Here is a 128,424-nt window from a genome sequence, read left to right on the forward strand (position 1 = left end):
GACAAAATAAAAGGATACCCTAATGGCCTTGCAGCATCATTGTAGTGTTTAGCTTGCACTTATTGCCTAAATCAACATTCTTATTAGAGAAGTATGGGAACTTCCATTCCTGGCATCCCAAAGAAAATGTTGGTTGCCTTGTTGTGCCTTGTTGTGCTATACAAGTTACTCACTCACTCACTCAGTAAAGTACTGTTGAGTCATCTAACCACAACAAACCTATGAGTGTAAGCATTCTTTATCATTATACTTGTCCCAAGGAAACTAGTATTTGCAAAAGAAAATTTTAGCAATGGCAGCCTCCATGATTGTAACATGACAGGGTCCACGTAATCGTTCTGTTTTTGTCTCAGTTGGACAGGTGGAATGACAAGAGGGGATGTGTCTCTGTCTTTAGGCATGCCAACAGATGATGGTTCAGGGGACTCCACAGCGGGAGCATGGACCTAAACTGAGTGACCGCTGGGTGGTGTAATATTGTCAGATTCCATCATTCCTCCTGGGGGAAGTTGGAGATAATGGTGGAAGAACAGAAGGCAATTACCATTGAATGTTTGGTGGCAGAGGCGTTTGTGGCTCACAAACTTCTACAGGATCTTTATAAACCCCCTTATAAGCCTCTCTGTGGGTCTCAATAGTTTTATAGTGTTTATGGTGTGGGCGTCTTGGTTTTTCTTTTGGAGTTCTTTTTTGTGGATGTCAGAGACTGTCAAATCTCGAATATGCTGTTGTTTGACAACTCCAGGGACTTCGTCCCATGGTGTTTGAAATTTTCTATGCTGGTGGGCACCTTTTGTTAGACTTGTGCCCTGTCCCCTGTTTGAAGGTCAAAGTTTGACACTTCCAATTCTCCTTGCTCCACCCATGACCAGTCTTTAATGAACTGCTGGACTTCAGACAGGCATTGTTTCCACTGCAGAATCCAGGGAGTAAGAGTGTTTTTATGTTCTTCTGTAAGCAGCCAGGCCCATGGGTCTATGGGCTCATTGAGTGTGTGGTAAAAAAAAAAACATGGTACCTTTCAAAGAATGTATTGCATGGTTGTATTTCCAGGCCACTTAGGCTAAGTAATGGGGCAATTGTCTTTGTTTGTCATGAGCTAGATCTCTCAGCAGTTGTATAAAGGTGCGATTGAACCTCTAACATGCCCTATTGCCCTGTGGGTCGTATGGGATAGTGTACAGCTTCTTATTGATTAGTGAAGGGTACCATTCTTTGTCCCTGGCCTGAATGTATCTACTGCAGACAGCCATAAGAATGGTAAAAGTTCTTCCACTTCATATGGGCGATGGTCCAATCTTGGGTCGGTATTGGAACAATATACTGTAAGTATGCATATTTTTTTTACCTGATGGGCCGCTGGGAAAACTGACAATTATGGTTGCCACCTCATCCCTTTGAAACCGAACACATATTATTTACACAGGTTCTGGGGCTAATTTAATGCAGATAAGGCACTAAGTGAGTTTAATTACCACCTTAATCAGTCACTGAACCTGTGTAATTATTCTGTGTTCGGTTTTAAAGGGATGAGGTGGCAACACTACTGACAATCACTGTAGTAGTCGGTTGTACCATAGTAATAACCATGATCTTTGGTATCCTGTGCCCAGCGAGTTCCCGTCTTGTATGGTCCAGCTTGGCACAATGTAATTATGCATATCTCATACCTGAGGGGCTGTTGGGAAAGCTTATAGTTACTGGTCAGCTCCTGGCTACTACCGTGAGTGCTATGTCTTCGGGGACCAGTGTTGAGGAGCTTCCTTTCTGCACACTGTAGTAGTGCTGACCAGTGACTGTAAGCTTCCCCTGCAGGCCCTCAGGTATAAGATTTGCATAATTACATTGTGCCAAGCTGGAACTTTGTAAGTATTCAATACAGATTGTACCTGGAGTCCAGCTTTAATAACTAAAACTGCTGAAAGACAGATATGTTATGCAATAGTCATTTGAGGTCATGAAAGGCAGGGACATACCAATTTGATTTTATCAAACAAGAACTAAGTCAGCCACAGTGCCTGTTTTTCTGCTTTATTACAGGTAACGTCATCATCACTTAGCTAATAGTACTTTCCCAGTGTAGCAGCTGCATTTTATGAAAAATATTACTATGCAATGCATTGTGATACAGCCACTCTGCAACTGTTTGCTTGCTCAAATGATGTATGGAACATTGGCACTTGCTCACCTTTAGCAATTTTTTGGCCTTTTCACACCACTGTGTTAAATTAGGTGTGTTGGTGTCATTCATTGGGAAAAGCACCCCAACGCACCTTCCAAATGCACTTACATTGCAGGACACTGCATTGCACTACCCTGCATTGTGGTATGTGACAAACTTAAAGGACATGTATGGGCTTTTAAAAAGCACACATACTGTATATACTTGCCTCCTTGCTGTACATTTTGTGTGATGCTTCAGCTGTCCCACGTTGGCTCTAAGATCGAGAACTGACCGCTGATCACTCACCGTCATTGTCAATCACCGCTCTCTGCTCTGCTATTCCAACATTTACTGGAATGACAGGCTTGAGAGGGGAAAGGTGCAGCTGGCTCTCAGCAGCACACTGAAAGATTGAGCCAGCTGTCAATCAGGCAGCAAGGTTGATCCAGACAATATTGTCCAGATCTTGCCCTAGAATAGCACTGCTCTGTCCTATCATTTGCCGCTGAGTTACAGGAGAACAAAAGTAAACTCACTCCTGTGACCTCCCAGCCAAAAAGTTTTGGTTATGCTTCTCCTTTAAAGCAGGAGCAATATTTGGTCTCTTGGGATGAGTTGGCAGCCTATTCAAATGAATGGGCTGCCGTAATGCAACCTGTCATAACCTGGGAAAATGTGCATTGGTCACACCTCAGCAGATTGCACTAATGTGAACATTGCCCTTATCTTATACTCTAAATTTTCTTTAGATTTGATCTCTTTGTTTGATTTTTTCTGTTTATGTGGTGGCCTGAAGGCTGTAGACTGTTTTTTTTTTTTTTTTTTTTGTATAATCAGTATTTATTGAAGGAATAAAAGGAACAGAAAATAAAGAGGGGGGGGGGGAAGGGAGGTATATAAGGTATAGGACAGGCACGTCCAACGGGGTTGTTACATATCACAATCCGGCCTCGCAGGACCGTCAAACAGCCAAGGTTTACCTCGGACAAATTATAACTTATATGCATCTATCATCATCTTTATTAAACGCAATTGTAAGCCCGGGGACCACCACGGCGGCCGCCACCCAAGAGGGCGCCGGCAGCCGCGTCAGCCCCAGGGCGGCAAGGTAGCCAGGTGGGCGGCCTTCTAAGAGGGCACGGAGGCAAACAACAACAGAACGGAGCCTCAGAGGAAAAAAGCTAAGGTATCCGCCGAACCCCCCGAACCCGGGGATGAGCCAGGCAGGGAGTTCAAATATGTGCCATTGCAAGAAGCTAGAAACAATAGGGGGACTAAGAGGCCGCAAGGCCCGGACCCGGATCCGTGCCCACACCTAGGGCGGAGGGGGGGGGCACTGAGGCCTCCAACTACCACCCACCGCCCCCGGGTGAGCCAGAGGGCCAGGGCCATGGGGCCAGCCAAGGCACTTAGGCGGGGCCGTGATATCAGTCACGGTCCAGTAGCGGTTTACGGTTAACCTCTCAGCGTGTCTAACATACACAGGCATAAAAGTCCCACTGGCAAATATCACAGAAATTAAGAAAAGAGATAAAACTGAAGAGTAAGAGAGAGGGAAAGAGGGAGAAGCCCCAGAAACTGAGTAGTAAATGAGAGGCGTAGAGAGAGCGAAGAGGGGGAGAGGATGAGAGGGGGTAGGGAAAAGAAGGAAAGAAGGAAAAAAGAAAAAAGGAAGGAAAAAAAAAAAAAAAAAAAAAAAAGAAAGGGGAAGGGGGGGATAAGAAAGGGGGGAAAGAGGAGCAGTGCGTACCTCAAAAGCTGGCGAAGGGCACATCCACTTCCACACCGGGCGCATCACTCCAGGCCAAAGTTCATCATCGACCGGCCACGTCCTTATCTAACTAGCAAGGGGCTCATCCTCTCCACCAGCGAGAGCCTGCAGCCTGCGGGTCTTAAGGGAGGGCTCCGCAAGTTCCAGCAGGGCGACATCTAGGCTACTGGGAACTAAGTTAGGGTCCGAGACGTAATCCGTCCACGGCGCCCAAATGGCCGTATGCTGTTCGCTACGGTCGCGGCAGGTCGCCACCCACCTCTCAGCCTCTCCGATGGCACTCACCACCCGCGTCCAGTCCTCACGACCAGGGACTTTGGACTGCTTCCAGTAAATTGGAAGCAGCCGCCTGGCTGCGTTAAGTAGATGTGGTATAACACTTTTCTTATACTGACTTAGAGGGACTGTCGGGACATGGAGAAGGAAGTGCACCGGAGAGAGGGGGATATCAATTCCCGTGATTATCAGTATCTGATCTTTAACGTCTGCCCAGAAGGGTACAATCAAGGGGCAGTCCCACCAAACATGGAAGAGCGTGCCCCTGTGCCCACACCCGCGCCAGCACAACCCGGATTCAGTAGGGTAAATGCATGCCATGTCTGCCGGCACCCGATACCAGCGAGACAAAATTTTAAAATTTGTCTCTTGGGTTTTAGAGTCTACAGAGGAGGTATGAGTGAGGCGGTAGAGATGGGTCAATTGTGTTTCCGTCAGGACCTGATCCAGATCCCTCTCCCATCTCCGTATATAAGCAGGTGTAGGCAGAGGGGCAGCAGACCCCAGCAGGCGGTACAGCTCCGATACCAAGTGGGGGGTAGGATCCTCACTAGCAAAAAGACTCTCAAACGGGGTAAGAGAGGAGGGGTCCCTGATCCTATGGCCCTGTTTCCCAAAAAAGTGGTGCAGCTGCCTATAGCGCCAAAAGTTCATCCGTGGGCCGTGTCGTCCCGTAGGGAGGGCCTCATAAGCTAGGAGTTTACCATCTTTTATAAGTTTCCCGCAACTGGCGTTTCCATCATCCAACCATGGTTCAAAAAAGGCTATTTGTTCTCCCGGAGGGAACCAAAGAAAGCCACCCAATGGGGCCAGCGGCGACACAGGGGGAGACAATTGAAGCGCAACATTCATTCTGTCCCAGACTGCAAGTACATGTTTCGTCAATGGGGAAGTCGTCTCTGAAAGTCCCCTGTGTTCCCGCTGTAACCATGGTGCGTATGATAGGTTCCGTCCCGCAAGACATTTCTCCAGTGACACCCAGAGTTTCGAGTGAGTATGGAAACGCCAATTGAGTATCCTCTGAAGAGCCACCGCTCTGTAATATCGCCTAACGTCAGGGAATCCCAATCCCCCCTCTGCCTTAGAGCGTTTCAGCATCTTAAGAGCTATTCGGGGCTTACGTGCATTCCAAACGAACTCAGTTAGCATGCTAGAGAGGCGGTCGAAGAACGGCCTGGGCAATCGAATCGGAAGCATCTGAAAATAAAAAAGGATGCGGGGCAAAACGTTCATTTTCACCACGTTCACCCGGCCCAGCCAGGTGAAGGCAGTGCGAGTCCACTGGGAAAGGTCCGCCTTAATTGCGGCTAGCAGGGGGGGGAAGTTGGCATTGTATAGGGCGTCATATCTATCTGTGAGCTGTACACCTAGGTAGCGCAGAGATGTCTTGGCCCATGAAAATGGGAAGGCGTCCTTAAGTCTCTTCGCTAGATCCGGTGACAAGTTAACGGGGAGGATCTCAGATTTCCCATAATTTATTTTAAAGTTGGATAGGGTTCCGAAGTGTTTAAGTTCCTTCAACAGATTCGGCAACGAGATCAGGGGGTTCTCTAGGTGGAAAAGGACATCATCAGCATAAGCCGAAAGCTTATGCTCCACATTCCCGACCTGCAAACCCTTAATATCACCGTTTGCTCTAACAGTGCGGAGCAAAGGCTCTAGCACCAGAGCAAAAAGGAGGGGTGAGAGAGGACAGCCCTGCCTCGTGCCGTTCCTGATGGGGAAGCGGGAAGAAAGGGTACCGTTCACCTTCACTTGTGCACATGGATCAGAGTAAAGAGCTAAGACAGAAGCATACATGCGGGGTCCCAGGCCTAAATGGCTAAGCACCTCCTGCATGTATGACCAATCAACCCGGTCAAATGCCTTTTCGGCATCGGTTGATAAGATAAGGTAGGGCTGGGGGTCTGTGCGGGAGCGGGCCCAGTGAATAAGCTGAATCGCTCTCAGGGAGTTGTCTCTGGCTTCCCTGCCTGGAATAAAGCCCGTCTGATCAAGGTGCACAAGTCCGGGCAACAGATGTTTGAGCCTATTAGCCAAAATTTTTGCTAGCATCTTCACGTCCAGGTTGAGGAGCGAAATAGGGCGGTAACTCTGTGGAGCGGCTGGGTCCTTGCCCTCTTTCGGAATTACCGTGATGTGAGCTAATAAAGCTTCCGGGGGAATTGTTTTGCCCTCTGCTATAGAGTTGAAGTAACTCAACAAGGGTGCCTCTAAATGGGAGAGAAATGTCGCATAGTAGGCCTTAGTGAACCCATCCGGGCCCGGGCTCTTCCCATTGGGTAGAGACTTAACTGTCAGTCTGAGCTCAGACAGGGTAATTGGTTGTTCTAAGATTGAAGACTGATCGTCCGTGAGTGAAGGGAGACCCGACGAGGTCAAGTAGTCTCGAATCGCCTGACGCTTGGTGTCCCACGCCGAGGGGGGGAGTCCAGAGTTCAAGTTGTATAAAGTGGCGTAGTAGTCCCGAAAGCCCGCGGCAATTTTAGAGGACAGCACCGTCGGCTCCCCCGAAGGGGAATACAGCTTGTGGACATGCATCTGCGCAGTCCGAGCTCGCAGCGCTCGCGCTAGCATGCGCCCGCATTTATTCCCATGTTCATAGAACTTATGGGACATGTAGCGGAATCGTTTGTGCGTCTGTCTGTCCAAAAGGCGCAGGAGCAATTCCCGCAGCTCAGTCAAGTTACTCAGTGCCTCTGGTCCCCCCGTCGCCTTATGGTGGAGTTCAGCCTTCTGGAGGGCGGTGTACCCCCTGTGAAAGTCCGCCATGCGTTCCCGCTTCAACCGGGACCCCTGAGAGATCAATGCCCCTCTAACCACGGCCTTATGGGCCTCCCACAACGTGCCCTCACTCACATCTCCTGTAGAGTTTTCAGAGAAGTAATGGGACAAGGTACCCGAGACTTCGCCCACCACCCCCGTATCGTCTAATAAGTTATCATTGAGCCGCCATGTCCAGGAGCGTCGCGATCCCGAGGGAAGAGCAAGGACGACAGAAATCGGCGCGTGATCTGAGATGGTGATCGAGCCTATAGAGGCAGATTGCAGGAGTTCCAGTGTGTTCCGGTCCACATATAAGTGGTCTATGCGGGTATAAACGTCGTGTACCTTGGAATAGTAGCTAAAGTCACGGTCAGTGGGGTGTAGCAAGCGCCAACTGTCTGTCAGCAGGAGGGACTGAAGGGATTTGCGAAAATGCTTAAGGAACGCATGAGAATGCGTTGGTCTAGCGTGGGATGTGTCCAGCAAGGGGTCAGGGCTGACATTGAAGTCTCCCCCCAAGATCAGGAAGCCCTCTCTAAATTCCCCCAATCGTTCCAATGTAGAATCGAGGAAACCCAACTGATTTGTGTTAGGGGCGTAGATGGACGCTAACGTGTATATATGTCCCGCTAGGGAGCCCTTTAAGAACACATAGCGACCTAAAGGGTCAATCAGGGTATCAGTGGGTTGAAAAGGGCACGACCGGTGTATGGCAATAGCCGTACCCCTGGACTTAGGGGTCGGAGACGTGCTAAGAAACCACTGGCTAAAAAGATGTTTAGGGAGCTTGGGTAGCGACCGTGGCGTGAAGTGGGTCTCCTGTAGGAACACCACCTATGCCTTCAGCCGCTTCAACTCCCCCCAAAGCTTGCTACGTTTGTGAGGAGAGCACAAGCCTCGAACATTATAGGAGCTTACCTGCAGGGTGGCCATAGGTAGAGTCGGAGAGAATGGAGTTGCTGATCATTGCGAGGCGCCCGGTGTGGACGGCAGAGCAGTAAGACGCACCTAGGAAGAGGAGAGAGGGGGGCAAGACGAGAGAAGGGGGAGGGAGAAGAGGAAAAAAGGGGGGCATAGAAAAGAGATAGGAGGGAGATAAAAAAACAAGCATCAAAAAAACGTAAAGACATAGGAAACATGACAAGATGGCCTAGGCCAAACAGTCTAACGGAATCACTATGGACCCTGTCCGGGACCCCAGTCCTTACGGAGGGGGGGCTCGGACCCCAGTCCAAGATCCCAATGGGGATCAGTACCCAAAATGAGAGGGTGGCCTACTGGGGGAACGTGGCCAACATGGAAAGAGGGAGAGGGGGGGCATCCGCCATCGTCCACCGCGTCAGACTTGGGGTGGTGAGGGTGAGAGGGGCAGGGAGCCGTAAAATCACTAGTGAAGCAGGTACAAAGGGCACAAGCACCGCCAGGCCTGTGGTAGGCGGGCGTCAGCGTGCCAATGTGAGGATTCTTCCAGCATCTCCAGCCGGAGATGTAAAAATAAAAAAGAGAAGGGGAGGAAGAAGCTGCATAGTGAGCCTATGTCCAAAAGTTCTTCAGTCTCCGACCGGATCAGGGCCCTGTGAGGATTCAGAGATGCGCTGACCACGTCCTCTTCTGCGGTTCCTGCGCTTGGCTGTCTGCCAAGGACCTGAGGGTGGAAGGGAGATAGTGGGGAGAGCCGAAGAGGTCCTCCAGTCTGGGAAGTCCACCGGGTCCAGGTCGAGGGAAGATAAGAAGTGCGGTAGGTCATCTTTCGTGCGAAGGGTCACAGTTCTGCCTTCTTTAGTGGCCTGCAGATAAAAGGGGAAACCCCATCGGTATGACAGGCCTGCTTCTTGTAGGGCTACCAGGAGAGGCCGCAGCAACCGTCGCTGCATGAGAGTGCGTCTGGAAATGTCTTGGTAAAAGGACAAGTGCGCACCGTCAAAATCATAGTGGGATTTACCCCGCATTTTTTGCATGATACGGTCCTTAAGCGTATATTTATGGAGTTTGCATATGACATCGCGCGGGTTATTCACATCTTGGGACGGGGGCTTGAGAGCTCTGTGCGCGCGGTCAATTTCCACCACAGCAGTGGCAGGCAGGCCCAAGATATCCTTAAATATGTCCTCCAGGGTAGGAACAATGTCTCTGGCGCTTGTCGCTTCAGGCAGGCCCCGTATCCGGATATTCGCCCTGCGACTGCGATTCTCCATGTCATCTAAATGGCACAACAGGGCCTCTATCTGGTGACTTTGAGCGGAGCATGTTTCTTGTAGTTGGGAGATGACTGGGAGCACATCCTCCAGCTTTTGTTCCAGGGTTTCCACCCTGTTACCTAGGTGGGTAGTGTCAGCCTTGAGCTGGGCCACGTCTTCCTTCAGGGCCCTCTCAACCCGATCCGCAAAGCGCTCCAAATCTGCTTTGGTAGGGAGGGCCCAAATATGGCGTCTGATGTCCGCGTCTTCCAGAGGGTCAGGCCCCTCTGACAGGCCCAGTAGTGAGGAGGGCGAGCTCGGGGAAATCGGGGCCGTCGGGTCACTCACCAGCGACGGGGAAGGCACAGGTGAGCATGTCTGTAGCTGGGATCGAGACGTGGCAGCCTGTGAAGCCTGCGCTGCGTGCTGTGATTTCCCGGCCGGCGCCATCTTGGAGGTCTCGCGGCCGCTCCTATTTGGCTCCGTGAGGAAGGAATCCAGCTGTCCCTGCTTTGTGCGGTCTGCCCGGGGGGGCTGCGAGGATGCCCGGTTCTTGTGTGACATCCTAGGAGGTGTTCGGCGGAGATTTCACTCTCTTAGCTGTGATATTGTGCGGCGGTGGAACGGAGCAGCAGACACACACGTCCTCACTCCTCCATAGCCAGGACACGCCCCCCGAACGTTTTTTTTTTAATCTGCAGCAGTACTTGCAACACTGACCTGTCTACTAATTTTCTTATTGGAGATTTCAGAATATGCAAAGTTTAATTTGTAATTAACTTTGATAACGGTGGTTATTCCTAATAGTGTTATAATTATGCCCCTATGTACAAAGAAACCAATTACTGCTTAAAGAGCTGCTTGAATGTGCCTGAAGCCTCCATTTCAGCCATCCTAAGGTGATATGAGGTAAAACAATTTAATAGGCATCTTTCGGATAATCATATGTAAAAGCTTTTAATTAGTATATACATTTGGTACCCATTTGTAGATAGTAAAGGTGACTTTGAGTTTTCTTCACTTAAGATTTACCGTTGAGAAAATAAAAACCCTGTGTAGCTTTTGGGTCATATATCATTTCAGCGTTATCTTGGCATTCTAACTAAATTATGCCTGGAGCTCATGACAAAGTCTACGCATTATCTCCTTAGAAAATATCACGTTCCACAGCCTATTACTGTCTATCATAGCATGACTTCTTTACAATACACAATCTTCTTAATATTTTTTTGTGACGGTCTACTATAAGAACACTTTATGGGCCAAGAGATTGCCTCAGGGCAAGGTAACGGAAAAGGACATTTTGAATCATTCTATGCCAAAGTGAACTTTTTATGTTTTGGAAAGAGCAGCCTTTCTCAACCAGAGTTCTGTAGAACTATTCGGTTCCTCCATTATATTTCTGTGTTTGACAAAATTGTAATATATTGCAGTGAATTACTATCTGCCTGTTGCCTATTCTTCCTTTTTCAGGATTTCTTTGCCCAATAAACCATTGTAAACTCTAGGTGTGATGGCTAGTTCCGGTACTACCTCTGGAAGCAAAAAGACCCAACCATCCAGCAGCGGCTCCTCCCGGGGTAGCACTACAGATTATTTGGTTCTCAAAGAAAGTAATCACATAAATTGTGCCATTCATTTTAATACATGGAAGTGAGGAATGCACATTGTGTGCCCTGGGTGTGCAAGGCCTTAAAGCCCAACTATGGGCATGGGCCCATCTCCAGGATAAGGTCCTGATGTCCTGAACTCACAAAAAGTGGAATGATGCTAGACATTTAATATGGAAGAGGAGTGGCACTGCATTGCTGATTTGGTGAGTCTGTAAGGGACATTAGCAGAGATTCAATCAATATAGCCAGGGCGGCTTTTTAAAATTTTTACCCTCTGCCAAACCAGCTTGATGGGGTTTAAGTCAGGAGACTGTTCTGGCCATTCCATGATTTAAAGCCTACCATCTTGTTCTTTTCTTCTAATGTAGTTCTGACACAGTGCAAAGGTATGTTTGGGTCATTATCTTGTTGTAGGATGATGCAAAATGCTTTGGTTGTAGTTTTGGTTCAGGGTGTCTCTCACTCTGTGAAATTCTGCGACTCTGGATGCAGCAAAAGAGCCCCAGTGATACACCATCACACACTGTGGAACCATTCTTTCACCTACACGACAGTATACAAAAATCCTGTGTGATGAACCAAAGATCTCAAATTTTGATTTATCGGTCCATAAGACCTTCTTCCAGTTTTCAGTAGGTCACTGGTGGTGGTTCATGGCCCAGGCAAGCTTCTTTTTTTTCTTTTAACAACAATGGATTTCTTACAGCCATTGATCTGTCAAAACTGCAGCTCAAAGTCTTCTCTTTACAGTTGGAACTTGCTTACTTAGATCAGTGTTAAGCTGTGCTTAAAGCCATTGTCCCGTGAGTCACCTGTCAGGCCTCGTATACACGACCGAGTTTCTCGGCAAAAACCAGCAAGAAACTTGCTGGGAGATATTTTTTTTGCCGAGGAAACCGGTCGTGTGTACATTTTCATCGAGGAAACTGTCGAGAAACTCGACGAGCCAAAAAGATCTCTATTTCCTTGACGAGAGTCTCAAATTGGCTCGTCAAGTTCCTCGACGGGCTGGTTTTCGACGAGAAACTCGAGCGTGTGTATGCTAAGAAACCCGCGCTTGCTCAGAATAAAGTATGAGATGGGAGTAAAAGTAGCATTTGTAATGGAGATAACACATTTTTCAAGCTGTAACAGACTGAAAAGTGCAAATCGTCTCTTAACAAACTTTTACTTAACACGCAAACACATGAGATTAGCAAAACCAGCCCCAAGAGTTTAGCCAGTGGAATCGAACTTCCTCTGCCGTTGTATGTGTTGTATGTCACTGCGTTTGAGAACGAGGAGATTTTGTCTTGACAGTGTGTACGTAAAGCAAGCTTGTCGAGTTCCTCGACAAGCCTAACAAGGAACTCGACGAGGAAAACGATGTGTTTTGCCCGACGAGTAACTCGGTCATGTGTACGAGGCCTTACCCAAGCTGTTGATACTCAGAAAACTGTCTTCTGATTCTGTTGTGCCTTTGGGTCTGCCAAACTTCCTCCAGTTTCCAAGCGCCATTTCATCGTGTAGGAAACTGTACTTACTGACTGACACCTTTGCTTTCTTTTCAATTTCTCTATAGGAAAGACCTACATTTTTTTTAGCTTACTATACTACATCTTGCAATACAATACTGTCTAAATATTGCTTAAGAGGGTGTAGTAGCACAGTCTGTTTCGACACTGCATTAATACAATGTGAAAACAGAAGTGCAGCACCTAAGTGGTCAAGAATGAATATATCAATCCTATAATCAAAAACAAAAGTGTAAATAATACACTTATGACAAAAACAACCAACAAAAATGTGACTTTGAAAAGTGCATAAAAAGTCTCACAAACGTGATTCTTCTTGATAAGGAGGAACGCTCAGCACACTAAAAGTGGAGGCGACTGTGTGACATCAGCATGTAGCTCCTTCCAAACATGTTTTGTTTGCATGCTAGTGGCCATCTTAATTTCATATGCTTACATTACTTGCTAGCTGCCTAAGTATTGCACAGCAAGAGATGAGTGATGATGTTGGTCTACACATGGCTATCACAGTCTGTGGTTACAACCCATCTCCTGCTGTGAACTGCAGAAGAAAAGTATCTTGCATTGGGAGACCCTGATACGTTACCAACACCCCTGGTTTAACTAGGAAAGAGGAGAGGTTCCCCCAGGGTGGGGCTTTAACGGTAACAATGAGTAGAGAAAGTATAGGGTACAATAAAATGTATTATGAAAAAATACAAAGCAAAAAAAAATGATAAGCAACACAATTGTTTAAAAACAGGGTACGTCATTGAGTGGTGTGTATGTCCGCAGGGATGAGTTCAGGCCCTACGCGTTTCAGGAGATCCGTCCCTTCTTCAGGGGCCAGAGTCCATGCGACAATTATACTGTATGCAGTAAAGAATTATAATACAACAAATTAACATGTATTCATAAATCAGAAAGAAAAGCAAAAATCTAAAATCTACACATTACATTAGACACATACCCATCACCACGTATGTAGACCAAAAGGACCGAAGAGCACCACAGTACCAATTCCCTAAGGTGGATAGGGAGCCAACCGAGAGGACACGGAGACGTGTCCCAGAACTCCTGACGGCAGACCCTAGGCGGGCAGAAGGAAGTGTGGAAAAAAGACCACACAGCTCCTAAAAAGTAGAGAAAATGATTGCAGTATGGCAAAAAAATGACATAGCTAATGTCAATGTACATCAATATCATTTATATAAGTGCACCAGAATAGGGGGAGTATATACCTGTGATGGAACTTAGATTGCTTGAAGTAATACACGGAAGCAGTCAAAGGGTCCCATGGATGTGGTCCCAAATATTTAAGGAATAGTCGGGCACCCAGGGGAGGAGAGAACCAAACTAAGGTCTATTTGAATATCGAGCTCCTAGAAAGCATCAAACAGGGGAGGGAAGGAAGAAATGAAAGAATAGAAGTAAAGGGTTAAGGACGGTGCATACAGAGTTGATGCTGAATAAGAAATGGATAGACAGCCCGTAGTAATTGCATACCTGCAAGACAGCAGAGGGTAAGACCCAAATAGAATTAATTATGTGGGTAGGACTCCTAAAAAATGGAAAAAAGGGTTTGGTATGAATGAGGTAATGAAGGGTTAACATTGATACTGAACGTAAAATAGACTGGAAGACCATAAGTGGCCACATACCTGCAAATAAGCAGGGAGTGAGCCAGGGACCGTCCCAGAGGTTCAGATAGACAGCAGTGTAATCACACAAATTGTCCAACTATGTAGGAAACATAAAAGTATTCGAGTCATTAGGGGGAGAGCTTAAAAGATAAAGCCCAGCAAGTCTCCATAGTGAAAAGCATAAAGCAGGCTTACCATACAGGAGGGATGTTGGTAGGTGACAGCAGACAGCCGGCGCTTGTGCTAGTGCGGCCGCAGAGGGAAATAAATAGCTGCCTAATGATAAGGGGAGGGACAGGGGAAACAACTCCCCCTTAATTAGATTGGCGCTGAGTGACAGGTGAAACAACGCCCCCTTGATTCGATTGGCGCTGAGTAACATGTAGCGCCGTATGGATTCGATTGGCGCTGAGTATGCCCCCTCGTACGTCCCCTTGATTCAATTGGCGCTGAGTGAACATGTAGCGCCGTATAGACTGGCGATTGTATGTGGGGAATAGTGGGCGGGCTTGTGGGCGGCGAGTCCCGGCGTGTGACGTCACCACGCCCCTCCGAGCAGCAGACCGCCCAATAAAGGCGGAACGCTAACACGGAGGCAGGGGGGAGTGCCTATAATCGTAGGGGAACGCCCAGCACGTACATAACGTGAAGGAGTGCACGCCTTGTGGAAAAAATACACACAGGGGTGGCGTTTACTGACGGAGAGCATTGTCATAGCAACTGAGCAGGGTACAAACGTGGGGCTGTTAGAAAGGCAGGCAAAGGCATGTTAGATAAAGGGTAATAGAGGCTGGATGATGGCTAGTAAGGAGGGGTAAGGAGATTATTATCATATAAAAGGTGGCTGATTAGATTACAGCATTGGCCAGGTAATGTAGTAAATAAAAATAAAAACACTAATAATAGAAAGCCCAGAAAGAGGGTCCAGGGAGGACGGGTGAAGATGGCGATTGTCCCATCTAGGGGGAAAAAACACGTTTCTCCCAACAGATGGGGAAGAAAATCACCACGCTAGATCCGATTCCCTGCTGGCGCTGAAGAGGACCCGAAAGGTCGCAGACCACAAGTGGTATGGACCCAGGTCTCACGTATGCCAACCCCCAGGGGACTCCTGGAGGCAGGCATACGTGCGCCAGGCCTAAGGAGAACAAAAACACCCTGTCCCCCACGAGAAATAAGGGTGGAGAGAACAGGGGGGGTGGCGTTGGCACCCGTGGTGCAGCTAAGGTCCGAGTGGCCCACAACAAAGGGAGGGGGGGGGGAAAGGAGAGACAAAACATACAAGAATGGTCCAAATTGGAAATTGATGTACAGGAAACATTTCACATAAAATGAACCGCGACATATGAGGGCGACACTATTCGTAAAATGTAAGGGCAGCGACATGGTCGCAATTGTGGTAATACATGAACAGTGAATAACAGTGAGCGCCCCTAAGCATGATTGGGGAAGACCTGTAGAAAAACACAACCTCTAAGAAAGGCCCGAGCCCACGGTATGGACAAAACCAAACCAAAGAATACCTCAATGATGTCGAGGATCGTGGCAATGAATCTTAATCTTTCTCACAGCCACCGGATGCAAAACCCTCCAGGAAAGGTCTGAAACTAATCAGGTCATTGAGACCTGGGGGGATATTTGCATCAAGGTTGGCGATCCAGCGAGTTTCATGTTGAAGGAGTATTTTGTTCCAGTCACCACCCCTAGTGTTTGGATGGATTCTGTCCAAAATCAGAAAATTGGCTCCCAAAAACTTGCCTCCGTGGTGCAGCAAAATGTGCCTACCTAGTGGCAAATTTGGGTTAGCTGTTTTCATTGAGTGAAGGTGTCTTTGGGCACGTATGTGAAATGATAATTTGGTTTTGCCGATGTAAAACCTGTCACAGCTGCAGGTAAGTAAATATACCACCCCTGCAGTTTTGCAATTAGCAAAATGTCGAGGCCGGTATGGTCGACCATTGGGTAGAGCGACATTGGCTTTGGTGTTCATGTATCGACAAATAGAGCACCCCCCACAGGTGAAGGTCCCACAGCGTCTACAGGGGTCCTTCCTGAAGGTGCCCCTGAATTCGCTGGAGACCAGTTGGTCCCTGAGGGAGGATGCCCGCCGATACGTGATTGCAGGTTCTGTTGGTACAAAGGGGCTCAGGTTCGGGTCAACAGATAAGAGATGCCAAAAATTTTTTATGATTGACCTGACTTGTTGATGCTGGCCATGGTATTTGGTGATAATCCTGAGGGTATCGCTCGTGGTCTTTTTTTGTTGGTTAGGCTTAAATAACAGGTTAGTTCTGGTCTGTCCGTCTGCGCATTTAAAAGATTTTTTTAGAGATTTCTTGGAGTATCCTCTTGAAAGGAGTCTATCTCTCAATGCAGCGGCTTCGGATAGGAAGACCTCCTGATTTGAGCAATTGCGCTTGAGGCGCAAGTATTGGCTGTAAGGGATTGATTTTATGAGTGCTGCCGGATGGGCACTAGTAGCGTGCAACACTGTGTTGCCCGCTGTGGGTTTTCTGTATAAACCAGTGGAGAGGCCACCCTCAGGGTTTTTTGTTAGGAGCACGTCCAAAAATGCAATTTCGGAATTGCTGCTGGATACCGTGAACTTCAAGTTGAAGTCATTAGAGTTCATGGTAGACATGAACAGTTCCAGCTCGGTAACGGACCCCTCCCACAGCATGAGGATATCATCAATGTATCAAAACCACGCCGATACATGATGAATCCACGGCTTGGCACCCCTGCTGTGCGGCCATGCCTGTGTGTCCTCTCCCGGCTCCTCCATCCACCCAGCCGACAATTCATCAGCAGGACAGGGGGCAGGATGATCTGCAGATTGGAATGGAGGGCTCCTCCCACCCCCTGCCCTGCAGATAGGATGACATCGTCTGCCAGGCTGGTGGGCGGAGGAGCAGGGAGAGGCCACACGGACTGTTAACAGTCTCTACCCCGCAGGTAGGAGTCCTGAGTAGGGGAGACAAAGATTAATGTTAGAGAGGAAAGGAGGGGAGGTAGCAGACTGCAGGGGCACTGTAATCTTAAGGGGGGCTGTGATGTAAAGGGGGCACTGTAATATAAAGGGCACTGCACTGTAAAGGGGAAATGTTACTGTACAGCACTCTTTACATGAAAGTGCCTCCTTTACAGTGAAGTCCCCTTGGGGAAATTTACAGTGCTGTCCATAGGAAAATTGCCTGTCATGAAACTGGTGCCTGGAGCCAAAAAGGTTGGGGACTGCTGACCTCTTTAATTTTGGGAGCTAAGCTGGGTTGGGCCTGGTCAATACTTGGATGGGAGCCTGCCTTACCTTACTTGCTAGCTGCATAAATATTCTCCTTAGCACTGACTATTCCTTTTGAGTTTACTGCATTTATACAGAAAGAGAGCTTGTAAGTAATCAACAAAAGTTGTGACATCGGCAGGAATTGTGAGCATACATTTTCAAGGCTTAATGCAGAACAACTGAGTTGCTATATCTTCCCTGAAAATAGCCCTTTTTTGTATAACTCTGAAATGTACATTATTTTTCATTTTTTTTTAACCTAAACTTTTTTCCACCGCAGTTTACTACTCACCTTTGTACCATTTCAGGCTTTTACTGGACTTGAACTGGAAAAACGGGGGTGTTCTAAATCTTGTGACCGGTAGTGTATGTGCCAGTTTTTGTCAATTTAAACCACAGAGAATGCATATATTAATCAGAAGGTCAATATACAATGTGAATACATCTCTAACAATTGCAGCTGGAATGCATAAACTTTTAACATTTACATTGTTGCCAGACAATAGTCATTGATTAGTAAAATGAAAAAAGGATGAATTCAGCAATACATTCATTTTTATAAATGCCTTGAGAAGAAGTGCGGATTCATCAATTTAGTTATGAAATTTCAGATCAAGCATGTAAAAATTACAAGGTTAATTTAAAATGTTCTTGATATTAATTTAAAATGTAATCCAGTACAGATGAAACGATTACTGCAGTCCTACGCTTCAAGAAGCAGTGAGATATCAAGTCTTTGTAGCAATTATGAAAGTTTTTACCAATGCAAATGGATGTTTCTGAGATTTCTGATAAGCCACTGTGGTCTATGGAACTCGCGGAAGAGGTCATAGAAAATGACTGCAAATTAAAGTCAATGCTGGAGTAAACGTTTGCCTGTTCTAATGCATAACTTATCACCAGCCCCTCCTTTTACATCTGTTTATCTGACTGCCATATATAAGTGACAAGCCATATTCCTCTTCCTCCTTTCAATAAAGACCACAAACCTACTCTTCCCGGTTCCCTAACATGATCAAGCTATGGGAACTGCGTTCTGTAGCATTTGCAAGGGCGGTTTTTGCAGAATTTTTTGCTACTCTTTTATTTGTTTTATTTGGTTTAGGGTCAGCCTTAAACTGGCCAGGAACAAGTCCAAATGTCCTTCAGATTTCCTTGGCCTTTGGTCTTGGCATAGGCACCTTGATTCAGGCTTTTGGCCATGTAAGTGGTGCCCACATAAACCCAGCTGTAACCCTGGCCTTTATGGTGGGTTCTCAGATGTCCTTCTTGCGGGCCGTGTTTTATGTCGGAGCTCAGCTGCTGGGAGCTGTTTCTGGAGCAGCCATACTTCAAGACCTTACTCCTTTGGAAGCTAGAGGAAACTTATCAATAAATGGGGTGAGTTAATTAAATTGATCCTTATTTACATCGTTTTATGTAAGGGGCTTATTATCAGAGTTGGGATCCAGAGTAGCAGAAAATGCAGCCAATCTAGTACAACCAAATGTTGTGGTTCTGGTCAGCGCTCATACATTAATGAGCTGCTCCTCGACCATAGAAGTAGTTCACAAGAAGTCTTTTTAAATAGTTTTATTGTATTATTAATATTATACAGGATATATATATAGCGCCAGCAGTTTGTGCATTGCTTTTCATTATAAAGGGAGAAAGTCCAGTTGTAATACAATTCAATACAAGAGGGTTAGAAGGACGCTGCTCCTGAGAGCTTACACTCTAATAGCTAGATTCATGTAGGGGCGCACATCTTTAAGGCGGCGTAGCGTACCGTATTTACGCTACGCCGCCTTAAGTCAGAGAGGCAAGTACTGTATTCACAAACTACTTGCCTCCTAACTTACGGCGGCGTAGCGTAAATGTGGCCGTCGTAAGCGCGCCTAATTCAAATGAGGATGAGGGGGCGTGTTTTATGTTAATGGAGGGTGACCCGACGTGATTGACATTTTTTACGAATGGCGCATGCGCCGTCCGTGTACATATCCCAGTGTGTATACAGGAAAATACTGCGCAGGTCCAAAGAAACGTGAATAGTGATGAGACTATAATAATGTTAAATGAGAAATAAAGAATAAAGAAATAATAAAAATAATAAAAACACTGCTGCAGCTCATATGTCAGATAAACATAAATTGTAAATAAAAAAGGTAAAGCTGCGCTGTAAAAATGAATCAACATAAATATCAATTATGCTGTATGTGATGCACACAAACACCAGTGCAATCTAAAAAAGCAAGTGAAAAAATATGTGCAAAAGTCCATAAGAAGGATGTATCGCAGAAAATTCACAAACGTGACAGAAAGTTCTCCGAATGGGTGAAATTAGATATCCAGATGATTTTGTGAATCTGTATAGCAGATGACAGAATCCACCACCACTTATGTTCTAACTGCTTACCAAAGCAAGAAATTAGTCAGGCATATAAACACATAAGCCACTTTAAGGGATCCGGGATATGCTGTCACTCTCTCTCCAATTTCACCAGTCTTCTACATCAGACTCATCTCTCTCCATAAATATGACCCAGAGGAGAAAAACACTCCTCCCTTCCTCTGGCCAGCCGACAGGAACTACAGTAAGCTCCGCCTCCCAGGTCTCACAGCACACCGCACTGCTGTGAGACCTTTTTTAGATTGCACTGGTGTTTGTGTGCATCACATACAGCATAATTGATATTTATGTTGATTCATTTTTACAGCGCAGCTTTACCTTTTTTACATATCCCAGTGTGCATTGCTCCAAAGTACGCCGCAAGGACGTATTGGTTTCGACGTGAACGTAAATTACGTCCAGCCCTATTCACGGACGACTTACGCAAACAACGTAAAATTTTCAAATTTCGACGTGGGAACGACGGCCATACTTAACATTGACTAGGCCAGCTATTTGATGGAATAACTTTACACTGGAAAATGCCTTACGTAAATGGCGTATCTTTACTGCGACGGGCGCGCGTATGTTCGTGAATCGGCGTATCTAGGCATTTACATATTCTATGCCGAACTCAGGGGAAGCGCCACCTAGCGGCCAAAGGAAAAATTGCACCCTAAGATACGACGGCGCGTATCTTAGCTAGGTTTAAGTGTATCTCAGTTTGAGCATACACTTAAACTTAGGACGGCGCAAATTCCGAGTTAAGTTCCACGTATCTACTGATACGCCACCTAACTCTCTCTGAATCTGGCTATAATAGATTGTAATCCTAGGTCTAAAGCCACGCACACACGATCAGTCCTTCCGATGAGAACGGTCTGATGGACCGTTTTCATCGGTTAACCGATGAAGCTGACTGATGGTCCGTCGCGCCTACACACCATTGGTTAAAAAAATGATCGTGTCAGAACGCGGTGACGTAAAACACAACGACGTGCTGAAAAAACGAAGTTCAATGCTTCCAAGCATGCGTCGACTTGATTCTGAGCATGCGTAGATTTTTAATCTAAATTTAAAGCAAGTTGGCTTTTTTTAACCGATGGTTAAACAACCTATGGGGCCCACACACGATCGGTTTTGACCGATGAAAACGGTCCTCCAGACCGTTGTCCTCTGTTTAACCTATCGTGTGTACGAGGCCTTAAAACAGACCTAGCTTTAGATATTTTTTCATGACCCTTCAGGTCTGGTGTGGATTTTGGGGGGGGACCTCACACCAAAAATTAAAAGAATAAAATGGCATGAGGTCCTTCCCAAAATCCACACTAGACCCTTATCAGATCTTGCAACCCGGCAGGCCAGAAAAAAGGGTGGGGTAAACGAGTGTGTTTTGTTTAACCTCTTGACCTATGGAAAATTTTACCCCCCCCCTCATGACCAGGCCATTTTTCGCTATTTAGCACTGCGTTACTTTAAAGCCTCGTACACACGATAGGTTAACCAGAGGACAGCGGTCTGAAGGACGGTTGTCATCGGTTAACCGATGAAGCTGACTGATGGTCCGCCACGCCTACACACCATAGGTTAAATAACCGATCGTGTCAGAACGCGGTGACGTAAAACACAACGACGTGCTGAAAAAAACGAAGTTTAATGCTTCCAAGCATGCGTCGACTTGATTCTGAGCATGCGTGGATTTTTAACCGATGGTTGTACCTACTAACGATCGGTTTTGACCTATCGGTTACCAATTCATAGGTTAATTTTAAAGCAAGTTAAGGCTTTTTTTAAACCTTTGGTTAAATAACCTATGGGGCCCACACACAATCGGTTTTGACTGATGAAAACGGTCCTTCAAACCGTTGTCCTCTGGTTAACCTATCATGTGTACGAGGCCTAACTGGCAATTGCATGGTTGTGCAACACTGTACCCAAACAACATGTATATAATTTTTTGGTATTTGATCACTGCTGTGTTTTTTTTTTTTTTTTTGTAATATAAACGAAAAAAGACCGAAAATTTTGAAAATAAACAATATTTTTTACTTTCTGCTACAAAACATATCCAATAAATATATTAAAAAAAAATCGAATTTCTTCATAAATTTTGCCCAAAATATATTCTGACATGTCTTTGGTTGAAAATAAATAAATAAATCCCAATAAGTGTATATTTATTGGATTGTGGGAAAGTTATAGCTCCTACAAACTATGGTATATACAGTGTCTCAAAAAAGTGAGATATTTTTGTAAATATTGTATTATATCTTTTTATGTGACAACACTGAAGAAATTACACTTTGCTACAATGTAATGTAGTGAGTGTACAGCTCTATAACAGTGTACATTTGCTGTCCCCCCAAAATAACTCGACACACAGCCATTAATGTCTAAACCGCTGGCAACAAAAGTGAGTAAGTTCCTACTATATAGAAAAGTTAGATTTGGGCAAGGCAAATTGCCTGTCATGGTGCCACGTTTGGTGCCATATTTTATGGTTTAGAATTTGGGTGAGCCAAGATGGTTTTCATATAGGAATAGCTTGGCTCCTTATTCAAATTTTCCATTGAAATGCATGGCTGTCATGGTGCCAAGTTTGGTGCCATATTTTATAATTTATATCACTTGGCTCAGACCAAATTGAACGTTAACTATTAGAAGGATGCCCAATGAATATAAAACAAGTGGAATTTGGGTGAGCCAAGATAGTTTTCATATAGGAATAGCTCAGCTTCTTATTTGGAATTTCCCATTGAAATGCTGTCAGGGTGCCATATTTTATGATTTATATCACTTGGCACTTGGCGAAGGATGCCAAATTATATAAAACAAGTCACATCTGGGTGAGCCAAGATGGTTCTCATATAGAAAAAGTTATTTATTCAGAATAACCCCTTTAAATACATGGCAGTTAGGGAGACAGAATTGTTGTTAAAGTTCACAATTTTATTACAGACTTTGCAGATGATTGCTTAATAAATAATCACTTTTGTGAATAAAGATCCATTCTGGATAAGAAGCTGGCCGAATAAGGAGACAACTTCAGCATCACAATAAAACAAAAACAACTAATGAACTGGTTACTAACTTACTGACTTTTGATGCAAATTGGAAAATGTGTGTTGCCTGGCTGTGCAGACTACAGGGGGACACAAAAATCTAAGCAGCTCCTTAGGTGGTAGCGCTACATGGAGAACCAATGTAGCTCCTCTCTAACAGGAAGTCGGGAACAGCAGCCAAAAAAAAGAAATTTGAAGATCTTGAGGAGGCTGAGAGCAAAAGAAGGGACTTTTTGAATTAAGAGTAAATGCGTAGGTAGAACCGTTTTTTTTTTTTTTTTTTTTGGAGTTTAGCATCACTTTAACTTTTCCTCTGCTGAGCACTCCCAGAGTCAAAGTTACAAAGCCAAAGCAATTTACACACTATATTGTCAAAAGTGTTGGGACATGTGCCTTTACACACACATGAACTTTAATGGCATCCCAGTCTTAGTCTGTAGGGTTCAATATTGCGTTGCCCCCCCCCCCTTTACAGCTATAACACCTTCAACTCTTCTGGAAAGGCTGTCCACAAGATTTAGGAGTGTGTCTATGGTAATGTTTGACCATTCTTCCAGAAGCGTATTTGTGAGGTCGCTCATCCATGTCTTTATGGACCTTGCTTTGTGCACTGGTGCGCAGTTATGTTGGAAATGACCAACCCCAAACTATTCCCACAAAGTTGGGAACATGAAATTGTCCAAAAGGTCTTGGTATGCTGCCACCTTATAAGTTTCCCTCACTGGAACTAAGAGACCAAGCCCAACCCCTGAAAAACAACCCCACACCATAATCCTCCCTCCACCAAATGATTTGGACCAGTGCACAATGCAAGGTCCATAAAGACATGGATGAGCAATTTTGGGGTGGAGGATCTTGACTGGTCTATACAGAGTCCCGACCTCAACCTGATAGAACACCTTTGGGATGAATTATACCAAAGACTGTGAGCCAGGCCTTCAAGCCACCATCCAGTTCTTTTTTTTTTTTTTTTTTCCCCGTTTTCAAAGCAGTTTATTGAAAGGCAGTACAGTACATAGCATGAGCCTCCAGCACAACCTGGGGCTAAAAGGTGTACATACAGTTCAGAGACTAAAGTAACAAAATTGTCAAAAGCAGTTTAGAGCAAGAACATCACTATACATGTAATAGGATATTTTCCCCACTTTGAGACTAAAGTCTTCAAAGGGGAGAAAACGAGAATAAGAATGCGAACAAAAAGAAATAAAATAGCACCTGGTACTGACTGCATTCCCGGCACCCCCAATGGGTTCATACTGTGCCTAAGAACCAGTGAATACGTTCAGCTCGCAAGGTGTGCCTAAAGAGAATGAGAGTGAACCCCCTGTCCCGGAATAACTGATATTTCCGAGGTCATGGGCCCATCCCAACGTAGGGATTAACCTAGCCTATTTCCATATTTTAGTGAAAGCTTGAGAATCCTGAAGAGAACCTATTTAACAAGCAGTAATCTCCAGTGTTCACTATAACATAAAAACTTAAAAAAAAAGAAACAAAGAAAAGAGAAGATAAAGTTCTCTACTGTAATCTTTTCAAGATGAAACTGCCTATCATACCTTAATATATTTATGGAGATATGTCAAGGAAAAGGAAGAGAAAAAAGGAAAGAAAGGAAACAGAGGGACAGAGGAAGACAAGATAGAAAGAGAACATAGATTAGTGTCGCCAGCTACGGACTATATGATTCGATCCATACGTCCCAATATCAAACATAGCAGCAATCCAAAAAGGATGGAGATCCCCCACCCTCCCTTATCCTTATATCATAGAGATGCCTATATATCTAGCCCAGGGTTCCCATACAGCCTCAAAAGATTTGGAAGAATTGAGTATTGTACTGACCATTTTCTCCTGGTGCATGATCCAAGAGATTTTCCTTTTGGTCTTCAGGAAAGATACAGAAGGTTGTTTCCAAGCCCCAGCCAGTGTGATCTTAGCACCAGTGAGCATGAAAGCTATCAATTTTTGAGTATATTTGGTGGCCTGGGGGACATCAACCCCCCAATAACGCTATTTGTGGAGATTTTCCCCCCGGTAACCCGGTCACCTTCCTAATGAGAGAGAACACTTTGTTCCAAAATCCCCTGATTTTAGGGCATTCCCACCAGGTGTGCAACATGGAACCCTGGGCTAGACAATTTCGGAAGCACAATGGAGATGTGGTTGGAAACATTGCAGCTAGCTTGCAGGGAACCAGATACCACCGCATTAATACTTTAAGGTTAGCTTCTATTAGAGAGATGTTGATGAGGCCCCTAGAAGCCCTTGACCCTACCTCATGCCACTTCTCCATGGTCCATGACATCTGTAGATCCCTCTCCCACGCCTCCATGTAGGAAGATTTGGATGTAGGTTCTGATAATGAATTGTAGACAATGGAAATGCCACCTCTTTGTTCTGTAAAACTGATGCACCATTTCTCATAAGGGGTAAAGTCAGGGGGATTTAGCTTATTTTTCCAGATTGAGTTAATAAATTGGGATATTCGGGAGTATCTATCTTTTTCTGTATCCGGCATTCCTAAGGTCCCCACACAATGTGCTAATGAGATCAGTCCCGATGGGGAAAGAAAGTGTCCAATCCTATAAAGTCCCTTGTCCAACCACCAGCGAAAAATTGTAGAGTCCGTATTCGGATTAAAATAGGGATTTTGAAATAGATTAGCCAAAGGTTGTATAGCAGAGGTTATGGCTGGAGACTTCCGCAAGTCATCCCAAAGCCTGAAGGCTTGAGAGAGTGTAGGGGCCATAATAGCCGGTCTCAGTTTTTGGGGACACCAAAGCAGGTCATCCAAAGAATTGTGAGGAACTGCCTGTCCCTCCATCTCCATCCAATCCGGTTTCTCTCGACCGGAATAGATAGAAGACAATTGGGCCAGCCGAGCTGCTTGATAGTAGCGAAAGAGATGTGGTAGTCCTAGACCCCCTTTAGTTATGGGCCCATATAAAACATTTTGGGGCAACCTGTATCCTCTACCACCCCAAACAAACTTTAGCACTTTTCCCTGGAATTTTTTAAGTTGCACTTTCTTTATTGCAATGGGGAGAGATCTGAATAAATATAGCAGTCTAGGTAGGAGCGTCATTTTAACTGAATTAATTCTCCCTAGCCAAGATATTTTGTGAGTGGCCCATGTTTTTAGGTCCATTTCGAGTTTGCGGTACATAGGAGGAAAGTTAGCCTGATAAAGATTTTCAAATCTATTAGTTAGATTTATCCCAAGGTAGCGAATAGAAGAAACAGCCCACTGGAATTTGAACGAGGCCTTCAGATTCTCTACCACTGTGGATTGCAAATTTATGTTTAAAGCATGTGATTTGTTCATATTCACTCGCAATCCCGAGACATGTCCGAAAGATTCAAGTACTTTGCAAATGGCCGTCAAGGAGGTATTTGGGGAGGTAACAAAAAGGAGACAATCGTCAGCAAACAATGCACACTTGTGAGTGTGCTGTCCGCAACAAACCCCAGTAATATCTTGATTGGATCTAATGGCAATGGCCAAGGTTTCTATTGCCAATGCAAAAATCACCGGTGACAGGGGGCAACCCTGTCTGGTCCCTCTTCTAATCTGTATCGGATCTGAGAAGTATCCCTGTAGTTTGACCTTCGCCTGTGGTCCTGAATATAAGGAACGCAGTATACCCAGAAAACTCTCTCCAAACCCCCACCTCCTTAAAACCTCAAATAAGTATGGCCACGATATGGAGTCGAAGGCCTTCTGAAGGTCCAGTGAAAGGAGCATACCCTCCTGGGGATGACCTCCATCCCACCCCGACTGCAATAGTGAAACCACATCAATCGCCCGCCTGATCTGGTCTGGGCCCTGTCTCCCCGGTATGAAACCTACTTGATCTCTATGTATATAATGGGAGATGAACGAATTTATTCTGTTAGCCAAAATTTTTGTAAGAATTTTCATGTCGTTATTGATCAACGAGATGGGTCTATAATTTTCAACTAATTCCGGGTCCTTATCAGGCTTGGGGATAACAGATATGAACGCCTCGTTCAAATGAGGGTGCAGGTCCTCCCCCGTTCTTTTGGAGTTGAAAAACCTTGTAAGGTAAGGGGCAAGGGTATCGGCAAAGTTTTTATAATAAGGGTTTGAAAAGCCATCCGGCCCTGGGGCCGAACCGCCCTTCAAGTTCTTGATCACCTCCAATGTTTCCCTCACGGAGATAGGAGCCTCCATGAGTTCCACATGCTCCCTGTGAAGGCTAGGAATAGGTAGCTTGGCAATATATGTCTGAATCTCAGGAATCCCAGCTGAGTCACCGGACTGGTAAAGTGTAGAGTAGAAACCTTGGAAGGTTTTAAGTATGCTTTCAGGGTTGAGGGTTGTAGTCCCCTCCCGAGTTTTAAGAATGTGCGATAAGTCGGTGATAGTTTGGTGGCCAGCATAGTGCCCATTCGATCCTTATGTTGGTAAAATTTTGCTCCGCTCCAACCCAGGGACCCTTCAGCCCTTACGGTAAGCGCTAGATTAAGAGCAAGTCTAGCGGCTTCCAACTGGGAAGTCGTAATTGTTGTTTGTTTTTTTTTGTGCTTTTTGCATAGTTCTGAAAATTCCTTGTCTAATTTTTAAATTTCCAAAGCTTTGGCCTTTTTCAGTTTAGCAGCAATTTGTATCAGCTTACCTCGGATCGAGGCTTTATGCGCGGCCCACAAAGTCTCAGCTGAGATCCCTTCTACATCATTTAAGCTAAAGTATTCCAGTAATGCTTTCTCAATGTCCATGATAACATTTGGGTTTTTAAGGAGGGTTTCGTTAAGGCGCCAATGAAATTGACGATAGTCGCTTGTCCGACCTCGCAGGGAACAGATCACCATTGAGTGGTCGGAGAGAGACGTATCCTTTATAAGTGCTTTAGTGACCAGAGGGACATGCCTCGAGGTAACAAGGATGTGGTCTATCCTTGAGTAGGAGCGATGAGGGTTGGAGAAATGAGTATAATCCCTTTTAGAGGGATTAAATTCCCTCCAGACATCCACAAGACCTCGTTGGAAAACCAGCTTTGCTAAGTGTGAACTAATCCTAGTAGGGCGGGTTAATTGTGATGATAAAGGTCTGGACTTATCAAGACTTTGATCGAAAGCCACATTGGAGTCTCCCCCAAATATGACTATCCCCTCCAGTAGCGAATCTAAAGTGTTAAACATAGCTTGAAAAAATTTAAGTTGGCCTCTATTAGGAGTAAAATAATAGTACTACAGCGCTAATTAAATAACAAAAATATAGAGCATTAAAAAAAATTAAAAAAATTACCAAATAATAAACGCAGCAAAAAGTGTGATGTAGGTCAAACAAAAATAGTGCAATGTATATATATAATATTTTGCGCTGAATATTAACTTAGATAATATAATATATTTTATCTTTTATACATATTCCTCTCTTTATCTTATATTTTAAATTTTAAATTTTAATTCCAAATGGTATGTTGTTACTCTCAATTGTAATTTTATATAAATGTATTTTATATATATTTTTATATTTTAACTATATTTTCTTATTGTTTAATGTAGTGCAGCATTTGCTGGAGTTTTTTAAAAAGTGCTGTATTTACTGTGGCCACTAGAGGCTGCTATGCATATAAGCATATCCTCAGTTTAATAATGCCACCGGATGTTCTTGGATGTCAAATTTCTAAATGATGTTTTTAAGTATTATTCTTTGTATTAAATTGCTTACATGCACTATGTTTATGAACAGTGTATGATCCATCCTTTTGTGCCTGCAATGATGTGAGATGTCAAATACTCCCTCACTACCAATCCCGTCTCTGCCTGATTCCCACGCTGACTATAAATAACATCAGCTGAGAGCGGACAGGCAGTGACCCATGACTAAGTCAAGTGACCATTGACGTAACGCGTGGGGGAGGAGTTACGAGCGGGACGGATCTAGGATTCGAATGAGGAGAGGAAAGATCATATAAGCTGAGCGGCTTAATGAAGGATCGGTGCATTGTTGCTATATGCGGTTTTTAATCGGTGGATTCGTGAGTGTGTCATTGCTAGAGACCATCTATCTTGTATTGTGTTTAATACTCAGCTGCGCTATGAGAGTTTCTCTCTTTTGTTTTCCATGAGCTGTGGTTAATGTGGAAGAGGCGTTCTACTTGTGAAGCAGGAGCACGTTGTTTGTGATCACATTACACCTTCCTTAATCATCACACTGATCTGGGTGTTGTTCCTAGGAGAACCACTGGTGCATATCTATGCAATTGGACTTTATTTGTATCTATTTGCCTATCAATTGATATTTGATAGTTTCTCAATCACTTATAAGCACCTCTATTAGGAGTGTAGTAAGATACAAAAGAAAAGAGTTGTTCATCTAACCACCCCTTCACTAGAATAAATCTGCCGTCTGGGTCCCTGTGTACCAACTGCGATTTAAATTTGCAAGATTTAGCGAAAAGAACTGCGACCCCTCTAGTCTTATCCTCAGCATTTGCCAGGAAGAATTGTGGGTAATGAGTGTGGATGAACGAGGGGGAGTAACTTGCAGGAAAATGGGTTTCTTGTAGAAGAAGTACTCCCAATTTTTGTGAACGATAGGATTGGAACACTTTCTTGCGTTTGACCGGGGAATTCAGGCCCTGGACGTTGTGGGACACCACTCTAAGGAGTGGAGACGGAATGGTATTACGTGGCATAACCATTGGAATACAAAATCATATCGAAGCTGTGAGAACTTACCCCGGACGGTAGGAGGCGTGGGATCCGAGAGCAGACGGTACCAGTGGGACCATACCCCAGAGGAGGGCATGGAAGGTGCTGTGTCCGTAGACTGGCGACAATAGAAGACAGACTAGAAGAACAGGAAAGACGAAGAAAAATGCATATAATAAAGCATATTAAATGATACCGGCGAGAGTGGTGGGGGAAAATCCCCAACCCCCTCCCGCCAAACAAAACATTCACATAGCCCAAGTTAAGGGCTACCAGTCCAACTCCCGACTGCGAAGTATCCACAGTCGAAGGTCGGACGTGGGCACAAGGCATCTGCCCCGGCCATAGCCATCCCTGAGAGGAATAAGGCTCATAAAATTATCGTAGTTATGTAAATCCAGAAAAACTGTAACATTGTAGAACTTGTAGAACGAGGGCAGCCGGAGCCCTTGGATCAGGAATAGATCTAAATCAAACACGGCAACATGTAATTCTAGAAAACTAGCATATTGCTAATTTTGCATCTATGTTCAATGACCATGAGTCAATGATAACTAAACTAGGGGTCTGAGAGGGCCAAAAATAAGTGTAGATGTTATCAAAAAATACCAAAGGAGTATTTATCTCAGACTTTCTCACCATACTGGAACAATCATGAACTTATATAAGTAGCATAGTAGCACTGAAATGTCAAAAAAAGAAAAACAGATAATGATAAGACTTGCAAAAATCGATCCTGAGGAGGAGCAAAAGTAAACGGAATTGGTTGAACATGTTTAGGACCAAGTAGTCCAGAGTTTCCCCAATGATGTTGGGAACTCCCGGCAGAGGAGCCCCCATAAGGGGCATCTCAGGTAACCTTAGAAGGAAAGCAGGTGTGTTGACATGAAAAAGTCAAGTCACGGCTGATTCTTTTATGCGTCTGCTTTTGTTAGATTTCCATGGCGGAGAAATAGGGCTAGTGGGAGTAGGCCGTTTAGACGATCCTGTCTGTGGGATGGAAGTGTCCATTGCTGGATCCAACGAAATGAGCTTCAGGGACAATAGGATCTTTTCCCCCTCAGCTAGGGATGTGAAGCAATAATTTTTTCCATTAAGTGAAAATTTCAGGGCAAATGGAAAGGCCCACCAGTACCGAATTTCCTTTTGTGACAGAACAGATAGCAGGGGCTTCAGGGTCCTGCGCCTTTGGATGGTTAGAGGGGATATGTCTGCGAAAATTTGAATGTTGAATCCTTGAAACAAAATGGAAGGATGTTGACGTGAGGCTTTCATTACTTCCTCTTTTACTGAGTAGTAATGTGGTTTCACTACAATGTCTCTGGGTGAGCCGTCCTTCCTGAGAGGGCCTAAGGACCTGTGTGCCCTGTCCAATTCTAATTTATGACCATTAATTGACGGCAAAAGGTGCTTTAAGAGGTCCTGAACTGCTGTGGGAACATCCAAAATGGATTCAGGGAGCCCCCTGACCCTAAAATTCTCTCTCCTCGAACGATTTTCGAGGTCGTCGATTCTGTTCAAAGCAGTGTCAAGTTGTTCTTGTAAAGATTGTATGTGGTCAGTGTTCTGGTTAGCCCTGGAGACAGTGATATCCAACTTTTGCTCTATCACCTCCATTCTGGAACCAAGGTTTTGAAAATCGGATCTAATATCATTAGTTATCTTATTAGCAGTAGTGGCTAGGCCCCTTTCCAGCAATTCAGATAGTTTTAAGAAAAGTTCCCCTGCGTTTTGAGGCATAATGGGTTCCTGGCTGCCTGAGGAGAAAATGGCACCTGAGGGGGACAGAGCGGCTCCCATATGGGTATTATGAGGGACAGAGTGCTGCTGTAATGGGTTCCCTTTATGAGGCTCTGAGGCAGCAGGTGAGAGGGACAAGAGGAGAGGAGCTCCATGTGCAGCCATTTCAGCATAGGAGACCGGGTTCTGGGATGCAGCCTGTCTGCCTTCCTGCTTTCCCCCAGCGTTAGCATCTGTTACCTGAGGTGCGGTCGCCATTTTGGATTCAACCGAGACCTCCGTCGGCGTGTAACTTGTCCTCCGGTCCCGCCGGACAGAGCTGCTGTGCATGGGCTAATAGCCCTGAGGTTCCCCGAGGTGTACAACCAAAGATTCGGCTGCCGGCTTCACTCGTCCGAGGCTAGGGCGGCGGAATGGCCGAGGCAGTGCGGAGCTCCGAGCTTAAGCCGCCATCACGGGAGCCTCCGCCCAACATCCAGTTCTTGACTTCACTCATGCTGGTGGGTACCAGCTCCTTAACAAGCAGCAGACATCTCATACATTTCTTAAATCTTGCATTCCCGGATCAGTGAATTGACTTTAATGCTGTTTTATGTGGCTTTTACCAAACAGGCTTTGCTTTTTGAGGTAAATACTACGAAAGGTATAGTGACTTTACTTTTTCTGTATCGCATGTGATATTTGGGGAAAATATGTGTCACATGACCCAAATCCCTCATGCAATATGCTTTAGTGAATTGAACCCAAGAGAACACCTTTGGGATGAATTAAAGCTGAGACATGCCTTCTCGTCCAACATCAGTGCTTGACCTCACAAATGCGCTCCTGGACACACTTCTAAACCTTGTGGACAGCCTTCCCAGAAGAGTTGAAGCTGTTATAGCTGCAAAGGGTGGGCCAACTCAATATTGAACCCTACGGACTAAGACTGGGATGCCATTAAAGTTCATGTGCGTGTAAAGGCAGGCGTCCCAATACTTTTGGTAATATAGTGTGTGTGTGTATATATATATATATATATATATATATATATATATATATATACAATTTTTTATTTTTTTTTAAATCGTAAAGAGGTTTATACTTACCTGCCATGTGAAAAATTGCACAGAGCTGCCCTGATCCTTCTTTTCTGGAGTTCCCTGCCAGTGCCCCTGGTTCCTCCTTTACTTGGTGCCTCATCATAGGAAGCTACTTCATATTGTGGCACACCTGCAGGCTCGATCCCAAGCTGCGCTGTCAACATCCATTGACTCAGATAATGCAGCTTGGCCCCACCCCCCACTCCCTCCTCACAGAATGTGATTGACAGCAACAGGAGCCAATGGCTGGTGTTTCTCTCAGCAGAGCCTGTGAGTGCAGGAAGAGCCTCTGAGGCCTCGTACACACGGCCGAGGAACTCGACGTGCCAAACACGTCGAGTTCCTCGGCGAGTTCAGCCCTGAAGCCGCCGAGGAGCTCGGTGGGCCGAGTTCTCCCATAGAACAACGAGAAAATAGAGAACATGTTCTCTATTTTCTCGACGAGTTCCTCGGCGGCTCCATCGGGCTGAAAGTGTACACACGACAGAGTTTCTCGGCAGAATCCGGCTCTGACCGAGTTTCTCGCTGAATTCTGCCGAGAAACTCTGTCGTGTGTACGAGGCCTGACAGATAGGCACAGTGCTGGATCCAGTGGGGACTCGGGTAAGTATAAAGGGGGAAGAGGGGGTGAGGGGGCAATATTAATACTGGAACTTTCTTTACCTTAAGGAATGCATTAAGGTAAACAAATGTTTAGACTTTATAATCACTTTAGGAAACTTTTAGAGAATTAGCTCAGCTCACTCCTGAATTCTTTATATACACAAATAAAACAGGCTGATAGCCATGGGGAACGATCTGTAATGTAGAAGGCAGAACAAAACACGAAACAACCAATTTCTATAACATGAACTAACCTTCTAGACATTGATTTCAATTTTAGAAACGCTGCTTATGTGTTTGCCATGAGCGGGCGCTCTGCTCTTAGCGTCTTGTCAAGTTCGTAGGGGAGTGCTAGCTAAACTACATTTTATTAAAACAAAAAAAGATACATTCATCTTCATTTTGTACTGAGAGTTTTCTCAGAAGGGTAACAACCGAAATCTTATAAAAACAGGCTAAAAGGAAAGTTATTCCACTTTCACCTTCTACTTTATTAAAGTGGTACTAACCCCACAACCAAACAATTCAAAAAATGCAGCTTATCAGATCTTAGGTGTGGTGGCTGCATTATGCCTTGTACACACAATCGGAATTAGTTTTTCCATCGGAAATTCCGACAGACATGTTCTCTTTTTTTTTACGATGAAAAATTAAGTTCAGTGTTTCCGAGCATGCGTCTACTTGATTCTGAGCATGCATGTTTTTTTTCTCCATCGGAGTTCCATAGAGACGAACGGAATTTCCGATAGATATTTTCTTAATTGTAAAAAAAAGAGAACATGTCCGTCGGAATTTCTGATGGAAAAACTCAGATGGGGCACACACACGGTCGGAATATCCGATGAGAAAATATATCTATCGGAAATTACGTTCGTCTGTATGGAACTCCGACGGAGAAAAAAAACACGCATGCTCAGAATCAGTAGTGCTCGAAAGCACTGTACTTAATTTTTCTCGGCTCGTCGTAGTGTTGTATGTCTCCGTGTTTTGTTACAGTCAGAATTTGGTGTGACAGTGTGTATGCAAGACAGCTTGAACGGAATTCTGTCAGAAATTCCGATCGTGTGTACCGGGCATTAGTGTTCTTTTTTAAGGCTAATTCACACCACATGCATCAAAAACACATGGAAAGTAGGTTATATGGCTTCCAATGGAATGAAAAATCAAATCATCACAGAGTGGGGCTGTGGATCTGAGATATACAAATGCCACGTCGCGATAAGATTGTATGAAAAAATGGATATACACATATGTATAGAGAAAAATACACGTGTGCATAGGATGGATAATGGACTTTACAGGCGTAATAGAATTAAAAATTTATATTTATTATATAGATAAAATACAAAATTGATAAAAAACAAGTTGAATAACAAAATGCCACAATTATGGCCAGAAAATACAAACACATTGATGTGACAAACCACCTATAATTTGAAAATATGATTGTGTAAACATCGACAAAAAAGTGGGAGATTCACAACCACTCAATAGAAGATTTGAAGACCAGTAGGATTCTCAAAAAGGTGGGATGTTAACGGTGTTTAGCCCAACATGTTTCACGTTGTATGGACGCTTCTTCGGGAGCTTAACAGTAGCTTCTACAGGATGATATAATAATGACAGCAAAAATAACAATATAGGACCAGAGAGGACCTCTCTAGGTCCTCTCTGGTCCTATTTTTGGCAACTATGTGGGCACATGCGAGAGCTTCATAAATAACATATTTATAACGTGGCTATTTATTGTTTATTCTAATTGTTATTTTTGCTGTCATTATTATATCATCCTGTAGAAGCTACTGTAAAGCTCCCGAAGAAGCGTCCATACAACACGAAACATGTTGGGCTAAACACTGTTAACATCCCACCTTTTTGAGAATCCTACTGGTCTTCAAATCTTCTATTGAGTGGTTGTGAATCTCCTACTTTTTTGTCGATCTTTACACAATTATATTTTCAAATTATAGGTGGTTTGTCACATCAATGTGTTTGTATTTTCTGGCCATAATTGTGGCATTTTGTTATTCAACTTGTTTTTTATCAATTTTGTATTTTATCTATATAATAAATCTCCATTTTTAATTCTATTACGCCTGTAAAGTCCATTCTCCATCCTATGCACACGTGTATTTTTTTCTATACATATGTGTATATACATTTTTTCATACAATATGGCTTCCAATGGCATAGTTCACACCAGTGCTTACGGTTCCAGTGCGTTCCAGTTTTAGAAAAAAAAGTAGAACATGCTGCATTTTTCCTGCACTGAATGGTACTGGAACACTGTAAAACGCATCAAAAACGCACTGAAGCATGTGCAGGGCTGTGGTGTAGTTTTGAAAAGCATCATGTGCATTTTTGGGTCCAGTTCAGGTGCAAATTTAGGTTAAAATTCGCACCTGAATCGCACACTAACTGGCGAACAGAAATGCACGGCACTCCGGACTGTAAACCGCAGCCGCATATATATAAACCCAGCCTCAGGGTGGCTCCACTTTGGAGATGAAAGAGCAAAAGAGACGCCTTTGGACAGCAGCATTGTCAGTCTAGGGAGAGGAGAGTGTTAAGCCTCAAATCAAAAACCAGACGCTCGGTTGGCCAACAATCATACCGTGTTTACGAGGCTTAAGATACACTAGCAGATTTAGATAGACTTGACTAACAAACTAAAGCCACAAAGCTCTAAAAGCTTTTTACCTGCTTCCCTCCCTTCCCCCCACGTACATTTATTTCGGGAGGGCGGTCCGGGTGGGCAAAATCACAAATCTGTATGTGATTTCGTGCATGCGTTTTAGGGGGCGTGCCACTCCTGCTGTTATTGGACACAGCAAGAGCCAATAAGTGGGTCCAGTGGCTGCGATGGCCACTGCGACCCACCGATCGTTCTGTGGAGAGACGGATCAGTGGTGTGCCGATGTACACAAAGCACAAAGCTGATCTGTCAGGAAGGAAAAATGAGAGATCGTGTTTCAGCTAAGCTGAATCACAAGCTCTCATTTCCTCCAGTGTAACACTCCCCCCTACTGTTAGAAACACCTCCCAGGGAACACATTTAACCCCTTGATCGCCCCATAGTGTTAACCCCTTCTCTGCCTGGACCATTATACAGTAATCATTTCATTTTTATAGCACTGATCACTGTATTGGTGTCACTAGTCACCAAAAAGTATCACTAATGCCGCTTACACACGATTTGACATTCCGACAACAAAACCGTGAATTTTTTTTCCGACGGAATGTTGGCTCAAACTTGTCTTGCATATACACAAATGTTGTCGGAAATTCCAATCGCCAAGAACGCGGTCACGTACAACACTATGACAAGCTGAGAAAAATGAAGTTCAATGATTCAGAGGATGCGTCGAATTGATTCTGAGCATGCGTAGGATTTTTGTGCGTCGGAATTGCATACAGACGATCGGAATTTCCGACAAGAACTTTTGTTGTCGGAAAAATTGAGAACCAGCTCTCAAAAATATGTTGTTGGAAATTCCGACATCAAATGTCCGATGGAGCCTACACACCTTCTGAATATCCAAGCAAAAGCTCACCACGAACATTTGTTGTCGGAAATTCCGATCGTGTGTACGCGGCATTAGGATCAGATTTGTCCGCTAAAAATCTCAGATTGCCGCCATTACCAGTACATTTTTTTAAATAAAATAAATGTCCCTAAATCTATCCCATAGTTTGTAGATGCTATAACTTTTGCGCAATACCAATAAGCAGGGGTGGACTGACTATTCGGGCACTGCCCAAGGGCCCCATGCCACTAGGGGGCCCCATCAGGGTTGCCAGCCTCAGTAAAACCAGGGACAGTATGTAAAAATCTGTGTTTTTTTTTAAATCTCAAGATTATAGCTGCCCCGCCTCTCCAGTACCTTTTCAGTGTGTGTATGTGTATTCTGTGTGTATGTATACTGTGTGTGTATACTGTGTGTGTATATTGTGTGTGTATACTGTGTATGTAAACTGTATGTGTATATTGTGTGTATACTGTGTGGCCCCATAATCTATTGCCTGGGCGCCCCATAATCCCCTATTGCCCATGGGACCCATGAGGTGTCAGTCCGCCCCTGCCAATAAATATACGCTTATTGGGATTTTATTTACCAAAAATATGTAGCAGAATACATATTTGCCTAAACTGATGAAGAATTTTTTTTATGGATATGTTTTATAGCAGAAACTAAAAAATATATATTTTTTTTCAAAATTGTCGCTCTATTTTTGTTCATAGTGCAAAAAATGAAAACCGCAGAGGTGATCAAATACCATCAAATGAAAAGAAAGCTCTATTTGTTGGGGAAAAAATACATACATTTTATTTGGGTACAGCGTCGCACGACTGCACTATTGTCAGTTAAAGCGACGCAGTGCCGTATCTCAAAAAATTACCTGGTCAGGAAGTGGGAAAAACTTTCCGGGGCTGAAGTGGTTAGGCAGTTACACAAGGAATGAAGGTTTGACATAAATGGATAAAAGCTGATCACCCCCGTCAGTGGTAAATAGTTTGTCTTAACCCTCCAACTGGCACTTTTCCTGGACAGCATGGTCCAGGAAAATTGGTAAGCTGCATTAAAAAAAATAACAAAAATAATTGGATTTTTGTATTTTACACCGCTTTAATGATGAATTCTGTTCCTAGCACAATGTTTATAAGTGTTTTCATTAAGGGTTAGTTGACAGTACAAAAAAGCACCCCAGATCCGTTTTGCGTGCGTTTCTCCATGTGCCTTTTTAACGTGTTTTTGGCATGGTCCTTTTGCGTTTTTAATGCGTTTCTAAATGTGTTCCAGTGCTTTTTTTCTTTCTTTTTTTTTCTGTACTGTGGTCCAGTGCATTTTTGATGGGTTTCAGTGCATTTTGGTGCGTTCTTGATGCATTTTACAGCAATCCAGTACAGTCCAGCTAAAATGCAGCATGTTCTACTTTTTTTCTGGAACTGGAACACCCTGGAACTGACTGCACTGGTGTGAACTATGCCATTGGAAACCATATAATGTACTTTCCATTAAAACACACACTGGACTGCATGTGGTGTAAACTGGCCCTTAACTGCGGATTGTTTGTATTGTGTTATTTTACTCAGTTAAATAAAATATGCATACAAATGGTGTGTTTTTTTTCTTCTTTTTTAGTTATTTAATAACACGGATGCTGGAAAGGCTTTTACTATTGAGCTTTTGCTAACTCTTCAGCTGGTTCTATGTATATTTGCCTCCACTGATGATCGAAGGACCGATAATATGGGATCTCCAGCTCTGTCTATTGGTTTTTCTGTGACTTTTGGACACCTACTTGGAGTAAGAATTAAATATGTTCTTTACTAATTGTGAAAGCAATGGAATTATATGTATTTCTTTTATTTTTATTCTACTTTTAAGCATATCTAAAACCAAAAGAAAATAATATATTGCAGCTTATCAGTTCTTAGAAGTAGCGGCTGCTTTAGTTCTCTTTTTTCCCCCAGCTGTTTTCTATTTATTTTTAACTTTTTATCAAGTGAATAACAAACACAGGGCCAGATTCACAGAGCATATACGACGGCGTTTCTCCTGATACGCCGTCGTATCTGTTGTTCTATCTATGCGACTGATTCATAAAATCAGTTACGCATAGATAGCCATAAGATCCGACAGGTGTAATTGTTTTACACTGTCGGATCTTAAGATGCAATACCGCGGCCGCAGCTGGGGGGAGTTCGCATTGTAAACCAGCGTCGGGTATGCAAATTAGGAGTTACGGCGATTCCCGACGGTTTTTCGCGTTCGCTACGTGGCCGCTAGTCTATTTTACCGTCGCAAAGTTAGTCGTTTTTTTTGGTGCCTTTACTTTACACAGCAATCGTATTGCTGTATAAAGTATGGCCGTCGTTCCCGCGTCGAAATTTTTAAAATAACGTCGTTTGCGTAAGCCGTCCGGGAATACGGAATTACGCTACACACGTCGCCGTTCGAAAAAATTACGTCACTTCGCGCAAAGCACGGCGGGAGTTCGGAAACGGAGCATGCGTGGTAGGTCCGGCGCGGGAGCGCGCCTAATTTAAATGGCACACGCCCATTTGGAGGCCGCCGGCGTAGGTTTTCATCTCAAGTGCTTGGTAACTACGATACGTTACGCTGCCGCTCATCTACGTGAATCTGGCCCACACTTTCTGTCCTAGGGAGGTAATGCTCACTCACTGCACTGTATCTATGTAGGGAGCAGTGTTATTACTCAAGGCTGCTCTCTTGAGGCTACAAACATAAGGAGGAGGGGTTAGTAGTTCACAGAAGATAGCTGCATATCTCCCAAAAGGCCCCAATTTGCCGGGACTGTCCCAGATTGAGCACATCCCTCAACCCTGCACTCAGTGCGTATCGCACCCTTCAACCGTGCACTCAGTACATAGTGCACCCCTTAACCCTGCACTCAGTACATAGCACACCTCTTAACCCTGCACCCAGTACATAGCGCACACCTCAACCCTGCACCCAGTACATAGCGCACCCCTCAACCCTGCACTCGGTACGTAGTGCATCCCACAATGCTGCACTCAGTATGTAGCGCACCTCTCAACCTGCACTCAGTACGTAATGCACCCCTCAACCCTGCACTATCTAAGTAGCATACCCCTCAACACTACACTTGGTACACAGTGTACCCCTCAACCCTGCACTCTGTTCATAGCACACTCCTCAACACTGCAGTTTGTACACAGCACACCTCCCACCCTTAAGCTCCTACCAATGCTAAGAGTTTGGCCACAACGTGCCACAGATTACTTCCTCCTTCAAGTGTTCCTCATTCTAAAGTTCATAAGTTGGGAGGTATGTAGCTGGAAAAGCTGATAACACTTTTTATTTATATACCAGTTTAATACACAAGAAGTGACAAGGACACTGGAGTTTTGGAAAGATCTACAGGTATTTTCAGTACTTGCAGAAAATGTATTTAGTCTGGAAAAAAGACCCCCTAGGTGTTTGTAGTCCAAATCAATGCAACAGTCTAGCTGGTTCTCCTTAGATACAGTACAGTGTGGGAATTGTCATCCTAGGACTGAAAGTGTGCTACCGGCAGGATCACCGTGTGGAACTAAAGGAATGAAAGTCTGAAAAACAAATCTAATGCAGCCACCACAGCTAAAGATTGGTAAACTACCATACATTGAATTATTTGTTTGGGTTTAAATCTCCTATAAAGGGGATTTCTAAATTCTATCAAACATTTTTCAAGGACACTTATGCAGGCACTAGACCGATGGACTGTTTTCATCGGACAAACCGATTGTGTGTGGGCCCCATCGGTCTTTTTTCCATTGGTGTAAAAAAATAGAACATGTTTTAAATTTTTCCTATGGATAAAAAACCGATAGGAAATTCGGATCGTCTGTGTGGAACTCCATCGGAGAAAAATCAATGCATCCGCAGAATCAAGTTGACGCATGCTCGGAAGCATTGAACTTAATTTTTTTCCGCTCGTCGTAGTCTTTTACGTCACCGCGTTTTGGCGGAATTTAGTCTGATAGTGTGTATGCAAGACTGATGAAAATCAGCATTATTGGATATCCAACGAAAAAATCCATCGGATTTGAGTCCATCAGAAATCCGATTGTGTGTACACGGCTTTAGAGGCGATCTGGAGCAGCCTTGAAATGATGAACAGCAGGAGAGAGTAAACATATGTATTGATATTCGGTCCAAATAAAAGATTCCCAGTATATTGCAGGGAGATAGGGGAAAATGAGAACCCATTTAAGTAAGCCTGTGAAATTCAGGGGTGATTCCAGCATAGGATGAACAAAACAATCATGGGTTACTGTCAATGAAAACTGCACAGAAAATGATCAGCAGATCCAGAGATATTAGAGTTATTTTTTTTAAAAGCAAATAGACTGTTCACTCTGCAATGGAATTTCCCCTTAAAGTGGATGTAAACCCACTCTCATCCTTTCTAAACTACGGCCATAGTGCTGATCTATAAGGATATAGATGCCTCCTGCATGTATCCGTATCTGTCAAATGTCTCCCCTCTGTCTGGTATAAGAACTGAAAAACTGCAGATTCTGTGGGTGGAGCTGTTGTCTGGAGCTCGGTGGGTGGAGTCATGATGTCAGTAGACTCCCCGCCCTCCTCTACACTCCCCTTGTCAACATGCATTTTTTCCTATGTATTCCTTACACTAAATTCTGCTATGAGCACTAATATCCAGTCAAAATCCAGAAAAGTAACCACATGACTTCAGCAAAGGAGTGGGGGTGGGATTAAAAAATAATGTCTGTCTCCAGGCTAGTGCATGAGATATGTAAATAACCTGTCACTCACAGCAAGGGGGAGGAAGGGACTAAGGTTTTTCTCTGTAAGTGTGTTTTTTTTCACTGAACAATAAAAGAGGATTGCTCAGAGCTGGATTAACTCTGTGTGGCAAGACTGGGCACAGATGATAGGAAATCTTATACTCTACATTGTGACATAAAAAAAATAAAAAAAATTGGGTTTACATCCACTTTAAAGCAGAACTAACGTTCTGCTGTAACAAATAGCGAGAAGTTACGTTTTTATTGCAGAAGAAACCTGCACTCTCCCATCTGAAATCAAATGCCCCTACCTGCCTGCTCTCTGTCTTCAGTAAATTGAGCTGTGCACGCGCAGTCCAGTTTACAGCACCAGGCTGGTCTTTATTTTCCAGAATGACGCCCCCTGCGCATGCAGAAGAATGACATCATTGCATGCCAGCAAATTAAGTGGGCAAAAGACAGGCACACAGGAGAAGGTCCTGACGCCCACAAGGGACCGTTGGAAAAGTAAATACTAACCTCTTTAGTTCTACATTAATATGAGGTGAAGGCAAGCCCTGCTGACTACCATCATTCCATCATGTAGAAGCAAAAAAATACAGTTTTACATGTGATTGGGTATTCTTTGCGAAGTGAAATTTTATCACATTCACTAAACTAAGGGAAAATTATTTTGCTAATCTAAATTTTTGAAAGTATAACTTGGCCCTACTCCTTCCTATATTTTCATATGTATCCTTCCTATCTCCACAGTTTCCTAGTGAAGGCACTGTAACAGGATGGCCCGTGACACCCATAGACTTTGTGAGGATGGGGGATACTCCTGTGTCAGCGTCACTGATAACTCTTGGGTCTGAGTCCACCCTGTGCCCTTTGGGCATAGGGTGGCTAATCATAATTCATGTATTACATGAGATGGGATATTAATAATAGCCCATATTGCAGGATCTTGAGAGATTGCAAGTTGTTGGTTAATTATGACCCCAACCAGTCAATAGTGACTCATCTCTCTGTGAAGACTGTTAATATGTTAAATAAGGCTGGCTTTTGAAAGGCCCTTAATTGTGTGATAACACTGTCTAAAATCTATTGATGCTCAGAGGTGTGAATAGGTGTCAAGCTGTATGCGGAGACGGAGCGTCTGCCTAGGGAACTCAGTGTGTGATGTTTTTTTTTGTTATGCTGTTAATGAAGGAATGTGCAGTAATTAGACATGATAATTATAGGCCGGCGTCGACCTGTCTAGAATGGTTAGTAATTAGCCTTAGTGTGTGGGTAGGGAGTTGATTGTTCCTTTAATGCCCTGTACTGTATATAAGACTGAGAAGAAACCGTTAAAGCTGTGTGTCTCGTGTCTGGGGGGAATTCTTATGGATCGGGTCCTGTTGGTTGGAGTGTCGATAAGCTGTCTTGGATGTGATGGAAGGTCGTAAACGGTGGTGACCGTTACAGGCACAAATTGTATTAAAGGACCAAGGGCAGAGGCTCAGTTGGGGGTTGTCGTTTAGCTTTTAACAACTGTCCTTAATTTCCTATTTACCTGCTATAAACATGTTAAGTGGTTGTAAACCTCTGAAATGATAATTTAACAAAGCATATCATTCTATAATGTGCACTTGTTTCAATCCAAAGCACCTAGTGTGATTTGTATCTGCTCTCTCTTTCCTCTGCTATCTGCATGTGTCGCTTCTGACTCATGCAGATAGCTCTTTATTATCATTCTGCCATTGCAGGTACAGTATATGATGCCCATTGGTAGACGCAAGAATCCTAACTTCTTCTTCTGTAAGAAATCTTCCAACAATATAAATAATTACCAGCTTACTTTTACTCAGCTGCCGGGCTGCTTTGATATCATACAACCATGAAATGCGTCTCCCAATAATGGTGAAAAAAGGCCATTCAGTTTATGGCAGTGGGTACATTATTGCTTATAAATGAACAATACACAGAGATAAACACACACTTCAGTGTATTGTATATTCATAAAACATTATTTATAGCTACACCAACAATAACTATCACACTAAGCAATAACCTTAGAAAAAAACATTATGTTACATTTAAAGTCAAGGAGAATCTCTTGCTAGAAAGACAGGAGTACTGGGAAAATAAAGCATATACAGTTGTATTCAAAATTATTCAACCCCCACTGAAATTGATTGTTTTGCCCAGTTTGACATTGATTTTGATCATTCAGTCATCCTGCTTACAATTAAATCAAAGAGGCACGTGTAGGTCAGACAAATATAACATAACATTTATAATGAAATAACCACAAATGTCTTTTCTGTGCTCACATCATTATCAGTTTTATTCAACCCCCAGTTGACATTCAATCTTAGTACTTAGTACAACATCCTTTTACAGTTAGAACAGCTTTTAAACTTGAAGCATAGCTTGACACAAGTGTCTTGCAGCGATCTACAGGTATCTTCGCCCATTCGTCATGGGCAAAAGCCTCCAGTTCAGTCACATTCTTAGGCTTGCGCACTGCAACTGCTTTCTTTAAGTCCCACCAGAGGTTCTTAATCGGATTTAAGTCTGGTGACTGCGATGGCCACTCCAAAATGTTCCAGCCTTTAATTTGCAACCATGCTCTAGTGGACTTGGAGGTATGCTTCGGATCATTGTCCTTTTGAAAGGTCCAACGTCTCCCAAGCCTCAGGTTTGTGACGGACTGCATCACATTGACATCCAATATCTCCTGGTACTGAAGAGAATTCATGGTACTTTGCACACGCTGAAGCTTCCCTGTACCTGCAGAAGCAAAACAGCCCCAAAGCATGATTGACCCCCCGCCATGCTTCACAGTAGGCAAGGTGTTCTTTTCATCATAGGCCTTGCTCTTCCTCCTCCAAACATAGCGTTGATCCATGGGCCCAAACAGTTCTAATTTTGTTTCATCAGTCCACAGAACACAATCCCAAAACTTCTGTGGTTTGTCCACATGATTTTTGCATACTGCAGTCGAATCTTCTTATTCTTTGGAGACAGCAAGGGGGTGCGCCTGGGAGTTCTGGCATGGAGGCCTTTATTACGCAGTGTGCGCCGTATTGTCTGAGTAGAAACTTCAGTACCCACATCTGACAAATCTTTTCTCAGTTCCTCAGCAGTCACACGGGGACTTTTCTCCACTCTACGCTTCAGGTAGCGCACAGCAGTCGAAGTCAGCATCTTCTTTCTGCCACGACCAGGTAGCGTTTCAACAGTGCCCTTTGCCTTGAATTTGCGAATGATGCTTCCTATGGTGTCTCTTGGTATGTTTAACATCTTTGCAATCTTCTTATAGCCATTGCCCTTCCTGTGAAGAGTAATCAGTTCTTCTCTTGTCTTCCTGGACCATTCTCTTGACTTCACCATGTTTATAACCACACCAGTAAATGTCTAGAAGGAGCTGAGTATCACAGTCATTTTAAAGCTGCCTAATTGGTGCTTATTAGGCTTTATTGCTGCTCCCTGACATCCACAGGTGTTTTCAATACCTGATTGAAAACACTTCAATGAACCTCTGTTCTTCAGAGTGGTAGTCTTTAAGGGGTTGAATAATTGTGTAAATAAAGAATTCACAAAATAAACATTTACTAATGTCTTACAAAACCAAATGATGTCATTTTAGTTGCATATGGTTCTTTAAGAAAAGAGAAAATTACCCCTAGGGGCTTTGTGCTGCAGCAAGGAATAGAAACGTACCAAAAAATATATAAAAGTATAAATTTATTTAAATATGTTGTACGGAAAAAGCCCCAAACAGTAGGGACTCAAGATATGAGCTTGGTAAAAAACATAAGTCATACATGGCAAATAAAAACACAAGGTAGAACAAGTACAGACATAGCATAACAGTACTGTAAGTATACAAATACTATGGGCGAAAAACACCCCTACGCGTTTCGACCTTTTATAAGTAGCGGTCTTCTTCAGGGAGTATTAGTTAGACGCTGCCATAGGTTCTGTAAGAAAGAAAATACATACAAAGAGAGATACATATAGATAAGTGGGACATAATAAACAGAAAAACACAAAGAGGGCCCGCCACCCACAGCCATATAGGTAGATGGCAGGATGCGGGTAAACCTCCTACAAAAGTGGACTAGTGTAAAAAATCCCACTGCCACTCACCCAAGACGTCCAATGGAAGGCGTAGACCCGGACCAGATGAACCACTGCCGCACCATCAAACTCCCCCGGGGGGTACCAGAGGGGTGGAAAAAGGGGAGAGGAGCTCCCCTGGGTCAGTGTAGAAAAGGACTCCGAATTCAGGTGCACCACCAAGAGAGGTACCGCCCGGGCCTACGAGAGGTCACCAGATAGCGCGCCAGGGCCGCGCCCCGAGGCGGCCGGAGGGGGGGGGGGGCGGCAGGCAAAAAGGGGGGGGAAGGAGGGCAAACCGAGGCGGGGAAGGAGCACAGGGAGGGGGGGGCGCAACGGGGCCGGGGATGGCGGATCAAGGCCAAGCAGGTGGGGACGAGCACACGCGCCTGGCTGAGTCACAGGGGGGCCCGACACCACCGTGTACACCGGGATGGGTAAGTTGGGGTGCGGGGGAGCGCTCCCCTCCTAAGGTTGCGGTGAAGACCCTGTAATGTAAATACACGTATATGTATAAGACTGGGAAGCATGTCTAGAAAATAAAAATGGTAAATATATGAGTACACGCCAGGCTGAACAAGAAGCCTGATGTGTAGGCATGAAAATTGCGTGAGGGAGATGCACAGGGGAAAAAAAGAGATGTGGGAATGAGGGGAAACAACAGAACAACAATAGGACACAGAGTGAAAACAGACCAAAAATAATGAGCCTGGTAAAAGTACATAAAACAAAGCAAAGAAGGTGTGTAAGTGACTGAATGAATAACAATGAAGAATGCAATGTGTGGTCTAGTGAAAAATGTGGAAGTGTATGTGAAAGGGATGTGGTAGAGCAGCAGTGTGAGGTGGGAAAGCAAAAGAAAAATGGAAAACAACAAGGGGAGAAAAGAAAAGGGATAAAAGGGGAACAGGAAATATGGGGAATGTTACAGTGAAAAAGAGAAGAAAGAGGAATACAAATGAAAATAAAAATAATAAAAAAATGCTGATAATAGTCCTGTGACTATAAGTGTATGAGTGATCTAAGGGTGTGTGTGCATGTGAATGAAATCATGAAAACAGGTGAATGAAGAGGAAGGTGGAAAAAGAAACTGCAAGGGAAAGGGGCTAGTATGGAAACAAATGAAAAGGTGAAAAAATACATGTGCTATCTGTAAAGCTCACAGAGGTAAGATGGTCAGATGGTAAAATGGTTGAAGCTGTAGCCTTCCTGTTAGGGAGGGATGTTGAGACACCTATTGAAGGAGGTGCTGACGTCTGTTGAAAAGTAAACGAAGTAGAAGAGTAAGATAATAATGGGGATACAGGGGTGGATGGCAGGTTTGCAGGAAATGGAAAAGAGAGCCAAGGCTCCCACTTACCTTCCTGCAGCCAAAATCTGTCATAACCACCAAATACAGTCGCCGTGGGATCTGGATTTGTCCCAATGAGGCTGGCTGCTTATATAAGGTATATCTTGAACAGGTGAGGGAGTGCACTCCCTCTACACCTGTAGCAACCCCACCCTATGATGCAGTAGGGGGCGGGCCCGGATGGACCCAACCCTGCCCGGGAACCACACCCACCGCTGGGGCAGGTGTAAACATCACCGAAGATCCCCCCCACCACACACACCCCCCCCCACAGGGAACCCCCCCATCCACGGGAACGCCGCACCCACCCCCCCCACACGGCCAAACCCCCGCCCCCCCACCCACCCACCGCGCACGCAGCAATACAGCGCGCCCAGGCCGCCATGAGGCGGCAAGTGGTGGCCTCCCCGGCGTTCCAGAAGGGACTGCTAGGTCCCCGGTGTACCAACTCCATCCTCCTCGTCCATGGACGGCAATGCGCAGGCACGCAGGTGGTGTGAGCCGCGCGCGGTCACGTGAGGCGTCGGCGCCATGACGCCATCGCGACCCCGCGCGCTCGGCAAGGGCGCGTGCTGGCCGCTAGGGACCTGGGATGCCGCCGGCAGGCGCAGAAACTCCCCCCAGTGGCCAGCGGGAAGAAGGCCACCAGAGAAAAAGCACAAGAACCGGGGCCAGCCCGGATATGTGCAGAGTCCCCGCCTGCCGTGAGGCCCAGGGAAGGAAAAATCTCCTGCTGGCTACCGAACCATATGCACCCATGGAGCCCCCAGGGGAAAGATGATGATGGAGGGATGCGGATGTGGTGACGGTCCAGGCCCGGAATCCAAAAAATGGACGTCCATGGGGGGTGGTAAAAATCTGAAAAATATTATTAAAGTATATGTTAAATGCAGATTGCTGTGCGATCATATTTGGGTAAATGCTCCGCATCAGAAACAGATGCAAAGTACATTTGTATCGTGTGAGAAATTAATATACCAAATGGACATATTAGTCTGAAACAAACAAAATAATGTATATAAGAACAGAACAAAGAAATGATGATAAAATCATAACTAAATTGGAGAGCTGAGCATATTGTAAATAAACATACACACTTGGAAAGGGGATCCAAAGGGGGAAAAAACCAACCAAATACTGATGGAAACAAAAAACCTTCAAAGAACAAACCGGGGAGGACACAGGACGCAAACATGTAGGCTGAGAGGTAGGTCGCCATACAAGGCGGCCATAAATCTCCTGCGTCCTAGATAAAGTCGGTTTTCCCGGATGTAAACCCCTTTCGGGGAGGGAGCAAAGGAGATGGATTAGTTCAGGCCTGGGTACACCATGGCATGGAGTATGAAAATCCACCTTAGCTCACACTGGGGGAGGGCTTTGTTCCAATCGCCGCCCCTGATCGGTATATGAACTCGATCAATGACGGCGAAGGTGGTTTTAGGCATTTTGTAATTGTGTTTAAAAACCACATGCCTGCCAAGGGGCAGGTATCGGTTTCCAGTTTGCATGTTAAATTCGTGCCTGGCTGCACGACGTCAAAATTCTTGTTTAGTCTTGCCAACGTAGAGTGCGTTGCATTCACATGACATTAGGTAGACAACTCCGTGGGTCTGGCAGTTAGCGAAAAGGTGTGGAAAAAACATCACACCGTTGGGTAATGGGAAGGATTTCTCCTTACGCATAAGGGGACAATGCGAGTACTGGCCGCATGGAGAGGTTCCAAATGCGGGACAGTGTTTCTTTGTGGTGGCCCCTTTAAATTCGCTCTGCACTGGCTTGTCTTTTAAGGACATGGCCCTTTTAAAAGTAATGGAAGGAGAACCAGTAACAAGTTTGTTGGTCTTTGGATACTCATGTTGAACAGATTATCAATGGTGTGTCAAAAAACAATTGAATCAAAAAACCAAATGCATAAATAGATACAACAGACCTAAAGCTCATGTCCTGAGTCCATGGGTGTGAACCCTGGGGAACGGGTGTTTAGCCACCCAAAAATTTTTTAGCGAGGAAAGGGTATTGGAACCCATGGATAGAAAGTGCTGCACACCCCTGATATGTCTTGAGAAAAGAGAAAATTACCCCTAGGGGCTTTGTGCTGCAGCAAGGAATAGAAACGTACCAAAAAATATATAAAAGTATAAATTTATTTAAATATGTTGTACGGAAAAAGCCCCAAACAGTAGGGACTCAAGATATGAGCTTGGTAAAAAACATAAGTCATACATGGCAAATAAAAACACAAGGTAGAACAAGTACAGACATAGCATAACAGTACTGTAAGTATACAAATACTATGGGCGAAAAACACCCCTACGCGTTTCGACCTTTTATAAGTAGCGGTCTTCTTCAGGGAGTATTAGTTAGACGCTGTCATAGGTTCTGTAAGAAAGAAAATACATACAAAGAGAGATACATATAGATAAGTGGGACATAATAAACAGAAGAACACAAAGAGGGCCCGCCACCCACAGCCATATAGGTAGATGGCAGGATGCGGGTAAACCTCCTACAAAAGTGGACTAGTGTAAAAAATCCCACTGCCACTCACCCAAGACGTCCAATGGAAGGCGTAGACCCGGACCAGATGAACCACTGCCGCACCATCAAACTCCCCCGGGGGGTACCAGAGGGGTGGAAAAAGGGGAGAGGAGCTCCCCTGGGTCAGTGTAGAAAAGGACTCCGAATTCAGGTGCACCACCAAGAGAGGTACCGCCCGGGCCTACGAGAGGTCACCAGATAGCGCGCCAGGGCCGCGCCCCGAGGCGGCCGGAGGGGGGGGGGGGGCGGCAGGCAAAAAGGGGGGGGAAGGAGGGCAAACCGAGGCGGGGAAGGAGCACAGGGAGGGGGGGGGCGCAACGGGGCCGGGGATGGCGGATCAAGGCCAAGCAGGTGGGGACGAGCACACGCGCCTGGCTGAGTCACAGGGGGGCCCGACACCACCGTGTACACCGGGATGGGTAAGTTGGGGTGCGGGGGAGCGCTCCCCTCCTAAGGTTGCGGTGAAGACCCTGTAATGTAAATACACGTATATGTATAAGACTGGGAAGCATGTCTAGAAAATAAAAATGGTAAATATATGAGTACACGCCAGGCTGAACAAGAAGCCTGATGTGTAGGCATGAAAATTGCGTGAGGGAGATGCACAGGGGAAAAAAAGAGATGTGGGAATGAGGGGAAACAACAGAACAACAATAGGACACAGAGTGAAAACAGACCAAAAATAATGAGCCTGGTAAAAGTACATAAAACAAAGCAAAGAAGGTGTGTAAGTGACTGAATGAATAACAATGAAGAATGCAATGTGTGGTCTAGTGAAAAATGTGGAAGTGTATGTGAAAGGGATGTGGTAGAGCAGCAGTGTGAGGTGGGAAAGCAAAAGAAAAATGGAAAACAACAAGGGGAGAAAAGAAAAGGGATAAAAGGGGAACAGGAAATATGGGGAATGTTACAGTGAAAAAGAGAAGAAAGAGGAATACAAATGAAAATAAAAATAATAAAAAAATGCTGATAATAGTCCTGTGACTATAAGTGTATGAGTGATCTAAGGGTGTGTGTGCATGTGAATGAAATCATGAAAACAGGTGAATGAAGAGGAAGGTGGAAAAAGAAACTGCAAGGGAAAGGGGCTAGTATGGAAACAAATGAAAAGGTGAAAAAATACATGTGCTATCTGTAAAGCTCACAGAGGTAAGATGGTCAGATGGTAAAATGGTTGAAGCTGTAGCCTTCCTGTTAGGGAGGGATGTTGAGACACCTATTGAAGGAGGTGCTGACGTCTGTTGAAAAGTAAACGAAGTAGAAGAGTAAGATAATAATGGGGATACAGGGGTGGATGGCAGGTTTGCAGGAAATGGAAAAGAGAGCCAAGGCTCCCACTTACCTTCCTGCAGCCAAAATCTGTCATAACCACCAAATACAGTCGCCGTGGGATCTGGATTTGTCCCAATGAGGCTGGCTGCTTATATAAGGTATATCTTGAACAGGTGAGGGAGTGCACTCCCTCTACACCTGTAGCAACCCCACCCTATGATGCAGTAGGGGGCGGGCCCGGATGGACCCAACCCTGCCCGGGAACCACACCCACCGCTGGGGCAGGTGTAAACATCACCGAAGATCCCCCCCACCACACACACCCCCCCCCACAGGGAACCCCCCCATCCACGGGAACGCCGCACCCACCCCCCCCACACGGCCAAACAAACCCCGCCCCCCCACCCACCAACCGCGCACGCAGCTATACAGCGCGACCAGGCCGCCATGAGGCGGCAAGTGGTGGCCTCCCCGGCGTTCCAGAAGGGACTGCTAGGTCCCCGGTGTACCAACTCCATCCTCCTCGTCCATGGACGGCAATGCGCAGGCACGCAGGTGGTGTGAGCCGCGCGCGGTCACGTGAGGCGTCGGCGCCATGACGCCATCGCGACCCCGCGCGCTCGGCAAGGGCGCGTGCTGGCCGCTAGGGACCTGGGATGCCGCCGGCAGGCGCAGAAACTCCCCCCAGTGGCCAGCGGGAAGAAGGCCACCAGAGAAAAAGCACAAGAACCGGGGCCAGCCCGGATATGTGCAGAGTCCCCGCCTGCCGTGAGGCCCAGGGAAGGAAAAATCTCCTGCTGGCTACCGAACCATATGCACCCATGGAGCCCCCAGGGGAAAGATGATGATGGAGGGATGCGGATGTGGTGACGGTCCAGGCCCGGAATCCAAAAAATGGACGTCCATGGGGGGTGGTAAAAATCTGAAAAATATTATTAAAGTATATGTTAAATGCAGATTGCTGTGCGATCATATTTGGGTAAATGCTCCGCATCAGAAACAGATGCAAAGTACATTTGTATCGTGTGAGAAATTAATATACCAAATGGACATATTAGTCTGAAACAAACAAAATAATGTATATAAGAACAGAACAAAGAAATGATGATAAAATCATAACTAAATTGGAGAGCTGAGCATATTGTAAATAAACATACACACTTGGAAAGGGGATCCAAAGGGGGAAAAAACCAACCAAATACTGATGGAAACAAAAAACCTTCAAAGAACAAACCGGGGAGGACACAGGACGCAAACATGTAGGCTGAGAGGTAGGTCGCCATACAAGGCGGCCATAAATCTCCTGCGTCCTAGATAAAGTCGGTTTTCCCGGATGTAAACCCCTTTCGGGGAGGGAGCAAAGGAGATGGATTAGTTCAGGCCTGGGTACACCATGGCATGGAGTATGAAAATCCACCTTAGCTCACACTGGGGGAGGGCTTTGTTCCAATCGCCGCCCCTGATCGGTATATGAACTCGATCAATGACGGCGAAGGTGGTTTTAGGCATTTTGTAATTGTGTTTAAAAACCACATGCCTGCCAAGGGGCAGGTATCGGTTTCCAGTTTGCATGTTAAATTCGTGCCTGGCTGCACGACGTCAAAATTCTTGTTTAGTCTTGCCAACGTAGAGTGCGTTGCATTCACATGACATTAGGTAGACAACTCCGTGGGTCTGGCAGTTAGCGAAAAGGTGTGGAAAAAACATCACACCGTTGGGTAATGGGAAGGATTTCTCCTTACGCATAAGGGGACAATGCGAGTACTGGCCGCATGGAGAGGTTCCAAATGCGGGACAGTGTTTCTTTGTGGTGGCCCCTTTAAATTCGCTCTGCACTGGCTTGTCTTTTAAGGACATGGCCCTTTTAAAAGTAATGGAAGGAGAACCAGTAACAAGTTTGTTGGTCTTTGGATACTCATGTTGAACAGATTATCAATGGTGTGTCAAAAAACAATTGAATCAAAAAACCAAATGCATAAATAGATACAACAGACCTAAAGCTCATGTCCTGAGTCCATGGGTGTGAACCCTGGGGAACGGGTGTTTAGCCACCCAAAAATTTTTTAGCGAGGAAAGGGTATTGGAACCCATGGATAGAAAGTGCTGCACACCCCTGATATGTCTTGAGAAAAGAGAAAATTACCCCTAGGGGCTTTGTGCTGCAGCAAGGAATAGAAACGTACCAAAAAATATATAAAAGTATAAATTTATTTAAATATGTTGTACGGAAAAAGCCCCAAACAGTAGGGACTCAAGATATGAGCTTGGTAAAAAACATAAGTCATACATGGCAAATAAAAACACAAGGTAGAACAAGTACAGACATAGCATAACAGTACTGTAAGTATACAAATACTATGGGCGAAAAACACCCCTACGCGTTTCGACCTTTTATAAGTAGCGGTCTTCTTCAGGGAGTATTAGTTAGACGCTGTCATAGGTTCTGTAAGAAAGAAAATACATACAAAGAGAGATACATATAGATAAGTGGGACATAATAAACAGAAGAACACAAAGAGGGCCCGCCACCCACAGCCATATAGGTAGATGGCAGGATGCGGGTAAACCTCCTACAAAAGTGGACTAGTGTAAAAAATCCCACTGCCACTCACCCAAGACGTCCAATGGAAGGCGTAGACCCGGACCAGATGAACCACTGCCGCACCATCAAACTCCCCCGGGGGGTACCAGAGGGGTGGAAAAAGGGGAGAGGAGCTCCCCTGGGTCAGTGTAGAAAAGGACTCCGAATTCAGGTGCACCACCAAGAGAGGTACCGCCCGGGCCTACGAGAGGTCACCAGATAGCGCGCCAGGGCCGCGCCCCGAGGCGGCCGGAGGGGGGGGGGGGGCGGCAGGCAAAAAGGGGGGGGGAGGAGGGCAAACCGAGGCGGGGAAGGAGCACAGGGAGGGGGGGGGCGCAACGGGGCCGGGGATGGCGGATCAAGGCCAAGCAGGTGGGGACGAGCACACGCGCCTGGCTGAGTCACAGGGGGGCCCGACACCACCGTGTACACCGGGATGGGTAAGTTGGGGTGCGGGGGAGCGCTCCCCTCCTAAGGTTGCGGTGAAGACCCTGTAATGTAAATACACGTATATGTATAAGACTGGGAAGCATGTCTAGAAAATAAAAATGGTAAATATATGAGTACACGCCAGGCTGAACAAGAAGCCTGATGTGTAGGCATGAAAATTGCGTGAGGGAGATGCACAGGGGAAAAAAAGAGATGTGGGAATGAGGGGAAACAACAGAACAACAATAGGACACAGAGTGAAAACAGACCAAAAATAATGAGCCTGGTAAAAGTACATAAAACAAAGCAAAGAAGGTGTGTAAGTGACTGAATGAATAACAATGAAGAATGCAATGTGTGGTCTAGTGAAAAATGTGGAAGTGTATGTGAAAGGGATGTGGTAGAGCAGCAGTGTGAGGTGGTTCTTTAAGAAGTCCTTGTAGGATTTCATTCTGAATACAATTACAAATGTACACTAAATTCCCTAAAACCCTTTACAGCATTGGGGGGTTGAATAATTTTGAACACAACTGTAAGTGTTTAAAGAATAACTTCTTATTGTCCAGCGCAACCAATCAGCTTCTTCCTTACTCGGTAAAATAACCACTTCTCTATAATCATATAATGACTATTAAAACCTAACTTCATCCAAACATTTTTTGGGGGGTTTTGGATAGAGCAACAAAGGGTTACAACATCTGCTAGGTCCACTGGGCAGTGTTGCCAACCACCAGTATTTTTACTGGCAGCCAGTAAAAAAACAAACAATTTTCTCCTGCCAGTAAATGCCAGTAAAAGTAAAAGGTTGGCAGTAAAAAATATGGCTGTTGTAACGGTCACCACCATTTACGATATCCCATTCCATCGCCCCACGTCAGCTTATCCGACAATCCAGCCGACTGGCACGACCCATTCCATTTCCCAGAATAACCGAGACACAAGCTCTGGTTCCAAAATGAATGAATGCTTTAATGGTTAGCTCTTAGGTTTTTATACAGTTACAAACATGCTACAGTAGTCACAGGGACAATGAAACTCTCCAATCCACATCCAGACAGACATCCTGGCACCGCATTTAGAGGAGGTAATTACTACAGTTAAGTCACATTCCACATCTTATCATCAATAGACTTTTCACACAAAACAGTGTCATTAGCATCACACAATGAAAGGTCTGTAGAAGCAGACCTAATTAGCACAATGGACACAGAATGCAATCACAGCAAGGCACTTAAAACATCCCATAATAGGCAGCCAGACTGGCTCTCAAGCTTCAATCCACATCACCACAGTAGCAGACTTAATTAGCATCTCAACAGTCTAGGTTAAGCATTGAAGGAGACACTCTTATTGACCTGTTGGAGGTCAGAATGAAATCACTTGTAATATGTCCAGATCTCCTGCAATACATGAATTATCATTTCTCAGTCATCCTATGCCCAAAAGGGGCATAGGATGACCCTAGACCCAAGAGTCATTAGTGAAGCTGGCACAGGAGTACCCCTCATCCTTCAAAAGTCTCTGGGTGTCACGGGCCATTCCGTTACAGCTGTGATGCTCGGTTTGGTCCAGAGCCGGCTGGGACCATCCGAGTGCTTGCCACAGTGTGATAGGACGGCTCTGGCAGAGACGTGCCTGAGCATGTTGTGTGATGTCATGGTGCAATGGAGCCAAGCAGAGCGGCTAGAGCCTCGTTTGTGGGCCTGCCCTGCGGTATGGGAGCAAGGCAGGCTGGGACCAGGACCGCCAGTGCTGTTTTAGACTGGAGTGGACTGGAGGGACCACTGGGCTTGAAGAAAGAATGTCACTGTGACTCAAGGGGGGGACGTGTTGTGTCAGTGAGGTCTCGTCATCATCTGTGCGGCTGCACACTGCTTTCAGTGTCACTGTGAGAGTCAATTTCATGCGGGTTTTACCTGCCCATTCTAATTTCTTACCCTCCTGAGGCCGGTCCCTGAGCTACTTACTATATCAAAAATCAAATAAGAAATATGTTTTTTGCCTTATTATCTACCTTAAATCATATTGCTGATTGCATTTCTTTGTAGCCTAAATACTGTAATTTGCACTTAAAACTGTAATTTTGTAACTTTTGGAAATGCCAGTAAAAACTTGGCTGTGCCAGTAAGTTTTGGGTGTTGTGTCAGTAAATTTCAATCTTGTAGGTTGACAACACTGCCACTGGGTATATTTTCCTTCACTTCCTGTCCCTGTGACACCAGTACAGAAAATAAGTAGTTGCCAGCAGAAAGAGAACGTACAGATAGCAAAAAAAAAAAAAATCTCAGAAGTTCTAACTTTTAATGCTATTAAAATGTACTTTTGTTTTTATGTGTGTTCCCATTGGAGAGATTGTCCATCACTTCCTGTGGGGAAATCTCTCCAAAAGGCATACTTACAGCAAAACAGAGCTGACAAAGGTCTTAACTGAAAGCAGGCCTTTGCCCAATAAAGCAGATTTTTTGCTCCTGGTTCCCCTTCATCTCTCACTTCCGAAACACTCTTTCCAAAATTTTAGAAAGGATTTAAAACTTTTTAAAGTAGTACTAAACGATTTTCGTATTCTCCAATATAAACCCATATGCATCCACTTCTTAAAGTGATATTAAAGGTTACATTTTTTTTTTTAAATAACAAACATGTCATTCTTACCTCCACTGTGCAGTTCGTTTTGCACAGAGTGGCCCCGAATATCCTCTTCGGTGGTCCACGGCGGCAAATGCACTTCAGCGGTGAGTGTGGTTCAAAACCCGATGGGTGCAGGCAATGCACAAAGCATAAATAAAAGGGAGGAGATGATTGACAGCCGCACTCCAATAAAGTGTAAAAAATGGTGCCTTTTATTCCAGTAAAACAAAAACTACAACAGCAAAAAAAACTTTAAACAGTGGGGTAACAGAGCTGACGCGTTTCACGTCGATAACCGATGCTTACTCATGCAAAATATTGCATGAGGGAATTGGGTCATGTGACACATATTTTTCCCAAATATCACATGCGATACAGAAAAAGTCAATTCACTATACCTTTTGTAGTATTTACCCCAAATAGCAAAGACCGCTTGGTAAAAGCCAAATAAAACAGCATTAAAGTAAATTCACTAAAGGAAAAAAAAAATGTGTGAAAAGAGTAGTGTTCCAGGTGTGCGAAATTTAAGAAATGGATGAAATGTCCGCTGCTTGTTAAAGAGCTGGCACCCACCAGCATCCAACTACTACTTAAAGGGTCACTAAAGGAAACATTTTTTTTAGCTAAATAGCTTCCTTTACCTTACTGCAGTCCTGGTTTCATGTCATCATTGTTCGTTTTTGCTCTAAAGTTGCTGTAATTCTTCTCCGTTCTGGACACTTCCTGGTTGTCTGTTTCCTGATGACCACAGTACTGGGAGCTTCTAGTTTCGTTTTCCAAACCATCACTACTCTATGGCTCTGTATAGCACAGAGGCAGGAAATAACATGCAAAAACGAAACTGAAACTACAGGTACATTATATGATTGATTTTTATCTATTTTTAATCATTTTTAAAAGGAATCAGTTAACCACTTAAGACCCAGACCTTTAGGCAGCTAAAGGACCCAGCCAGGTTTTGCGATTCGGCACTGCGTCGCTTTAACAGACAATTGCGCGGTCGTGCGACGTGGCTCCCAAACAAAATTGGCGTCCTTTTTTTCCCACAAATAGAGCTTTCTTTTGATGGTATTTGATCACCTCTGCGGTTTTTATTTTTTGTGCTATAAACAAAAATAGAGCGACAATTTTGAAAAAAAAAATCAATATTTTTTACTTTTTGCTATAATAAACATCCCCCAAAAATATATAAAAACACATTTTATTTCCTCAGTTTAGGCCGATACGTATTCTTCTACCTATTTTTGGTAAAAAAAAAATCGCAATAAGCGTTTATCGGTTGGTTTGCGCAAAATTTATAGCGTGTACAAAATAGGGGATAGTTTTATTGCATTTTTATAAAAAAAAATTTTTACTACTAATGGCGGCGATCAGCGATTTTTTCGTGACTGCGACATTATGGCAGACACTTCGGACAATTTTGACACATTTTTGGGACCATTGGCCCATATTCTCAGTGAAGTTACGATGGAGTAACTCAGGATACTCCATCGTAACTCCCTTTTTTGGCCCGTGTATCTATGCTCCTGATTCTTAGAATCATTTTTGCATAGATACACTTAAGATCCGCCATCTGTAAGTCACTTACACTGGCGGATCTTAAATGCAATGACGCCGGCCGCCGCTAGATGGCATTTACGTGAAGGAGTCATTTGCGTATGCAAATGACCCTTCTACGCCGATTCCCGAATGAGTTTGCGTCGCGTAACCGTCGCTAACGTCGTTTGCGTAAGAGGAAACTTACTCCTGCTATATGAGGGGTAAGTTTCCGCAAGTCTCGCGTAGGCCATGTTACGGATGGCGTCGGGTCCCCGTCGTGTTTTTTCGTCGGGTACGTCGTTTACGTAAGTCGTTCTTGAATACGACTTTACGTCAATGACGCACACGTCGGCGTCATTGACGTTTTCCGCCGAGGACTGGAGCATGCGCACTGGGCTTTTTAAAGCCCGGCGCATGCCCAGTTCTTTCGCATCGGGGGCGCGCTTCATTTGAATAGAAGCCACCCCCTTGGAGATCCGCCAGGCTACGCCGGGACACTTACACTCCGCTGTCCCAACTTATGGAGCAAGTGTTTGAGGAATACAACACCTGCTCCAGTAAGTTGGGACAGCGGAGTGTAAGTGCCTTAAGCGCAGCAGGCGGATATTTAGAGAGAATATGGGCCATTGTCATTTTCATAGCAAAAAAAGGATTTAAAATGCATTTTTTACTGTGAAAATGACAATTGCAGTTTGGGAGTTACCCACAAGAGGGCGCTGATGGGGTTATGTGTGACCTCATGGGTGTTTACAACTGTAGGGGGGTGTGGCTGTAGGTGTGACATCATCGATTGTGTATCGCTATAAAAGGGATCACACAATCGATGACGCCGCCACAGTGAAGAACGGGGAAGCTGTGTTTACATACAGCTTTCCCCGTTCTTTAGCTCCGGGGACCGATCGCAGGACTCCAGCGGCGATCGGGTCCCACGGTTGGGTACTAGCACAGTACGTATCTGTACGTGCATGTGCCCAGCCATCCTATTCTGCCTACGTAAATGTGCAGGAGGCGGTCCTTAAGTGGTTAACTATCATGTCTCTATACCCTGTAAACAGTCATTTCAGCAAAAAAAATGTTTTCCTTTACAACTCCTTTAATAGCTGGTTGGTAAGGTATCAGCAGCCTTAACAACCAGTGAATAGCTGCTTGTTAAGGAGTCAGCACCGGCCGGCGTCCTTAACCAGTGGATAGCTGGTTGTTAAAGGAGTTCTCCAAGCTAACACTTTTAACCCCCGCTGTGCCCGGGCTGTAAAACTATACAAAATAAACTTTCACTTACCTGCCTAAGATCACCCGTTGTTCAGATATCGCCGTCCCGTTCTCCGGTTCCCGGTCTGTTCCACTTCCTGCGGGTCGGTGACTCACAGTGCGCTCAGCCTATCAGCGGCCGCAGCAATGTCCCGTCGCGGCCGCTGATAGGCGGAGCGCACTGTGAGTCACCGACCCGCAGGAAGTGGAAGGCCCCGTACACACGATAGAATCCATCCGCAGATAAATCCCAGCAAATGGGTTTCTGCGGATAGATTCTATGGTGTGTACACGCCAGCGGATCTGTTTCCGCAGAGAAATCTCCTCTGGGATGGATTCCAGCAGATCGGATATTTGCTGTGCTGCACAACAAATCCATCTGCTGGAATCCATTCCAACGGATGGATCCGCTCGTCTGTACAGACTTACCGGATCCATTCGTCCAAAGGGATTCCCCGCACGCGTCGTAATGATTTGACGCATGCGTGGAATTCCTTATATGACAGCGTCGCGCCCGTCGCCGCGTCATAATCGCGGCGACGGCGCGACACGTCATCGGCAGAGGATTTCCGCGCGGATTTCAATGCGATGGTGTGTACACTCCATCCCATCGAAATCAGCGGAAATCTTTGAGAGGATTTATCCGTGGAAACGGTCCGCTGGACCGTATCTGCGGATAAATCCTCTCGTGTGTACGGGGCCGAAGAGACCGGGACCGGAGAACGGGACGGCGATATCGGAACAACGGGGGATCGTAGGCAGGTAAGTGAAAGTTTATTTTGTATAGTTTTACAACCCGGGCACAGCGGGGGTTAAACGTTTTAGCTTAGAGAACTCCTTTAAGGAACCGAGACCTGCTGTGTCCTTAACAATCATGACTCATCTGCTGTCAGCAGGATTCCAATGAATAGCTGGTTAAGGAGTCGGCACCCACCGTGTCCTTAACAACCTCTACTCATCTGCTGTCAGTGGAATTTTGTTGAATAACTGGTTGTTAAGGAGTTGGCACCTGCTGGGTCCTTAACAACCATGACTCATCTTCTGTCAGCGGGATTTCCTACTGACAGCAGAATATAAGCACATTTTTACATTTTTCTTTTAGCAAATTAGGTCATTTGGGTCTATGTTCACTGTCTGCCCCTGGACTGTTACAGGTGACCCACAAGTTATTTACCATATATTTTCTTACATGGCAAAAGCAATGACAGGTCTTGATTGCAGGTAAGAATAGGTAAGGGTCACATTGTTGTGAGGGCATCAGCATTTTCAAAAGCAGGTTCTGGAAGACTTTCTGCTCGTACATATGGCTCAGGTCAGCATCTAAGGGCATGTTTACCTGGGCAGCTTTTTAGTACCTAGTATCTTGAATAATATGTCCCATACTTGCTCATAATATGAAAATAGATTATAATGTCTCTTGCTTGTAATAAACTATTGTCTTCTGTCTTAGATCCATTACACCGGCTGCTCCATGAATCCAGCAAGATCTTTTGCACCTGCAGTTATAACAGGAAACTTTACCGCTCACTGGGTGAGAATAATTCCTCCACTCCTTCATTGTACCATAAGTCTAATTACATTCCATGCCATGATGTAGAACAGGGCCAGTTTACAGACCTTCAGACTTTAGGGGTACCGAACTGTGACCATTGGGCATAGAAAAGGTCCTGCTGTCAATGGGAAAAAACAATGCCCCATCTTTGGAGTCAGTGGAAGGAATTGTGCCCCATCATTGGTGTCATTGGGAGGAATAATGCCCCATTATTGGTGTCAGACCATTATTGGCGTCTAAAGGAGGAATTGGGCCCCATCATTGGTGTCATTGTGCGTCATTGTTGGTGCCAATGGGAGGAATTGGGGCCCATCGTTTGGCGTCATTGGGAGAAATTGGACCCTATCATTGGTGTCATTTGGAGGGATTGCGCCCCTTCATTGATGTCAGTCGGAGTAATTATGCCCCACTGTTAGTATCAGTGGATGAAATAGTGCCCCAAGGGCCAGATAAAAGCAAGCAAAGGGCTACATGTGGCCCCCAGGCCGCCGTTTGTAGACCACTGATGTAGAACATGTGGCTACGGCTTGGTTGTTTGTTCACTTAAGGCTAGGTGGCAATTATGCTCTTACACATAGCATATTGTGATAGTTATAAAACAAAATCACTGTAACATTTTATAATATTGATCAATTAAAATAGAAGTACCGTATTTATCGCGGTATAATGTGCTCCTGCGTATACCGCACACCCCTAAAGTTGCCCCGAATCCTGTGGAAAAAAAGTTTTTTTTGTACTTACAGTTTTGGTGTCTTGCGCGGCGTCCATCTGCGGCCTCGTCGGGTCCGGCGTCCGTCTGCGGCTTCGGGTGTCCTCTTCGTCGGGTCCGGCGTCCTTCTGCGGCTTCGGGTGTCCTCTTTGTCGGGTCCGGTGTCCGTCTGCGGCTTCGGGCGTCCTCTTCGTCGGGTCCGGCGTCCTTCTGCGGCGTCCTCGCGTCCTCCCCGCTCGTTTTCCACACAGAGTTTGAATACTGCGCCGACCTATACAGAGCGCAGTACACTCATGTATTGTCGGGCAGGCTCGGCAACTCTCGCGCTGACGTCCTGTACGTCCAGGACGTGAGCGCGGAAGGAGCCGAGACTGCCCGACTATACCCGAGTATACTGCGCTCGGTATATGTCGGCGCAGTATTCAAACTAGGCGCCGGAAATCGGGTATCGGCGTATACTGCGCACCCACGATTGTGTCCTGATTTTCAGGGCAAAAAGGTGCGCGGTATACGCCGATAAATACGGTATGTTTTTTTCTTTTTAGATGCAGCATCGGTCCGGTGCTGCATCTGTCCCCCTGCACCTCTAACACTGAGAACCGAGCGGTTGAACACCGTAGATCGCTTGGCTCTCAGAGCTTCGTGAGCAGAGAGCTGCTGACTGTCAGTCACAGCTCTCTGCTCTGTCCCCCTCCTTGCTCACTGGAGCGCTGGGCTGTGAAGGAGGCGGGAGCGGCCTGCTCGGGCTCTCAGCAGCTAACTAAGGCTGAGCCGGGTGGCGGTCCAGGAATCTAGGCAGATCCCGACTTCATGGTCGTGATGACGCATGGCCTGGACCGACTCTGTGACGTCAGCAGAGAGCGGACTTCAGCCCACTCTCTGCTGAAAACGGGTCACAGAAGTGCAAAACGAACTGCACAAGCTTTGACTGTACTTCTCCATTAAAGCTGAGGTCACGGATGTAGATATTGGCTTGGACCAATGTAAGTATGTACAGTAACTGACAAAAGTGAGTGCACCCCTCACATTTTTTTAAATATTTTATTATATCTTTTCATGTGACAACACTGAAGAAATTACACTTTGCCATAATGTAAAGTAGTGAGTGTACAGCTTGTATAACAGTGTTTATTTGCTGTCCCCTCAAAAGTGAGTACACCCTTAAGTGAAAATTTCCAAATTCGGCCCAAAGTGTCAATCTTTTGTGTGGCCACCATTATTTTCCAGCATTGCCTTAACCCCAGGGCTGTCTTAATGAGAGAGGGCACACCTGGGCACTGCCCCTGCACTTTCCCCAAAGCTACTGGTCCTTGAGCCCACGCTGCCCTGACATTGGGGGCCCCATGATGGCACTGAGTGTGATAGATACACAGGGGAGGCAGTCTGCCTCCTACCTACTTGATGTCTGTTTACCTGCACTGTCATCATTGTATGGGCCCCAGTGCATTACTTTGCCCAGGGGCCCATGATGCTATTAAGAAGGCCCTGCTTAACCCCCTTGGGCATGGCATTCATCAGAGCTTCACAGGTTGCCACTGGATTCCTCTTCCACTTCTCCATGATGACATCACAGAGCTGGTGGATGTTAGAGACCTTACCCTCCTCCACCTTCCGTTTGAGGATGCTTCACAGATGTTCAATAGGAGTTAAGGTCTGGAGATACGCTTGGCCAGTCCATCACCTTTACCCTCACATTCTTTAGCAAGGCAGTGGTCGTCTTGGAGGTGTGTTTGGGGTCCTTATCATGTTGGAATACTGCCCTGTGGCCCAGTCTCTGAAGGGATCATGCTCTGTTCAGTATGTCATAGTACATGTTGGCATTCATGGTTCCCTCAATGAACTGTAGCTCCCCAGTGCTGGCAGCACTCAGGCAGTTCCAGACCATGACACTCCCACCACCATGCTTGACTATAGGCAAGACACACTTGTCTTTGTACTCCTCACCTGGTTTCCGCCACACATGCTTGACACCATCTGAACCAAATAAGTTTATCTTGGTTTTATCAGACCACAGAATATGGTTCCAGTAATCCATGTCCTTAGTCTGCTTGTTTTTAGCAAACTGTGGGCTTTTTTGTCTATATTCTTTAGAAAAGGCTTCCTCCTGGGACGACAGCCATACAGACCAATTTGATGCAGTATGCGGTATATGGTCTGAGCACTGACAGGCTAACCCACCCCCTAAACCTCTGCAGCAATGCTGGCAGCACTCATACATCTATTTCCCAAAGACATCCTCTGGCTATGATGCTGAGTATGTACACTCAACCTTTTTGGTCAACCATTGCGAGGCCTGTTCTGAGTGGAACCTGTCCTGTTAAACCGCTGTATGGTCTTGGTCACCGTGCTGCAACTTAGTATCAGGGTCTTAGCAATATTCTTATAGCCTAGGCCATCTTTATGTAAAGCAAGAATTCTTTTTTTCAGATTCTCAGAGAGTTCTTTGCCATGAGGTGCCATGTTCAACTTCCAGTGACCAGTATGAGAGAGTGAGAGCGATAACACCAAATTTTACACACCTGCTCTCCATTTACACATGAGACCTTGTAACACTAATAAGTGCCATGACACAGTGGAGGGAAAATGACTAATTGGACCCAATTTGGACTATTTTTCTTAGGGGTGTACTCACTTTTTGTTGCCAGCGGTTAAGACATTAATGGCCGTGTTAAATTATTTTGGGGGGACAGCAAATATACACTGTAATACAAGCTGTAAAAGCATTACTTTACATTGAAGCAAAGTGTAATTTCTTCAGTGTTGTCACATGAAAAGATATAATAAAATATTAACAAAAATGTGAGGGGCGTACTCACTTTTGTGAGATACTGTATGTGCCACACCTGTGGGATCCCTGTGGAAGCTGGAAAGCTCTGTAAGAGCCACATCTACTACAGTGAATGCCACTAGCTTCTGGGTCCTGTGATGAGCAGCTTGTAGGCAGGGCTTCCGCTGGGGTACCAGGGGAACTATGTAAAAATGCCATATCTAAACTTCAACTTTAATTGTTTCTATACCAGCATGAAAAATAATTAGGATTTCTTAGGCCTAAATCTATCAGTTAAAGTGCCTGTGATATGTCTGTGAACAAACCAAGGCAATGCACAGTAATCACATTTTCCAGGTCAGCTATCTTTATATCCCATGGTCAGTGCCGATCCTGACCTACCTGGGGCCCTAAGCAAAATGACATGTCACATTAAAGTTGAGAAGTGGGGGGTGGGGGGGGGGGCACTGCCGACAGTGACATGTCACATTAAATATTAAAGTTCAGAAGCAGGGGGAGGGGTGTTCTGCTATCGGAACTGACATCTTACATTAAAGTTAGAAGGCGGGGGTGCTGACTTCTTACCTCTTCTCCCATGCAGCCAGCGAGTTGAGAAACGGGGTGAGGGGCCAAAAATGACTTCTCACCAGGTGGGGCCTCTAGTAATTTAGGGGGCCCCCTGCAGCTTTGCGGGGCCCTAAGCGGCTTGCATAGTGAGCCTATAGGGTGGATCGGCCCTGCCCATGGTACCTCTAAAATACAGCAGGTAACAGCAACCCCCGGGTGTCCTCATAGCAAGCCGTATTATAGGGGCTGTGGGGGGAGCTGCATGCAGAAGGTTTTTTTTTTATTATCTTACTGCATAGAATTCAGTAAGGTAAACAATCTTCTGCCTTTACAACCACTATAAGGACTATGAAAATTACTGTTTGCGTATTGAATCCAAATATGTATAAATACGAAAATAGTAATATATAAAGCAGCAAACTCTACCATGGGATATTTTCCTGGAGTTGCTCCCTAATTTGACATTTTTATTTCAGGTGTTCTGGTTCGGACCAATGCTTGGTGCTGTTTTAGGATCGTTAATCTATCACTATATTCTTATTCCAAACACCAAGACCTTTTCAGAGAAGCTGGCAATCCTACGAGGAGAGTTGGAACTTGAAGAAGACTGGGAAGAGAGGGACATACGGAGAAGACAGTCCGTAGAGTTACACTCACCACAGACAATGCCAAGGATTGGGATGACAGAGAAAGTTTAACCGCAATGTGAGGAATCATCAACTGCACTTAGAAAATAGTCATTAAACCTAAATGACAAACAGTTTAGTTGGTTACAAGTTTAGTAATACATATTGGTTACCAAAGTAATTATTAATATTCTTTAGTCAGGGCAAATGACATAATAACACAAAGCAATGGCCATGTGTCTGTGAACATATATTGTATAGTCATATATTATTGAATCTGGAAGGACAGCCCTGGTTTTATACATTTGCGATGCCACCTAATAACTGCATTCCCAGTCACAAGCTACTAATTGCACTCCATTTGGCATTTGGTTAGCCCTTCTGCTCATTTTGCACATATTGGGGCAGATCCTCAAAGAAATTACGCCGGCGTATCTCTTGATACGCCGCGTAATTTCAAATTTGGCGCATCATATTTTTGTTTTGGTATCCACAAAACAAGATACGACGGCATCTGTGTTAGATCCGACAGGCGTACGTCTTCGTACGCCGTCGGATCTTAGATGCAATTTTTCGGCTTCCGCTAGGTGGCGTTCCCGTCGTAATCCGCATCGAGTATGCAAATTAGCTATTTCCGACGATCCACGAACGTACGACCGGCCGTCGCATTTTTTACGTCGTTTCCGTTCGGCTTTTTACGGCGTATAGTTAAAGCTGCTATATGGTGGCATACTCAATGTTAAGTATGGCCGTCGTTCCCGCGTCTAATTTTGAAAATTTTACGTTGTTTGCGTAAGTCGGCCGTGAATGGGGCTGGACGCCATTTACGTTCACGATGAAAACAATGATGTCCTTGCGACATTTGGAGCAATGCACCCTGGGAGTTTTTACGGACGGCGCATGCGCTGTTCGTTCGGCGCGGGGACGCGCTTCATTAAATGAAACACGCCTCCTACCCACCCAATTTGAATTCCGCCGCGAGAGATACACTACGCCACCGTAACTTACGGCGCAAATTCGTTGAGGATTCAAACCAACTCAAAGTAAGTTACAGTGGCGTAGCGTATTTGACATCTGCGCCGGGCGCAGCGTATGTATGTGGATCTGCCCCAATATGTATCCACATGACAAATAATTTATCTGATGAAGGTGTCTATGTTGTAGTTCCAATGAAATTCATCTGGTACCTGTTGTCCAACACACTGCACAGTGTAATATTCTTTGTAATTACAACTGAAACTTCATTATAAGTTATTATACCGAGTTTTTCATCTACAATTTGCCAGTAAAAGGTGTCAAATACATAAAATTCTTGTTGTATGTAGGCAGGTTGCCTGCAAGTGTGGGTTATGCTACAGCAAGTGAGTAGAGATGAGCCGAAAACCCCCCCGGTTCGGTTTGCAGCAGAACATTCAAACAGGCAAAAAATGTGTTCAAACACACAAACACCGTTAAAGTCACCGTTAAACACAAACATGAAAAATCAAAAGTGCTAATTTTAAAGGTTAATATGCAAGTTATTGTCATAAAAAGTGTTTGGAGACCTGGGTCCTGCCCCAGGGGACATGTATTAATGCAAAAAAAGTTTTAAAAACGGACGTTATTTCGGGAGCAGTGATTTTAATAATGCTTAAAGTGAACCAATAAAAGTGACATATTACTTTACTGTCTATAGTATGCCTGTAAAGTAGTGCATATTTCCCGTGTTTATGACAGTCCCTGCAGAAAATGACAATTATAAAGGAAAAAAAGCCATTTAAAAAAACTACTCGAGGCTATAATGAATTGTTGGGTCCCGGCAATACAGATAAAAGTAATTGAAAAAAAAAACGGCATGGGTTCCCCCCTTAGTCCATTACCAGGCCCTTTGGGTCTGGTATGAATATTAAGAGGAACCCCAAAACAAAATAAAAATTGGCACAGGGTTCCGCTTAATATCCATACTAGAACTGAAGAGCCTGATATGTAATTTGGGGGGGACCCCCACGCATTTTTTTTTATTTTGTTTTGTTTTCTTTTTTAACGACTTTTATCTGTATTACCGGGATTCGACAATTCATTATAGCCGCAAGTAGTTTTAAAATACTTTTTTTTCTTTAGAAATGTCATTTTGTGCAGAGACTGTTATAAACACGGGAAACATGCAATACTTTTCAGGCATACTATAGACACCCCCCAGGTACTAAATTTAAAGGAATATTTAACTTTTACTTTTATGTTCGACTCGAACATAAAGCTCATCCCTATAAGTGAGTTAGCTTGCCCCAATGGGGAAAGGGGTTTACCAGCATTGGGCTTCTTTCACTGGCTATTTGGGCCCTGCCTTTCCACCCTGTGTTATAAAAAAAGGTTATAGGCCGTGTTTACAAGCCTTTCTCATTCCTGCTCCTGGCCACAACAGACATGGGACACTAAGGCTCCATTCACACCTAGGCGTTTTTACGCCCGATGCCCGACGCTATTGCAGCCTGAAATACGCTGGAGGGGTGATTTAACATTGTCGGCCATGGAGATGGTTCACATCTCCACGGCGTACGCCGAAACGTCGTACGCCTGAAGCTCAAAACAAGTCCCGGACCCTTTTTTCAGGCGGCTTCGGCGTTCGGCATAGCCGACAATGTTTAATCACCCCTCCGGCGTATTTTAGGCTAAAAAACTACGCGTTTTGTCGCAGCAAATATCAGGACAAAATGCCGCAATTTGTCACGGGCAAATCGCGGTACAATACGCCGCGTTCAGGTGTGAATGCAGCCTGAGAAGGAATTGATGCACCCAGTAGTCCTTCAGAACACAGGAAGATTGGAGAACTGCTAAGCTTTGGAGAATACCAGTAATGGACTATCCCCTTTGTCACGGTATGCCTGGGCAGCTCAGTTCAGATAGTTAGGGTTTCGATAGCATTGCACTAAAATGTACTGTTTGGACTTTGCCACAAATTTTCAGTAAAGTTTTTAAAGCGGACCAAATTTTTTTAACTTTCCATCTAATAAATCTTCTGCCCTTGTTTTAACTTTGGATAGTAAAACATTATTTTTTCTGCCAGTTAATAGCTTATACAGGCCACTTCCTGTTTCTTGTCTGGTAAAAAGCCTAGGCTTATGACATCATGCACAGCTCCCTCTGTTACTCTCGTGAGAGTTTGCCAGGAAGGGAGGGGGGATGAGTCATAAGAGGGCCAATGAGAGCTGCAGGGCTGCAGAGCTAGAGTTGTGCCTCTGTGTGTCTGTGTAAATCCAGAAAGTGAACAGGCAGCAGCTTGCTGCCCAAAGTTAAAATGGATGCAGAAAAACTCAGTGGAGGGAGATGTCTGAAGCATATTTAGCAAGTACAGTGCCATCAGGGACACCTACCAGGGCACCCTCATCAGTGTCCATCAGTGCAGCCTATCAGTGCCTATCCGTGCAGCCTCAACAGCGCACATCAGTGAAGAAGAAAAAAAATATATTTGCAAACATTTTTAACAGAAACTAAGAAAATAGTTTTCGTATTCTCTGTTTATTTAGCAAAAACAAACAAAAAAACTGTGGTGATTAAATACCACTGTAGCAGTGCCCCCGCGGGGTCACTGAGTGTAGTAGTTCCACTCGTCACCCTGCTCAGCCAGGCATTCACTTCCAATCACACATCACCAGACAATAAACAGTACTTCAGCTTGTTTTTGTTCATTTTATTTAAGGGACATAGGATGCCCAGATAATTGATCTTGTAATCTAAACTGGATCTATATTGGCAGTCTCTAAAGCTCCATACTCCTCCAGCACATCACTTGAGTCAGCTCCACTTTCTCTACTGCGCAATCCTAGAATCCTGTCACAGTTAGCACATTGTAGGCAGGTGTCTGCAGGCCCCTTTGGCGTAATAACCAATAGTGATAAAAATAAGTACTTTTGTGCTAACTGAACATGCGACCGGCAGGAAAACTGCCAGGAGAGCATTTGGTCGGGAATCCTGGGCGTGTGTATGCTCCCTAGCAGTTTTCCCGTCAGGAAAACAGCTGGGAATCCCGACGGGAGAATAAAGAACCTACTCTCTATTTTCCCGTCGGGATTCGCAGCAGAGTGTTTCCCGCCGAGAAAACCGGTCGTCTGTATGCTTACCTGCAAGGTAGAAAAACTGTGCATGCTCGATAACACTTTGACGCCTGCGCGGTAGCATTCAACGTTAGTCTGGGGTGTAGCAAGATGGCGGCGACAGAATCAAATGTGACGAGACACCGGCTCGTTGTAGTCAATGATGTCACTGCGTTCTTGCCATTCAAAAGAACGGCAGGTTTTTGTGTGGCCGTGGGTATACACGGCTTTTCAGGGCAAGCCTGCCAGGAATCCTGTTGGGAGAACCAATGTTTTATTACCCGATGGGATTCCCGGTCGTGTGTACAGGGCTTACTGGTCCCAGTAAGTCCTGTGCAAGTCCTGCCAACCCTCCTGGCTGCAGCAACTTGACTCAAATCCAGCGACATCACAGTCTCTCCCTCTAGCTTCACATCCACGCCTGGCATGTCTCTTCCAGATCTCCACACTGTGCCTGTCACTCACCGACCCTGGAATGGATCCCTCCTAGTGACTTGCCCGGCAATGCTCCCCCCGCTGTCCTCTTTCTGCTCCTGTTTAGGACACCCCAAGATAGCATTGTATGAAGGGGTTCCTTCCCAGCTCCCGAGCTCCAGACCCAGAATCACCCCCCCCCCCAGAAAGGGGGCCCCTAACGAGCCACGACAGCCTAACACTCCATCACTCGCTCTTCCAACTGACAACTCCTCCCACAGCAGGCTGACCATGAGTATATATTGGAGGCCTGCCCCCTGATAATCCTTGTTGGGGATTGGTCAGGGCTCACAGATATACTCCATAACACTCCAACCCTCTGCCCTGCCCCTTTTCCATAACCTTCCAGAAACAGAGGAGGTGCCAGAGAGATGAAGTGCATGTCAGTCACCTGCTGCTACTCTCAAAACCTCTCCCAGCTCCCAGATCAAAAACAAACAGGTCTAGCTCACTGCTAGGCCTGCCTAAGGTTGTACGTCACTGCGTTCTTGACGGGCGAAATTTGGTGTGACCGTGTGTATGCAACACAAGTTTGAGCCGGAAATTCCGTCTGAAAAAAAATCCATGGATTTCTTGTCAGATTTTCCGATCGTGTGTACGCGGCATATGGGTCTGTGGAAGTCTTCATTAAAGTAATTATGATATTTGGACCTGCATGGAAAAAGTAGAGAGAAGGCGTGTAATTGAAGGGTATTTACTTCACCATCTGCCAAACTGTTCACACAATGTTTGAGCCTACATCATTTTCCTGGTAATGTTTGTGCTGTTTCTTTGGTTATCCATGTGTGATAAGAAACAAAACAAAAAGATCTCTAGGTTATGAAAGTGAATTTGCTTGCTCACTGGCCTGAGCAGCACATACTGTGGCATCATCAGTCTGTTGTTCTTGTTCCCGGCTCCTGGGTGTCATTTTCATTAGAAAACTCTGCCAAAGACTCCAGCCAGACATGAGTGCAAGCCATATTGGCCAAATTCTAGACATCAGTTTATAGAAACACTTTCCTGTCCTCGGTGCTGATTGCATTGTTGCTTAGTGCCTGCTGTGCTCTTTGTTTTATTGCACAGTTGTGGCCGCTCTTACATTTGCCAGGGTTTCAATGTTGAAAAGTCCATTCTACTTGGAAAATGCTAATTTGGCTAAATGTATTACATGAACAATACCAAGAACAAGTTTTAAAAGAAAAGAACCACAATCTTGATGCCTTTTTAGGGCTTATTTTGTCCGTTTTACCAGTCAATAAAATATTTCACGACCCATATTTAGCAGATTTTCAATGTCACCAGAAGGAAATGATAAAAGTTATACTCTAGATTCGATTTTGACAAATTTTAAAGGGATATTAGTCAGTTTCACTATGTTTTCTATTGGTATTCTGCCATTAGAAGCTCTAACAAAAAAACAAAACAAAAAAAAGTCCCTCCTGAAGTGATAGTGATGTAGAGGCCTGCTCTTGTTGGGCTGGCGCTATTTTAAATTTAGGGGTAGTTCTTAGAATTAGAACTTCTGTTACAGCCATGGCTGTGCTGTGAGTTGACCACTATTGTTCACCTGGGGTGTTGTTCCTACTCCAGGCCAAGGGTGGCAGCAGCTAGGTCAAGGTGATTTGGGGTATTTTCCCTCAGTAGCCAATCGGTGGGGGTTGATCGTCCCGCTGTGCATGCTGGGGAGGGGTACTCAAGGGACAGACGTCATTGGTACGGGGTCAACGCCGATCCTGGGTTTGTCGTCCCACCACCCTGTGTGTGGCCCTCCTGGCCCGTGGGTGCGTGTTCCTGTAATGCTGGCTTCGGATCATGTTGGTCCGGGGTTGTGATCTTCTGAGTGGGCCCAGTAAGCAGATTGGGTCTACGCTTTTAAAGGTGATTCTGTGCGTTCCGTCCTGAGGGAGGAAGCTGCTCGATGAAGGACCTATCTTGGAGGGGACCGAGCACGAGGCTGGTGTCTCAAGAGAGGCCTTGAACGTCATTGAAGGATGCACCAGGTGCAGGGTGTCATGTAATGTAAAGGGGTGCAGCGTGCTGTGTATTGTAAAGGGGTCCAGAGATGCAGGGTGCTGTGTATTGTAAAGGGGTCCAGAGATGCAGGGTGCTGTGTAATGTAAAGGGGTCCAGAGATGCAGGGTGCTGTGTAATGTAAAGGGGTGCAGGGGGCTGTGTAATGTAAAGGGGTCCAGAGATGCAGGGTGCTGTGTAATGTAAAGGGGTGCAGGGGGCTGTGTAATGTAAAGGGGTCCAGAGGTGCAGGGTGTCATGTAATGTAAAGGGGTGCAGGGTGCTGTGTATTGTAAAGGGGTCCAGAGATGCAGGGTGCTGTGTAATGTAAAGGGGTCCAGAGGTGCAGGGTGCCGTGTAATGTAAAGGGGTGCAGGGTGTTGTGTAATGTAAAGGGGTCCAGAGATGCAGGGGGCTGTGTAATGTAAAGGGGCCCAGAGATGCAGGGTGCTGTGTAATGTAAAGTTAAATTAAAACAAATTATTTGCCACACAAAGGTTCTCTGAACTTTCGACTGTCAAGAACCCGGTGACCTACAACACTACGACGAGCCAAGAAAATGAAGTTCAATGCTTCTGATCATGAGTTGAATTGTTTCCGAGCATGTGTCGGAATTTTGCGCGTCGGAATTGCTACAGACGAGCGGAATTTCTGATTGGAACTTTTTCCGTCTGAAAATTTGATTCATTCATTTATAATTGACACTGTATACAGACATCATTGTCTCTATTCACTATCTATTGTCTATGGTACTGAAGAATAAAACCATTCATCCACATAGACACTGTATACAGACAACACTATCTTCATTCACCCCACTGTTACATTAAGCTGAAATTTACCTAAAACTCTCTGAAAGAGCAGGCTAAATTCCATTGCAGTTGACTATTATTGAAGGTTTGTGACATTTAATGTTTGCACCTGTGTATAGAGGGACAGAAGGGAGAGGTCTTACACAGCTAAAGCCATTTGTCTGCCCTTCTGCTGTCTGTTCACATAGGTTATTATGTATATGCATAGTTGTGAAGAAGTACTGTCTATATTCAGATATTGTTTGTATTTACTTGTTTGACTTTTTCCATCTGGGCATCATTTCATTTCTGGTGATATTCAGACTGGAGATACTATTCTAATGCATACATCTAAGTTGTTTTCTTTCAATTGCCTTTATTCTAAGTAAACAAGTTCATTGGTTTAACAGATTGTGGTGTACCTAGTTCATTGTTGTCACTCACTGAAGTAAAAGAATGTCTGAACCCAGGGTGTTAAAGGTGGTGGAGGGTCAGGGCAACCAGTGGGGTACTGATTCTACCTTCCACCCTCACGAGGGTAGTGCTACAAAAAATATCCAATAATTTTTTTTTTTTTTAATCTAAATTTCTTCCTAAATTTTGGCCAAAATATATTGCGCTACATAAAACAAAAGTAGTAGTAGACAACTCCAACATCTGTCTGAATATCTTTTTTCTTGTACAGGAGTAGATAAAATGCTGACATGATTTTTGGCGAGTAGCCTTGTTCACAGCCGGAGTTGCTGGGTCGGCTACTACTTTTGCTTTATGCTGAATTCTGTTGTATTGAGTAGACATGTGCACACTGAAATATTTCGTTTCAGAATTTAGTTTTCGTCCAAAAAATACATTTAATTAGTTACTCCCAAAACTCGTTTTTATTTATTTATTGTTTCGTTAAAAAATGCATTCGTCCGAAAATCCGAATTAATTAGGGTCGAATCTGTCATTGTACGACGCCGCAATCGTACATTTCCGGTCGAATGTTCTGCCCACAAGCTATAGTAGAATTCTAATGTTATATGACTAGTAATAATTATATTTATTAACTATTATTACTAGTCAACCAACATTATAATTCTTCTATAGCCTATGGACTGAGCGTTTTGCTGTACCCCCAAGGGGGTGTGTTTCCTCAGTGGGATTTTAAACATGGGAGACTGGTTTGGTAAGTAAAGACTAAATAGTCAGAAACTATGTATCAAAAACTATCAAATTTTATTAGATAATGTTGTTCATAGACAACATGTCAAAATTAGTATTGGCAACATGAAATACAAAAGCATCCAACTGACCAAGCAGGAAAAAAGGCACGGCCTGGGGCATGCAGTTAACAACGGCACTGAACATCACTCAGGATAAGACACAGATTAACAGTTATATATATAATAGCGACAAAAAATGCAACAAAACCCTTTCAGAAACTGTCTAGTGGATACAGACAGAAGTGCCAATGTTTCGAGGCTAGGGAGAGTAATGCCTCTTCATCAGGGCAAGGGTGATGCAGGAATGTCACAGTACAATCGGTCAGTCTGTCTCACAAAGAGATAGAAAATGTTGCAATGCCGTTTGAAAGAAAGGGTCATTAAAAGCAAGTTGGTTCTCAAAGTATCTTCATATGATGGAACATATGGTCTACCAGTATGAAATAGATACTCGTCAAAAGGAAAAGACCCCCCCAGGGGCAGTATAGGATACAGGAGCTGGTTTAATTGCCTTATGAAACGGTTAAACCCCAAAGAGGAATCTGGTCTTATGTCCTGTTGGTCCTGCTGCCCAGAGGAGACCGAGCATTTGACCATAAATATCCTTTTGTGGCGATCGAATGTTTTTAGCTGCATCGTCGAATCTTCATGTCTCTATAATGTCGAATCTTTTCTCTCTGTCGAATAATCTTGGACTAATAGAGTTAGATTAGGCACATTCGACTGCAGGTTCGATAGACACAGATCGCTATTTGTCACCGTCATGTCGAATCTTCTATCTATATCGAACTGTTGTCGCAACAAAACGAAAATAAAGCATTTTTTATGTCGGATCTTTCAGGTTTCGGATTCTGCACATTCGTTATCGTTTGTTAAAACGACCGCAAAAATCCTCAAAATTCAGCTGAAAATGCATTTGGAGGAAAACTTATGCACATGTCTGGTATTGAGGACATAATAATGAGCCAGAGCACCTGTTTTTGGATTCCATGGGCAATTCGTGAATCTGTTGCCCGTTGTGAGCGCTGCACTTATTCCCTATCTTCATATTGTGGGGGGTAAAAAAAAAAGCAGGGTGGAGTGAAGTTCCTCTTTAACATAAAGTATTAGCTAGATTCAGATACGTTTACGCCGGCGTATCAGTAGATACGCCGTCGTAACTCTGAATCTACGCCGTCGTTAATTTAAGCGTATTCTGGAAACCAGATATGCTTGAATTAGGCTAAGATACGAGCGGCGTAAGTCTCCTACGCCGTCGTATCTTAGGGTGCATATTTACGCTGGCCGCTAGGTAGCGCTTCCGTTGAGTTCAGCGTAGAATATGCAAATGACTAGATACGCCGATTCCACGAACGTACGTGCGCCCGTCGCAATTAGTTACGCTGTTTACGTTAGAGATACGCAGGGCGTAAAGATAAAGCTGCTCCCTAGGTGGCGCAGCCCATGCAAGGCATGGACGTCGGAACAGGCCTATCTTTTTACGTCGCTTGCGTAAGTCGTACGCGAATCGGGCTGGACGTAATTTACGTTCACGTCGAAACGGCGTACTTTGGAGCAATGCACACTATGATATGTCCACGGACGGCGCATGCGCCGTTCGTTAAAAACGTCAATCACGTCGGGTCACCAATCATTAACATAAAACACGCCCCCTGTTCCACATTTGCATTAGGCGCACTTAGGCCGGCCCATTTACGCTACGCCGCCGTAACTTAGGAGGCAAGTGCTTTGTGAATACAGCACTTGCCTCTCTGACTTACGGCGGCGTAGCGTATATGCAATACGCTACGTGCCTCAACGTTAAGCCAGTCTATCTGAATCTGGCTATATATCTTCTGCTGGAATTTGCCAGTTGCTATTTGAATTCCTATGGTAGAGCTGCTGAAAGACTGGGATCAGTTCAATGCTGGTGGTTTCACAGTTGGCTTGACCAACACGGAGCACCAATGGGAAGCAACACCCAATGGTTTGGTTATCATTGTAGTATTGTAGTGTTTCTCAAAGATGACACCTCCTCTGGCCTTATTATTGGTCACTTTGCTGGGTCAGACAGGTGGCAAGACCATTAAAAACGCCACTGGTAGATGACATTTTACAGCAGCAGGTGCATTACCACCCATGATAACCCTCTGTACATCATTTGTGCACTATTTATGGACTACACATGGAGAAGTGTGTTGGGAATTAAAATTCAGCTCTTTATTATGTGCTTTTATTATCATGTATTTGAATTGGCTGATCTAGGAAGCCATAAAATAAAGTATTGTACAGCATATTTCATTAGGTAAGACACAAGGGAATGACAAGGAAATGGATACACTGAAACGTAAATCAAAACACTGCGACGGAATTTAGTGCCAGCGCAATATTTTATGTTTACATCACAAGCAAATTAAATAGAAACATTAGCATTGCTGTTCAGCTCTGAAACATCCCTCCACTAAATCTTCCAAGCTGACTATGTTACCATCCACTAATAATATTAATCTGGAGGAAAATGCCTTTCTGTGGAATGTTCTTGGAATAAATCCAGCGTTCAGGGTCATGTAAGAATAAGGAAAGGAAAAATGTTTATGGATTTTTTTCTCAAGTATTTGTCATTTTAGATTTTATAATATTGATTTGTAAGTAACTGGCTTTTTCTTTTCTGTAGCAGGCCTTTTTATCACAAACATTACAGAAAACTTTGTATGGCATAAAACCAACATTTCTGCACATTATGGGGCAGATATATGAAATGCCAAGTTCAGTGGCCTTCATGTGCCCTAAACTGTTATAATTTTGCAATACAGATTTATTAAAAAGAGTTTTGTCACCTTCAGGGGTATATTTCCAAAAAATAAAAACTATTTGTCCTGTGAAACTGCATGTACCGTATATACTCGAGTATAAGCCAAGTTTTTCAGCACATTTTTATACTCAAGTCACCTTTTTGCGCCTGATCTCCCAGAATTTGGGGACCCGGTACCGGCCGGTCGTAGGGACCCTGAACCCCAAACTTGGCACACATGTAGCCCCACTCTTCCTCTACAAGTGTGCAAAGTTTGTTGTCCGGGGGACCTAGGACCAAAGCCGGGCACCCCTTCCATAGACTCCCATGTTAAACATCCATTTCTCCGGTGACTTTGGAGACCGGCCGTTCGTAGGTCCCCTGGCACACATGTAGCCCCATTTCTCCTCTACAAGTGTGCAAAGTTTGTTGTCTGGGAGACCTATGGCTGGGGAGCAGAGATTTTTCAAACCTGGGCACCCCTTCCATAGACTCCCATGTTAAACATCAGTCTAGTCATGGGCACAGTGAGGCATGGGCACAGTGAGGCATGCGCATGGACACAGTGAGGCAAAGTGAGGCACATTGAGGCATGCAGATGGACACCCTAGGCTTATACTCGAGTCAATACGTTTTCCCAGTTTTTTTGTGGTAAAATTAGGTGCCTCGGTTTATATTCGGGTCGGCTTATACTCGAGTATATCTGGTACATTCATTCTGTGCAAATGGGAGCAAAATCCAATGTTTTTAGACTTTTTTTGTCTCCATGGCTAATGGTTTTTATTAACCACTTCAGCTCCGGAAGGTTTTGCCCACTTTGTGACCAGGTAATTTTTTGTGATATGGCACTGTGTTGCTTTAACTGACAATTGTGCAGTCGTGCAACGCTGTACCCACACAAAATGTATGTCCTTTTTTTTCCCACAGATAGAGCTTTCTTTTGGTGGTATTTGATCACCTCTGCGTCTTTTTTTTTTTTTCCGCTATAAACAAAAGAAGACTGCCAATTTTGAATAAAACCGATATTTTTTACTTTCTGCTATAAAACATACCCAATAACAAAATAAAAAAAAATCAATTTCTTCATCAGTTTAGGCCAATATGTATTCTACTACATATTTTCCCAATAAACGTATATATTGATTAGTTTGTGCAAAAGTTATAGCGTCTACAAACTATGGGGTAGATTTAGGGACTTTATTTATTTTTATTGTTTTTACTAGTAATGACGGTGATGAATGAATGAATGAATGAATGAATGAAAAACTTATATAGCGCGGCACATGCGAACTGAATCGCCTCTGGGCGCTTAATCAGTAATTTTTAGCGGGACTGCAACATTGCGGCAGACAAATTGGACACTAATGCCGCGTACACACGATCGGACATTCCGACAACAAAACCGTGGACATTTGTTGTCGGAAATTCCGATCGTGTGTGACACTTTTTGGGGACTTGTGACACCAATACAGTGATCAGTGCTAAAAAAAATGTGTTGTCAATAGTATAAATGAGACTGGCATTGAAGGGGTTAACACTAGGGGGTGATCAAATGGTTAAGTGTGTCCTTGGGAAATGCTTACTAACTGTGTGGGGGACGGATACAGTGGAGGAAAAGAGAGATCCGTGTTTCAGCTTAGCTCTCTTTTGCTCCCTGACAGATCAGCAGTCTGCCTTGTTTAGGCACACCACTGCTCTGTCTCTCCATCGCAGCTGCCGGGCCCACTGATTGGCTCAAAATGTTGTACGTGATTTTGCACAGTCAGGCCGCCCTGCTGCAGTATATATGCAGTGTGCAGTCCGGAAGCCGTTAATACAGAATACAGTGAATCAGTAAGGTACAACATTACAGCCACTAGATGGAGCTGTCGTTCATAGTAAATAAGTATTACGGTAGTTTTCTATCATTATCATTGATACATAGTTGGATTGAAAATAAGACACAAGTCTATTTGGTTCAACCAATAGAAAAAAATAAATAAATAGAAAGCCTTCATATACAAAACCCTATACCCACAGTCGATCCAGAGGAAGGCAAAAACATCTCCAATACATTTCTGTCTGATCCCCCAAAAGACAATAAGATATTCCCTGGATCAACAGTCATTTATACTGTAAATGGTTATAAATGGTATTATATTATGGTTACTATGCAGAAGGACAGACCCTTTGCATGGCACAGACTTCTGTTATCGGTGTAGAAGCTCAGGCATCTACGGAAGCCAATCAGTTATCACATATACATACTTATGCCGCGTACACACGATCGGAAATTCCGACATGAAAACCGTGGATTTTTTTTTCCCGAAGGAATGTTGGCTCAAACTTGTGTTGCATACACACGGTCACACAAAATTCCGACCGTCAAGAACACGGTGACGTACAACACTACAACGAGCCGAGAAAAACGGTCGGAAAAATTGTCAGAAAAGGTGAGAACCAGCTCTCAAAATTTTGATGTTGTGGAAAAAAAAGTGATAAAAACACAAATTGTTGGAATTGAATTAAATAAAAAAAGTCCAAATGCTCTGAAAATCAAGTGCTAAAATTTCAATATGAGAGTCCTCTCCAAACGTCATATCTGTGACTTCAAACATGTGCTGGTCGGAGCGGAGGGAATAGTTCTTCAGTTTCGGGTGCATGCCCATTCAGCTTCGCTCACATCTTTTTCTGCCTTGGCTCAAATCCCGACTAGCCGTCTGACTGCTTATCTCCCTGGCAGAGTGATCTTCCTATAGACATTTACACCCTGCAAATGATGGTCCGAGCGCCAGACAGATACGTATCACGAATTGCGCATGCGCCGGGACGTGGACGCATCCCTCTGCGCATGCTCACAACCACGTCGGAACAACTGCCTAAGATACGCCGAGTTCCCTGGTGCAGACCTTTGCATGTTTGCTGCTGAGTTACACCTGCTTTATGGGGCTTAATTTTACGCCGGACATACAACTTACGCGCACATCACGTAGCCTGCGTCGGGCACACGTACGTTCGTGAATCGCCGTATTTCCCTCATTTGCATATTTGAATGGCTAAAAAATGGGAGCGTCCAGCCTAAATGTGCGCCCACGCTACGCCGGCGTAGGCAAGTTACATTGGCGGGTTGAAGCTTGTTTTTAGGCGTATCTTAGTTTGTGGGTCCGGCGCACAGATACAACGGCGTATATTTGCACTTACGCGGCGTATCTTGAGATACGTCGGCACAAGTGCTTTGTGAATCCGGGCCATATTTCTCTGCCCCTGCCTCCCCCCAGCTTGCATTACCCCCAGGCTACTTCATACATCTGGCTGACAGACATGACTTTGAGCTACTTCCTACCCCCCAGCTGAGTGACATTATTGCATAGTCACTTTTCATTCTCTACCTTCCCAACATCCCTAGCCGGTCACCCCACAGACACTGCCACTGAAATAAATCCCTCACAACTGACTCACCCCCACCAACTGCATACCACTGGTGCTTGGTGGGGGGGGGGGGGGCCTGCGCTTGCAGTTATTCCCTCCAAGGGGATGGTGTATGGATAGAGCGGGTGGGGGAAATAACTGAAACCGATTTTTTGTGGCTCTCACTGCATCAGCTGAAAGATTGGTATCAGTTATTTCTCTCACTCGCTGCACTAATTTGGATTTCTCTCACCCCCCCCTGCGCAGCGCTGCCGGCTTCCCTCCTTTTTTCTCCCAACCTTCTTTACCAGCCCCTTCCTTTTCTAGGTGAATGCAGTGAGTGATTGATACTGATCACTTACTGTATTCATTCATAACTGGGCATAGTAAACTATGTTTACTATGCTTCAGTTTATGAATGGGCAGTAGTCTCTGTCTCCTGTTTATTAATTTTCAGTGCAGCTGAGGCTGCAGAGAAAGGGACTGGGGAATCTGTCTCCTCAGTACCTGTCTCTGTCTCAAAAGTGAGACTTTAGGGGGTCTGTTTAGACCCCTGATATCTCACCAAAGACCCCCCCCCCCCCAACACTTGTTAATAAAAATCTTTTTTTATAAAATTAAAAAAATTAAACATTTTTTCTTTTTTTAATCTGACTTTAAGTGGGGTTAAACTCTGTACTACCACTTGTACCTACAGTTAAAGCGGTTCTCCCACGCCAGATACGTTTTTTTCTGAATGGCTATTTAAAACGTAAATTACCGTAATTTCTGCAACTGACGTGTCCTGTCTCCGCCGGCCGCTCCGCTGCTTTACAGTGTAAAATAATAACTTATATTTCCCCTTCCAGTTTAGGCACCATTTTAACTGTGGGCGTAAGCCCACAGCCCGGCACTTCCTTTTCCGATCTTGCTAGATTTAGCGCATGCACGCGAGTAACGGGGACCAGCGGCTTTGGCGTAATAGAGATTTTTGTAAAGCCCGCCCTCCAGCCTTTGTTTACATCGCGCGTCACTTCCTCTTAATCGAAATCGCGCGATATCTCGTCTAACATGAAGAATTCGATCTGAAGGGAGCTTTTACATGAGCTCCCAGAAGACACTGCACGGGACAGGAAACAAAGAGAAACCCGAGCAAAAACCTGAGGAAGGCAGACCGGAAGCCCATCACGTTTAATGGTACTGTAAATCTTATTTTAATTGTAAATATCGGTTTCAGCATTCTTTAGGAGCAGTATTATTTATGCGATCCTGTTTAATTTTGGGTGGAGATCCGCTTTAAGCCTATAATAAGGAGTTTACCTGTAGGCACTGTGAATATGTTCTAAACTTGCACCGTTTAGGAGATATTCAGAGTGCATGCAGCTGATGACATCATCAGCGCATACACTTTGAAAGTCCGGCACTTCAGAGCTGTTAAGGTGGCACTGCCCATGAGAGGCTCCCAGTACATTTATTGGGTCACCAGCTTTAAGTTTCCTGCCACTTTTCATGTCACCGAGCTAGGTGCCCCTCCACAAAGGCCGTGCCACATTAATGTTGCATCAGAAAGATGTCTGCTTTGTGGTGGCCATCTTTAAACCTGAGGGTCCCATGATCCCCTAGTGCCCGGGGGCCCCATGAGTTGTCAGTCCGCCTCTGGTTAGTACTTAAAAAAAAAATCAATCATCAATATCAATAAAGCCCAATGGCTTAGTAGTGTTAGTACATGAATTTTGCTCACTCCTGCAACCAGATTCTTTTCTCTGACTACCCCACGGAGAATAGAGTTCTCTGTTTTTTACTCCCAGCATAATGTCCTTACTTTATTCACCTCCATTGTGTTCATTCCTGTCTCCAATGATCTAAAATGTTTCTGGATTTGGGAATTCTTTCTCATTTTACCAATAAAGTAAAACCCACGGGGCACATCATGTGATAAATTACATACATGGTTGTATATCTAAATATCAATTTATTTTCAGTTTGCAGCATGCAATACAAGCCTATTGCAATTTCAGCTATGACAGCTCCAACAGATTTGGGAATATCATGTCCCTTATAAAGCCATAGGTCAGATAACTGTTTGGCAATAGCATGTGTTGCCCTGGCAATATATCTACACCATTTTCTAAAGTTCTACCTTCATGAAATGTCAATCGTAGACTTCATCACTGAGCTATGAGACCACTGTATAGGGCAGTGATGGTGAACCATGGCACCCCAGATGTTTTGAAACTACATTTCCCATGATGCTCAACTACACTGCAGAAATGTGGAAACGTGGGAAATGTGGTTCTGAAACATCTGGGTGCCAAGGTTCACCCTCACTGGTATAGGGTGTTAGAGAGGCAGCACTATGCCATCAGTGATGTAACAAAGTAAGTTTTTGCCATTTGCTATTACAATACTAACTTTGCTCATATGAGCAATAATAGAAGAAAAATACTGAAAGTGCAATCAAAAAATAATATATAGTATATTGCAACATAAATATGTATGTTGCATCATTTATGACTTGAATAGCCAAGAGGGAGCCAATAAAGTCAATTAGTGTTCTAATAAAAAAGACTTTAATAATACTGAGGAAATGAAAGAACAGCTGCATACCAACTGAAAGACTGCATTAAGTTAAATGACTTTGGTAAACTAGCTGTAGATATTTAAGGGAAATACCCTTTAGGGATGGATCATTTCCAGTTCGTTCCCACAGAGCATTTTGATAATTAAGCTCCAAATGTTAATTTTACTCTCTGTGTTTAAAGATGCATGCCGTGACTCCTAATTTGAAGTGGTGTATAATTGCAGGGAAGAATACAAAGGAAAAATGAAAAGTAAAGTGCTGAATTGTTATGCATGGAGTGAAAGACTTTAAGAATCCACTTTAAAATGTGTTTGTGGTATAAAAAATCCCAGGCTGGTTGTGTTATGAGGCAGACTGATATACTGTATAGACAGTAACAGGATTTGGGGTTTACATGTATTTGTGCCTATTCTGGATTCTACACAATCTATGGTGGTATCCCATTTAGCTATCCAGAGCTAATGTGGTTTATGTCAGAGGTATTCAAGCTTTTCAGTAGGAGGGCCACATTGTATATTTTACAAATATTTGCGGGGAAAAAAAAATCAGTTTTATAAACAAATTAATAAAAATGAATGAATACTTATTATTTGGAGATTTTTTTGTAATCAACATGATATGATTTAGCAAAAACAGAGGAAGAACTTTAGTAAAACAAAGCAAAGAAATTCCAAATAAACCTGAGCCCATCAGAGTCCATCCTTACATCAAAATCCCTCATCATAGCCCCACTTACATCAGGGTCCAAATCAAAGTCCACCCTTACATCAGAGCCTCCCTTACATCAAAATCCCCATCAGAGTTTCCATTACATTAGAGACCCCACCCATCACATCATTGCCCCCCTTTCATCAGAGTCCCCATAGATGGTACAATGACAGCGCAGCTATAGGCAACTTGCCCTGGACACTGGAGGAGGATTTATGGATGTTGGGGAGAAACAGAAACCATAGGCTGACCTGAAGAACTGTGTGAGATGCCACTGACCTTAGTTATGGGTCACATGAAATCTTGCAGCAGGGCAGATTTGGCCCACGGACCATAGTTTGGAGACCCCTGGTCTTTATATCAATGTACTTTTTGTTAGAATTGATTTTCTCTCTATACATTTATCAACACATTGCTGTAAGACAGGCCTGCCAACAGTGGGGTCATAGTCCCCGTGCATAGGTGTGCGCACAGGGTGTGCTGGGTGTGCCTGGGCACACCCTTATCACCCCATGTGCATAGCATTATCCAGGAGTGGCACCAGGTGGGTGGTTTGGGGTGCCAGTGACCAGTGTAAATGTCCTCATTATATTAAAGGCTAGGTAAAACTATAGAGTGAGTGAGTGTGAGTAATTTATAAAGCGCTAACAAATGCGAACTGAATCGCCTCAAGGCGAACACACTAAACTCGTATTTAGAGTGTAGCATAATATGTTCACAATCAACTGTCCCCTACTATCAGAACTTCCTCCATGTGACAGCAGATGGAGTTCATGTGTGTTTGAGCTTTGGGGTGCACACCCTAATGCAATAGGCTATGTCCCCGCACATGGCATTTGACGACCCAAGCCTGGTAGGCACCTGCTGATTAGCACTGAGGGTGTGTGATCTCATGCCAACAAAGGTGTCTTACTGAGCAGTATATAGGAAAAGATTTGCAATTACAGCCAATTATTTCCCTTTTGTAAGATTGAGAGGTATAAAATCCTGAAATAAGGGTGGTGGATAACTGGTAGCGCTGGAGAGTGAAGGGACAGGGATCTTCAGAATCTGGAATGACAGTAGGACATTTGAAGTTGAATTATATAAGGTATGGGATAACTGTAACAGCAGTAGGTAGCACACAATACTTGTGCCTCAGAACATATTATCTATGTACTAACCTGCCCAAACAAATTCCAGTACACGGATAAAATAATACAAACTTTTGGGAATAAGATTAAATAAACACAGCACTAATATTAGAACAGGCTCCAAGGGCGATAGCATTTCTCCCTATTTTTCTACAGCTCATGAGAAAAGACTTCTTCAATGCTTGAACGAGTGCCCCCAGCCATTTTTAAGAAACCTTGCCAAAGGGGATATTTCAACTAAACACCCTTAATCCAGACAATCTGAATGAAACAATAGAGAAGCTTTGATGTAATCCCTAAAAGATTTAACGTCATCTTTATTTGCTATGCCTATACTGAAATGTCCTTGTTGCGTGAACTTACTTTAATAAAAGGAATGAATACATTTTAAAGCCTAAGTTTACATAAAACAAAAAATAAATAAAAAACAAGCACAAAGTACAATATTTGCTGTACCTTCGGTGAGATGTGTCCTTTGTGCTGTTGTGTCCACCTTTCACCCAAATCCCCACCCTCGCCGTTGGTCACCTGTTTGGTTTAAAATCTTCAAAAAACTCATGAGATTTAAAAAAAAAAACATATCTGTTCAATTACTTTACTCACTGTATCTTATCAACTTGATTGTTTCCACGTCCCACTGTACTCTACCCACTCTTTTCTTATCTACTACCGTATGTCATCCAGCATTTTACACATAATCACTGCCCGATTCCTGTAGTTTCACTCCCCACCGCTGTCACTGTTATCCACTACTGTTATGTCATCCCACATATTCCACATAATCACTCCTCGATTCCTGACCCTTCACTCCCCACTGCTGTCACTATTGTCCACTACTGTTATGTCATCCAACATATTCCACATAATCAATTCTCGATCCCTGACCCTTCACTCTCCACTGCTGTCACTGTTATCCACTATTCTCATGTCTTCCAACGTATTCTACATAATCACTCCTCGATCACTGTGGTGACCCTTCACTCTCCACTGGTGTCACTGTTATCCACTACTGTTATGTCATCCCACATATTCCACATAATCACTCCTCGATCCCTGACCCTTCACTCTCCACCGCTGTCACTGTTATCCACTACTGTTATGCCATCCAACATATTCCACATAATCAATTCTCGATCCCTGACCCTTCACTCTCCAACACTGTCACTTGTTTCTACTAGTCTCATGTCTTCAAACGTATTCTACATAATCACTCCTCAATCCCTGACCCGTCACTCTGCCGCTGTCACTGTTATCCACTACTGTTATGTCATTCCACATATTCCACATAATCACTCCTCGATCCCTGACCCTTCACTCTCTACTGCTGGCACTGTTATCCACTATTCTCATGTCTTTTAACTTATTCTACATAATCACTCCTCAATCCCTGACCCTTTACTCTCTGCCACTGTCCCTGTTATCCACTACTGTTATGTCATCCCACATATTCCACATAATCACTCCTCAATCCCTGACCCTTCACTCCCCACTGCTGTCACTATTATCCACTACTGTTATGTCATCCCACATATTCCACAAAATCACTCCTCAATCCCTGACCCTTCACTCCCCACCGCTGTCACTGTTATCCACTACTGTTATGTCATCCCACATATTCCACAAAATCACTCCTCAATCCCTGACCCTTCACTCCCCACCGCTGTCACTGTTATCCACTACTGTTATGTCATCCCACATATTCCACATAATCACTCCTCAATCCCTGACCCTTCACTCCCCACTGCTGTCACTGTTATCCAATATTCTCATGTCTTCAAACTTATTCTACATAATCACTCCTCGATCCCTGACCCTTCACTCTCTGCCACTGTCACTGTTATCCACTACTGTTATGTCATCCCACATATTCCAGATAATCACTCCTCGATCCCTGACCCTTCACTCTCTGCCACTGTCCCTGTTATCCACTACTGTTATGTCATCCCACATATTCCACATAATCACTCCTCGATCCCTGACCCATCTCAACCGCTGTCACTGTTATCCACTACTGTTATGTCATCCCACATATTCCACATAATCATTCCTCGATCCCTGACCCTTCACTCTCCACCGCTGTCACTGATCCCCTACTTTTATGTCATCCCACATATTCCACATAATCACGCCTCGATCCCTGACCCTTCACTCCCCACTGTTGTCACTGTTATCCACTATTCTCATGTCTTCCAACTTATTCAACATAATCTCTCCTTGATCCCTGACCCTTCACTCTCCAACACTGTCACTGTTATCCACTATTCTCATGTCATCCCACATATTCCACATAATCCCTGACCCTTCACTCCCCACTGCTATTACAGTTATCCATAACCCTTATGTCATTCCATGTATTTCATTGCATTGCTCTTGCTCATTTCACTTGGCACCATATTCTAGCAGTCCCAGCTATACCCCACTTCAATGTAACCCAATTTAAACTTCTTATCATCCCTCATCACGTTTCTCTAACCAGGGCTGTGGTTAGAAACCACAGGGCCCCATAAAAACAACTTGACATGGGGCCCCATACAGACTACCTGGCACGGGGCCCCATACAGCCAATGCTTCCTTTTCCGAATGAACATTGTCAGTGATCGCTACTGATCACTCATTTTCTTCATTCAGGAAAGGAAGGGGCTGGTAAATATGACATGTTTACTGGACCCTTCCCCCCTCTCAATATTGAAGTATCCTATTGTGTGCTTGCAGTGGCAAAAGAAAATAAAGGTCTGGTGTGCTTGCAGTGGCTGGCAGGAAGGAGAGAAGAGAAGCTGGCAGCAATGCGGGGGTGGGCACACAGGGGAATTGGGCACCTGGGCACATGGAGGGTGATCAGTGCAGTGCGGGGCCTGGGACCCCCTGCTGACCTGGATGGACCCTGTACAGGAGGACTGGTGGCACCCCTTATGCATGGCCCCGTCCCTAACACTTGATTGCTTTATCTAGTAACACATTGCTATGATTCTAATACAGTAAAACCTTGGTTTGAGAGCATTATTCATTCCAGAAACATGCTTGTAATCCAAAGCACTTGTATATCAAAGCAAATTTCTCCATAAGAAATAACGGAAACTCAAATGATTTGTTCCGCAACCATTTATTCCTAGGTCCTTCAGTTTCTAGTCCCTATAAAAAGATTATAGCAATGTGATAGGTTGTGTAACCATAAAATGTCCATTTACAAATGGAAGCCTCCACAAGGGGATTAGAAACAAAATCCAGCAGGAGCTACAGAGTATAGAGGCAATGTGTTGCTAAATGTTGTACCATCATTAAATGTAACCATATTGCTACACTTATGCCTCATACACACGACCATTTTTCCCGTTGGGAGAACTGCCATGACAGCTTTTGGCCGGGAAAACCGGCCGTGTGTAGGCTCCATCACAGTTTTCCCGCCAGGAAAGCCGTCGGGAATGCCAAGTGCCGAGTGGACGTCTTTGGACGTCTTTTTCTGTGCATTACCCACTGGGGGGCGCGCAGCGGGTAAACACTGTGCCGGCGCACCGCTAGGAAGCCGATGCGTGTACCTGGCGGCCGCGATGTAAACGCGATCGGCGGTGACAGCAGGGACATGGAGCTCTGTGTGTAAACACAGAGCTCCACGTCCTGTCAGGGAGAGAGGAGACCGATCTGTGTCTCTTGTACATAGGTACATGGCATCGGTCACCTCCACCAGTCAGTCCCCTCCTCCCACACAGTTAGAACACACCCAGGTAATACATTTACCCCCTTCCTCACCCCCTAGTGGTTAACCTCTTCCCTGACAGTCACATTTATACAGTAATTAGTGAATTTTTATAGCACTGATTGCTGTATAAATTTGAATGGTCCCAAATTTGTGTCAAAGTGTCCGATACGTCCGTCGCCATGTAAAACAAAAAGACCCAAATAATTAGGACAACATTGGCTGCTTGGGGCCGAACGTCTGTCACTGATTAGGTCAAGGGAAGGGGGGAAGGGGTTTTGGTGGGGACTTTTCACGGCACTGGTTGGACACGGTATAGTAAAAAGTAACAAAATGTTTATTGAACATAAAACAGGTATCATAAAACAACATTTAATGACAATCCCCACATTGCACATCAGAAAGTTATGAACCAACTATGTCTGAATGTAAGGAGTCGATCGCCTCGACCGGTTTCGCGGTAGTGTACCGCTTCTTCAGGAGGGGGTTTATCTACAAGATATGCATAAAACATATAAATATACAAGCAAGTTTATACAGTAATTGTAAACATTGTAAGACAAAATCCAAGTAACACGCCTTGTGATGGAGCAGAGAACTCACCCAGACTGGTCAATTGATCGAGCCCGGAGCCCAGTTGAAACCCTCTGTGGCGCAAGGAGGGGGATATATTTGTTTAGGACGGGCTCTATTAAGGGATAAGGTTGATGAATTATATGCAGCAAAATGATAAATTGATTGATGGGGTTAGGGTCACCAGTGGGTGCGTGGGGAAAGTATATCACAGTGGCGATAATTAGAAAAAAAAAAAAAATTAGAAAATGGAAAGAAGGGGGGGGGGGGGGGGGGGAAGGGGGGGGAGGCCAAGGCAAGGGGGGGGGGGGAGGAAAAAGAGAAGAGGGAAAATATTGGAGGTGGGGGGAAAGAAACATGGAGCATGACACTCAAGTATAATGTAGATAAATGAGAGGGAAGAATGAGAGGAGTGGAAAAAGAGGGGAGGGGGTCGCCATATCGCAGGCCTGACAAAAAAAAAAAAACGCAGATCGCCGCCATTACTACTAAAAAATTAAAAAATAAAAAATAAATCATAAATCTATCCCCTATTTTGTAGGTGCTATAACTTTTGCGCAAACCGATCAAATACACTTATTGCGATTTTGTTTTTTTAACAAAAATATGTAGAAGAATACGTATCGGCCTAAACCGAGGAAAAAAATATTTAAAAAAAAAAAATTGGGATATTATTATAACAAAAAGTAAAAAATATTGTGTTTTTTTTTCCAAATTTTCTGTCTTTTTTTGTTTATAGCGCAAAAAATTAAAATCGCAGAGATGATCAAATACCACTAAAAGAAAGCTCTATTTGTGGGAAAAAAATGATAAAAATATAATTTGGGTACAGTGTTGTATGACCGCGCAATTGTCATTCAAAATGCGTCAACGCTTAAAGCTGAAAATTGGTCTGGACACGAAGGGGGTTTAAGTGCCCAGTAATGAAGTGGTTAAGCCAGCAGTTTACCTATGGGGAAAAACTGCGGTGGAGCATACACACGGCCGGGTTTCCTGACCAAAGCTCTCATGGCAGTTTTCCTGCCAGGAAACCCGGCCGTGTGTAGGGGGAAAAAGCTACCGAGCAGGTTCTCGTTTTTCTCTGCGCACTTTTTACCGCTGGGAAAACCGATTGAGTGTACAAGGCATCAGAGGCGCCTCTCTTCTCTTTTCTACTCCGTTATGAGATGCCGTTACTCTTATATCAAGACATCGCTTGTATATCAAGTCAAATTTATAAAAAAAAATTGCTTGTCTTGCAAAACGCTCTGAAACCAAGTTACTCGCAAACCAAGGTTTTACTGTAGACTGTCCTAAAAATAAACTGTTTCACTTTTACCTCATATTGATATTCTGTGTGAATACATATACATAAATCATGTTTTCCCAATATGTACTTTTTTTTTTATTTGTTATTATTTAGTGTTATCTTAATTTTCAGTCTGATGAAAGGGGAGTATGAGTGCATGTTTTTTCTTGTGATCTGTCATGTGCAATAAACCTTTACTGGACTCACATTATATCTGTGGCTCTCTCATCTATTTCACATTCTATTTCTTTAGATTGCTCCAGAGATCCCCAATCGTATCAGGGCTGACAGAGAGCAGCCTCTAAAATCAGAATTTTAAGTCTCAGGCTATTACAAAATATATAATTTTTTTTACTTTATAACATTTTTATTGAGTTTCCAATAATACAACAAAAATAGACAATAACATCCAGATTAGTTATAGAACAATCAGTAATAAAAGTTGCATTGCATGTCAGTACTAGACTAGGGTTGATCGAACCCGAACTGTAAAGTTTGGGTTCGGTACGGACTTTGGGTTTTTCCCGAACCCGGACCCGATCCCGAATAATTGGAAAAAGTTCAGGTCCGGGATCGGAGTTCGGGAAAAAAAAATGCGCGGAGGTCCCCGCAAATTCAATAACCAGACCCTTTAGCTCTGGTATGGATATTAAGGGGAACCCCACCGTCAATTTAAAAAAAAAAATGACGTGCGGTTCCCCCTAAATATCTATAACCAGACCCTTCAGGTCTGGTATGGATATTAAGGGGAACCCCGCCGTCAATTTAAAACAAAAATGACGTGCGGTTCCCCCTAAATATCCATAACCAGACCCATTATCCGAGCACGTTGACCTGGCCGGCCGCAGAAAAGAGGGGGGGACAGAGTGCGGCCCCCCCTCTCCTGAACCGCACCAGGCCACATGCCCTTAACATGGGGAGGATGTCCCCATGTTGATGGGGACAAGGGTCTCATCCCCGAAACCCTTGCCCGGTGGTTGTGGGGGTATGCGGGCGGGAGGCTTATCAGAATCTGGAAGACCGCATTAACAAAGGTGACCCCCAGATCCTGACCCCCCCCTGTGTGAAATGGTAATGGGGTACACTGTGCCCCTACCATTTCACGAAGGAAGTATAAAGTCTTGTAAAAGAAAAACACACACACACACACCGTAGAATAAAGTCCTTTATTAATAAAAAAAAAAAGAAAAAAACTCCAGCTGTGATAATCGAATCGTTCCCGGCTTCCTGCTTCAACGTTGTCCTGATCCTGCGACGGCTGCGGGTGATCTCCAGCAATAAGAAGATCCAGCGACGACTTATAGAGAGGAGGCAGGGCCACCCGTCACGTGACCCCGCACCCTCTGACGTACCCTCTGCTATGTCACTGGGAAAGCCCAGGAAGAGGGAAGCCGGGGCTTACCCAGTGACGTAGCAGAGGGTACGTCAGAGGGTGCGGGGTCACGTGACGGGTGGCCCTGCCTCCTCTATATAAGTAATATCACAGCTCCAGCGCGTCATTCGCTGGGCTGTGTCCAGCGATGAGAGGAGGTCGGCGATGCTGCGCTCCGGATGAATGGATCTTCTCATCGCTGGAGCGGAGATCACCCGTCGCAGGATCTTCTCATCGCTGGAGATCACCCGCAGCCGTCGCAGGATCAGGACAACGTTGAAGCAGGAAGCTGGGAACGAGTGGATTATCACCGCTGGAGTTTTTTTCTTTTTTTTTTATTAATAAAGGACTTTATTCTACGGTGTGTGTGTGTGTGTGTGTGGTTTTTTTACAAGACTTTACACTTCCTTCGTGAAATGGTAGGGGTACAGTGTACCCCATTACCATTTCACACAGGGGGGGTCAGGATCTGGGGGTCCCCTTTGTTAAAGGGGTCTTCCAGATTGTAATAAGCCTCCCACCCGCATACCCCCACAACCACCGGGCAAGGGTTGTGGGGATGAGACCCTTGTCCCCATCAACATGGGGACATCCTCCCCACGTTGAGGGCATGTGGCCTGGTGGGGTTCAGGAGAGGGGGGGGGGGGCGCACTCTGTCCCCCCCTCTTTTCTGTGGCCGGCCAGGTCAATGTGCTCGGATAACGGGTCTGGTTATGGATATTTAGGGGGAACCGCACGTCATTTTTTTTTTAAATTGACGGCGGGGATCCCCTTAATATCCATAAGAAACCTAAAGGGTCTGGTTATTGAATTTGCGGGGACCTCCGCGCATTTTTTTTCTAAAAGTCCGTGTCCCATTGACTACAATGGGGTTCGGAGTTCGGGTTCGGGTTCGGGTTCCCGAACCCGAACTTTTCTTTTTTTAAGTTCGGGTTCGGACCCAAACCCGAACATCCAGGTGTCCGCTCAACTCTATACTAGACCAATCTAATAGATAATTAAGGATGAACAAAGGGAACACACATGTAATGTCAAGTAAGCACATTGAAAAAGAAACCCAGAGGGGCGCATGCGCGGGGTCTAGCTGAACGGACATGCCGGGCTAGAGCTCCGCTCCATGGGGGAGAAATACCGCTGACAAACAGCTGATAACGGAGCCGCAGAAGAACGGGACACGGCGAAAATAGCACAGAGAGGTGAGGGGAATCATTTAATAGTAAAATGGTGCTGGGGGGCGCCAGAAACAAGAACAAATCCTATCCCAGCAGCGGCGCCCAGCAGGCAAAGGGAGCATCCAAAAAGGCGCAAATCACCTCAGCCACCTCAGCCTCCTCAGAAACTCTCCTCACAGGGAAAGAGAAAAGGGGCATTACTAAACAAATTAAGCCTGCTATTCTCCCAGGAGCCCAAAGCACAGATAGTGAAAATGAGGATTTGTCAGACACCTCACAGGCTGCTGCACAAAGCGCAGCTGTCCCCTCAGAGCTGTTACAACAATTTGAGAGAATGCTGAATAAAGCATTAAAGCGCACCTCAGATCAAATCACCTCAAACCTTACCAAAGAGATAAGGGACTTGGGAAGCCGCACTGAGACCTTAGAGTCAAAGGTGGAAGAAATAGAGATTATAACACAAGACTGCCAATCTGAAATAGACACCCTCAAGGAGGAAAATTTGACACTTCAAAATAGACTGGAAGATTATGAAAATCGCGCCAGAAGGTCAAATTTGAGGTTCAGAGGTATTCCAGAGACAGTAATAGATCTTCCAGGTACTACGCTGGCAATATGTCAGGAATTATTGCCAGGAATTGCAATAGAGCGGTTGGAATTCGACAGGGTTCATAGGGCACTAGCCCCAAAGAAATCAGAGGGACCCCCTAGGGATATCATCACCAAATTCCACTATTATAAAACCAAAGAACAAATATTGGAAGCAGCCAGAGTAAAGAGCAGCCTGTCATTCCAAGGACACAGCTACCAGATATTCGCTGACATCTCACAGCTGACAATAACTAAAAGGCGAGCAATGAAACCCGTATTAATGGAACTTCAAAATCATCAAATTAAGTACCAATGGGGATTCCCCTTTTCCCTATGGTTCACGTACCAGGGTACTAAAATAATATGCAGATCACCTGACCAATTACATCAAGCCCTACTTGATCTCAAGCTCATCGAACGTAACACTGCATCAAATTCCTCCCGCAGAAGAGCAGCATCGGTTTCTTCTCACAGCAATTTAACCCATCCTGAAAAGAACAATGATATACAACACACCAACAAAAGGGGCAGATTTGCACCCCAACCCCAAGACCAAGAGGACACAATGGACTGAACATTTTTCTAGAAAAACTTCCATAGTCCACTTCCTCCGAAATGCAAGATCAACCCAAGTGAAGACACCCACAACTTGAGAGAACTGGAAACCTCTCTACTTGCTATCTTACTTTTATTTCCTCTACCTGTTTCTCCTCTCTCCTTTCTCACTCCCCGCCTTTGGGTGGGGGGGGGGGGTGGGGGCTGGTGTGGGGGGGGGGAATATCAAGCCTATCCTATACCCTTAGGGGTTTTCCTATTTCATTCCTTTTTCTTCAGATTGTAGACACCTCCAACATTCAGTCTCACTTTCCTTCTTACCTTTATCGCCTATGCCCTTTCCTTCTCACCTAAGGAACTCATCTATCCCCTGCACCTCAGGGATCCTTACCGGTAGCACCCCCTTATGTGCATGATCAATACTATCAAAGCACATATAACATAACATATATGTATAACCTGAACTAAAATATATACTCCCTTTTACCATCCCAAGTTGGCTGGTTTAATTTAGTAAATACTTTCTGAAACACAAATTAGTAGTCCCCTCAATCATCTAGTCCAGTATTAGATAATAGATGCTAATGTACATGAAACACCAGTAATGGTGATACATTCCCATCCAAATTTTTAAATATCCAGCTGGCCAAGAATAGGGCCCCAGTGACGGATAAACACATAATGTCAAAGGTATATCCCCTAACATAATCCTAAATTCCGACATAGCACCATCATTAGATATGAATATAGGCCAACACACTCTACAACCTTTCCTAGTAATCCACCATAACAAACCTCTCCCTCTTCCTTTTTCTTGCACCATATTGTGCAAGACACTATTCACATCCTGTTCTTACTTTAATTATACTTAGATAAGAAAGACTAACACCCTGAAGGGTGTTATCAGAATACTCTATAAAGCGGTTCTCCAACACATGGAAACAACATGTGCCTCTCTAAGATCTCCTCGGGTCCCCATAATATTATGTGGGGACTTGACGAGATCCCCTTTTCCCCTGGCGGGAGCTCTTCTCCCCCGCCACGGGCAAACAAAATGAAATTTATTTGGTTATTATTGATTGCATATACACTAACCTGTTTTGTATTTCACCCCCTTTTCTCTCCCTAAGTCTGCAGGACATGGGCCGACCAGCCAATCCGCAAAGGATAACGGTAAGACAGGCGGGGAGGTGAAGCTGCCATGGCACCATTAAATTTATTGTCTCTGAATGTGCAGGGCCTAAATGTACCACAGAAAAGAACCAAGGCATTTAGATCTTTTCAGGCCAAAAAAGCTCATGTTGTATGCCTTCAGGAGACCCACTTTACCACTAACACGACTCCCAAATTCTACAATCCTTCTTACCCCCAAGTATATACAGCCTCCGCTTCAGTCAAAAAAGGGGAACCCTAATTGCATTTCATAGAACCACACCCTTCACACTAAATTCCGAAATCAAAGACCCGGAAGGTAGATACCTCATTCTAACAGGTCACATAATGGACACAACAATCACAATAGTTTCCTACTATGCCCCCAATCTCAATCCAATACCCTTTCTATCTCACCTCTTTCAAACAATCAACACTCATAAAATGGGCACCCTCCTCATTTGCGGTGATTCCAACCAGGTTCTACTCCCATTTTTGGACAAAACCCCATACACCCCACCTAAACATCAAGCTAAACAGACCCTTTCCAACCTCTTATCCAAATACAATTTGGTAGACTCATGGAGGGAATCCAACCCCACGAAACGAAATTACACATATTACTCCAATCCACACCGATCATTCAGCCGAATCAACCACGTATTCATGACGATAGGTATGGCACCGGAAATACTACATTCAAAAATCATACCCATTCCATGGTCGGATCATGACGCAGTGTACACCACGATAGCATCAGCAATTCCAAAAAAACATGATCCCACTTGGTACCTTCCTGAAATCTTACTTAAACACCCAGCTCATTGTCAGTTAATTGAACAAGCTCTAAAAGACTACCTAGACCTCAACACTAGCCCAGATATATCTCCACTCACTCTATGGGAAGCACACAAGCCAGTTCTTAGAGGAACATTCCAGCGCCAATTAGGGATCCTCAAAAGAGAAAAAATACAAATGGCAAGGAAGTTAGAAATAGAATACAATTCAGCTTTTCTGGCCCTGCAAAGCAATCAAACTACTAGTAATAGAAGCCGTTTGGACAAGGCACGTGTGGAGTATGATCTGTTCCTATCTGATTCAGCAAACAGGGTGCAAACTAGATCCAGACATGCTTTCTACAAACACACAAACAAACCGGGGACATACTTAGCTAGAGCATTAAATTCTCTCAACAAAACCTTTAAGCCCATAAAACTAAAGATAGCACACAATGTCGTCTCCAGCAACCCACTCAAAATTGTACAGAAATTTAGTTCACACCTGAAAACATATACTCGGAAACTGGTACATTCAACGAACTGGAAGCAAATACCTTCTTTTCACAAATCAGTCTCCCACAAATAAACCAGTCACAAAAAGCACAATTAGAAGAACCAATTACCCAAGACGAAGTAGCTAAGGCCATACAGGAACTCAAAATAAATAAAAGACCAGGCCCAGACGGTTTCTCAGCGCGATACTTCAAAAACTTCAAGGAATTAATCTCCCCAAGATTAGCAGACGCATTTAACAACCTACTAGAACAAAAAGCATTCAGACCAGAATCATTATTAGCAACGATATGCATGATCCCTAAGCCACATACAGATGACACCCTCAGCGCAAATTATCGTCCCATATCTATGTTAAATACAGACATAAAATTATTAGGTAAAATATTAGCGACCCGTCTCAATAAAATTATAGGCAAATTGATCCATCGGGATCAAGTGGGCTTCATGCCCTCTCGACAAGCAGGTGACAATGTACGAAGAACATGCCTACTGGCGCACATAGCAAAAAAAAGAGGCATCCCTGCTTGTTTCCTCTCCCTGGATATTAAACAAGCATTTAATCCAACTCTTGGTCGTATCTAAGCTACACTCTCCAGAAATGGGGCTTTGGCCCACATTTCACTAAATGGATTATGGAACTTTACAATAACCCAAAAGCATATTTAAAATATGCGGGATATAAATCGGACACCTTTGGTATCGGGAGGGGGACACGCCAGGGATGCCCATTGTCCCCATTATTATTTGCCCTACTCGTTGAGCCGCTCGCGGAAAAAAATAGAGCAGATCCCACTATTTTAGGCATTGAACTAGGTGGTCACAAACACAAACTATGTTTATTTGCGGACGACATTCTCTTATTCATATCTTCCCCACAAGTAACAGGCCCTAATCTCATCCCTATTCTAAATAAATTTGCAACATTCTCAGGGCTAATCATAAACCCCAAAAAATGTATGGCTTTAAATATATCCCTCTCAAAACTAAATGCAGCCAAAACAGGTCTCCCATTTGTATGGCCGGAAAAAAGCATCCCATACCTAGGAATACACTTAACGGCAGATACCTCTGACCTATTTTCACATAATTGCCCAACTCTCCTGAAACAAATAACTAACCTTTTGAATTCGTGGTCCCAACTACCACTGTCTTGGCTTGGAAGAATTAATGCAATAAAGATGACGATACTTCCAAAATTTTTATACCTTTTCAGAGTACTCCCTATCCCAATCCCAGCTTATTTCTTGAGAATAATACAGAAAAGAGTGTCGTCATTTGTATGGGGTTCCTCCAGGCCAAGGATAAAAGCGCAAACTCTACATCTCCCCAAACACATGGAGAGCTAGGGCACCCAAACTTTACAAATTATTACAGGGCAGCACAAATTTCAATCCTCACAAAATATCACGCAATCAAGGAATCGCCTCTATGGGTACTGATAGAAGCATCCGAAAGTGACCCCATCCCACCAGCTAACCTGCTATGGGTTCCCCCTAAACTACGTAGACACATAAACAATCCCATTATCAAGCACTCACTCTCTTTATGGGACAGATTCAAAACAAAGTACCTCTTACTATCTCCCCACCATCCAATGCTCTCATTTTATAAAAATCCAGCATTTTACCCAGCATAAGTCTTCCCCAATACGTTCAAGGAATGGGTAAAAAAGGATTGCATATATGTATATAAATTCTTGGATTCAGGTGATGTCATGCCTTTTTCATTAGTATGTAAAAAATATGGTATTCCACACACGGAACAATTTAGATATCTCCAGATAAAAAACTTCATTCAGTTGCTTATGATTCCAGCACCATCGCAGTTACAGATGTCTTCCTTTGAGATTACTTGTAGAAAAGATCCGCATGCAAGAGGAATAATATCGGCTCTGTATTTGCAGTCTCTAACCCATACCAACACAGCAAAACTATCTTATGTTCAGAAATGGGAGGAAGACTTAAATGCAGAGCTCAATACTTCTGATTGGAACCAAATATGGCAAAGTACCAAAGCAGCCTCCTCAAACATAATAGCGTTGGAAACAAACTATAAAGTGTTAACTAGATGGTACCTGGTGCCTGCCAAAATAGCAAAGTATGTACCAAATTACTCAGGACAGTGCTACAGGGGATGCCTTGAAATGGGTACATACTATCATACTTGGTGGACGTGTCCGAAAGCGCAAACATTCTGGACAGGGATTTTTAACATAGCGAATAAATTAACCTATTTAAAAATCCCTAAGGACCCTAAATTAGCCCTATTGAATTTGAAACCCATCAATATAACACGCACACAATTCAAACTACTAATGCAACTCTTTACAGCTGCAAAGCAGACCCTTGCAAAAGCATGGAAAACTCCAAACCTGTCAGTCAAAGAAGTAAAGAATAGAATGAGCAATGCGATGACACATGCCACAATGGAGGCGCTAGACTCAGACACGATTATCAACTTTGAGAAACTTTGGAAACCGTGGATTTCATATACTGTACCTGATAGTTTTAACGACAGGGTGATGATGCCATGGTAGCTTGCCCATTGTACACAACCATTGCACAATACAATTAGTGACAATGGACCCAGGCCCATTCCTGCAGACCTTTTTTATTCCCCCCCCCCCCATTCTCCTCCCTTTTTCAACCCCTCCCCCTGTTAGTTAATATGAGTGAATCTTTTTTCTCACCATAGCTTATATGAACAATATAGATAAGGTAGCATACTTTAGATCCTGTATTCTCATTTATTTAAAAATGCATTAAACAAGATACTAGTAAATATTAATAAACAGCTAATTTGTTTACTTGGCAACAAAGGTAGAACTCCTGTATAACAAGTTTGAGCAGCGAAGATCCTCCCTGCAGTTGCCATAATATGTTGATCAAGTTCTTTTCTCCTTAATCCTACAAACTAAGAATGATTATAAAATGTCAAGAATACAAAATGTTATTCTGTTTTAACATTGTATCATTCAAATGCTACTTGTACAACTTCATGTTGCAATTACTAAATAAAATAATTTTGACAAGGAAAAAGAAACCCAATAGATAGAAAAGCCTGAACACATTCAATATTCTTAATAATCAAACCCAGTACATTAAAAGATCAATCATGAGTTAGCAATGATGACTCTCTAAAGTCTAGTACACACTAGGGCCCAGATTCAGATAGGTGTTTCGACGGCGTATCTCCGGATACACCGTCGTAACTCTGAGTGTGCGGGGTCGTATCTATGCGACTGATTCGTAGAATCAGTTACGCATAGATTTCCCTAAGATCCGACCGGCGTAAGTCTCTTACACCGTCGTATCTTAGGCTGCATATTTACGCTGGCTGCTAGGTGGCGCTTCCGTCGATTTACGCGAGGAATATGCAAATTAGGTAGATACGCCGATTCAGAAACGTACGTCCGCCCGGCAAATTTTTTTACGTCGTTTACGTTAGGCTTTTTCCGGCATAAAGTTACCCCTGCTATATGAGGCGTATCCTATGTTAAGTATGGACGTCGGGCCAGCTTCAAATTTTCCGTCGATTACGTTGTTTGCGTAAGTCGTTCGCGAATAGGGCTGTATGTAAGTTACGTTCACGTCTAAAGCATTGACGATTTGCGGCGTAATTTCGAGCATGCGCACTGGGATTCTTTCACGGACGCCGCATGCGCCGTTCGTAAAAAACGGCAAATACGTGGGGTCACAATTAATTTGAATAAAACATCATCCACATTTGAATTAGACGGGCTTACGCCGGACCACATACGCTACGCCGCCGTAACTTAGGGTGCAAGTTCTTTATGAATACGGAACTTGTGCCCTAAGTTACGGCGGCGTAACGTATCTGAGATACGTTACGCCCGCCGATAGATACACCATTGTATTTGAATCCGGGCCTATCAGTTTTTTTTTTCCGTACAACCCGATGGGTTGCACATCACACTCACATATTTAGTTGTAATAAAAACTGAAAACGGTTTATCATTTTCCTTCCACTTCACATTTATGTGCCACTCTGCTACTCTAGTATAAAAAAAATAAAACAAAAACGTCAAGATACAATATATCCCATATAACAAATTTTGTTTATGTGATCGGCAAGCACTTCCTTTTCTGACATATGACAGACATACCCCCACGGATCCACCCAGCCACCTTTTTTGAATAAACAGCATATAAAGCTCTCTGGAATTCCCCTTGTCTACAGGACTGAATATATCATTTGATTATTTTCTTATAAGTCCCCGGGACATTTTCTCTGACCTGTGCTATATTGCCAATGTGTCTGAATCTGGTGTGTATGGTGACTTGGCTATGTACGTGTGATGGGTAGCTGCGATTCCTTTGATTTTAATCACTTGACAACGTTGTCTTTTTATATGTGACACCACTCTGTTGTTTTGCTATTTCTTTTTATGCCTTTATGCTGCATGTTTTTTCTACTTAATAAAATTCATTGATTTTTTCAAAGTGTTCTGTTATTGGTCTTCCTTGAGGGAACTATGGGCCAGATTCACATAGAACTGCGGCGGCGTAACGTATCGTAGATACATTACACCGCCGCAAGTTTTCATCGCAAGTGCCTGATTCACAAAGCACTTGCGATGAAAACTACGCCGGCGGCCTCCGGCGCAAGGCGGGCCAATTCAAATGGGCGTGTGCCATTTAAATTAGGCGCGCTCCCGTGCCGGACCTACTGCGCATGCTCCGTTTCCTAACTCCCGCCGTGCTTTGCGCGCCGTGACGCCATTTTTTCGAACGGCGACACGCGTAGCGTACTTCCGTATTCCCGGACGTGTTACGCAAACGACGTTAAATTTTATATTTCGTCGCGGGAACGACGGCCATACTTTAGACAGCAATACGATTGCTGACTAAAGTTAGTGCAGGTGAAATAACGACTAAAATTGCGACAGTAAACTTGACTACGGACGACGTAGCGAACGCGGAAATCCGTCGGGGATCCGCCGTAACTGCTAATTTGCATACCCGACGCTGGTTTACGACGCAAACTCCACCCAGCGGCGGCCGCGGTATTGCATCCTAAGATCCGACAGTGTAAAACAATTACACCTGTCGGATCTTATGGATATCTATGCGTAACTGATTCTATGAATCAGTCGCATAGATAGAAACAGAGATACGACGGCGTATCAGGAGAAACGCCGTCGTATCTCTTTGGTGAATCTGGCCCTATATTCCCTTGTTTTTTATATGCGTTTTTTGACCATCAGAACTGCATTCCCTGCGGATGAACTTGGAACTACCTCATTGAATTATTTACAGCTATACTATTATTACTTTATTTATTGGTTTATCCAGGCTAAAACCATATATTTTTTTTTTACAATATATCCCATAGCTTGTAGACACTATGGCCCGGATTCACATACAGCTTACGCCAACGTATCTGTTGATACGCCGCGTAAGTTCTAAGATGCGCCGTCGTATCTATGCGCCGTATTCAGGAAAGCAGATACGCCTGAATTTCGGCTTGATCCGACCAACGTAAGTCGCCTTACACCGTCGTATCTTGGGTGCATATTTACGCTGGCGGCTAGGGGCGCTTCAGTAGATTTACGCTTCGAATATGTAAATGACCTAGATACGCCGATTCACGAACGAATTTGCGCCCGTCGCAGTAAGCTACGCCGTTTACGAAAGGCGTACGTCCGGCGTAACTTTACCCCTCATAAAGCAGGGGTAAGTCATGTTAAGGTATGGACGTCGGAAACGTTGGAACAGCCATCGTATTTTACGACATTTACGTAAGTCGTACGTGAATGGGGCTGGGCGTAGGTTACATTCACATCGCATGAATGGACCCGGCGTATCTTAGGGAGTAAATTTGACGTGATTCTGAGCATGCGCGCGCATGTGCCGATCGTTCGGCCATGCATTTACATGGGGTCACGGTTCATTTTAATACAACACGCCCACTACCAGCCTACTTTGAATTAGGCAGGCTTACGCCGGCCAGTTTACGTTACGCTGGCGTTAGAAAGGGAGCAAGTGCTTTGTGAATACAGTACGAGCCCCTCTAGGTTACGTCGGCGTAGCGCATATGAGATGCGCTACGCCCGCACAGAGATACGCCGAGCTCTGTGAATCTGGCCACATAACTTTTGCGCAAACCAATCAATATTTGCTTATTCAGAATTTATTTTACCAAAAATATGTAGCAGAATATATATTGGCTAAAAGCGGAGGTTCACCCTAATAACATTTATATCTGACCAACTTCCTTATACCTGTAACAAGTACAGTCCGCAATTTTTTTTTTCTAGGCTGTACTTACCTTGTAATCTATCTTTGCAACCCGGCTTCCGGGTAGTTCTCCCCGCGGGAGTAGGCGTTTCTCTGCCGAGGGGGAATGTCATCTGGGAGGTCTCCCAGATGATTGACATGCGTTCCCCCCGGCGGATAAGGCCCCGCCCCCCATATTGCATAGGCGCGCACGAGTCACAGCGTTTCCAAAAGGAGCCGAACATGCAGAGCTGTGAGTCGGCTCTATATGGCGCAGGCGACCTCCCAGATGACATTCCCGCTCGGCAGAGAAACGCCTACTCCCGCGGGGAGAACTACCCGGAAGCCCGGTTGCAAAGGTACGTACAGCCTACTGTACAGCGGACTGTACTTGTTACAAGTTGGTCAGATAAATCTAAATGTTATTAGGGTGAACCTCCGCTTTAAATTTATTAAGAAATTCGATTTTTTACATTTTTTTTATTGGATATATTTTATAGCAGAAAGAAAAAAATTCAGTTTTTTTTTTGTTCAAAATTGACAGTCTTTGTTTTTGTTTATACCACCAAATGAAAGCGCTATTTGTGTGAAAAAAAATGACATCAATTTTATTTGGGTACAGCATTGCATGACCGTGCAATTGTCAGTTAAAGTAACACAGTGCCGTATCGCAAAAAAATGGACTGGTAATGGTCAATCTTCTGGAAGTCACGCCCTTCAGCCCAGAGCCTCTTTTTGAGACTTGTTTACAGTAGATTGATACCCAACATGTCACGTTTCAAAATTGCGCCCGCTCTTGGAATGGCGACAAGTTTGGCAGTTAAAAATTTTTTTTTGGTCAACCAGCAAAAAAGATCAGATTCCCCCACCCACAATCTTGATGTGGATGGGGGAATCCTTCCTGCTGAGTTATTGCTTATTCAACACCTTTTATTCTATACATTCTTTATTTTTATTTTTTTACACATATTGGAGAGGACTGGCATTTTTAACTTCCCGTTGTGGTGTCCATGAGCCCCTATTATGCACCCTGTAAAGACCCTTGTTAAGCAAGCACACAAAAAAAAATAGCGCCCGCTCGTGGAATGGCGACAAACTTTGGCACTTAAAAATGTCAATTGGCGACATTTAAAAATGTCTACAGGTTATTCGTTTTGAGTTACAGAGGAGGTCTTGTGCTAGAATTATTACTCTCGCTCTACCGATCTTGGCAATACCTCACATGTATGGTTTGAACACCGTTTTCATATGGGGTGCGACTTGCATATATGTTAGCTCCTGCACGCGACCTCGGTGGGACGGGGCGCTTTAAATTATAAATGTTTTATTTATTTAACTTTTTATTTTACACTGCTTTCTAAAAAAAAAAAAAAAAATTGGGTCACTTTTATTCCTATTGCAAGGAATATAAACATTCCTTGTAATAGAAAAACAAAGAATGACAGGACCTCTTAAATGTCAGATTTGACCTCAGCTCTCACTAAACACTAAAATGCAATAAAAAAAGAAAAGAAAAATGTAATGTTTTTTTTTTTTTTGCCAAAAAAGGGGGAAATTCCCCTGTAGGACCGACCATTGGGCAGAAGTGACGTTTGACGTCTCTTCCACCATCTAATGTTATGGAGACGAGTAGGGGCATCTTTCCCACACTCGGCATCCAGACTCAGAGGAGAAAGGGTGCGATAGTCACTACTACGACGGTTCAGAAAATCAGCGGAGACGGCCGGAGCGTGGTGGGAGGCCCTCTCCCTCCCCCGATAAAAGTGATTTGTGTCAAATCCGCCGCAGAGACCACTTTTATCATAAAAAGGACCGCACGCCGTTTCTGAAAGTACCGGGATTATGCCAGCTAGCTGCTGCTATAGCAACGGTATTTAGCACCAAAGTATCAAAGTACAAGTACAGCGATTTACGTCAAGTGGTTAAAAGACATAAAAAATTAGAAAAAACCTTTAGAAGAACAGTTTGTAGAGCATCATGTCACATCACTTAGAGGTTAAGGCTAGGTTCACACTTCTGCTTGTGGCGATTTCCCTGCAGCCACGTTTTTGAAAAGCTGCATGCATCTTTTTTTGCAGTAATGCCGGCACGGAAGCTCCTTCATTTGAAGGGGCTACCTGCTCAAACACGGCCCACAAGAAACGCATAGGTGTGAACCACCTCAAGGTGAGTTTGACATTATTTTACAACTAAAATTTTGTAATTGGCCTTACACACGTGTGGAAATCTTTACCCTTACTGTGGAATTATTATTTATATATTTTATGATTAAGGTACCGTGGAGTAGCCATTTCATGATGGACCTCTTCTTTATGTGCTTTACACTTACAGTAGAGAAGCCTGGCGTGGAAGGCGGTAAAGTGTTCTGTGTTTATTATGCACATTTGGCTGATCTTGTGAATAAAAATCCTAAATGCGATAACATTTCCGGTAGAACGAAACTGATTTGTTAACAGTTCTGAAGTCTGACACAGCCTCGTGGTAATGCAAGCGGTGTGATGTCTATATTTATATATACCTGGACACACAGAGGAAAGATGGAATTGCAGTTTTCACATTGGGGCGTTTTTCATGCGGTACAGCGCTAAAAATAGCGCTGCTATACCGCATGAAAAATCATGCCCCGTAGTGTTCAATGTGAAACCCCCGAAGGCTTTCACACTGAAGCGGTGCGCTAGCAGGAGCGCTCCAAAAGTCCTGCTAGCCGCATCTTTACCGCGGTATAGGAGCGGTGTGTTCACCGCTCCTATACCACGCCTTCCCATTGAAATCAATGGGAAAGCGCGGTTAAAACCTCACCGCTAGCGCCCGAATATCGCGGTAAACACGACGGTATAGCCGCGCTACAAATATCGCGGCTATACCGTCACCGCGGCTCCACGCTGCAATGTGTAAGAGAAGTAATGAGGCAAAGAATGAACACCTGGACATAGGAGATAAGTGCCAAACGTTCACTAAATGATCATCTGGCTTGTTTCATTTTAAATGCGTGTTGTGGGGATTCGTGTCTTCATGGACATATAGTAAGATGGCTGATAATGTATGTATATACATGCTTTCCTTATGCTAAGAATTTTTTTTCACATTTATAGTAGAATGAGAACTGAACTCTAGACAGGCCCGGACTGGCCATAGGGCACACCAGGCATTTGCCCGGTGGGCTGGGGCCGCCGGGATCAATCTCTGGGCCGCAGTCCGATACTTGTTTATGACCGGGCCGCACAGCGGGAGGTAAGCGGGGACCGCGGCCTGGAGAGGGTTAACACAGGCCGCGGTCACCGCTTACCTCCCTCAATGCGGCTGTGCCTGTGTCTCCTCTCCAGGCTCTCCTGCCCTGCCGACAATGTCATCGATCAGCAGAGCAGGGCTGGGAGAAGCCGGAGACACTGAACAGCATGAGTGCAGGGATCCGTGGTTGCTAGGAAGCAGGTCGGATCCAATCAAAACAGCTATTGCTGTCCCCGCATACGCTCTGCTGCCTGCAGTAGCTAGGCAACGCGGACGCTGCCAGGGCTGGGGCCGCTGATGACACGAAAACGTATGACGTCTGGAAACCCTGCCCACCCAGGCAGATTACGTCCATTCAAAAACCATCAGGAGGGAGGAGGACACGTGTGAAGTGAAGCCATCAGATTGGGAGACAAGTAAAGGAGACACAAAACAGGTAAACGAGAAAAGGGGTAATGGAGGAGGACACAGGAAAGTGTAAATCGATAAAGATGAATGGCGGCAAAAAGGAGATAAGAAAGGGGGAAAAAGAGGGAAAAGAGGGAAGAACAGATAGAAAAAAAGGGGGCTATATAAAGAGAAAAATAAGGAAAACAGAAAAGGAGAGGAAAATAAGAGAAACAATACGAGTGAAAAATAAAAAGATCATAGAGAAATGAGAATAGGAAAAAAGGAAGAAATGAGTGGGAAAAGGAGACAAATTAAGAGGATAAGGTACAACTGAGAAAAATGTATAAAAATAAACTTAAAAAAAAAAAAAAACAAGTAAAGAAAATTACCTAAGTAATATAAAATAAAAATAAAGTGTGAAAAAATAAATATAAAAATAATTAAATATAAAAATAAATAATAATAAATAGAAAAGGGGAAAAAAAGGAGAAATAAAAAATAATAATAAAGGATAAAAATGAAAGAACACGAAGAGTAAGAAACCGTAAAGAGGAAAAAAAGAAAAATGGGAAAACCTAAAATATTACAGGTGAAAAAAGAAGAGAACAAAGCCGGGGTGCAGAAGGACCTAATCAATGGTAATACAGGTTCAATAAAGCGGCAGTCCTTTCATATCAACAAGCAGGTAATCACTCATTTGTTAATATGATCCTGATCTACAGCTCCTCCCGCCCCCTACTCTGCTGACAGGATGACATCGTTGGATGGGTGGGAGAGACAGTAGAGGACACACAGGCTGAATCCTGCCTCTGCTGCCCTGCCAAAGGTAGGACTGTGCAGAGGAGGCAGAGAGTAAAAGGGGCCACTGTGATTACGGAGAAAAAAGAGGGGGCATGACTGCAAGGGGCACTGTAATGGGGAGCTGTGATTGGTAGGGGCACTGTAATGAAAAGGGAACTGCACTGTAAAGGGGGACTGTAATCCTTATAGCTTCATTTACAGTGCAGTCTCCTTTATATCACAGTGCCCCCATTACATTACAGTGCGGAGGACTGACGCAGTGATTATCCCATCACCAATCGCCTTTGCGAATGGGCGGTTGCTGAAAAATTGGCTGCTCAGTCTAAATTGCCCAGGCCTATTTTTTGTCCCAGTCCGGGCCTGACTCTAGACATCTACATATGAGAAGATGAATTCATATTACATGGTTACGTGTCTTAGGCACATTGCTAACACCCTGATCACCTGACAAGTCAAGCTTTCAATTGATTTGTCCATTTGTCCATTACATCTATATCACCGTAGTCACCATTGAGGAAACCACAGTACAGGAACTGTACCTTCACAAGGAGTTTATTACCATTATTATGACTAATGTCTAGGATGACTGCACATTCAGCCTAATTGGATGACTGGGATGCCTGGCTTTGGGCTATTAGCCGCATGTACATTTATAAATCCCTCTACTTTTGTCTCCAGGGCTATTAATTTGATCTGCTTTGTTTGTACTGTATGTACTTACCATGTGTCACTGAGTTGGACATATTAGGCTGGCCATACATTATTCTTTTTTTTTTTTGGTCAACCAGCAAAAAAAGATCAGATTCCTCCACCCACAATCTTGATGTGGATGGGGGAATCCTTCCTGCTGAGTTATTGCTTATTCAACACCTTTTAGGTCGCATACACACGGTCAGTCAAAACCGATGAAAACAGACTGAAGGACCTTTTCATCGGTCCAAACCAATCGTGTGTGGGTCCTGTGAAGGATATGCTTCAGTGTAATTCTCCCTGCTTGTTTAATGCTGTGTGTGTGTTAGAGGGAAGGTGATTTCAGGTGGGACTCACTCCTCTGCTAACAGGCTGTTGAAATGTTAATGACCCTTCTTCCGCCAGCCCTATGTTAAAGGGTAATTGATCTATTGTGTGTGTGAAGGTGACCTGTGTTTACTGTTTACTATGATTAGAAGGGGCTCATGTTAATTATTCTGATTGCTTCATTGTGGTAATTATCTCTTCTATATGCGGGGCCAGGCTGTCTAGCTAATGTATTCTGTTACAACTAGTAATTACCTTCACTGATGTCATTATCTAAAGAAATGTCTTCAGGGTCGACTCCGAAGTGTCTGCCTATAATCTGTATGAGAGCCCCACTGTGTGAGGGGACGGAGATTGTCATTGTAACAGTTTTGTAAATTACATATAAGCTGTGTGTTGTACCATTAAAGTCTGTCTTGTTCCAGCAGTAAGCTCTGACTCATGTGTGGCTTATTGGGCGATCCCAGGAATATTCCTCCTCGTGGAATATTGGGGTGATTTGCTTTTATGGGAAGAAGGGATATTCTAATACCGTCACAATTGGTTGGCAGCAGCGGGATTTTCCCTTCTACTCTCCTTTACACCCGGATTCCAAGCAGACACTGGAAGAACTACTGGAAGTTCGTGGAAGGATTGCTAGCAACAAAACCAAGCGGGTCATCATAGCAGAATTAATGGAGCTAGACCAGGAGAACTTGGTTGCAGCAACGACAGCAGTACAAGAGATGGAGACACCAGTGATTCAGGAGGAGGACTCACCAGTCAACAAAGTAATGAGAGAGAAGCTAGCATGGTTCGGTCCGAACCCAAAGGCGGATGTGGTGCTGAAAGTGATGGACCTGTTAGCAAGCGCAAAGCTACAGGAGGCTAAACAAATAAGAGACACAGAAGTACAGAAGGATAAACAAATAAGAGACGCAGAACTACAGAAGGATAAACAAATAAGAGACGCCGAACTACAGTTAAAACTGGCAGCAGTCCAACAAGCAGCTGCACATTCTCCAAACAGTGAGTACAGCACAGCAGACGCAAGGAAGATTGCGTTTAGCACTTTTAAAGCTTTTGATGAAAAGGACTGTGAGATTGATAACTACCTGGCAGATTTTGAGCGACAATGTAACCTGCACAGAATAGCTAGAGGAGAGTGGGTTGCAATATTGTCAGGCAAACTGTCAGGCAAAGCTTCTGATGCTTTCCGGACCGTGCCAGATCAGGATATCCATAGCTACGCCCGGGTTAAAGAAGTGCTCTTGGCTCGTTATGCAGTAACCCCAGAGTCCCACCGACAGAAGTTCAGGGACTCACGCAAAACCACGAAAGACTCTTACGCGGAATGGGCATGCCAGTTATCCCTGTCGGCCTCTAACTGGGTTAACAGCAGCCAGGCCACCACCGCAGAGGACATTTTGCAACTAATGCTCCTGGAGCAATTTTACAATCACATCCAGACGGACGTCAAAGACTGGGTGAGAGATCGCAGGCCCATGACTCTACCAGAGGCCACGAAGTTGGCGGATGAATATGCGGATACTCGCAAGACAAACCAGGTCACACCACGGGTACAACCTCCACGACCAACGGCACCCTCACACCCACCAGCCGCTAGATACCAACCTCCTAACAGACCGATGACATCTAGCCCTCGCTATCCACGCCAGGAGGACAACGAACAACGCTGCTTCCGGTGCAAACAGCTGGGTCACTTCAAGAATTGCCCCCTGAATGACAACACCAGGTCAAATTGGTCTCAACCTGGGTACCGCCCACCAGCAGCAGCCCATTGTGTAGACTCGGCTTGGGATCCCCAGGAGCTGGGTCAGGAAGAACCATTGGGCACCCCTTACGAAGCCCTCATGGTACAATCTGTTATTACGGACAACAGGGAACACCATTGTCAGCTGGTCATGGGCAACAGCCATGAGCAGGAGGGGCCCTGGAGGGAGCTGGGCAGAAAGAGGCACCGCCAGCTACCCTCCAAGAAGAAGAGGTCCTGGAAGCCGTATAACAAGCTGACCTGGGAGGAGAAGAAGCGACTGGAGGAGAGGGAGTCGCAGCGGGCGTCCCAGATGCGGGACAAGATGTTCGCCAAGGGCCCACCGGTGGCCCCTTACACCATCACCCAGTTCCTGATGATGAAGGACCACGTGGAAAGCCTGCAGGACATGAGCAAGCAGGAGCTGATCCGTGAGTACATGGAGCTGGAGGAGTGCATAAGCCGCATGGAGGAGGAGAACAACCGCCTGAGGTCACAGCAGGCCGACCCCCCCAGGCTCCATGAACTAGAGATGGAGCTGGAGAAGCTCAAAGAGGAGAACCGGCGGCTGCGGAGGGAGCAGGGGGTGGCTGACCCTATGGGGCACTGATTCCCTAACCCCTCCCCCCGGACTCTGAGCACCAGTGCTACAGCATTTCAACAAATATAACTTTTTCTTTTTATGAATCTCCTGTGATTGTCACTTCAGAGCCATAGCCTGCCCCCTCCCATAGCGGGGCACCTAGATGGCGGCGCACAGACCCATTTGCCGTCTTCACACTGACTTCTGGTGACTCTGCAGATCGCACAAAGACTTGGGGACTGACCGGCGTGTGATCTGACGACCCGGTGGCATACCTGAGTCGGAAGCAGTTGCCAAGGGAGGTCAGTCACGCCAAACGGAGTTAACCTCGGACTAAAAGCTCTGAACCCGTCAACCCTACTGGACCAGGGAAGGTCCAACCGGGTTGCCGGAGCAGAGAGAAAAAGGGGGGCCATTGTGAAGGATATGATTCAGAGTAATTCTCCCTGCTTGTTTAATGCTGTGTGTGTGTTAGAGGGAAGGTGATTTCAGGTGGGACTCACTCCTCTGCTAACAGGCTGTTGAAATGTTAATGACCCTTCTTCAGCCAGCCCTATGTTAAAGGGTAATTGATCTATTGTGTGTGTGAAGGAGACCTGTGTTTACTGTTTACTATGATTAGAAGGGGCTCATGTTAATTATTCTGATTGCTTCATTGTGGTAATTATCTCTTCTATATGCGGGACCAGGCTGTCTAGCTAATGTATTCTGTTACAACTAGTAATTACCTTCACTGATGTCATTATCTAAAGAAATGTCTTCAGAGTCGACTCCGAAGTGTCTGCCTATAATCTGTATGAAAGCCCCACTGTGTGAGGGGGCGAAGATTGTCATTGTAATAGGTTTGTAAATTACATATAAGCTGTGTGTTGTACCATTAAAGTCTGTCTTGTTCCAGCAGTAAGCTCTGACTCATGTGTGGCTTATTGGGCGATCCCAGGAATATTCCTTCTCGTGGAATATTGGGGTGATTTGCTTTTATGGGAAGAAGGGAATGCTTGACGGGGATATTCTAATACCGTCACAGGTCCCATCGGTCAGTTAACCTTCGATCAAAAATTTTAGAACTTGCTTTAAATTTGAACCGATGGACGCCTAACTGATAGGTCAAAACCGATGGTTAGTATGCAAAAGCATCGGTTAAAAATCCATACATGCTCAGAATCAAGTCGACGCATGCTTGGAAGCATTGAACTTCGTTTTTTTCAGCATGTCGTTGTGTTTTACGTCATCACATTCTGACACGATCGGATTTTTAACCTCTGGTGTGTAGGCACATCAGACCATCAGTCTGCTTCATCGGTTAACCGATGAGAATGGTCCGATGTCATCGGATGGACTGATTGTGTGGCTTTAGTGGTATTCTTTATTTTTATTTTTTTATCTTTTTACACATATTGGAGAGGACTGGCATTTTTAACTTCCCGTTGTGGTGTCCATGAGCCCCTAATATGCACCATGTAAAGACCCTTGTTAAGCAACCACACAAGAAATGTATTCCTCCATCCACGTCAAGATTGTGGGTGGGGGAATCTGATCTTTTTTGCTGGTTGACCAAAAAAAAAAAAAGAATAATGTATGGCCAGCCTAATATGTCCAACTCAGTGACACATGGTAAGTACATACAGTACAAACAAAGCAGATCAAATAAATAGCCCTGGAGACAAATGTAGAGGGATTTATAAATTTACATGTGGCTAATAGCCCAAAGCCAGGCATCCCAGTTATCCAATTAGGCTGAATGTGCAGTCATCCTAGACATTAGTCATAATAATGGTATTAAGCTCCTTGTGAAGGTACAGTTCCTGTACTGTGGTTTCCTCAATGGTGACTACGGTGATATAGATGTATAGGATGTTCTGGTGGACAAATCAATTGAAAGCTTGACTTGTCAGGTGATCAGGGTGTTAGTAATGTGCCTAAGACACGTAACCATGTAATATGAATTCATCTTCTCATATGTAGATGTCTAGAGTTCTAACTATATTTTCAGGTAAAGTCTATACATTCTAATATTTTTGTACATAACATTTTTTCTTTTCAAAATATTTTTTATTTTTCTATTTATTTTATTCTTTCTGTATATACCTGTTAGGCATTCTGATTATGACATGTATCATGATCTGGTCACTATCTTTAAATCATTGTGTGTATTTGAATGTGTTTAATTTGTTTCATGTGTCTATATTATGTTATTCTTTCAGTTATATTTCAGTAGTGCGAGACAATCTCCGGAAGAAGCCAAATTATATGGCGAAACATGTTGAGAAAAATTGTCTGTTTGCATTTATGAAATTCTATTGAATATATGATGTATTTTTATATCTTTTCTACTTTTGTATAAATAAAATACATTTTTGATATACATTTTTGTATTGTGTTTGCACCTTAAAAATCCTGTTTCATTTCCATACCTATTTATTCAACCACACAAGATGTTGAGATGGTTTGCCAGACAAGTAAAAACCGGTGGATATAGGACAGTTGGGAAATCTTAGGGAAATTTGTTTACATTTGTCATTCCACAGTTTAAGCAAGTGTGACATTGTTGGGCACAAAATAGATGTTTTTTCAGACTATTCACATCAGGAGATGTATGGGGTATTTTCCACAAGCCTATCTCTAAATTTACCCAGTCAGGTGAGTTTTCGGTAGAATTTACAGTAATGGCTCCTTTACACATGCGTCAAGGACTGCTTTACCTCCGAAAAGTGAGTAAAAGGGAGTAAAAACGCGACTGTTTATTTTTTACCACTTCTCAACCACAAGTGTAAATGAGCCAGGAGGTTAATACAGGCATTTGATCTGCATTTTTCTGGTACAATGTTTTAATTGATATGCAAAAGAAAACCAGATGTCAACTTCTCACCAGGGGATATAAACAGGAACATAATACAGATTTTTACGCAAGAACATGAATAAAAATGTGTTAAAGGATTTAAACTATAAACTAACAGTGAGCCTCACCCTAGGGCCAGGGCCAACATGAGATGCCTGAGCCTACAGACTCAAGGGACTGAGGTGGACAGGGGAGCAGACCTGTCCACAAAAATGGAGTAAACAAAAACTAAGCATGACGGGCAAGAGGCCTTAGAAATAGTAGAAAGGGGTAGAAGAGAATCAAAGAAGAGGTAGAGAAAAAAAAGAAATTAGGATAGATAGAGGTAAAAGGGGAAAAAGGATATCAAAGAGTACATACTAAAATTTACCATAAGGGGTTTTAATATTGTACGAGTGGAAGGGACTCAGTGGAGTGGAAGGGACTCAGGGAGCGCTAAATGTCCGTGGGTTAGGGGTGCAAATTACTTGTCTTGCCTTGGGTGCTGACAGCACACGCTATGAAAATAATTTTACTTTTAGGGGTCTCCAAAACTTGGGAAATTTTATCAAGGGGTCACGGCACTAGAGGTTGAGAACCACTGGTATAAAACATATATTCCCAAAACACTGGGAGTTAAAAGCCTTATGTAAGTCGAGAGATAGTAAGATTCTCTGACACTTAGGCTCCGTACACACGATAGAATCCATCCGCAGATAAATCCCAGCAAATGGGTTTCTGCGGATAGATCCTATGGTGTGTACACGCCAGCGGATCTGTTTCCGCGGAGAAATCTCCTCTGGGATGGATTCCAGCAGATCGGATATTTGCTGTGCTGCACAACAAATCCATCTGCTGGAATCCATTCCAACGGATGGATCCGCTCGTCTGTACAGACTTACCGGATCCATTCGTCCAAAGGGATTCCCCGCACGCGTCGTAATGATTTGACGCATGCGTGGAATTCCTTATATGACCGCGTCGCGCCCGTCGCCGCGTCATAATCGCGGCGACGGCGCGACACGTCATCGGCAGAGGATTTCCGCGCGGATTTCAATGCGATGGTGTGTACACTCCATCCCATCGAAATCAGCGGAAATCTTTGAGAGGATTTATCCGTGGAAACGGTCCGCTGGACCGTATCTGCGGATAAATCCTCTCGTGTGTACGGGGCCTTAGTCTTCACTGTAAACCCTCCCTACTCCTTGTGGATATATTTCCCAATAAAACCAGTTATCCTGTTGACATACAGTTATTAAAGTGATGAGCCTGTAATTGCAGACTTCATATGGATCATTATCCTTTTTTGTATCTTGATTATAAAAGCTCTATGTGTTCAAAGATTTAGACCCCTTTCACACTGAGAGCGTATTGCAGGCGCTATAGCGTTAATAAATAGTGCCTGCAATCCGCCCTAAAAGTGCTGCTTTATTGTCTCCAGTGTGAAAGCCTGAGGGATTTAGAATAAAGATTATATTTAGTCCATCTAATGCTCCTTTCACCCATAATGGTGAGAAAAATATTAAGTTTAAGGTAGACATATCCAATTTAACATTTTAAGTGATTGTAAAGCCGTGTCACTGGATTTGATTGACAGCAGCGGGAGCCAATGGCTCCTGCTGCTATCAATCTATCCAATGAGGACAGAGACAGCAGCTGGGGTTGCTGGGCTTGTGCACATCAATGGAACAGAAGGGCTCAGGTAAGAAGGGGGGGGGGCTCTGGGGGCAGCTGCAACACAGAAGGTTTTTTACCTCAATGCATAAAATGCATTAAAGCGGAGTTGCGCCTGCAAAAAATAAATAAATAAAGCTACAAAATATAGCTACAAATACTGCAGTTGCTGAATTTTAAAATAAGGACACTTACCTGTCCAGGGCGACCGCAATGTCCTCAATTGAATCCGACCAGTCCCTCAGCTTCGGGTGGAAGCGCTGGCATCTTAAGTAAAGGGAATCAGGAAGTGAAGCCTTGCGGCTTCAAACCCTGTTTCTCTACTGTGCATGCGCGAGTCGCACAGTCGTTATCTTCTGAGACCTGTGTGTCTCCCAGAATACAGCGGGGGAATGGGGGAGGGGCCAGACATGGCGTAGATTGCCGCAGATACTGCAGAAATCTTTCGCCAGAAGTGGGAGCAAATACCTGGTTTAGACAGGTATCTGCTCCCCCCTCCCCCTGAAAATGTATTTGCAATTGAAAGAAAAATGCACTAATGAAAGCTTTGTGTACTAAGAGGGAGGACCATGTCAACTGCATCTAGTCTAACATGGTTGCCAAACCTAAGAATAAACATAGAAAAATGTACTATAGCAACATAAGCTTAAAAAATGACCGACAAAGGCAACAGGATTAAGTGGTCACTACTAGTTTTTCTGGTTTACTGCAACATTACTGAAGGTACTGTATAGTGTCTGAGTATTGGTATCCAGGCTGTTGTATTTCCATAAATTGGAAATAAATCTAATTCAGTCAGTTAAAGTGTGCCAATGGTGGTGACAGTCTACTCTAGAGAATGGTCCTCCATCAGGTGCACGTTTTAGACTAAACATTAATTACTCAGTGAAGTATAGATCTTCCAGGCTTGAGAATGAGCACTTTTAATTTTTATTTTGTGTTGATATGTCTTTTTTCAGATTCTCAAAGCGCAGCCTTTACTTGTTACTGACCATCTGTTCTTGGAGCTACTTTTTGTTTGTAGTGCGCTTCTGCATTGTTTGAAAGAAAAAAAAGTGCAAGACCAGTACATGTACAAGAACACATCACCTTATTTTACTCAAATTACCGCACTCCCTATCCCCAGAGATAAAATACAAGTTAGGCATATACTGGTTATATTCCTGATTAAAATGGTCTTGCTGTTGGACAATCTTACACTACTAATTCATGTGGTAAAGCTCCAGCCTGTGCTCTTTTTTTCTAGTAAATTTGGGTCTAGTCATTTCCTGCTGCCCCCCTGAACTGTGCCCTGCTGCCCCCCAGTACTGTTTCATGTTGCCCCCCTGTACTGTGCCCTGCTGCCTCCCTGTAATGGTCATTCCTGCCGCCCCTGTAGTGTACCTTGCTGATCCCCTGTAATGTGTCCTGCTGCCCCCCTTTATTGTGCCCTCCTTGCCTGCCCTACTGTGCCCTCCTGACTCTGTGCTCTGCCTTGCTGACCCCCTGTGCCCTACCCCACTGACTGCATGCACTCTTCCCGACTGACTTCCTGTGCTCCACCCTGCTGAACCCCTGTAATCTGCCCTGCTGACCCCCTGGACCCTGTCCTGCTGAACCCTGTGCTCTACTGTGCTGACCCTATGTACTCTACCCGGCTGACTCACTGCACCTTGCTCTGCTGATCACCTGTGCTCTGTTCTTAATGTTCTCCTGTGCTCTGCCCTACTGACCCCCTGTCCTCTGCACTACTGACCCCCTGTCCTCTGCCCTGCTGACCCCATATGCTCAGCCCTGCTGACCCCCTATACACTGCTTATCTCAAGTTTGACCCAGAATTGAATAGAAAAAAAGCAAGCACAAGTTTTACATTAAGGAGGTAAGTTTTATTATTTATTCTATTATGTATTGCTATTTCTAAAAATAGTTGTTATATCAACAGCTCATTGATCACACCATTGTTCTGTGAGCTGTAGATCTGAAAAATTATTTTAGGGATTCCCCAAAATCTCCAAGGTAAAAAGGTTGAGAAAGGCTGGCCTAGAGGTCCATCATTACCAGGAACAGGGGAACCCAAACAACAGTGTATTTTTTTGGGGGTAACCACTACACAATGCAGTGCCATCTGTGGTCTTTTAATCCATCTAGTAAAACATTATTGATTTTCTTTGTTTATCATAATACAACTTTTTTTTTGCAAGATAGATAGGCATAGTCCCATGCCTAAAATAACCCATCATTGTCGGTGCCGTTAACAGACTACTTCCTGGCTAGGATTGCTTATTGATATCCATGCTACTATAGGTATAGCTCTTGTTACATGACCTCGTAACCCTATCACTTTAAAATAGACGGTACATTTGGGTAAAGGGAGGTGATATGTACACTTTGTGCAGCAATAAACGTTTCTAATGCTTCCTAACTCTCCTCAACCCTACTAAACCCACCACATTCTATTGAAATCTACAAAATGCATCTCCCATTTCATCTTTTTCATAAAAAACAGGAAGTTCTACTGGGGCACAGACAGAAAGCCTTTCCACATTTACTCCTCTAATTTAGAGAGCTGAGGTTTGCATGCTGCCCTCTTAGCATACTTGCCCAAAGTCCTGATTTTTCCCGGGACAATCCCTGAAGATTGGACCCTCATCCCGATCTCAACGCGTCTTGCTCAAAATCCTGATTTTTTTGTTTTGTACCGGTAATAGTCAGGATTGTTCTGGCAGCGGCCGCCGCTTTTGGCTATGAAAAAATGGCTACGAGATGATCTCCTCTGGCTAGCAGGTCTATTTCCCCGTGTGTTCAGTGGAGAGCAGTGTTGCCAACAGTCTGTTTTTTTACGGACAGTTCGTTAAAACGGGCACTTTTTTTCCCTGTTCGTAAATGTCCGTGGTTGCGGTAATGTGCCAGTAAAAATAGCCGTGATCGGTTCGGGTTGGAACTGCGCATGGAGAATTGAGGCAGGGGGTGATTGGAGGCAGGGGGTGATGGTGGCTGCGGTGGCACCGCAGAGGGGGCAATGGAGGCAGGGGGCAATGGAGGCAGGGGGAGATAGTGGCAGGGGGTGTTAGTGGCAGGGGGTGTTGGTGGCACCGCAAAGGGACATGGTGGCACCACAGAAGGTGGGGGATGGAGACAAGGGTTATTGGTGGCACCGCAGAGGGGATTGGAGGCATGGGACAATGGAGGCAGGGGGTGATTGGAGGCAGGGGGCCTGGGGGAGATTGGAGGCAGGGGGAGATTGTGGCACTGCAGAGGGGGGTGAAGGCAGGGGTTGTTGGTGGCAGAGGGGGCGAAGGCAGGGGGTGTTGGTGGCAGAGGGAGATGGAGGCAGGGGGTGATGTGACTAAATAATTTGCCCTTATTATATCAAAATTAACAAAAATATGTTTTACCTTAATATCTACCTTAAATCACAGGCTATTTGCCTAGCGTACTTGTTTGTAGCCTTAATACTGGAATTTGCACATAGAAATGTAATTTAGTAACTTTTGTGAAATGCCAGTAAAAACGTGGCTGTGCCAGTAAATTTCGGGTGTCGTGCCAGTAAATTTCAATCTGGTAGGTTGGCAACACTGGTGGAGAGTGGAGGGGCCTCCGATCCATGCAGCTAATCGGCTTCTCTCTTCAGTGTATACAATTCGCTTGTATACCAAAGAGAGAAGCCGATTTGTTGCACGGATTGGAGGCCCCTGCCCTCTCCACTGAACACATGGGGAAAGAGACCTGCTCCTCCCAGCTCTCCACAAGGATGGAGAGCTGGTCTAATGTAATGGCGGCGGTCGGCAGAGTGCTGCAGGAGGGACTCTGGGGCACCTGTGAGGCAAGGGACTCTGGGTCACCTGTGATGTATGGGACTCTGGGGCACCTGGGATGTAAGGGACTCTGGGGCACCTGTGATGTAAGGGACTCTGGGACACCTGTGATGCAAGGGACTCAGGGGGACCTGTGATGCAAGGGACTTTGGGACACCTGTGTTGTAAGGAGGAACTTTACTGGGGATACCTGTGATGTAAGGGACTCTTGTGGGGGCACCTGATGTAAGGAGAGACTCTGCTGGGGGCACCTGTTGTAAGGAGGGACTCTGCTGGGGGCACCTAGTGTAAGGAGGGACTCTGCTGGGGTCACCTGGTGAAAGGAGGGACTCTGCTGGAGGCACTTCATGTAAAGAGGGACTCTGATGGGAACACGTGATGTAAGTAGAGACTCTGATGGTGACACCTGATGGCATCTGGTGGGAGGCGACATTGCAAGTGACACAGTCAGGGCTTCCACTGTTTCTGCATTATTGTCAGTTGAACTATTTAATTTTATATTACCATGTAATAACAGAAATAATGCGCTTCAATCATTCTGACACCATACTAACCATGGTGCCGTGATGATTGAAGCGCTAACACCAGGTGTTTGGAGTATCTTTATCTGCTGATTGTTAAACTTTCTTGAATATACACAATTCTATTGTTGCGTAGGATCTGCGCCTGATGTTACTCTATTCCGAATTGCCCGCCCCCTAGTTATAATAAGACTGCCTACAGACAAAAAGTGTCCTATAAATGTTTTCACAATGTTGGCAACTATGAGAAAGTAACATTAAAATGAACCTGAGCTAGAAAAAAAAAATATTTCTAATGTAACTCTTAATATCACTGTAATCAGAGCTCTCTCTGAAGCCTCGTACACAAGCTTGGTTTACTCGGCAAGAACCAGCAAGAAAACAGCTGGCAGAGCTTTCTTGCCGAGTAAACCGTGCGTGTGTATGAGGCGTTCAGGACTCTGTTCAAGAAAACTGCCTAAAATTTCGACGAGAAAAATAGAGAACCTGCTCTCTATTTTCTCGTCGTGATTCTCTGCAGTGTTTTCCTGCAGAGAAACCAAAGAGTGTGTATACTTACCTGTCGCTGTGGAAACCCACGCATGCTCAAAATGACTTTGACGCATTCGCGGTAGCTTCCTAGGCATAGGTAGAGTGCAGCAAGATGGCGGCGACGAATACCATACGACAACAAATCTGGTATGGTATTTGGGTCCACATTTTCTGGTAAGTGTACCCATACTATCTGTGTGATGGTGGATATTGTCAAGCTGGTGTATGTCACTTTTTATGGATCAACATTTTAAATGATCACCTATGAGGACTCATCTTATGTAGGGGTACATCCCCAGTGGCCCCTTGTGGACATTTTAGTTGAACATTAAGTTTTTGGAACTTAAATCTATCACTGATACCTTTTCTATCTTGTGCACTGTATGTATATGTATTCTACTGTATTTACAATTTAGCGCCGCACTGATTTAATACACAATATTTGTCAATTGTGGTGCTAGCTGCTTTAAGGCCCCGTACACACGGTCGGTTTGGTCCGATGAGAATGAACCGAAGTTCATTTTCATCGGACCAAACCGACCGTGTGTATAGGCTATCGGTCTGGTTTCCTTCGGTCCAAAATTTCTAAACATGCTTCAAAACCGAACCGATGGACCGCTGCCCCATTGGACCAAACCGATGGTTAGTACAGAAAAGCATCGGTTCAAAACCCGCGCATGCTCAGAATGAAGTTGACGCATGCTTGGAAGCATTGAACTTCGTTTTATTCAGCACGTCGTGTGTTTTACGTCACCGCGTTCTGACCCGATCGGATTTTGAACTGATGGTGTGTACACACATCAGGCCGTACGGCCACTTCAGGGGTGAACCGATAAAAACGGTCCGTCGGACCATTCTCATCGGTTTTGTCCGACCGCGTGTACGGGGCCTTAGGAGTTTACTAGTGCGGTAATTCTCTATACTTATTCAGTTAACATTTTTAGCAGAAGCAGTTGCCTGCAGGTAACGGGAATACACACCATTACACATAACTAATGTGTTTAGCGCTGTATCTCTTCCCCTAAAATATATTCAACTTCAGTGGTAATGTAATTGCAAATGTTGTTTTCAATCTTTAATTTTACCACTTTCATTTAAAGAATAACTGCCAATGGATGTCCTTGTTGGGGCATTTGCTGATATGGATATTTGCTCCTGCATTGTCACCCCATCACCACTGAGTAAGACAAAAGGCAACTTTTCTCATACATGTTGCACACATATGGTCCCCACCATCACTATCAAAAAACTGGACTAGACCAATGATTTGCAGCCGCCTAGGTGTGTGTATGTGGACAGGAAAAGTGGTTCTGAAGCCTAAACATTTTTTTTACCTTAAAGGGGTTGTAAAGGTTTCATTTTTTTTTTAAATAACAAGCATGTCATACTTACCTCCACTGTGCAGCTAGTTTTGCAGAGTGGCCCCGAACGCCCTTTTCTGGGGGCCCATGGCAGCTGTCTCGGCTCCTCCCCACCTCAGATAACCCCCTCTGGGAAGCGCTCTCCCAAGGGGGCTACCTTGTGGGCGCTTATAAATCCTGTATTTGGCGTCCATAGCTGCCTACTACAGGACTCGGCGGTCGCGTCATTGGATTTGATTGACAGCACGCAAGCCAATGGCTGCACTGCTATCAATCTATCCAATGAAGAGCCAAGAAGACTGGGCAGAGGAAGAGCGCGTTCGCGACATGGGACTTCCAGGTAAGAAAACGGGGGGGCTGGGGGAGCGCAAATCCTAAGATGTTGTTTCACCTTAATGCATAGCATGCATTAAGGTGAAAAAACATGAACTTTTACAACCAGTTTAAAGTGATTCTAAAGGCAGACGTTTTTTTTTATCTTCATGCATTCTATGCATGAGGATTAAAAAAAAAAAAAAAAACTTCTGTGTGCAGCAGCCCCCCTAATACTTGCCTGAGCCTCATCTCGATTCAGATGTTGCACAAGAGCCTTGGCTGTCCAGGACTCTCCATCCTCATTGGCTGAGACAGCAGCGAGTGCCATTAGCAATGAGGGGAGAGAGGGGGCAGGTCTGCCCAGGTGCCCCCATAGCATGCTGCTTGCTGTGGGAGCACTTGGCAGAAAGGAGGGGCCAGGCCACTGCACAGATCAGGTAAGTATGACATGTTTGTTATTTTTAAACCCCCCCAAAAAACAAGACTTTAATATCACTTTAATGCATTCCCTGCAGTAGGGCACAAAGGGGCAGATCCAGGTAGATCGGCACATTCTTCGGTCCGGCGTAGAGTATTTATGTTACGCTACGCCGCCGTAACTTACATTTTTTTTTTGGTATCCTGAAAGAATTTGTGCCGTAAGTTACGGCGGCGTAGCGTAACTTAGGCGGCGTAAGAATGCGCAATTCAAATGTATGTGATGGGAACGTGTTTTATGTAAATACGTCTTGACCCGACGTAAATTACGTTTTTTTCCAACTGCGCATGCGCCGTCCGTGGGGGTATCCCAGTGCGCATGCTCGAAATTAAACCGGAACAAGCCAATGCTTACGACGGTGACGTCATTCTACGTAAAGCCCTATTCGCGAAGGACTTACGCAAACAACGTAACATTTTCAAAATTCGACGCGGGAACGACGGCAATACTTAACATAGGATACGCCTCATATAGCAGGGGTAACTATACGCCGGAAAAAGCCGAACGCAAACGACGTAAAAAAATATGCCGGCCGGACGTACGTTCGACGATCGCCGTATCTAGCTAATTTGCATACTCATCGCGAAATTCGACGGAAACGCCACCTAGCGGCCAGCGTAAATATGCACCTACGATCCGACGGCGTACTAAGGCCCCGTACTCACGACCAAACATGTCTGCTGAAACTGGCCCGCGGACCAGTTTCAGCAGACATGTTTGGTCGTGTGTAGTTACGAGCGTACAGAATTTCACCGTACATTTGCCCGCCGGGCCGTTTTTCAGCAGACATTTATTTGCAAACTTGTTTTAAAACCGTCCGCTCAAATCTTGTCCGAACGGACATGTTTGGTGGTGAGTACACAAAACCAACGTACAAAAACCCCGCGCATGCTCAGACTAAATGAGGCCACGGGAGCGCTCGTTCAGGTAAAACTCACGTTTCTTTGGGATATGGCACATTCGTCAATAGAAAGATTAATTCTAGCAATAGAACACTGAAGCAAACCACACAATAAACAACACTTGATGCCGTCGTTTTATTCATTCTTCTCTTGCTATAAATAATCAGTTATTTAGCTCATGTTATTTCAACTGAGTTGTTCCATACTGAAAAGTGACATTTGTTAGCTGTGATGTAGTAAGATTTTAGCAATCTTTTATTGGCCCGACGTATCATTTTTTTAGTGGTCCTCCACATGTATAATTTTTTGATTTTAATGTTTAATGTTTATCTTTCCCACTTTATTTATGTGTTTATAGTTATGTCACCATTTAGAATTTTTTAATAGCAAATTGTTTGGATTTTGCTTTTGTTTGTATATTTAACTTGATTATTTTGAAGGTTGTTTAAATTGTCTACCATGTTGGCACACCAAATGCCCCCCCCCCCCCCCCCACATGAGTTAGTGAATATTTTAGATTAAACATTTTATTTGTTTGTAATGTTTGATGCCTAAAATAATACCCACAGTATTCCAAACAATAGGCACGTTTTTAAAATAAACAAAAAGGCTTTTATTTTAGCAAATGATAAAAAGGAACAAAAACAGAATGGCAGCACTTGAACAGCTAGCAAAATACATGCAAACTTGCATTGTCAAACATGGTGAAGGCTAAACTAGCCAACCTCAGGAGGCACACAAACTAAAATCTGAAGCAGCAGCACATAACACCAAAGGAACCCAAGCTGTGGTAGTCCAAACAAGATGCCATTTGTGGGGGATCAAATGGAAGGCAGGGCATCAACGTCTCCTCTTCCTTGCAACCTTCCTTCCAGGCTGCCTTACAGCGGGTCTTCCCTGGGCCCTTGCAGGTGGGGATGATGTGGCAGCAGGAGTATGGTGTTGAGCAAGCCGGGCCGGGTCACATAGCCCAGTGTCTGGGGTCAGCAGCTCCCTCTGCATCCACCAAAGGGCCTCGTTGATCACACCCTTTGCCAGTAGCCTCTGCTCCTCCGTGCCTTGATTTAGATCGTGTGCCAGGGAGGCACTGTAGGCCTCAGTGGGGTTGAGGGGGGCCCTCATGATGGCACTCGCCTCCTTAATCATTTGGAGGCTGGCTTCCTCCACTGCCCCCAATTTCTTCTTACGGCCTGGTGGCCTAATATAAAGGGGAGGAGCCTGGCTGGTGGTGGTTGTCCTGGGGAGCTGCTCAACGCCACTGGGCCCGGCCTCCTCCTGGCTGCCACTGACCCCTTCGGCCTGGCTGTCAGTGAGGAGAGGATCTGCCACCTCCTGGCTGGTCTCTTCTTCCTGTGTAAAAAAAAGGGACATGTTGTAATATATTTCGAAATATAATCACTCACATTTTCATGCTTGAATCTTATTTTTTGCCGTGAATTTAAACTTGAAAACAGACTCACCCTCTGACCCCTGCAGTTGTCATCCCTGACACCTATTTGTTTGCCCACGACTTTTGAGTTTTGCTTCCCAGCTTGTATTTTATTAACCAATATCAAGTCAAGAATCAAACAATAATTAATATTATTCCATAAAGAGTTAGGAAACTACTATACCTCATCATCGTAGAGGCGCAGATCTGCCTCTCTGTCAGCCAGGCCCTCTTCATCCGACTCTGCAGGGCTGTTGTGATCTGGGGAAGTCCCGCTGGGAGGTAGCGTGGAGGGAAGGTTGGGATTCAGACTTGACATTGATGGCCTGCCCTCCAGTTGATCCCGCAAAAATGACATCTGGCTGTAATACCACAGCTTGGGTTCCTTTGGTGGTCTTGCTGCTGCTCCAGATCTTAGCTGCTTTTGGTGAGCTTTGTATGCTCTCCTATATGTGCCCCTGAGGTTGGCAAGTTTATCCTTCACCATGTTGGCACTGCATTCTGGCACCCATGTCCTCATGTATGCTGCTAGCTGTTCAAGTGCTGCCGCTCGTACGTCCTTGTTATGGTAGGTGGGCTGCTTTGAATCCCACAGGATGGGCATTTCCCTAAATTTATCCAGAACCGTAGAAAGTCACACATAATGGACAAGGTTGCAAGGAGAATGAGGAGAATGTTTGGTGTCACCAGGTCCAAGGAGCAACTCCGGAAGCGTTGGTCCGATTTAAAATTGAGGGAGCCACATCACATGAAGAAGATACTCAAAATTCTGCGGAAAAGTAAGTCCATATTATTTAAGGGGGGGGGGGAATGTCTGCAATAATGTGTTGACATGTAGTTTTTCACATCTGCCTCCTTGGCCTGCTTGTACTTTTGAACACGTGTAGATACTGTATTGTGTTTATGTAAAATAACAACCTTTACCAAATTTCGTGAAATAGTAAACACGCGTAATATGACATTGTTTCGCAGAAATGCGAGGTTAGTCCAGGAACAACACACCTGGACATGGCTGACTGGCCCCAAACTTTGTTTTCAAACATTGTTGAATAGCAAAATCACATAAATTAAATTGAGTGAATGTGACAGGCAAACAAGATTCATTCTCCAAAATGCAAATAAAGCTGATGTTTTAACATCTGGAAATGCAAAGCACCTGTGTCTCAACAATCAAAGGATATTTATGTGGAGGGTCGACGAGAATTAATGTTTTGGGGGGACATCCATGTGTGTCACTTCTTTGCAAAAAAGGGGCAGGATCAGAGCTTGGCCTAGAACTACGCCAAAAATGGAGGATTGCTGAAAGAATAAACAAACAAAAATCATCATAAATGTATAGTCTATGCAATGTGTGCGATTTATGATATCCAATATCAGTGTGCTGATGAGTATACCTTTTGTTTTTTCTTATTTCTTATAGGGGAAAGAAGACGCCAGCAATTGGAGGAGGCAGAGAGGGCCAGACACCCACAAAATCAAACACCTCCACATGTTGAGGAGGAGGAGGCTGTGGAAGGAAGAGAGGAGGATGTGGAAGGAAGAGAGGAGGATGTGGAAGGAAGAGAGGAGGATGTGGAAGGAAGAGAGGAGGATGTGGAAGGAAGAGAGGAGGAAGACTTAACTCTGGATTTAGAATTCGGTGAAGATGAGGCGGAACTGGACGAAGCAGAATTGCGTGATTTTGAAGGGGTAGTGATGGATAAAGAAGGAGTTCTGGAAGAAGATGGAGGAGTCGTGGAGGATGAGGGGGAGGTGGTGGAAGAAGGAGGAGTGATAGAAGATGAAGAAATTGGGGATGTTGAAATTATCAGGCCATCAGGTCAGTGTCACCCCTATATTAATAGGGCCAAACATATGCAGATAGGCCGGAAACTATTTACATATTTTGAATGCCAATTTGTTTCTTTTTAGGGGATGAAGATGGTGTAGCACATTTTTCACGTGCAAGTGCTTCAATAATAGTACAGCAAGTAATGGAGTGCAGCACGGAAATGGACAATATGCGGGAAAGGATGGTCGTCATGGAGCAGAATGTTCGAAATGTCATTTCAGAGTGTAGCACGGAAATGGACAACATGCGCCAAAGGATGCTAGTCATCGAACAGAATTACAAAAATATCATTGACATGATGGGCCGTGTCAAAGACTGAAACACAAAAGCCCATCCCCCGCCCACAAAACCATTTTTAATTTTTGTACTTTATAATACGCCAAAATTTCTAAATGCACACACAGTGTGCCAATATGTGCTATCTGCCATCACAGACTATCTATTGTCTGTGCTTTGTGGGTACAAACCCCTCCTCGATCCTCAAGTAGTTGAGAGGAAGAAGGGTTTGCTCCCACAAAACACAGACATTGATCACCCATGATGTCAGATAGCACATGTGGCCATTTGTCTGTTTAACCAATGACATTTGGCGATTTTTCACTGAATGTGTGCATTTAGAAATTTTGGCGTGTTCCAGTGTGAAAGCACACCATCCATGACTGACTGCTGTTCTTTTTTTATATTTTTGTTTGGTGTTGATCTTTTTTTGTTTGTAAATGTTTACAGTTTCAGATCACAAAACGAACAAGAAATCTCACGTAAATAAATAAGTTAACTAATTATCTTAAAAAAAAAAAAAAAAAAAAAAAAATATTAGATAAAATACCCAAAAAAAATGAAACATATAAATTATTCGGGGTTATTGAAAACCAAACTAAATAATAACTTTAATTTTGAACAAAAGTCGAAAAAATATATGTTTAGAAGTGTATATATATATATATATATATATATATATATATATATATATATATATATATATATATATATATATATATATATATATATATATATATATAGAGATAGATATATAGGAGACAAGCCAAAAAATTCTGGCGTATAGTTTCAGTGAAATTATTATTACATTGTGTTTCGATCAGTATTATTGCTAATCACTGTCAATAAAGACAAAAAACTAAATAATTCAAAGCCAATATTTTCTCAAAAAAATTAAGAAAAAAGGTTTTCAGCCAAAAAATACACATTTCTTGTTGAAAAATGACTAAAATAAAAATATATAGTTGTGACATCAAAAGCAGAAAAATGAGTGGCTTCTTATTTCTAGACTGAATACCCAGTTTGTAGATGAGTGAATAATGTGCAAATGTGGTTAGTTAATACATCTGAGTAAGTAAATTTGGCACTAGAAGTGCACTATTTTTGGAGAGAACCTGGAAGACAGAAAAATAGAGAAAAAGCAGTAATGACAAACATCAGTATAAAGTCCAATGGTCTAATTATTTATTTGTTCTGAGAATATTCCTTTCTTTGGGGGGCCGAATTAGAAAGAAATATGATCTGGCATAGCAATGGCCCCCCGACCCATGAAGTACTCAACATATTTGTCGCGTACCTCACGAGCAGATTGGGGGGCCAAGCCAGCGCGACCAGTGTCCAGGCCAGGAATGTTCTCTGAGGGTAGTCCTGCCTCAGAGCCCATGGGGGCTAGGTACGTCTAGGAGTGCCTGCGTAGAAAATTGTGCAAAATGCAGCAGGCAAATATAATGGTGTTCAATTTATATTCCGCCAAATGTATCGATGTCAGGAACAGGCGGAACCGGTTGGTGAGGATCCCAAAGGCATTCTCGACTACCCTCCGAGCCCTGGACAACCGAAAATTGAACACCTTCCTCTCTAAGGTGAGGGTCCTCTGGGGAAAAGGCCGCATTAGGTGAGGTCCAAGGCCGAAAGCCTCGTCCGCTAGGAACACAAACGGAAGTCCTTCCACATTATCTTCATCTGGTGGCAATGCCAGACCACCAGTTTGGAGACGATCATAGAAATCAGTCCGTGAGAACACTCCCCCATCTGACATCCGGCCGTTCTTCCCCACGTCCACATATAGAAACTCATACTGTGCCGACACCACCACCATCAACACGATACTATGATAACCCTTGTAGTTATAATAGAATGACCCCGAGTGGGGTGGGGGCACAATGCGGACGTGTTTCCCATCTATTGCTCCACCGCAGTTAGGAAAATCCCACCGCTCGGCAAATTGGGAAGCCACAGACTGCCATTCCTGTGGTGTGGAGGGTAGCTTTGGGGACAAACAAAAAAAGAGATTTAGTACTTTGGCACATAAACATTGCAAACATAATCCTACAAGCATCCTTGTGCAACTTTACATTTTTAAAATAGCATTTTAAAATTATGAAGGGAGAATTTCGGGGCACAAATAGATAGGCCCACTTAATTAATAAGAGACTCCACAGCCCTCTGATGGGGACAAAAACACTTTGAAGGGGGGGGTGGGGGGTGTTTAAACTGTTTTTAGAAAACAAAACAAAAAAAATATAAAGTGGCAAGGTGGGGGTTGGCCCGAAGATAGCATGCTGGACAGGTTAATATTGGGTAAGATCCAAATATGCAGGTAGGCCAAAATAAAAAGAACATGTAAAAGCTGATATCAACATGCATAGTGAGAAAAGGGAACGTTAGTTAAACACACAGCATATCTGGGAATAAAAAAAAAATGTTAGTTGCCAAGATTATTAAAGACACATTGTGAGGTTAAAATGAGGAAACTTACCTTCATATACTCCTCGTGCATAACTTTAATGATGGCAGCACACGTGTCCGGTATGATGACCCCAAGCGCCTGCGGAGAGATGCCTGTCGAGAACTTGAGGTCCTGCAGGCTCCTCCCAGTCGCCAGGTACCGCAACGTGGCAATAAGCCTCTGCTCGGCCGTGATGGCTTGGCGCATCACAGTGTCCTGCCTCGTGATATAGGGGGACAGAAGATCCAGCAGAATGTTGAATACGGGGTCCGTCATGCGGAGAAAATTCCTATAGTCATTAGGATTATTCTCCTGGATTTCCCTAAGCAGAGGCATATGTGAGAACTGGTCAC

The 128,424-nt window shown here is 44.3% G+C and overlaps 1 protein-coding gene and 2 long non-coding RNA genes across 4 annotated transcripts; 1 reads left to right on the forward strand and 2 right to left on the reverse strand.

The window, feature by feature from the left end:
* Positions 1-18,166: 18,166 nt before the first annotated feature.
* Positions 18,167-65,339, forward strand: LOC120929069 (aquaporin-2-like). Of its 2 annotated transcripts, XM_040340264.1 has the most exons (4): positions 18,167-18,566; positions 37,867-38,031; positions 60,132-60,212; positions 64,753-65,338. In XM_040340264.1, exons 1-4 carry the CDS (start codon positions 18,198-18,200, stop codon positions 64,972-64,974), a joined length of 837 nt encoding a protein of 278 aa, XP_040196198.1. In that variant the 5' UTR covers positions 18,167-18,197; the 3' UTR covers positions 64,975-65,338. The 2 variants fall into 2 exon arrangements, with proteins under 2 accessions (XP_040196198.1, XP_040196199.1); XM_040340265.1 differs by lacking the exon at positions 37,867-38,031 and having other exon boundaries at positions 64,753-65,339.
* LOC120929070 lies at positions 45,439-46,679 on the reverse strand. Its single transcript, XR_005747340.1, has 3 exons — positions 46,456-46,679; positions 46,237-46,351; positions 45,439-45,583 (listed from the first exon to the last, which is right to left on the reverse strand). It is a non-coding gene; the product is annotated as an uncharacterized LOC120929070 (long non-coding RNA).
* LOC120929071 lies at positions 49,310-50,550 on the reverse strand. The gene is made up of 3 exons (XR_005747341.1): positions 50,327-50,550; positions 50,108-50,222; positions 49,310-49,454 (listed from the first exon to the last, which is right to left on the reverse strand). It is a non-coding gene; the product is annotated as an uncharacterized LOC120929071 (long non-coding RNA).
* Positions 65,340-128,424: the final 63,085 nt, after the last annotated feature.

The sequence above is a fragment of the Rana temporaria genome, chromosome 2, assembly GCF_905171775.1.
Source record: "Rana temporaria chromosome 2, aRanTem1.1, whole genome shotgun sequence".
In the NCBI taxonomy this organism is placed as follows: Eukaryota; Metazoa; Chordata; class Amphibia; order Anura; family Ranidae; genus Rana; species Rana temporaria.

Excerpts from the sequence above, each read along its gene's own strand:
- LOC120929069 (XM_040340264.1), top strand. The coding sequence starts at position 18,198 with ATGATCAAGCTATGGGAACTGCGTTCTGTAGCATTTGCAAGGGCGGTT. Across the intron at positions 18,567-37,866 it reads GAAACTTATCAATAAATGGG|TTATTTAATAACACGGATGC; the intron begins GTGAGTTAATTA and ends CTTCTTTTTTAG. Across the intron at positions 38,032-60,131 it reads CTTTTGGACACCTACTTGGA|ATCCATTACACCGGCTGCTC; the intron begins GTAAGAATTAAA and ends CTTCTGTCTTAG.